A 119362-nucleotide genomic window follows, 5' to 3' on the forward strand; every position below is an offset into this window, starting at 1 on the left:
CTCAGGTCGCCCTCTGCTGGCCATTCTCAGCGTGTGACGCGCCCGTCCTGAGCCTCCAACGTGGCAGGCGCCGGCCACCCAGCTCTTGAGATTCCGTGTGAATTGTCTTGTGCCACAGAGTATAAAACACGCGGGGTTTCAAAGACAGTGTATGAGAAGAAGAATGTGAGATGTCTCGTGTAACAATGTAACAACGTAACAATGTGACAATGTGTTATATGGATTACACGTTGATTACAGGATAACAATTTGAATGCATGGGGTTCAATAGGATGGAGTCTTCAGATTAATTCCACCACTTGCTTTTTTACTTTTTTTAATGAGGAAACTAGGAAGTTTTAAGTTGCATTGGTTGGCTCACGTGATATGTGTCTTTATTTCTCGCTGGTCTGGACTGTTAGAAATGTGTCGATCGCTCTGCTGCAGAGTGTGAGCGGCGGCCCCGGCCTCCGATAGCAGATACGACAGGAGCATGATTGGGGCGGTGGGGACAGTGGAAGATCCCCAGCATCATTCTTCTCTGAGGTGGAGCCCACAAGCCTGCCCGTTTAGCAAACTTCACCTTGGCTGGGGACCTTGTAGGAGGCGGCTTAGGGCCCCACCCTGCCTAAGGCTGGCGCTGGCGGGGACCAGCCAGGCACGGGGCTGACTGCTGGACAGCCAGAGGGGTTGATTGTCACCAGGGCCCCATGAACCCTGGTGCTTGTCTGCATGTTGAGGGGTTCAGAGTGAGGGTGGGCGAAGCCTCCCGCCACAGCCCCCCTTCCCAGGAATGCCCCTCCACAGACAGCTGAGGGGCCCCTGTCGGAGCCCAGGCTGGGGATTTGAACCCACACGTGCACACAGTCCTGGAAAATTCCAGGCTCTGGGTCCTTCCCTGCTCCTGTCGCAGCCCCTCCTGCTCCCCGGCTGCTGCGGTTTCCATGGCAACGGATGTCGCCAGGACCTAGAGGCTGAAGCCGGCCCAAGTAGCCTGGGAGGGGGAGGGGCCGGGCTGGGGCCAGGGTGCCCATTAGCAGTCCGCTCATGGCTTGTCTGCAATTAAAAAGCATCCTCGGGCTGGGGTCTTTGCAGAAAGGGGGGGTCTGTAGGGATCTCTGCTGCCTCCGTTAGAAACCCAGGTCACCCCAAAGAGCCGGTGGTGTAAGCCGTAGCTGCTCTCCAGCTCACCCCTCATTCATTAAACCGTGCGTCTATCCCACGAATATTTACACGATTAAACCAGCAGTGAACGTGAATCACTGTTCCAGTAATATGTTGATTATATACCTATTTTAAACCCCAGGCTGTGTTTCAGGGAGACCTCGGGGATGAAGGAAAAGCCCACGGTGCCCCTTTAACGATGCTTCTTACATCTCAGATGCAGTGGCACAAACCACGGAAATAAACATGTAACATGAGGGCGGACACGGATTCGTTCTGGGAAACAATGTTGTCGTCAGCTGTTGCTGTTAATCCTCACCACAGGATATTGTTTCCCTTGATTTTTAGAGGGAATGGGAGGGGGGGAGAGAGAGAGACATGGATGGGGTGCCTCCCGGACTCACCCAGACTGGGGCCAGGGATCGAACCTGCAACCCAGGCACGTGCCCTTGACCGGGAATCAAACCCGAGGCCCTGTGGTGCGCGGGCCGACGCCCTAACCACGGAGCCACACCGGCCAGGGCTCGTTTTCTATTTCGATTTTTTTTTTTTTTTCCTTTTTAAAAGGTAGCACACTTTAAACAGCGGTTGTGTTTTAATTCCGTGAACACAATCATCTTCTGGGAAATATTGTGCAGTGACAATTCGACCCTCCCTGTGCCCTTCCTGGAAGTCACGTCTGTTACACCACTTACCTCAGTTCTAAGGGTGTCGCATTGTCAGCCCCCCCCAAACAGAACAGTAATTTTTGCACCCGTTTTTCTGCAACTCTGTCCGTCCCACTGTTGTGAAGGCAGCCGGCCTGCTGGTGAGTCGCTCGACTGAACCCGGCCGCCTGCCTCCGACTCCCAGCTCCCCCGCTGGTTAGGCTGGGACCCTGGGCAGCGGTTTCCTCTCTTGGTGCCTCAGTTTCCTGAGATTATCGCCCGCCGGCAGCTGGGTTGGTTGGAGCCTGGTCCTGTGCACCAAAAGGTCGCAGGTTCGATCCCGGTTGAGGCCGTAAGTGAGGCAACTGATTGATGTTTCTCCCTCCCCCTTCCTCTCTCTCTCAAATCAGTTTTTAAGAAAATACCCTGGGGTGAGGGGAAAAAATAAATTTAATTTAAAAATAAAATAAATTTAATTTAAAAATAAAATATAAAATAAATAAATAAAATAATAAAATAAACCAAAGCTGAGGCAGCGCCTAGATTCAGGCCTTTGACTAGGCTGGCCCCGCACCTTGTTTCTTTACCCAGTTCAGGTGCCAATTTTATTTTATTTGTTTATTTTAAATGCGTACCGGCTCCTCCTGGGGTCGGCACACAGGGGAGGAGCCCCGGCCACTCAGAGGCCTTACAAGGTGCCCCTTCAGCATAAAGTGCCCCCCGCAGTGGCCTCCGGGGAGGGCAGGGCGGGCTCCTGGGTCGGCGCGGGGTCAGAGGCTCAGGTCGCGCACCTGGCGCACCTGGCGCACGGGGCGCACCTGCAGCACCTGGAGCACCTGGCGCACCTGCAGCACCTGGCTCACGGGGCGCACCTGCGACCGGAACAGCCCCTCCCGCCCGAGCCGGACCCGCGGGAAGACGCCGCCTCCGGGGAGCCCCACGGCCCCTCCCTTCGTCCAGGCTCCTGGGCCCGGCTGGGCTGGGAGGTGAGTGCCGCGTGGGGCGCCCGCCCCCGCCCCCGCGTGGGGGTCCCTGGGTCTGGTCAGAGTCTGCTCTGGGGCCTTGGGGTGTCTGTCCTGGACCCTGGGATCAGTGGGGGCCGGTCAGGTCCCCCCGGGAAGTGGACTCGGGCGTCCTGGGGACTGGGGTCGGTGGTCAGAGCCCGCTGGGCCCTGGGCGAGGCCGTCCCCTCTCCAGCCTCAGTTTCCCCAGTGAGACGGATGCCGCAGGTGTTCGGGGGTCGGCAGAGGCTCCGTCCTGCGGGACCCTCAGGACCTGGGCTCTTGTCCCGCGGGCCGTCCCTCCCGCCAGGTGCCCGAGGCCGCCCTGCCTGGGCCCCAGGCCACCCCTGTCCCGGGGGAGCGTCGAGGTGACCGCAGAGCCCGAGTCTCCGGGGCTGAGATCTCCTCGGTGGTCCTGCGGCACGAGGTCCTTCCATGTGCTAACCCGGTGGGATCGGGGTCCTCTGGCGCTGTGGCTGGTGATTTCTGGGTTCAGGTGGCTGCTGGGGGAGCGGATGTGGGGACGATGAGGCCCTGGGCGTGCTGGGGGGGAAACTGAGTCCCGAGGCCTTTGCGCTGGACCCTGAGAGGGCAGCGCCTGCCAGGCCCCTCGGTCAGGGGCCACTTGCCGCCGGGACGGGGCGCACAGCAGGCGCTGGGCGGGCGAGTGTGGCCAGAGAGGGAGGGAGGCCGAGGGGCAGTGTCCCTGCGCCCACGGATTCCCCAGGCCAGGGGCGAGGCCCAGCCAGGCCGCGGAGGTAAGATGGGCGGACGCTCTGGACAAGGCGTTGGGCTGCGCCGGCGGGTGTGGCTCAGCGGCTGAGCGTCGGCCCGCCAGGTCCCGGTTGGATTCCCGGTCAGGGCACCTGCGCGGGCTGCGGGCTCGGTCCCCATCGATGTCCCTGCCTCCCTCTCCCTCTCCCTCCCTCCCTCTTTCTCTAAAATCAATAAAAACATTTTAAAAAATTAAGTACTTTCAGGAAAAAAAAAGACATTTTGCTTCCGGAAGTCTGGAGTAGCCCAGGAATTTGCGTTTTCAACAAGCCTGCACCTGCCCAGGTGATCCTGAGCTTGGGAGTCCCCAAGGGACACCTGCGCGCACAGGCCTGGCTGGCCAGGGAGTAAGGAACCCCCTCAGCGCCCCCTCAGCGCCCCCTCAGCGCCCCGGGCTCCAGGGAGGTGAAGCCAATGACCAAAGACGCTGCAGGGCCACTTACCCGCGGGCCACCTGCTCGCCCGCTGGGATCCTGCGCCCACCTGGTGCGTCCTGAGGCCCCGAGAACCGCGCGCGCGCCCCGAGGCGCACTGAGCGCCGGCCCGCCGCCTACGCCGGCTTCGTTTCCACGACAACGGTCCCTGTCGCGTCCGCTGAGTCCCCTGGAGCAGGAGGGGTGGTCACATCAGACAGAGCAGCTTGCACAGGGGGTGGCGTGGCCAGGAGGGGGCGAGGCCCTGCACCCCCCCCCCCCCCCGCGCCCCAATTAGGGCTCACTCGGGCCTTCGGTCTCTGTGAAAAGGGCTCCTTGGATGCGGGGTTTTGCAGAATGGTAAAGAAAGAAAGAAAAGAAAGAAAGAAAGACAGGAAAAATAAAAGGAAATTGTCCCTGCGAGGCCCTCCTGACGCGGAGAAGCCGCGGGCCCGGTGCGCAGCTGCTGCGGCCGCGTCCACTCAGCCCGGGGCCCGGAGCCCGTGGAGAGCCCTGGAGAGCACTTGAGGGTAATTGCGAGAAACCCCACACAAAGGAACGAACACCCGGCTGCAAAGCTTCAAGGATCCCCCCCTAAGAAACGCCACGGGAGGGTCTCAATTATTCCCGTTTCAAAAGACAGTGAGCATCTGCTTTCGGGGAGCCACTCGCACCCAAGCGCCCCGAGAGGCCAACAATACCCCGAATGCCGCCGAGGAATGAATGGGCTCCTCTGCCGAGCGCTTGCGAGGAGGTTGGTGTCGGCCGTGGGTCCGGAGGGGCCAGTCACTCCCCACGACCCAGGCCCCCTGGAGAGGTGCGTCCCGGCGGGACCTTCCCAAGGAGCAGATGGCTCGGGACAAAGCCTTGACCATCTGCTGGAGGAACAGTTACTGGCTTTTCCCCACGAAACCGTAAAAGCTGCCAGTGTTTCCTTCCAACAACGACGAACCTTTTTTGTGTGTTTTTTTTAATCAAAAGCTTGGCCATCCCAGCTCTACAGGATCATCATTCTAAGGAGATGATGGTGGTCTGGAGAGGAGAGTCTGTGGGGGGTGTACAGAGAATAAACGAAATGTATTTATCTTCAGGCCAGGTTTATACAATGATCCTAAGCAGACATAATAACAGACATTCGTGCAGGTCGATGCTTGGACCATGTGCCTTCGTGTGTGTTTAAAACTGATTTGAGAGAGAGAGCGATTGATTCGTTGCTCCACTTAATTTATGCGTCATTGGTCGATTCTTGTCTGTGCTCTGAGCGGAGATGGAACCCACAGCCTGGGCCCATCGGGATGGCGCTCTGACCAACCCAGCTGCCCGGCCAGGGCCCTGCAGGTAGAGATTTTGAAACACACAGAGCACGGAGCTGTCGTAATCGGCCAAGAACATTGCGGCACGTCCATTACTGCTGGGTCGTGTGCAAACTTAAACTTTCACCAACTCTGGTGTTTGTTGTACCATAGCTTATGATAATATAAACTATTGGAAATAGTCCCTTCAAGAGGGGACCGGCTGGATAAATTCAGATGCATGCATTCAATGGGCCTCTATGTCTCAGTGTGAACTTCTAAGGTGTAAACTTCTTTAGGGACCAAAAGAGCAAAATGTACAGCGAATTGCCCCTGTTGTATAAAAAAAGTGGAAAAAGTGCTCTAACCAGCTGAGATGCTGAGAAGACTGATGTCCCAGCTCAAAGACAGTCAGGGCAGAAATAACTCTTTCTTAGACTTTTCTTCTAGTCAGGCCTTCAACTGATAGGGTAAGGCCCACCCACATTAGGGAGAACATTCTGCTTAACTCCGTTCCGTCTACCCATTCGAATGCTACTCTCACCCAGAAACATCCTCACAGATGCTTTTAAATACGTCTTGTTATTTTAATAAATATTCTTTGGTAAATTTGAAATATTGGGTGGGCTGGAGACAGCAATGAGGGAGGAAACGAAGGAGATACTCAAGGCCGGATATAATTTTGGAGGCGACGATATAACCTTTTGTTTTTAAATAATTTCAAACTGACAGAAGAGTTTCAAGAATGGTGCAAAGAGCTCCCATTTCACGGACACCCGGGTCCCCCAACTGTTAACATGTTGCCACATTTGAGTTTTCGCTCCCTCTCTCTTTAGTGTAAATTGCAAATATGATGCCTCTTTGCCTCCAAATATCGCAGCGGATATTTTCTCAGGATAAGAGCATTTTTTTTAGAGTCACAGTGCAATTATTCCATTTAGGAAACTTAAGATTCATACGTGACAATTATCTAACGTACAGCCCACATTCACACACAGTTGCTATTCCAGCCATTTCCTTGATGGCATTATTTTTTCCTGGATCCTGGATCAAATCCAGGACTATGCATTCTGTTCAGTTACGTTGTCGCCAGTCTCTTTTCATCTGAATAGTTGTCCCAGCCATTCTCCATCCTTCGGGTCATTGACATTTTTGAGAAATATGGAACCAATGTTCTGTAGAATGTCCCTTGGCTTGTGTTTGTCTGATGTTCCCTCATAATGAGTCTAAGATTTACATTTTAGTGCGCGAGTGATTTTCCTATCAGGGGGCCTATGATGTCTGTTTGTCCTAATGTTGATAATGTTCATTCTCATCGGTTGTTTACAGTGGAGCCTGCCCCCATAATGTTATCCATTTCCCCTCGTAATTAATAATCAGTGGGAGATTTTTTGAGACTATATAAATATCCTGTTTCTCCGCGTGCTTTTGCTCGCCAATTATATATGGTGTCCTTTGAGGATTCTTGCTCAAAATAGTTATGACTGTGATAAAATGATCGTAAAATGATTAGTTTCTAATTCTACCCCCCAGTCTACATGTACTGGTTGGCGTACTTCTGTGAAGCTGTGTTTTGCTTTCTCCCGTATTTATTGGCTTGATGTTGATTTACGGATTCTAATGTTTGTTTATGGGCTATACATCTTACTATCAGAATTTAGTTTTCCCTGGAATTGTTCCCGTTTTGGTCATGGGAACCCTTTCAAACTGGCTTCTGTGTCCTTTTGACATTTAAAAAAAACAACTTTCAAGCCCTTCCTTCCTTTCAGGCACGATATTCCGGGCCCACGCTGCACCACCCATGCCCAGCCCTGGGCCCGGCCATTTCTCCAAGGAGCCCTGGCTTCCTGGGGTGGAGAATGGTACCGGGAAACCAGAATCCGAGCACGAGGTGTGTTCTTTCATAAGTCATGTTTTGGGAAACTACATTTTCTCCTGAAGACATTAGAGTTTTATTATTTTTATTATTATTGATTTCAGAGAGAGAGGAAGGGAGAGAGAAAGAAACCGGGGGTGGGGGGAGAGACATCCATTTGTTGTTCCACTTATTTCTTAATTCATTGGTTGGTTCTTGTATGTGCCCTGACCTGGGGTTGAACCCGGCAGCCTTGGCATAGATGCTCTAACCCACTGAGCCAGAAGGCGCAGGCCAGCAGGTCCATAGGGTGGGCCAGGGCCTCACCAGGGTTGCTTTAGTGCCCTACAGGTTGTTCAATATTTTGAGGGTTGGGCATGTGGATGAGGGTCCTATGGGTGGGTAGAGTTGGCAGAGGTGAGACAGCTGAATGGGGTGAAGCGTGGAGGTAAATTCCACACGGAAGGGTGAGGTTTCTCAGCCTGGGCACTGTGGGCATTTGGAGCTGGATCATTCTTCGTCGTGGGAGGAAGCCCTGCGTCCTGGCCGCTTCCCACTGGATGCCCCAGCGCTGCCCCCCCATATTATCTGTGACAACCCCAAATGTCTCAAGACATCCCTCAAACGCCCACTAGGGGGCAGCGTAGAACCAGGGCTCTGCGTCAGGGGGTCTCACACTTGAGCTGCCTCAGGATCCCTGATGGGGGCTGGGGGAGGGTTGGGGTGTAAACAGAATATCAGGCCCCCCTCCGGAGTTTCTGCTTTAGGAGGTCTGGGAATATTACCCTGAGAAGCCCCTGCTCTAAATAACACAACTTCCTTTTTTTTTTCTTTCTTTCTTTTTTTGGGTCCTTGCTCTTTTTAATTTTTTATTGAGAGAAACATGGATCTGCTGCTCCACTTATTGAGTCCTTGGTTGCCTCTCGTATGTGCCCTGGCCTGGGATCAGACCCGAAGCCTTGGTGCATCGACATGAGGCTCTAACCAACCGAGCCACCGGCCAGGGCTTTTTTTTTTTTTTAACCTGAAGATTTCTTTCCTTGTGCAAAGAAGCGCAAAGTCATCAACACAGAGGTACGGGCCCCTGGGGCGCTTGCGGTTTTCTGCCTTCGATGGCTGTGCGGTTCTCGGGGAAACAGTCACTTTGTTCCCGGGTCCAGGGGCGCCCTTTGTTGCGCGAACGTTTGTGGCAGTTCCCCCCGTGGCCACTAGAGGGCGGCCGAAGCCAACTAATCCCAAGGTCCGAGCAGCCGAGGCCCACGGAGGCCGATTCCTTTCCCTGGGCTCTCTAGCCCCGGTTCTTCCCTGTTCCATCGATTCCCCCCCAGATTCCACATCCCTCTGATTCCTAAATTGCTGCTTTTATCCTAATTGATGTATTTAAAAAATTTTTATTTGATTTTTTCATGCTTTTGGACACATGTATAGTCATGAAACCATTGGCACAGTCAAGAGAGTGGGCACGTGCACCCCCAAAGGTTCCCGCAGGCCCCCCAGCCTGTGTTCTTGGGGGAACCTGTTTCCCCTCGACGCTGGGAGCCTTCCTGGCACCCAGCCCTGCTCCATGGGCGCCACTGGGTATTTTCTTCCTAGCGCAGCTCTTCCCTTCCTCAGTGGTATCCAGAAGCGAGTATTCCCTTTTATGTACAATAGTTTTTATTGAGACTTAGTTATAAATAAAAGATAAAATACCTGGGGGGCAGGGGAATGACATGGATTAGTTTATTTTCTTGGCCCCTGGCCCCTGCTGAGCTGTGGGCCCGGCTCTGCCGGGTGGGGCTGCATGGTGCCTGGTGTCTGTCCACCTCCCGAAGCCCGTTTGCCGTCTCCAGAAAGAAGGCTCAGCCTCTGGAGCAGCCGAAGGCGTGATGAGAGCGGCAGGTTCCTGGGAAGAGCGGGGGCCTCAGAGCCCAGGCCGGTGACACTAAACACACTGACTTGTCTCTTGGTCTGTCCGGTTCTGGCTTTGGAGAAAGAGGACAGCCGCTAAGGAGGTTGGTGCCATGGAGTGTGGTTTCGGTACCTGAGGGGGAGACTTAGGGGAAAGGGAACAGATTCAAGCGGCCAGTTTACACCCACAACGTGGAAGTCGACGCTCCCACCTTCCCAGTCCAACAAGGAACCTGCACCCCCAGCAGGACACACCCGAGGATGCATTTCTCCATGAACGCAACTGTACCTTCCACGAGAGCCGACCGATTGCTTACTGTCTGGGATGACAGCGGGGAACAAAAAAAAAGTCACATTCTAGTGGCCTCTCTGGACTCCGGGTGGAATAGTGGGCGGTGAGCCCTGGCCGGGTGGCACACTTTGTCGGAGTGTCACCCCGATACGCCGAGGCTGTGGGTTCCATCTCCAGTCCGGGCACACGCAAGGACCAACCGAGGCCCTGGCCTGTGCGGCTCAGTGGTGAGAGCATCGGGTGGTGCACCGAAAGGCCACAGTGCGATTCCCGGTCAAGGGGTCACACCTGGGTTGCAGGTTTGATTCTCGGCCCTGGTCCTGGCGCATGCGGGAGGCAACCAATCGACGTCTTTCTTTCACTGATGTTTCTCTCTCCCACCCTCTCCCTCCCTTCCATTCTCTCTTTTAAAAAAAAAAAAAAAAATCAATGGAAAAAACATCCTCGGGTGAAGATTTAAAAAAAAAAAAAAAGTCAACCAATGAACGCAACAATAAGTGGAACAACAAATTAATGTCTCTCTCTCTCTCTCAAAATCAATAAATAAGCCCTGGCTGGTGTGGCTCGGTTGGCTGGGCACCGTCCTGTGGGCCACAAGGTTGCTGGTTTGGTTCCTGGTCAGGCCCAGGCCTGGGTTGTGGGCTCGATTCCTGGTGGAGGGGGTGCAGGAGGCGGCCAAGCGACATTTCACTTACACTGGTATTTCTCTCTCCCCCCTTCCACTCTCTCTAAAAAGCAATGGAAAAAATATCCTCAAGTGAGGATTAAAATATAAATAAAATAAATTTTAAAAATTAAAGTTAAAAAAAACAATAAAATTTTTGGGGGGGCAGTAGAATTCCTTGGGACGACCCAGGGTGGGGAATGTTCTTCAGCGACTGCGGCTGACCCCCCGACTCCACGGAGCCTGACAAGCACTTAAGTGGGTCTTTCACCTCCGACGGGACGTTGCCGTTGGCGCCACCACGTGGAAGGACCCGGACTAGGGAGGCTCTACTTTTAGCCGAAGTGGGAACAGGCTGATTACCTTGAATCCTCTGGGGTCAGAGGTCTTGTTCCTGTTCTGAAGGCTCATCAGCTTCTTTTTTCCTCTGGACAAAGGACTTGTTTCTTCGATTCTGAAACCAAACCTAAGTGGGTAAAACAAAGGGAATTCGTTAAAGCAACAGAGGGCACGCAGGCCTCGCTGGTCCTTTTTCTCGGAAGGCCAAAGGGAGAGAGGGGTGGTTTGTTTTAGGCCTAATTCCACAACCGCCGAAGAAGAAAGAAGAAAACATTTATTTATTTATTATAATGTGTCTTTATTGATTTCAGAGAAAGGGAGGGAGAGGGGGAGAGAGAGAAACATCAGTGATGAGCGTCACTGACCGGCTGCCTCCTGCACGGCCCCTGCTGGGGGTTGAGCCCGCAACCCCGGGCATGTGCCCCGACCAGGGATTGAGCTGGATCCTAGGTCGATGCTCAACTGCTGAGCCACGCCGGCCGGGCGAGGATATGTTTTTATTGATTTTAGAGAGAGAAGAAGGGAGAGAAAGAAACCCTGATGGTTGCCCTGACCGGGGGATTGAACCCGCAACATAGGCGTGCGCCCTGACCAGGAGTCGGGGCCCTTTGGTGTCCGGGATGCTGCTCAGCCACTGAGCCACCCGGCCGGGGCTCAGCCAATTCTTAATGAGCCTCACTGTTCAGGGCACAAGGAACATAAACAATGTCGATTACGACAGAAAAGAACGGACGGGGTGGGAGCGTGGGCAAGGCGGGTCCTGGAGGCAGAACCTACCGGGTGGAAGAGGCCGGCCAGCGTGGCTTCCCCACCCATCCGTCTCCATCCCCGGGAGATGGAGCAATCACAGTCCCTGTCGCTTAGCCCTGGCCGGTGCTGCTCAGTGGTTAGTGTCGGCCCAGGCATCTGAAGGGTCAAGGGTTCGAGTCTGGGTCATGGACATGTGCCTGGGTTGCAGGTCTGATTCCCAGCCCTGGTGGGGCACATGCGGGAGGCAACCAGTTTGTCTCTCTCACATGTTTTTCTCTCTGTGTCTCTCTCTCTCTCCCTCCCTCCCTTCCACTCTCTCTAAAAATCAATGGAAAAAATATCCTCGGGCGAGAATTCACAACCAACCAACCACAAAAAAATTCCTTATCACTTACAAGGACTCTTGGCTCTGGAACCCCAACTTCCTTAGCAAGGTGCTCTCTGGAATCGGCCCCAGGATACGGGTCCTTCTCAAATGCTGCGTTGAGGACGTCTAACTGGGAGGAAGTGTAGATGGTGCGAGGCCGCCGTCTACCTGGGGAGGTGTAAGGTCACGGGGTCAGTTCACAGGTTCAAACGAGGGGCCCACACGGGTCCCGCCGTCTCCATCGGCTTTGGAACGCGTTGCCTCGCCTTAGGAGGCCCTTGCCCCGGCCCGAGCCAGGAGGAGGGTTGCAGAGGAGCAGCGGAATAGGCTCGGGCTGCAGGTCTTTAGTGGAAAGAAAGCCCGCCCTGGCCAGGTGGCCCAGCTGGCTGGAGCCTCGTGCCCGCGCCCAGAGGTCCCCGGTTGGAGGGGTTGCTGATTCTATTCCCCACTGTCGGGGGCATGCAGGAGGCAGCTGATGGATATTTCTCTCATCAATGTCTCTCTCTCTCCCTCCCTCTCCCTTTCTCTCTCTAAAATCAACACAAAGGGGCTGGCGGTGTGGCCCAGGTGGCTGAGAATCGTCCTGTGCACCAGATGGTTCCCGTTTGATTCCCATCAGGGCACATGCCCCGGTTTCCGGTTTGATCCCCAGTAGAGGGCGTGCAGGAGACAGCAGATGGGTGTTTCTCTTTCGTCAATGTTTCTCTCTCTTCCTCTCTCTAAAATCAATAAAAACCTGTTTTAAAAGATAAAAATCAATAAAAACATATTTTAAAAAAAAAGCAGAGCCCTGGCCGGGGGGCCTCAGCTGGCTGGACCGTTGCCCAGTGCACCAGGAGGGTGTGGGTTGGATCCCCAGCCCGGGCGCGCAGGGAAGGCAACCAGTCGATGTTCTGACCTCACAAAGGTGCTCCTCCGTCTCTCCCTTCCTCTCTCTCTAACACCAAAAAGAAAAGAAAAACAATATCCTCCTGTGAGGATTAAAAAAGAAAAGAAAGGTCCGTGGATCGTGCGGGGGGAATTCCCAGGGGCTGTGTTGAACCCTTTCCCACCAGAAGACACTGCCGGCGGCCCCGAGGAAGGGAGAGCATCCTGTCCCGTGCAGAGCAGCCGTTGGCTCCGCTACGGGAGGGAGGACTTGGACGCCCCAGAGGCCCTGCTGCGCGGCGGGACCGGAGCAGGCTATTTACGTGGAATCGTCACGGGCTGATCTTGGTCTTGGCTGGCTTCTGAGTCCCCAGGCTCTGGTCTTCTCTGGAATCCGTGCTTAGCTCTTCGATTCTGAAACCAAGTCTGAGTGAGGGAAAGAGAATTAGGTCCCGCCAGCCTCATCGCCGCCTTTCTCCAAAGGCGGTCGTTCTTATCAGGCCGAAGCTCGGGATTATTACTGACCTGTCCCATCCCACGCTTAGGTCAGGGCCTGGTATTTAACACCTTTACAATCTGGTCCTGGTATGATTTGCTATAATAATCTTTCAAGCTAATAAACAGATGCTGTGATTATTACGCATTTAAGAACCAACCCTGGCGAGGTCACTCAGTTGGTTAGAGCATCATCGCGATAGGCCAAGGTTGTGGGTTCAATCCCTGGTTAGGGCGCACGCAAGAGTCAGCCAATGAATGAGTGAAACAGCAGATTGATGCCTCTCTCTGCCTTCCTGCCTCTCTCTCTACAAATCAATGAAAAAAAACACACACAAAAAACCCCATGGTACTCCACGCAAAGCCCTCAGCACACTGGCCCACACTCTGTGCTCCGTGAATTGCCCTCCCCACTACGCTCTCGAGGTCTTGGCTCCGAGGTACAGAGCTTGTAACTTACCTGGATTACTGGCCCTTCAAGGTTCATTTCCAAAGCAAGCTTTTGCCTGATATTGTAACTTGGGTAAGGTTCTTGGTTGAAGGATCCGATGAGGATTTTCAATTGTTCTTTTGTGAATTTTGTGCGGGTGAAGCATCTCCTGCGATTCACTGCTATGGGAAGATTAGGAGAAAAGAGTCATATAACGCGTCAGGTTGTACATTCACTTCAGGTTCGGGATAGTCTCTCATTTCCTCAAGGGGAAGCCACCAGGACCCACGAGGAAAGAACCCTCATGTGATCGTAAAGCCCTTAAACACATTGGGGTGGTTTTTGAACTTCTCCAGCTGATCCGAATGCCTTCACCTGGGAGTCAAGGTCTCCCATTTTCAAATATAATGAAAGGCCCTGGCCGGGTACCTCGGTTGGTTAGACTGTGGGCCCAGTACCCCAACAGTGTAGGTGTGATCTCCATTCAGGGCACATATGAGAAGCAACCAATGAATGATAAACACGTGGGACGACAAATCCACGTCTCTCGCTCTCTCTCCAACCCCCCTCTGTAAAATCAATAAAAATAAAATGATCGGAATTCCACCCTTCTTAAAAAAAATTGATGTCTTGCCCTGGCTGTTGTGGCTCAGTGGTTAGTGTCCGCCTGCACACCAAGCGCTCTCAGGTTCGATTCCCAGGCAAGGGCACATACCTGGGTTGGGGGTTTGCTCTCTGCCCCTTTTGCGGGCACCTGTGGGAGGCAACCAGTTGCCGTGTCTCTGGAACATGGATGTTCCCCCCCCCCCCCCCGTTTCTTTACTTCCACTCTCTCTGAAAAAGTAACGGAACAAATATCCTCAGGAGAGAATTAATAAAATAAAAAACAAAAAATTGCTGTGTCTTAAGAATACACGTATGGTGGCCGGGCCGGGGGGAGGGGGAAGGTCCACTCCACCACTTCCATAGCCCACACTTCGGAGGTGACCAGCCGCAGCTGCTTAGGCTCCTCCAGAGGCTCACCAGCGCCAACGAGGCCAAGCTGGGGGCCCACCCGACCACGTCCACAGGCCCCTCATCACCCGGGCCTCCACCTCAGGCTTCCCGCTGCAGCACCAGGAGCTGTGGATGCCGCCCCGGGGCCCCAGGCAGATCTGCAGGGTGGGTCCCATCAGACCTCCTGTGCCTCCCGCACCGCAGGGCACATGGGCTCAGGGAGCCACAGCCACCTCGAGGACAGTGCCGCACTTCATCTTCCAGGACCAGTGGCTGTAGGACGGCATCACCGATCGCCCCAGGGCAAGGCCTGGATTTGGTCCGTGGTGATGTGCTCTTTTGTTTGAAGGATACAAGCAAATCTAGCCCCAGACAGCAAGTCTCCTTAACGTCCGTGAATGTTCGTGGTCACGTGGCGTCTGGAACCATTTCAGTGACTGCTTCACGCTGTTACGTGAAAATGCATTTGTCTCCCACCTTGAATGGATCTCATTCCATTCCATTTAGCACCAGCTTCATCAGAAAAGGGCCCTCGCTCAGCTCTCGGGAAACAGCCTCGGTTCGTGTCGCCCGGGAGAAACTGGCTCCCCCAAACCCCAGTAATTTAGACGTTTGAGAACTTCCACAGCTTCTCACAAGCCCACAGGTTTTTTAGCCCAATTTCCTCCCCAAGCCACCCGAGCGGACACCACATCCGGGAGCCTGGACTTACCCTTGGGGGAGCCGTCTTGAGCCATGTCGGGGGACAGGCCTCAGCTTCCAGCTGGGAGCCGGGCTGGGCGGTGGGGCTGGTTTTATAGCAGCAGCGCCTCCCCTTTGACCTCAAGTCCCACCTTCCTGATCCCATCACCTCCTTTTCTGTTGCGAATCCTCACCTGGGGATGTTTTCTCCGTTGCTTTTCAGAGCCCGTGGAAGCGGAGAGACCGGGAGGGAAAGATCCCTGTGGGAGACGCGGGGACTGGCTGCCTCCAGGATGCACCCCGACCAGGGGAGGGGAGCAAACCCCCAAATGAGGCTCTAACCCCTGAGCCACACCGGCCAGGGCCCAGCGTTTTGTTGGGTGGAAATGAAAGGACCCAGGGAGGACTCCAGACAGGGCTCTTTTCCCTCGACTAACAGTTTATTCATTTTTCACCACGTCGAGCAAGAGGCTTTGAGGCTCTGCAATGGTTTCTACAGTTCTAAACGCTCACACTAAACGACCACACTCTTTTACTTTTACTATTATTTTTTAAGAGACAATGAGTCAGCTTTTTAAAATTATTTTTTAAATAGGTCTTTATTGATTTCAGAGAGGAAGGGAGAGTGAGAGAGAGAAACGTCAATGATGAGAGTCATTGACCGGCCGCCTCCCGCGCGCCCCCTGCTGGGGACCGAGGTGGGCGCTCCAGGTGGGAACAGGCATTTAGACAGCCGGGGGGTTGGCAGCTGCGGGGGCGCCGGAGCCGACCCCGCGGGGGCCGCGGCGGTTCGCTGACTCCCACCCGGCGGCGCCTCTGCCCCCCGACGGCCTCCGCAGAGTCGGGACCTGACGGCCCTCCCGGCGCAGACGAGCCCGCGACCGCCGCGCGCGCTGCAGGCGGGGGCCCCCACCTCAGGGGACGGCGGACCCCAGTCCTCGGCTGACCCGGGCCCGACGGGGGGGCCCCCGAAGCCGGGACCAACCCCAGGCAGGAGCTTTAGGGCCGCGCGCCACCTGCGGAACGCGCGGAGGCGGGACTTCCGGCGGCGTCCTCGGAGGTGCGAAGGGACTTGTAGTCCGTCTCCGGGAGAGACCCGAAGCGGGCGGGCTAGAACTGGGCGAAGTCCCCGCCGCCAGAGCCTGGCTCCCTCTCCCGCCCCCGATGTCGGAAGCTCGCGCGCCTTTTATCCGAAGAACGGCTTCCTGGTTAAGGCGCTCCTCGCCTCGTTGGCTAGAGGGAGGCGGAGGAACTACATTACCCAGAAGGCTGTGCTTCCTGAGACTGAGGCGGCCGCTGGCCAATGACGGCCCGGGACAGGGGCGTTTCCGGCGGCCATGGCACGTGGGCGGGACTTCCGGCGTTTCCTCTGCGGCCGCCATTTGCCTCCGCGGTTGGGTCCCAGATGGGCCTGACGGGCTGAGCGCGGGGTCAGCGCCTTTCTTCAGGCTTCTCGCCGGCTTCTTCCCGAGCGGCGGAGGCGGACGGGCCTCATCTCCGCGCCTGTGTCCGGGCCGGGACTCCCCCTAGTGGGCGCGTCCCCCGATCACCGGCCGGGCCGCGGCCTCCCCGGGGCCGGTGCGCCCGCCCTTCACCCCGCCGTCGCCGAGGGCGCGCCCTGCGCCGGGAGGACACTGCGGCCCCGAGCGCGGCGGGCGGCCGAGGTCGCCGGGCGCTCTCCGGTCCCGGCCTCGCTCGAACCCCAGGGTCGCACGATGGCGGCGGCGCCGACCCGCCTCACACAGGTGCGTGGACGGCGGTTTCGGCCCCGACGGGCTGGGAGCCGGGACGCCCGCCGGCATGGACTGCGGGCGTCGTGTGCTCCGGCCGGTGCGCCCGGGCCGCCCCCTATTTTGTCCCCGGCCCTAAGCGGGTTTGGGCCTCTGACGGGTGGTCGCTGAGGCGCCGGGAGAGTGGACGATGCCTCCTGCGGGGATCCCGCCCCCCGCCCCCTGCAGCCGGCGACCTTGTGCCTCGGGGCCAGAGAGAAGCGGGCGTTTCCAGGCAGCAGCGCACAGACGGGGGGGAGGCTGGGTGGTTCATGGGGTTACCTGTTCCCGCAGCAGCTGGGACGCGGGGAGGTGGCGGTGGGTGGTCTCCGGCAGGGGTCGCCCGTCCTCATCCGCGGCAGCCCCGGGTCGGACCAGCTTGTCCTTCGCCCGTTGCGGTCCTTGGTCCTGAAATACCCCGCCTCCGGGATAAGGGCTGTCGGGATTCGCGACGGAAAGGAGGCTAACGACTCGCTGTGGAGTCAGGAGACCCAGGGGTGTGGGGCGCTGGTCGGGGCCTGGACGTTACCCAGGCAGGTGCCGCCTTTTCGGGTGATTGTCCTGTGAAGTCTGCGGGGAGGCGCTGCTCCGCTGTCCATGCCCACGGCGCAGTTTTAGGGGAGACAGAAACGGGTTTCATAGCAAAAAGGGGTGCAGCCCTGGCCGGTGTGGCGCGGTGGTTAGCGCACTGAAGGGTCTTGGGCTCGATGCCGGGTCGGGGGCACCTGCCTGGGTTGCAGGTTCCATCCGGGGCGCGTTCGGGAGGCAGCCCGTCGGTGTGTCCCTCTCACATCCGTGATTCTCTCGCTCTCTACCCCCCCTTCCTCCGTCCCTTCCACTTTCTCTAAAAATAATGGAAAAAATATCCTCAGGTGAGGATTTAAAAAATAAAAAGGTTGTAAATACTTCACAGGCTCCTTACTGTGTTTTCACTTGGATAATGGAGGAGTGTCAAGTAACCTGTGTTGAAGTCTTACCTCTGGCTTGTAGGGTGTGAGACTCTGGGTGACCTAGTGGGACTCCCTCAGCCCTGGGGCACTGAGATGTTTGCCACGGTCTCTGGGAGGATTAGTAAAAATCCTGAAGCACACCGACCATTGAATCGCTTCTGTCGCAAATGTTACTAGGGAAGTGGGAGCTGTTACTGATAGGGACACAGAGGCTCAGAAATGAAGTGACGTCCCCACGGTAACTCGGCTGGCAAGGGTAGGGTTTCTAGAGTTTGGGTGCAAACCACAGGAGACAGAGCTGGGGACTTTTAGTTCCTTTAACCAGGAAGTGGAGCCCTCAGCTTGGGGCAGGCAGTTGCAGGATCACTGAGGTTCGGGTATATTGGTACCATTACCACATTTCCTCAGCCCTCTGATGTCCTGTAGTCTTTACTGTCTGCATCTCACAATCGACATGTCATTTCCATTGTCTTATATCAATTTACAGTGGCTCCTGATAGGAGGCTTCTCTCCTACACTGTTGTAGTATGTCCACAGCATTGCATAGAGCTGGGCCCTCGGGAGATGCTTGGTGCTTTGGGCCATGATGTCTGCAGCTTGACCGTGATGCAGAGACGATCACCAATCCCATCCCCAACAGCTCCAAGGCCAACTCTGCTATGTCTGTTTGACTTTCCAGGTGCCTGTGACCTTCGAGGATGTGGCCGTGACTTTCACCCAGGAGGAGTGGGGGCAACTGGACCCAACCCAGAGGACCCTGTACCAGGAGGTGATGCTGGAAAACTGCAGGCTCCTGGTGTCTCTGGGTAAGCCCTCCCCCTGCCGTGGGGGACCTGCTACTTGCTAATTCCACCCTCTGGCTCCAGACCTGGCTGGTCAAGAAGGTCTCAGGGGCTGCCTTCCCTCCTCCCCACAGCCTCTGTCATTTTATAGACTCACGTCTTCTGGCCTAGTCTCCATGTGGTTCTTGGGCAAGAAACAGTTTTCTTATGGCTTCTGGAAAGTGGCGGAAGGAAATGGGGGTGTTGTGCAGAACCCAAAGGCAGGACATCCAGTGGGGCCTTTGAGGGACTGATATAGGATCTGGGAACCACAAGGATTATTCCCCGGCTCCTGAGTCTCTCTTCCTGGCTTCTCTCTCTGGGTCTTCTCATGTCACTCTATTCTGTATGGCTTCTTGTTCTCAACGAGTTTGTGACAGGTGTGGCCACCTCAGTCCCTGCTCTCTGTGGCCCCCCCGATTCCTCATCTGTACTTTTTTGCATACTTTTTTCACCTCTTGCCCCAAACCCTTGCTACTTTTGCCTTTTCAACAGATGGGAGTACTCAGGCTTGCAGCCTCTGCAGGCCGCATGAGCTCACTGGGACTTAATAACATTGTTTTGATTTCATTGCTGAATTTTCACAGTGACCCTCCATCAAGGGAAGTGACTCTGGGTTTCCTAGAGCCATGCAAGGTCTTTTTTTTTCTTTTTCTTTAAATATGTCTTTATTGATTTCAGAGAGAGGAAGGGAAAGAGAGAGATAGAAACATCAATGATGAGAGAGTCATTGATCGGCTACCTCCTGCATGCTCCCTACTGGGGATTGAGCCCATGTGCCTTGACCCGGAATTGAACCATGATCTCCTGGATCATAGATTGATGCTCAACTGCTGAGCAATGCTGGCTGGGCCCTGTTTTGTTTTTGTAATATAAAGTTCATTAGCATATAAAATTTTTGTATTTATATTATACATAATTATTATGTATAATTTACTACATAAGTTATATAATTTCTTATAATTTATTGATTTTAGAGAGAGGGACAGGGGAGAGAGAAAGAAATGAAGAAAGAAAGATTGATCTGTTGTTTCACGTAGTAATACATCATTGGTTGATTCTCGTATGTGCCCTGACCAGAGACTGAACCCTCAACCTTGATGTATTGTGAGGTTGCTCTAACCAGCTGAGTTACCTAGCCAGGGCGTATAAATTTTTAATATATAAATTTTGGGTCTCCAGTTGGGTCAGGTTATAGACAACGTTAATTTAGTTACATACTGTGTTTTATTTACTTTTTATGTTTTCCCTTCTGTCTCCAGGGGTTTGTTTCTTGTTACTGTTTTTAAATCAATGAATAGTCTAGAACTGGTTTTATGTTTGGTGGACCTGATTTTAGTGTGCCACCTGATTTTAAAGAAAGGATGGGAAGGGGAAAGGTCTGGAGCCTTGAGGCAGTAGCATCTTCCTGGGATGACCCTAGTCTGCAGTATAAATAGTCCCTTCATCTCTCTTCCCTCTTTTTTCTTTTTTTCTCCTCCAAACAAAATCTTTTTGAGGGCTGGGCAGGGGTAGGGGCGTTACATCTCTTTCCCTGACCATTTCTCTTTTTCCCCCCCCTTAATCCTCACTTGAGGATTTTTTTAAAATTCATTTTAGAGAGAGGAATGAAAAGAGAGCAAATGAGGAGGGGAGAGAGAGAAACATCGATGTGAGAAACATTGATTGGTTGCCTCCCATAGTCACCCCAACCGGGATGGAACCCACCACCTTTCGTCCATGGGATGACGCTCCAACAAACTGAACCGCTCTGGCCAGGGCTGGGGAGGTTTTTAAATCTCCCTAGATCCAGGCCTTACCTGCAGAGACTTGGTTTTAGTTGCATGTGAACAGACAACCCAGAGGTAGTGATGCACAGGCTATTGAGACCCACTTACTGGGATTAATTAGAAAATACCTTCTGGAGAGAGGGGATAGTTTCCTTTGGGTCTCATGGCGACAACTGAACAGACTTGGGATGGAATCTAGGGGAACAGTGCTATCTATACAGCCAGCGTTACTGCCTGCAGTCTTTAGATCCCAGCGGTGGTGTTTGTGAGCTGGTTTTCAGGTTACATGTCATTTTTTGTTTGTGTGGATGGGAGGAGCTTCCTTCTAAATCTTGTCCACATCCTGAATTTGCAGACTAGGTGGGGAGGTTTTAATTCCTTTCACAAAAATCCTTGTGTCCTCTTTCCTTCTCTGTGAACAGGGTGTCCTGTTCCCAGACCTGAGCTGATCTGCCAGCTGGAGCACAGGCAGGAGCTATGGACGGTGAAGGAAAACCTCTCCCACAGCACCTGTACAGGTAGGAGCCAAGCTGTGGGCAAATGGAAGACCCTGCAGCCTTGAGACCTTCAAGAGACCACTGGCCATGGATCCATAGGGAAGGCTCTTGTTGTGGCCTGTCTGGTGGTTTGGAAGCCATGGAGCCCTTTGACTTGTGGGCCCTCTGTCCTCATGGAGGACAGAGCTGTATGAGCTAAGATCTGTCTGGGCCTCAGAGCCCGACTTGCGGATTACCAGCGCTGTGGCGGTAGTGAAACAGGCTGGTGCTCTAACCACTGGACAATACAGGCCAGGGCAACATGCCACCAATTTTTTCCGCTCTGTTTACTATGTATTCTCTGCTTTACCACCAAGCTGCTCTGTCTCCTGCGTCTGCCAAAGCTTCATGTAGTGTGAGTTCTTTATTTTCCCAAGACCTGTTTGTCTTCTCTATGTGTAGGTACTATCAGGTCTTAACATCTATAATCTACTAATAGTATTACCTGATCAGGGAAGTGTCCTCCTTATGCTCCTGTTCTCACTTTGGTCTTTCATGCAGATCCACAGTCAGATTTTCGGGTTCTATGGTAACCTGGTTGGCACTTTACAGGGAATTATGTTGAATTTATATATTCACTTGGGTAGAATTGTTGGTTTTATATCATCAGATCCTTCACTGATAAACCTGAGCTTTAACATCATTTTCTCCGTATAGATCATGTGTATTTTGCCTTCTTCACCAAACCGTTCCTCAGGCATACCAGACTCAGTATGTCCTGGGAGTCCTCACTGTCCCCTGAGTCTGTCCCCACCTGTCTGTCCCTGGCTTCTGAGCACCATCTCCTCACACTGTAGTGCCCTTCCTGTTATGGTGCCAGTAGGAATCACATTGTAGCACCTCCCATTGAAAAACTCTGATTTTTCTTTCATAGCATTAGCCAAACCAAGGGTGAAGGGCACAGAACTCAAGACTCTCATGTCTGCCCAGGTCTTCTGACACTAGCTACAAGTTCAGGAATTTCCCCAAACCACCCTCAAGTTCGATGATTTGCTAGACTCAGAAAAACTCCCTAAAACCCTCTATACTCACTATCATATTTAAAAGGATACAAATTAGAAGAGACGAGGAATATGGGACTGGAAGTGTTCCAAACACGAAGATCCCACATCCTCAGCAACTCCTTACCTCCTGGCCTTGATTTATAGCAGTGTGTAGCCCACCCAGGAAACTCAGATCCTTAGTGTCCAGATTTTCATTGAGATGTCACTGAGCCTTTGCTAGTGGGACTCAGTCTCCAGTTCTCCTTTTCCTTCCAGTGGCCCAGCTAATACCTTGTGGCTCAAAGCCCAAACTTTCTAATTACATGGTTGGTCTTTCTGGTATGGCCAGACCTTACTGTGAGTCATCTCCTTCCTGTAAACTATCTAGTGGCCCATAGTGAGTTATATGTTGTCATACACTGTCAGGTATGTTTCCAGGGGCCCTACATGAATAACTGAGACACTCCTGTCATTCTGGAAATACCGAGAATTCAGAGGTTACTTCTTTGGAGTTGGGACAAAGATCATACTTCTCTTTGGGGGGAGTTAATTTTGTGTTACACATTTCTTGTCTTCCATCGGGGCTGCATTAGATATCCTTACAAGTGTTTGCGTAGCAACGTGGCCTGTGCTTGCTCAGAGGAAACTCAGAACACGTAGTGTCATTATTTTGTACAGCCATGTTTGTCCTCTCATCCAGCCAGGTCACTGGGTGTCAACAGTCCAGGGACCAGGACAGAAAGATTGCAGTCCTGGGATTCAGAGGTAGCAAAACATAGCAAACACAGAGGCACTATTTTCACCTTCATGTTGTTCACTGAAATGCAGATTTTGTTCCTTCTGTGTTGACATTACTAACAGGCCTTTTGTGTGTTGGGTTTCTTCAGGTGACAGAGAAAAACTCAAAACCACAGAACTTACCACTTCTGAGCCAGCCCTGTCTGAGAGATTCTCACTCCAGGGACAACTAACACAAAAAGTTCCAGTGGTCTCCCAAGTGGACCAAACCAAGGATTGGAATGGCCCATCGGAAGTGTCCCGGCAGGAAGGACACTTGAAACCAGGGATAGACCTCCTAAGGGAGAAGTTCCCTGCGCGCCCAGAACATGGTGGCTTAGGGGCAGTTGATGGGGTGTGTTCAAGGACTGTGCAGGAGCCAGTCCCTCCAGGAGGTGCTGTCCTTGACTCACGTGAATTGGGTAAAGATTCCACGATTCAGGAAGAGGAAAATACCTTTAAATGCAATGAATGTGGGAAAGTGTTTAACAAGAAACACCTTCTTGCAGGACATGAAAAGATTCACTCTGGTGTGAAGCCGTATGAATGTACAGAGTGTGGGAAAACGTTTATTAAGAGCACACACCTCCTTCAACACCACATGATCCACACAGGGGAGAGGCCCTATGAGTGCATGGAGTGTGGGAAGGCCTTCAACCGCAAGTCATACCTTACACAACACCAGCGGATTCACAGTGGAGAGAAACCCTATAAGTGCAATGAATGTGGAAAGGCCTTCACTCATCGCTCCAATTTTGTCTTGCATAAGAGGAGACACACTGGAGAAAAATCCTTTGTCTGCAAAGAATGTGGGCAAGTTTTTCGACATAGGCCAGGATTTCTTCGACATCACATCATCCACAGCGGTGAGAATCCCTATGAGTGCTTTGAGTGTGGCAAGGTCTTCAAACACAAGTCATACCTCATGTGGCACCAGCAGACGCACACTGGGGAGAAGCCCTATGAGTGCAGTGAGTGTGGGAAAGCCTTCTGTGAGAGTGCCGCCCTCATTCACCACTATGTCATCCACACTGGGGAGAAGCCCTTTGAGTGCCTCGAGTGCGGGAAGGCCTTCAACCACAGGTCGTACCTCAAGAGGCACCAGCGAATCCACACTGGGGAGAAGCCTTTTGTGTGCACTGAATGTGGTAGGGCCTTCACCCACTGCTCCACTTTTATCTTGCATAAGAGGGCCCACACTGGAGAGAAACCTTTTGAGTGTAAAGAATGTGGGAAAGCCTTTAGCACTAGGAAAGACCTTATTCGGCACTTCAGCATCCACACTGGAGAGAAGCCCTATGAGTGCAGTGAGTGTGGGAAGGCCTTCAACCGCAGGTCAGGCCTCACGAGGCACCAGCGGATTCATAGTGGAGAGAAGCCCTATGAGTGCATGGAGTGTGGCAAATCCTTTTGCTGGAGCACTAACCTCATCCGACACGCCATCATCCACACTGGAGAGAAGCCCTATAAGTGCAGTGAGTGTGGAAAGGCCTTCAGTCGCAGCTCATCGCTCACTCAGCATCAAAGGATGCATTCTGGGAGAAACCCTGTCAGTGTAACCCAAGTGGAAAGACCCTTCCCAGGTGGGCAGACTGCACTTACTCTCCGAGAACTCCTATTGGGGAAAGACTTTTTGAATGTAAACACTGAGGAAAATCTTTTGCCAGAGAAAACATCTAACACAGCATCCAGTTGTACATACCAAAGAGAAACCCCGCAAGAATCTTTGCCATGAGGAGACCTTGTGTTGCAGATCATCACTTGTCACGGGAAGACACTTTTTAGAAATTCACCCAGCCTGGAGCCTTACTCTGCACCTGAGAATTTAACTGTGAGGGCGTGCACCAAGGAAAACCTTCACCTCCATCTTTGTACTTAGTTTACATTGCAGTGTATCTCAGGAATTTTTTTTTTTAAAGGAGAAAGAAGAGAAAATGCAATGAGACTTCTGTTAAGCCTACAGCACTTTGTCATGGATTACCTAGTTTACTTGGGGCAAGGGGGTTGTTTCAGGGGCATGGGCCTTGATCCTTATGTGTTTTGTATACATTCATTGCTGTCCAATGTCAGGAGTTAGACATTGGAGGGCGAGTATTTGAGAAGATAAGGAAACCCATATGAATGGGCATATTTTATTGTACCAGTTAAAACTTAAGGATTTGACTTTTTAGAAACAAACCATTCTTTATTTGGTTTTAAAACATAAAACTTTTTCTTAATCCCAATTTATTGTTTTATTTCTGTACCTAGATTGTAAATCTTAAAAATTGAGTAAAGTGATTCCTCTCTATATTATTTAAAACTGACTTAGCTTTTCTAGTTCCTTGAACTTTGCATATATATCTTAAAGATAAGCTTGCCTATTCTTACAAAAATGTCTTACTCTCATTTTGATAGAAATTGATTTATGCTGTAGGTCAGTTTGAAAGTCGGCATCATGAACAAGTACATGATGTGACTACATTTATTTAATCCTTGATTTATAGCAGTTTATAATTTTCAACATACAGGTTCTGAAAATTTTTGTTAGGATTTGTATCTACGTTTTTGAATGATAGTGAGTGGCATTGATTTTTAAATTTAAATTTTCCACACAATCTTTGGTAGTGCACAGAAATGTAATTGTGTTTTGGGGTGTTGTTTTGGTATCCTGCAGTCTTGCTGAATTCACTTATTTTTTGCCATTTCTTTGGATAGAATCCTTGGGGTCTTCAGCTGCAAGTAGTTTTATTTCTTCCTTCCCTGTTTGTATGCCTGTTATTTCCTCTTCTTATTGCACTAGCTAGGACTTCCAGTATGATACTGAATTGGGGTAGTGTAGTAAGAAAGAACATTCTTGACTGGTTTGTGATACTTTCAGGAGAACGTTCAGTTTTTCATCCTTAAGTATGATAATAACTAAGTTGTTTTCATAGTTTTCTCATTAAATTTAGAAAGTTTCCCTCTATTAATTTGCTGAGATCTTTTATTATGAATAAGTATTGGATTTTGTCAAATGCTTTATCTTCAGTTGATATAATCATCTGATTTTTCATCTATAGCCTGTTGGTACTAGGGTTTTTATATTCCATATTAAAGCATTCCGTTTGATTATATCTTGCTGAGGAAGTATCTTCTAATTTCTTGAGTGATGATGGGTAGTTCTCATTTTTATTTGTTTTTAAAACTGTCGTCTGTTTTTTGTGTGTGTGTTGTTTTTGTTACTCCTACCTGAGGACATTTTCTTCATTGATTTTTAGGGTGGGAGGGAGGGAGACAGAGAGAGGGGAAACATCAATGTGAGGGACACAGATTGGTTGCCTCCCGCACATTCCCCACCAGCCAGGGATCAACCCTGCAACCCAGGTACGTTCCGACTGAGAACTGAGTGAACCCCAACAATGTATCCTCTTGCCTCTCCAAAGGGAACTCAAATTCAAATGCTGAAACTGGGGGCGCCTCCACACGAGCACAGGATGTAGGGGACAGGCACAAACTTCAGGGAGCCCTCCCGTGTGCATGACAGGAGGGCCCTGGGGAGTGGCCCGAGCGGGACGCGACCTTTAAGCAGGGGCCTGTTGGGCACGCACGAGGTTTTCGAGTTTTCCACCTTCACGAGGTACCCCAGCAGTTTCCTGGGGCGCCCTGTGTCCCCGCGAACGTGCGTCCTGTTAGCTCCGGAGTGTGTCCACTCGCGCCTTTCTGGTGTCCTTCAGCTCCAGTGTTTTCAGCTCAGTGGGTCCTGCCACAGCCCCACGTCCCGCCCCCTCCCGGTCTCCGCACCGCCCTCATTGGCCCAGCGCCCTCGGCCCCGCCCCCGGCGGGCGGAAGCTCCCGCTTCTGTCCCTCGTATTGGACACGCTGCCTAAGCCTCAGAAATTTCAACCATTGGGCGTCGGCCGGGTGCTCCCCGCGCAGCCAATGGGGCCGGGGCGCGAACTATAAAAGGCCTGGTGGGCACCGCCCCGGGTCTCTGGAACCGCCGGGAGTCGTTGGCGGCCCCGCGGGTGGCGTCTCGAGGTCGCGGCGGGAGCAGCGGGGCCTGGAAGCGCCTCCGCCCGAGGGTCCCCTGCTCTGGCCGCTTCTCAGGGTCAGCCGGACCTGCACCCCGTCCGCGGGGCGCGAGGCGTCCTCTCGCCGCCACCGCGTCCTCATGAGCGCCGCGCGGCCCGTGACGAGGTCGGGCAGTGCCGGGCCCGCGGGTGAGGGACGGGAGCCGGGACCGGGACCGAGGGTCGGGGCGAAGGCCGGCGGGCGGGGGCGGGGGCGGCGGGGCGCGCAGAGGAAAACGCCGACCCCTCTCTCTCTCCGCAGCCGCCGAGCGCCCCGCGCGGCCCAGCGTGCCCGCCGCGTGAGTGCCTGTGGCTTTGCGTCGGGCAGAGGCGGGAGGGGGCCGAGGGGCGCCCAGCGGGCCGTGCACGCCGAGAGCCGGGCGCGGGACAGCGCTGCGGCCCGCCCCCCGCGTGGGCCCCGGGGAAGGGAAAGCGACGGAGGGCGGGTGAGTGGAGGAGACGGCGAGCCCCGGGTCCCCGACTCTCCCTCCGCGGAACCCCCAAGCCGAGGGTCTTTCCTGCCTCTCCTGTCAGCCGGAGCCTCACCATCGAAGACTTCGAAATCGGGCGTCCCCTGGGCAAGGGGAAATTTGGGAACGTGTACCTGGCCCGGCTCAAGGAGAGCCATTTCATTGTGGCCCTGAAAGTGCTCTTCAAGTCGCAGCTGGAGAAGGAAGGGATGGAGCACCAGCTGCGCAGAGAAATTGAAATCCAGGCGCATCTACGGTAAGGAGAGTCTCTGCAGGACGGCTCCGCACTGTTGTTGTTTTTTGAGACACACACAGAGAGAGAAAGGAAGAAACATCAGTTTGTCCCACGTATTTGCGCATCGTTGGTAGACTCTTGTATGTGCCCTGACCAGGGATCCAACCAGCAACCGGCGTATTGGGGAGGAGTCTCTAACCAACCTAGCCACCCGCCCAGGGCCCACACTTGTTCTTTACCCTTGTTGTTTAGAGAGAGAGAGAAACGTCGATGATGAGAGGGTCACTGATGGACTGCCTCCCGCACACCCCCTGCTGGGGATCCAGCCGGCAGCCCGGGCATGTGCCCTGACCGGGAATCGAACCCTGATCCCCTGGATCCCCACCCTCGGTCGATGCTCCACCGCTGAGCCCCGCCCCTCTGGGCTGTGTCCTCAGTTATCTTTGCCATCTGAACCCAGCATTTCCCCCAAAACTACCCCCAAGTATACCTTGCTTTTGTCTCGAAGACTTTTTTCTCTGCAATTTATTACAATTACAGCATGTAAATCTCCCTGTGCCACACACCAAATGCCCATTCCCTGTTCTCTCCTCATGCACTCCCAGATCAGGCTGCTGTTATTCTGGTCCCAGCAAAATTTGCTTCTTGTGTTACCAATCACTTGTAATAACAGCATGAGTTGGGCCTCAGGGAGGAGTCTGACCCTTCCCCCATCTCTCCTCCAGACATCCCAATATCCTACGCCTGTACAACTACTTCCATGATGCACGTCGTGTGTACCTGATTCTGGAATATGCTCCAAGGGGTGAGCTCTACAAGGAGCTGCAAAAGAGCCACACAATAGATGAGCAACGTACAGCCACGGTGAGGTGGGGTGGGGTGGGGTGGTGGTGGCTGGGGCTTTGGGGTCCATGGGTTTACTGTAGGGTGGTATGGGGGGGTCACTTTGTGGCTGTCATGAATGTCCAGATTGCTTTTTCTCTTTACCTTTGAATTTTGTTCTATAAATTTTATATGATGACATATACTGTGTATCTTATAATTTCACATTTGAATACCCCAGTTACCCTCAGAATATGAATTAGTTGTGTGTATCAGTTTGGATCCTTTGGTTGTAAGCAACAGAATCTAATGCAGAGAAACACTGAAAGGCAGTGAGGGAGTTGGCTGTATAAATGAGTGGAACCTGGCTTAGGAGCAGGAAACGACAGTTCTAGAGGGCTCCAGATGGAGAACCAGAGCAACCGTCATCCCAGCAGGAATGGTTGGGTCAGCTTGCTGTCCGAGTGAATGATCTTCCCATTTTCCTTCCATTTTTGTATTATTTCCTCAGGCCTTAAGTCCTGTGGTAGATTCGCTCAGCATAGATTCTGTGTTGAGCTACTTGCTGTGCTAGAGCAAAAGGGAGTTATCTGTCCACTTTAGCATCATCAGACTTCATAAAATGGGCGAGAGGAAATCCTCCCCCACCAATAATTATGGTGCCATATTAAGGGGGTAATGGAGTCGGTAACCAGGAAATAGAAGACTCCACTACAGTTATACAATGCGTGATGAGTATTTCACCTCAGGGAAGCTTTCGCAGGCTTCATTTTTCAGACTGCTTTTTCTTTACTCACACAGATAATGGAGGAGCTGGCAGATGCTCTGACCTATTGCCATGAGAATAAGGTGATTCACAGGGATATTAAGCCGGAGAACCTGCTGCTGGGGTTCCGGGGTGAGGTGAAGATTGCAGACTTTGGCTGGTCTGTGCACACCCCGTCACTGAGGTGAGTCAGGTGATGGCGGAATGGGCCCCGGGTGCTCATTAGGAATGATCCAATTTAATACATTCCACATGGAAGACCTGGAAACAGGCCTGGATTTGTATTTGAGTAAAGGCATTCACCACATAACAATGCTGCCCTTGGTCAATGATGGACTACATATGCGACGGTGGTCCCAAGATTGTAATGGAGTTAAAAATTCCTATTGCCTAGTAACGTAGCTGAATAACCTTGTAACGCGATTCATTGCCTGTTCATGTTGACGCTGGTGTAACAAACCTACCAGTCATCTAAAAGCATAGCACATACAGTTATATATACAATTGATAATGACCATGAACGACTGTTACTGGCTTGTGTATTTATTATACTGTACTGATACAGTTGTGGGAGGATTACAACGTCTGTGTCTGCATCAAGAACCTTGCTTGGGCTTCAGGTGATGTCACCAGGGAGTGTATGCACCACATCTGGAAAAAGACACTTAAGAGGTTCCTTTGTGACTTCAAAGAACTTGCCAGGGGTGAGGAGACTGCAAAAATCAGCAGGGCCGTGGTTGAGATGGCCAACAACTGTGAGGACCACAGTGAGGAGTTCCCGGGGGACTGACCAACGAACAGCTGAAGAGGAGGTGGGAGAAAAGGCAACTGCAGAAGAAACAGAAGGACCCTCGAGAGAACTCACAGTGAGGGGTTTAGCAGCAGCTTCCGCAGACCTCAGTGGGCTCCTTAAAAAGTTTGAAAACATGGACCCCGACCCCGAAAGGTTTTCATTAATAGAGAGGAATGTTCATGGTGCACTGTCTGCTTACAAGCAAATCTATGGTGAAAAAAAGAAAAAACAAAAATAAGTAAATGACCATGGACATGTTTCTGAAAAGTGACACCTCCTTAAGAAACCTTCAGGCAGGTCCTCAGGAGGGGTTCCTGAAGAAGGCGTTGTTACCACAGGAGATAACAGCTCCATGAGTGTTACTGCTCCTGAAGACCTCCCAGCGGAACGAGATGTGGAGGCAGAAGACAATGATACTGCTGATTCTGACTCTGGGCTTAGCCTAATGTGTGTGTGTTCCTCTTAGTTTTTAACAAAAAAGTTTTAAAAGGAAAAAATATTAAAATTTTAAAAATAGGAAAAAAGCTTATAGAATAATGATATAAAGAAAGAAAATAGCCCTGGCCAGTGTGGTCCAGTGGTTAGAGTGCCAGACCTCGGGTTCGATTCCCGGTCAAGGCCACACACTTGGGTTGCAGGTTCCATCTTGGGCCCCAGTCAGGGCGAGTTCGGGAGGCAACCAGTCACACATCCGTGTTTTCCTTTCTCTCTCTCCCTCCCTTCTTCCCTCTCCTTGCCTCCCTCCCTTCCACTCTCTCGAAAAAAATCAATGGAAAAAATATCCTCGGGTGAAGATTAAACTCTGCTAACATACAACTTTACCAATAACTTTCTATGTAAACTAAGAGCCGTTGCTCCATAACTTTAGGAAATTGATTACATGAACAAACCATAATTCTTATTCTTGATCTCTCTTAATGCACCATCAGTTTGTTCCAAATCTTTCTTGATGCCTAGAATTTCTTGTGAGAGCACCCTGGATCATGAGTTAAATAATTGTATGAGTAATTCCAAAATATGGAATTGGTAGGGCCCAGCCCTTGCCTTCTCTGAACCTCTATTCATGTTAAAACTTAGAGTTTCCAAACTCCCTTGGTAGGGAGGGGACTCCCTAGGACTTCCCATGGTCTCCCCTTTCACTAGGACAGAAGGAGGGTTTCCCTTGTTCCGGGCCTCTACTCAGCACTTGCTTCCCTGCCCTCTAGGAGAAAGACGATGTGTGGGACTCTGGACTACTTGCCCCCAGAAATGATCGAGCAGAAAACGTACAATGAGAAGGTGGATCTCTGGTGCATCGGGGTGCTCTGCTACGAGCTGCTTGTGGGAAATCCACCTTTTGAGAGCTCCTCCTATTCGGAGACCTACAGACGCATCCTCAAGGTGAGATGGCCATATTCTGGGTGTTCCTGGGGAAGCCAGTCAGTGGCGGCTGCCAGGCCTGCACCTCCTGGGGCATACACAGAGCTCGTCTCCTTAGATTCCCATGCCTTGAATGGACTCAGAACAGAGAGAACATGGACCAGAAAAATTAACCATACTTCTTTTTCTTCTCTGGCCTCCTCAGGTTGATGTAAAGTTTCCTCCATCAATACCTTTGGGGGCCCAGGACTTGATCAGCAAGCTTCTCAGATACCAGCCCTCGGAGAGGCTGCCTTTGGCCCAGATCCTGCAGCACCCCTGGGTGCGGGCCCATTCTCGGAGGGTGATGCCTCCGTCTACTCAGATGGTTTCCTGAGCCCTGTCTGCCCCGCTCCTCTGTATTTGTTTAGGAAGCTCTCCTGGCTCTGCTATCTTGTCTGTCTTTTTGTTTCTTCTCTTTTAAAATACAAGATGCTAATTAATAAAAGGTTAATCATTAAACATTTTTTACTTGTTGATTTTAGAAGGAGAGAGGGAGAGAGAGAGAAATATTGATGTGTTGTCCCACTTATTTATGCATCATTGGTTGTTTCTTGTATGTGCCCTGACCAGGGATCAAACCCACAACCTTGGTATCACTATGCTTTTCTCCACTTTAAAATTAAATATTTTTTCAAATTGAATTTATTGGGGGAAAATTAATTTTCTCAAGGGCATTTTCTGCACACTGTTTCCAGTTTCATAACCACATGTATTCCTACTCATATTCCTGAGAAGAAAACAATAAGTCACTGATAGTGACCTCTAAGACTTCAGGCAACGTAATCCTACACGGAATGTTAGAATTCCTAGCTGGAATCTGTTGGTTTCTTATCTGCCGCTAGTTAGTGTTGGGTTGGTTTAGAGTCCCCCCCACACATTCCTTGCTCCATCTGTTCATTCTTTTGTTGGTATCATAACTTGAAACAGTGTATGTTAACAGCTCCCAAATTTATATATTCAGGCACAAACCCTCTCCCAACGTTCAGGCACAGGTTGAAGTGCCTATGTGACACTATGTGACAATCTGACATTCCAAATTGACCATGCTCCAAGTTAGAGTCTGGGTTCCCTCCAAGGCACCCCCAGGGGATGGCAAACCACTCTTCAGGTGATCTGGGCCCAACTCTGTGACCCAGAAGTCCCTGCGCCATGTGGAGGTGGCTCTGGGGTAAAGAAGACCTAAGAGACCTGTCCCTGTGGGCGCACCACGGGGAAGGCGGGCTTCTGGCGGCCTCCTTTTGGTGGTTAATTTGCCTGCTCATTTATCCTCGCTGCCTATAGAAGGGTCCAGGGAGGTGATGAGGCACAGGGGGAAGTCTCGAGGGAAGTGGGTGGGGTTTCATCGTTAATTTTAAAATTTATTTATTTTGTTAAAACTCACCCGAGGATATTTTTTCCATTGGTTTTTAGAGACGGAGGGAGGGAGAGAAACATTGGTGTTAGAGAGAGACATCTATCAGGCGCGATCCAGGTTCCTGCCCTTGATGGGGAATTGAACCTGCACCCTCCGGTGCCCCGGCTGACGCTCCACGGAGCCTTGCTGGCCAGGCTTTGTACTTGCCCTGACACAGGGCGGATGTCCCCGCCTCCTGGGCCTCAGTTTCCCAGGGCGGAGGTGGGACCCACGGCTCAACCTGCCAGCGCGGCCTTGCTCGTGGTTTGTAGGGGAAAACTACATTACCCAGAAGGCTACGCGCCGTGCGTGAGCCCTGGGCGCTGGGCCAATGACGGCCCAGGACGGGCGGTACGGCTGGGCGAGGCGGGACTTCCGTTTCCTCGTTTTACGTCACTTGCGTGCGACGGTTCCGTCCACGCCAGCTGTGTGGAGGCGACGGCGTTTGCGGCCACTTCTAGCGCGGCTCGTGGAGAATGAGCGGAAAGGAGACTGAGACGCGTCCCGCGGCCGAGCCGTGAGCCTCCCCGGGCGCAGCGCGGCGTCGGCCGAGGTCACCCCGAGGGCTGCGGGAGGCGACGGGCGCCCGAGCTCGCGGGACGCGCGTGGGCCGCCGCGCCTGGGGCCCCGCTCCCTGCCCGGGGCCCCGCGATGGCGGCGCAGGTGAGTGGACGGCGAGTCGGGCCTGGCAGCTGCTCCGCGGGCTCCGGGAGGGCTCTGGGGCCCTGTGGCCGCCGGGCCGGCCGTTGGGTCCCGAGTCGCCCTTGTGCATGTGAAGGGGGCCGGTTGGTCGCGTGTCCGCAGTCTCAGAACGGGAGGGACTGGACGTCCGAACGGGCAGTGGCCAGACGCAAAGCACTTCGACTCGAACCTGCAGCCACTGCCGGGGAACCCAGCCCCTTACCTGCCGCGAACAGCGCGGGGAGCAGCCGCCGAGCCGGGCTTGCCAGTCGCCAGGTCGCTGTCTTTAGTGACAGCCCACGAAGTAACTTCGGTAACCGTCGGCCCCAGATGGCCAGGACTTGACTCGTAACTGTCCCTTTTTCTAACTTTTTTAACCCACTTCCAACTTAAAACCAACCAGAGAAAGCTATATATGCACCCTGACCAGTCATGCTGTGTGATTGCATGTCAGAGCTTATATTATTTTTATTATTATTATTTTTTTAAATATACCTTTATTGATTTCAGAGAGAGGAAAGGAGAGAAAGAGAGAGAAACATCAATGATGAGAGAGTCATTGGGGATCAAGCCTGCAACCCGGGCATGTGCCCTGACGGGGAATCAAACCCGGATCACCTGGATCCTAGGTTGAGGCTCAACCGCTGAGCCACGCCCTGCCGGGCCATATTATTTTTTTTAATTAATTTATTAACTTTTTATTTTTTAGAGATAGGATGGGTGGTGGAGAGAGAAAGAAAGAAACATCAATTTGTTGTTCCACTTATTTACCCATCCGTTGGTTGACTTGTATGTGCCCTGACCTGGGACTGAACCTGCAATCTGGTGTATCTGGACGATGCTCTAACCAACCGTGCTACCCGGCCAGGGCAGGGAGTTTATATTATTTAAACATACATTATCTGGTAGTAAACGTGGAAGCCCTAGTTGGCTTTTTTTATCCTTACGTACCTGTCTAAAATTTGTACATGATTTGAGTTTATCTAGCACCAGAAATGAGTAATATTGCAGCGTCTCACACACTTAGTATGGACCAGTTCATTTATTAGGAATTGCCAAGTGTTTAATTGAAATATTAAGTCAAGAAAACTGATAGAGCCCAGCCAGGCGTAGCTCAGTGGTTGAGCGTCCGCCTAGGATCCAGGCGATCGAGGTTGGATTCCTGGTTGGGGCACGTGCCTGGGTTGTTCGATCGATCCCCAGTGGGGGGGCGTGCAGGAGGCAGCCGATCAGTGACTCTCTCATCATTGATGTTTCTCTCTCTCTCTCCCTCTCCTTACCTCTCTCTGAGATCAATAAAGATATATTTAAGAAAGAAAAAACACCTGATAGGATAAAGCTACAAAGCACAGGGAGGTGAGCACTGAAGGTGCAGGTGAAAAACCATGAACCAGTCAATGTCTGGGAGCATTTAAATGACAGATCTGCAATAGTGAGGTGTGTGAGAGTGGAGTGGCTGGATTATTTGTGTTTAATGAGTGGGCCTGGTCATCACAGGGCTGTGGTCCTGCACCTGCTGGACATTCTGCATGGAGGACATTGTGTAGAATAGGGTGGCGAGAGTAACATTGCAAACTCCATATGCAGTGTGTTTAGTCAGGAGCCACTGGTGAAAATGATGACATGAGAGCTGGAGATTTGTCCCGTGGCTTTGGAGTCTGATTTTTTGACTCCTTTGTGAATTGTCCTGGCTGTTGACCACCAGACACCTGACTGCAAATATTTTTCTCTTGTATTCCCGTATTTCTAGGCAATGATTTTTATGAGCTAATGAACTTATTCATCATTGATAAAAAGGAACTGGGGACTTTTAGCCACTTTAAGACATGATGTAACTAATATAAAATAATATTGAATGTTAACTGTAATGGGGGGGAAAAGGCATGGTGTGAAGCTCTCAGCATGGGGCTGGCACCTGGTAGGACCAGTGAGGGTGAGGTACATCTGTTATTACTATTACTGATATTATTATTATCATATTTCTCATTTCTCTGACTCTTTAGAGCTCTTACTGTCTGCATCTCACAATCCACATGTCATTTCCATTGTCTTATATCAGTTTACAGTGGCTCCTGATAGGAGGCTTCTCTCCTACACTGTTGTAGTATGTCCACAGCATTGCATGAGCTGGGCCCCCAGGAGGTGCTTGGTGCTTTGGACCGTGATGTCTGCAGCTTGACCATGATGCAGAGACGATCGCCAATCCCATCCCCAGCAGCTCCAAGGCCAACTCTGCTATGTCTGTTTGACTTTCCAGGTGTCTGTGACCTTCGAGGATGTGGCCGTGACCTTCACCCAGGAGGAGTGGGGGCAGCTGGACCCAACCCAGAGGACCCTGTACCAGGAGGTGATGCTGGAAAATTGCAGGCTCCTGGTATCTCTGGGTAAGTCCTTCCCCTGGCGTGGGGGACCTGCCACTTCCTAATTCCACCCTTTGGCTACAGACCTGGCTGATCAAGGAGGTCTCAGGAGCCGCCTTTCCTCCTCCCCACAGCCTCTGTCATTTTTTTCTTTTTCTAAAAATTTTATTTATTGATTTTGAGAGAGAGAGGAAGGGAGAGAGAGAAACTTTGATTTGTTGTTCCACTTTTTTGTTGTCTTTTTTTTTTGGTTAATTCTCACCCAAGGATATTTTTTCTTTTGATTTTTTTGAGAGAGAATGGTGGGGAGGGAGGGGCAGAGGGAGGGAGAGAGACAGACATCAACTGGTTACCTCCTAGTACGGGGCCAAAGATTGAACCTCAACACAGGTATGTGCGCTTGACTGGGAATTGAACCCAGTACCCTTTAACCCAGGCGGAGTAAGGCCTGCGTAGATAAAATTAGGAAATGTTTGATATATTTAGATACTTTATAACCTTATCACTGACCTTCACATGCTTTCCCCAGCTCAATCTCCTCCAGTCTTGCTAGGCTTGTTACCAGCTCCCCACACACATACCTGCCCCAGGTCTCTGCACTTACTGTTCTGTCTGCCTGGTGAGTTTCTTGGGAAGCTCATCCTTCCACATGGTCACTACATTTCAGCTTAGTCACCACCTCCTCACCAGCTGTTCCGACCCACAGGATATCATGGCAGCTTCTCCCATCACACTTGTTTCTTCCATCACCTTGTTTATATTTTTCGAAGCCAGTGACAGTGTTTTTCCCCAGGGGAAGCTTGGCAATGTCTGGACTCATTTTTGGTCACAGCCAGCATGAGGATGCTTCTGCCATCTGGTGGGTTCTACGTTGGCTCTGGCATTCACCGCTTCTGTTCTCTTTTGCGAATCATCTGCTTGAGCCCTGGTTTCATCTTCCATAAAATTGTATTAATCACAGTTTGTACTTGCTGGTGATGCTATGAGGAAAACCTGAAATAGAATCGCGTTTTGTCTGTGGTCAGTAGGAAGAACAGTATAAAGCTTTGCTTAGGATCTAAAAAGCGACCTAGCCCGGCTGGGCATGGCTCAGTGGTTAGAGCATCAGCCTGAGGGCTGAAGGGTCTCAGGTTCGATTCCAGCCAAGGGCACGTCCCTCTGTTGCAGGCTCAATCCTGGACCCCAGTTGGGGCACCTGTGGCAGGCAACCAGTCTATGTGTCTCTCTCACATCCATGTCCCTTGCTTGCTCCCCCCTCCCTGTTTTTGTTCCCTTTTCTCTCTAAAATCAATACATTATTTTTTAAATGGGGGAAAAATACCTAGATCACTGAAGATACATACTGTGTTTTGAATGAAAAGAGTCAATATTTTAAATGTCAGTTGTTTACTTCATAAATTCATTTCAATTTTGAAACGATATAAAGCATTTATATTGCTTGACACAGTCCTTTGACTGATTATACTCTTTATTAGATTCTGACTTCGTATTAGGAGTAAAAACTCCATGTCAGTGTAGCATATCTTTGGCTTCAAGTCACATGTCAGCATTTTCTGTGGATGGGAGGAGCTTCCTTCTGAATCTTGTCCACATCCTGAAGTCCCAGACTAGATTGAGAGTTTTTATTTCCTTTCACAAAAATCCTTCTGTCCTCAATAGTGTAAGTAAATAAGTAAATAAGTAATAAATCCTTGTGTCCTCTTTCCTTCTCTGTGAACAGGGTGTCCTCTTCCAAGACCTGAGCTGATCTGCCAGCTGGAGCACAGGCAGGAGCTATGGATGGGGAAGGAAGACCTCTTCCACAGCACCTGTCCAGGTAGGAGCCAAGATGTGAGCAAATGGAAGACCCTGCAGCCTTGATACCTTCAGGAGACCACTGGCCGTGGATCCCTGAGGAAGGCTCTTGTTGTGGCCTGTCTAGTGGTTTGGAAGCCATGGAGCCCTTTGACTTGTGGGCCCTCTGTCCTCATCGAGGACAGAGCTGTATGAGCTAAGGTCTGTTGGGGTTCAAAGCCCGACTTGCTGATTACCAGCTCTGTGGCCGTAGCAAAGTTGCACAATCTTCTAGTGTCTTTGTATAAGTTAAAAATAGCCTGTGGATCAGACAGAGTCCAGAATCTCAGTGCTCAACATATGGAAGCTCTTTTTCTCACAGCAGGACCCATGGGGGTCAGCAGGGAGCTTTGTACCATGCAGTTATTGAGGGACCCATGTTAGTTCTTTCGTCAACATGTGGTTTTCAGGGTGTCCTAGCTGGCAGAGGAGAATGGAGAAAGGAAGGATGTCACATCCACTCCCACAGACACCAGTTTCCCTCACATCCCACTGAAGAGAACTAGGCATTTGAACATACTTGGGCGTGTGAAGCTGAGAATTGTGGTGAGGCTGTATGTCCAGTGTGAGGAGCAGATGCTTTGGTGAGGAGTCTGCTACACTTGGTTAGTCCCTGGAAGATGTTAGTCGTAATGGTGCCTCTGTCTTTGGGTTGTTGGGGGATGTAATCTCATAATGCATTAATGCATGAAACTGCTTAGCACAGCATCTGATCCATCGTAAGTGGCTCATGCAAAGCAAGCTGTTGGTAGTATTTATTACATCAACTGAGGAGATTATGTTGGCTTTTTCTTTCATTATGTTAATGTGTATTACATTGGTCAGTTTTCATATGTCAAACCATCCTTGTTTTATGCATGCTGTCAAGATGTTCTCTTTGTCTTTGCCATTCAAAAGTTTGATTATAATTTTTCTCCATGTGACACTATTTGAGTTCATCTTTCTTGCATTGAGGTTCTTGGATGTTCATGTTGATATCTATTCAGATTTGGGAAGTTTCAAGCCATTTCTTCAAGTGTCCTCTCTTAACCTTTCTCTCTCCTCCTCCTGGGAATCCCACTATGAGTATATTAGTTCCCTTGATGGTATATCATAGGGCTGTTAGGCTCTGGTCACTTCTTTTTCTGTTCCTCAGACATGATAATTTCCATTCGCCTATCTTCAAGTTTGCTGATTCGTCTTCAAATCTTTGTGTCTCTCTTGTAAATTTTTTATCTCACTTATTGCACTCTTCTGTTTCAGAAATTTTTTTTTTCTTTTTAGGTTTTCTAGTTCTTTATTGATATTTCCTTTTGTTTATATATAATTTTCTTGAGTTTATCCGTATCATCTTTCAGCTCTTTGAACTTCTCTAAGATGATTTATTTATTTACGTTTTTATTGTTTTTTAAGCCTACTGCACCTAGTATTCCCAGGTGGTCTCCCATCCAAGTACCAACCAGGCCCAACCCTGCTTTGCTTCTGAGATCAGACAAGATGGGGTGCATTCAGGGTGGTATGGCCATCGACAAGATACTTTTTAAAAAATCTTTGTCTAGTAGGTCTGCATCGGGGTGTTTTTCAAAGAGTTTTTGGAGGAGTTCCAAACATGAGCTGCCATGTCCTCAGGGACTCATTAAACTCCTAGCATTGCTGTTAACAATACATGCATGAAGTATTTCCAACCTAGGAGTTTCACCTGGCTTCAGGGTTCAGGGTTTTATTGACTCTTATTTCATAAGCACAGTTGAATGACTAATTACCTACGTGACTCAGTCTCCTGCCCTCCTCCATCTTTTTCCAGAAGCCCAGTTGTTGTCATATAGCTCAATGTCCCAACCCTCTAATCATATGGTTAGTCTTTTTACTGTGGCTAGGCCTTGCCCTGAGTCATCTCTTTAACATAAACTATGTCGGGTTCCAAATGAGTTACCTATTTGCATAAATATCCTGTCTGGAATTGACTGTTTCTTCTCTAGCACTCTGCCCTGTAATCCAGCTACTTCCCTGTGTCTCCCATTCAAGGTGTCAATAGTTCCAAGGACTAGGAAAGAAAAAATTACAATCCTGGTATTCAGAGGTAACAAAACATAGCAGACACAGAAGCATTATTTTCACCTTTTTTTTAATCGCTGAAATGCTTTTTTAAAAAAAATGTTGGTATTACTAACAGGCTCTGTTGTGTATTGGATTTCTTTCAGGTGAGAAGGGTAAACTCAAGACCACAGAACCTACTACTTGTGAACCTGCCCTGTTTGAGGGAGCCTCATTTCAGGAACAGCTAACACAAGGAGCTGAATCCCCAGAAGACTTCCATGTGGACCAAACCAAGGATCAGAATGGGCCATTGGAATTGCAAGAAAGACAGTTGAAATCAGAGATAGAACTGCGGAAGGAGAAGCTTCCTAGGAAGTCAAGCTCTGAACATGGTGGCTTAGGGACAGCTGATGGGGTGTGTTCAAGGACTGTGCAGGAGCCAGTCCCTCCAGGAGGTGCTGTCCTTGACCATGATTCATGCAGATTAGGTAAAAATCCCATGATTCAGGAAGAGGAAAGTATCTTTAAATGCAATGAGTGTGGGAAAGTGTTTAACAAGAAACGCCTCCTTGCTCGACATGAGAGGATTCACTCTGGCGTGAAGCCCTATGAATGCACAGAGTGTGGGAAAACCTTTAGTAAGAGCACTTACCTCCTTCAACACCACATGGTCCACACAGGGGAGAAGCCATATAAGTGCATGGAGTGTGGGAAGGCCTTCAACCGCAAGTCACACCTTACACAACACCAGCGGATTCACAGTGGAGAGAAACCCTATAAGTGCAATGAATGTGGAAAGGCCTTCACCCACCGCTCCACTTTTGTCTTGCATAACAGAAGCCACACTGGCGAAAAACCCTTTGTGTGCAAAGAATGTGGAAAAGCCTTCCGAGATAGGCCAGGTTTCATTCGACACTACATCATCCACAGTGGCGAGAATCCCTATGAGTGTTTCGAGTGTGGCAAGGTCTTCAAACACAGGTCATACCTCATGTGGCACCAGCAGACGCACACTGGGGAGAAGCCCTATGAGTGCAGTGAGTGTGGGAAAGCCTTCTGTGAGAGCGCCGCCCTCATTCACCACTATGTCATCCACACTGGGGAGAAGCCCTTTGAGTGCCTCGAGTGCGGGAAGGCCTTCAACCACAGGTCGTACCTCAAGAGGCACCAGCGGATCCACACTGGGGAGAAGCCGTATGTGTGTGGTGAGTGTGGAAAGGCCTTCACCCACTGCTCCACTTTTATCTTGCATAAGAGAGCCCACACTGGAGAAAAACCTTTTGAGTGTAAAGAATGTGGGAAAGCCTTTAGCAATAGGGCTGACCTCATTCGGCACTTCAGCATCCACACTGGAGAGAAGCCCTATGAGTGCAGTGAGTGTGGGAAGGCCTTCAACCGCAGGTCAGGCCTCACGAGGCACCAGCGGATTCATAGTGGAGAGAAGCCCTATGAGTGCATGGAGTGTGGGAAAACTTTCTGCTGGAGCACTAACCTCATTCGACACTCCATCATCCACACTGGAGAGAAGCCCTATGAATGCAGTGAATGTGGAAAGGCCTTCAGTCGCAGCTCTTCCCTCAGTCAGCATCAGAGGGTTCATACTGGGAGAAACCCTGTCAGTGTAACAGAAGTGGAAAGACCCTTTACAAGTGGACAGTCCTCAGTCAACCTCCAAGAACTCCTGTTGGGGAAAGACTTTTTGAATGTAAACACTGTGGAAAACGTTTTGCCAGAAGAAACATCTTACTCAGACTCTAATCATTCATACCAAAGAGAAACCCCACAATTTTCTTCCCTGTGAGAAAACCTATTGCAAGATATCAGTTGTCCTCTTAACGAGTCATATTGGAAATTGACCCTGCCTAGAGCCTTATTCTACACCAGAGAATTCACCCAGGAGAGAGACCCAGTGGTTATTAGGCACTTAGAAAACCTTCAGCTACATCTTTACCCTTAGTTTACGCTGCAGTGTTATCTCAGGAATTTTTTTTAAAAAGAAGGGAGAGACTTAGAAGAGAAAATGAACTACATCCAGTTTCTTTCAGACTCCTTGCCATGCCTATGGCACTTTGTCACGGATTTCTTAGTTTAGTTTAGGAGGAGAGTTTTGTGTCAGAGGTAAAGGACCTAGGGTCTTTATGTGTCTTGTACATACATTCATTGTAGTACAGTGTTCAGAGAGTTAGACAGTTGAGGGTAAGTCTGGAAACTTTCATTGAACATCTTTGTTCTAAAACTTTGTACTCTTTTTTTTTAAAATCCTCACTTGAGGACATGCTTCCATTGATTTTAGAGAGGAAGGGGGAGAGAGAGAGAGAGATGGATGCGAGGAAGGATATCAATTGGTTGCCTCCTGCACGAACGCCGACCGGGGATTGAACCCCCAACCTAGGTATGTACCCAGACCAGGAATTGAACCCGCCATCTTTTGGTTTACGGGCTGACGCTCCAACTAACTGAGCCACCTGGCCAGGGCCATTGTTTCTACTCTTGAGCTTAGTTTTTGTGAGAAATACGGGCTGAACCATCAAATACTTTTCTTTTGAGGAGATAAAACTACACATATGAACATTCACATTTATTACACCAGTTAATGCTGTTTTTAGGCTTTGATTTTTAAACAAATCTTTTCTTCATGTGGTTTTAAAGACCTAATACTTAAGACATTTTCATGGCCCTGTACTATTGGATTACTTGATTGCTATAGTTATATGGTAAATTTTTTAATTGGGTAAAATGATTCTTTTGTCATCTTTTATTTGAAACTTGTTTATCACTCTTAGTTACTTTTAGTTTCTACGTAAAATTTTAGGTATACTTGACTTTTTTTTTACCAAAAAAATTATCAAATTTTATTAGAAATTGAGTTAAATTGGCAGATCAGTTTGTTGAGAATAGGCATCTTTATTGTGTTGGGTCTTCCATTTATTCAACATGGTATGTCTCCAAGTATTTGATTTGCATCAGTACTGTTTTATACATTTCAATAACAGGTTTTGTACAATTTTTATAAATCTTTGGTAGTATACAAATGTAATGATTTTTGGATGTTATTTTGGCATCATGCAAACTTGCTGAACTGTAACCATTTATTTGATAGAATGCTTGGGATTTTTCCACATGGAAGTATAATTAGCAAATAGACATAGTTTTTTTCCTTCTCATCTGTATATCTTTTCTTTTTCTTGTCTTACTGCAGTAGCTAGGATTCCCAAAATAATGTTGAATACTAGGTAGTGAGAAAGATATTCCTGCCTGGTTCCTCATATTAGAGGGAAAACATTCAGGTTTTCATCATTAAGTATGATGTTAGTCTTAAGGTTTTCTTCATAGAGGTTTCTTATCAAATTTAGAAGGTTTCCCATGTTCCTATTTGCTGAGTTTTTTCATTATTTTGAATGGGTGTTAAATTTTGTCAAATGTTTTTTCTCTATCAGTCAACATAACCATGTGTGTTTTGTTCCATAGCCTATTGGAAATGATGTTTTAAATGTTTTTCTTTTATTTTTTCTGTAATTTATTCCCCCATCACCATTTATTCCCCCTATAACCTTTCCCTGCCCTTCCCCCCCCCCCAGTGTTTTAAATGTTGAACCAGCTTTGTAGCCTTGGAATAAGCCCCACTCGGTCATGGAGTCTAATTTTCATATATTGTAGTACTCAGTATGCTAGTATTTTTATTGAGGAAAGTTTCCTCTGTTTTCATGAAAGATAATATTCAGGCTCGTCCTTTTCTTACTTTTTTGGGGTTTGTGTGTTTGTTTTTTGTACTGTCAGTGTCTGGTTTTGGTGTGTAGGTGATATTGGCCTCCCAACATGTGTTGAGAGCTGTTCCTTCTATTATTTAGAAGACTGCGTAGAGTTGGCTTTATCTGTTCTTTTAACGTTTGGCAGCATTCTCCAGTGAACCGTTTAGTCCTGGAGGTTGTTTTGGATGCTTTTTAATTATGTATTTATTTTATTTAATATGGCTAGAACTATTTAGAGTATCTGTTTCATATTGGTTGAATTTTTATGGTTTGCCCTTTTCTAAGAATTATTCTATTTCATGTAAATTTTCTTATTTGCTTCAAGTACACCTTTATTATTATTTTGATGGCAGTAGAATTTGTTTATATACCCTGTTTTATTCCTCATATTGGAAATGTTTCAACTCTATTTTTATCTTTGTCAGTCTTAGTATTTATCAATTTTTTTATCATTTCAAAGAACCAGCACTTTACATCAGTTTTTGCTCTGTTACCTTTCTGTTCCTTATTTCACGGATTTCTGATCTTTATTATATTCTTTTTTCTACTTGCTTTGGTTGTATTTTCCTCTAGTTTCTTGAGGTGGATGCTTAGATTATTGACTTGAGATTTACTTTTCTAATGTAAGCATTAAATTCTATAATTTTTCCTCAAGGCACTGTTTTAGCCTCATCTCACAAGTTTTAATACGTTTTAATTACATTTCATTCAGTTCTAAATATTTCTTCACTTGAGACTTCCTCTCTAAACCATGGATTATTTACAAGTATGTTTACTTTTTTTAGTGTTTGGCATATTTCATGCTCTCTTTTTGTTACTGATTTCTAGTTTATTGCATGTTTGATCTAGCAGTTTAAATTTGTTGTGGTTTGTTTTATGATCCATGATGTAATTTATCTTGATGAACGTTATGTAAGGCTGCTTAAAAAAATGTGTTCTCTACTGTTGGATGGGGTTTCTTTAAATATCTGCACAATCCTGTTGGTGATGATGATACTCAGATTTTCTCTATCCTTGTTGGTTTTCTGTGTAGTATTTCTATCAATAGCTGAAAGACGGGTATTGAAGTCCTGCAGTATCATTGTGGAATTGTATGTTCCTCTCTTAAATTCTATCAGTTTTTGCTTCATGTATTTCAAAGTTTTGTTTAGTGCATACATGTTTAGAATTATGTCTTATTGGTTTATTGACCCTTTTATCATTATATAATGCCCCTTTTTGTCCTGTAAATTTTCTTTGCTTTGATGTATACTTTATCTGACACTAATATAGTCACTAATGCATTTTTGGTTAATGTTTGCATGGTTCATATTTTTTCATAATTTCATTTTCAACCTTATCTATATCATTACATTTGAAGTAAGGTTCTGTGAATAGCATATACTCAAGTCATGCTTTCTTTTTATCCATTTTACCAATGTCCGGTTTTAAAGTTGTATATGTAGACCATTTAAATTTAAAATGATTTTTGGTATGTTAGGGCTTAAGTCTGCCATTTTATGATTTTTGTTTTTGTTTACTGTTTATTGTTCCCCTGTTCTGTTGGCTTCCTGTGGGTTAATTTTTAGAATTCCATTTGCTATGTCTGTGATGCTTTTGAGTATAAGTATTTGTATTTTAGTAATTACTCTAGGCATTGTATTATACATCATAACTTATTTCGGCCTACATCATTTCAACACTTTGGCATGTAGAAACCTTACTCTCATTGAATCCCTTTACATTCCTTTATATTCCTTAATATAATTGTCTTAAGTATTTTCTCTTCATACTCTAAATACCATATTGGGCAATTTTTTTTCCTCCTATTTCACCTTTCAAACGATTTTTACAAAACTCATGAGAAGCATAGTCTGTTCGCCTGTACTTTTTTGCGTTCCTTTCTTTGCTATTCCTGAAATCCCAAGATTTCTCCTGTTAACATTTCCTTTCTTTTTCACTAATCCTATACTTTCCATGGTAGGTCTTTCTGGTAACAAATGTTTTTCTTTTTCTTCATTAAAAAATGTCTTTATGTCCCCTTCATTCCCAAAGGATATTTTTGTGGGATATAGGATTGTGGATCAGCAGTTTATTTTTAATGCTTTAAAAGCCTGTCATTTCCTGTCTTCTTTGGTTTCATATGAGACATCTGCTGCCATTTGACCCATTGTTTCCTCTCTGTTGTGCATCTTTTCTGTCAAGCTGCTTTCAGAGTGTTTTTTGTCTTTGCATATAGAGTTCAGAAGTTTGATTAGGGTGCGACCAGGCATGAAATTTGGGAGGGTTTATCCTGTGTGTTTGCTCAACTTTTTGAATCTGTTAGTTTTAGGCCCCTTGGCAAATTTGGGAACTTTTTAGTTATTAATTCTTCAAATACTTTTTTCAGCCCCACACTTTCCCCTCCCTCTCAGCGACTTTATAACATGCATGTTATGTCTCTTGTTTCTGCCCCCCAGGTCCTCCAGTCTTGCATCTATTTTTTCCCCCAGTCTGTTTTTCTCCATTGCTCAGACTAATTGATTGCCTTTGATCTTTCTTTGAGCTCACTGATTTCTTTTCTCTCTCATATCTGATCTGTTGGGCTTACCCAGTGAGTTTGCAGTTTGGCTTTTTAAATTTTCAGTTGTTTAATTTCCACTTGATTCTTTTGCATATCTTCTCTCTCTTTGCCTAGTTGATAATGACAAAGAGGGACTCCGAGAAAACAGGCAAAACCGTAGTAGCCGAGTCGTGGTTCTCTGGAGGAACGGAAGGCTTACAGGCGCCTGTGTTGGTATCCACAAATATTTCTGAGAACAAATATTATAACTGGGGGCGATCTGCAGGTTGTCCAGAGTTGTCTTCTCCAGGAAAGGCTTCTGTGTAACGTCCCCCAGCTCTGTAAACCCTGTTATAGCCTTAAGGCAGAAGGGGTCAGTCCTTCTCCAGGATTACTCTCCCCTTTGGGGTTGATCACCCCCCGATTACCCACTTGTCTAAGACCTCTGTCTTTTATGCCCCGAGTGCTTGGTCTTTAATTTTTTCCCTCTTGATCCCTTCTAGCCTCATAATCGATACCTGTGTTGCGGTGTCTTTCTGCCACACATGTCCATTGAGCTCTGCCTGTTTCTCCCACAAACACATTCTGTGTAACTGTTGTGTCCACTTTTGTCCCCACCCCCTTACATCCCTTTCACTCCGCTGACAACTAAAATACGGCCTCTACTGCCCTGGCTGGTTGGTCGGGCATCATCCTGTGCAACAGGAGGTTGCTGATAATGATTCCTGGTCAAGGGCACATACTTGGGTTTTGGGCTCTATCCCCAGTAGGGGGTGTGCAGGAGGGAGCTGATCAGTGTTGCCCTCTCACATCGATGTTTCTCTGTCTCCCTCTCCCCCTCTCTCTAAAAATCAATAAACTATTTTTAAAAAGAGAGAATCGCCTCTACCACTGTCACCTGACTTAAGCAGGTCTCATGAAGTTCCCCTTTGCCCCTTCCCCATCCCCCACCTCCATTGTTGGGCCTTTTTACTGCTGCCCTCCTCTCTGACTTGAAGGTCCTTACCTGGTTTCTGTGAGTTCCTTTCCTTTTCCCTCAGAGGATCTGTGTCTTCCATCTATTAAACCGTTGTACTTCCTAGGATCCATCTGTGGTCATTGCTTTCTCATGTGTGATGTGTTCCACAGGTGAGTTAATTCCCTCAAGGCATTTTACTCACAATGATCTACACTTCCCCCAGATCCATATCTCCAGGTTAGATGTTTCTCCTGTTATCTACTGATCATCCTTCCACACCTCGGTGTACGTATACACTGAGTTTATGCATGTGTCAGGTAGCCATGGAGATGGATGCATCATAATAATCATAAGAGCAAAGAAACGTACAGTATTACTATGTTTTGAATGTTGTACACACATCACCTCTTAACCTTTGCAATACGTCTATGTTATCCTTATTTTACAGATGAGAAAACATGAGGAGCAGAAAGGTTAAGGAATTTGCCCAAAGTTGTACAACTGATGAGGAAGCATGAGATTCCCTAATCTCAGGGATTGGAGGCCAGTTAGGGTGGCTGCAGAATCCATGCCCTTATCATTTTCCTGTATTCCTTCTCACAGGGTCTTTGTTTTCCTCATCACCATTCATTTTTACTGAAATGGATCAAATAATGCTCATTTAGCCGTCACCTCCTCTCATTTGACGCTACATCTGGTCCAGTCCTTCAGATTGAGCGAGATAAGCCAAGCTCACTCTTTAAAGGCTGGATAATGTGTTGTATCTCTGTAGAAAACACAGACTTCTGGGTTTGAGGTTGGGGGAAGGTAGGGAAAGGCTAAGGCACGTTTTTGGTTTTAGACATTGTGTTTGAAGTGCCTGAAAACCATCTTAGTGAATCCCATTATCTTCTGTCTTATCCAAGCCAGAGTCCTCACAGCCATTTTTTTCCATCACCCAACATCCAGCCACTGTCTCATTTTCATCTTACCATTTCATTTACCTTAGTAGACACTCAATATGTGTTTTAGGGAATGGCCACACACAGCACTATGTCTTTATTGTAATGTTTGGGCACCTCACAGAATGCTTATTACAAAGCTGTGTATATAGTCAGCACAGCATAGGATGGGTGGACATCAAAGAGAAACTACACAGATCTGTAAGACTTTCCAAGTTATAATGACTACCCCAGGTTTGATGATTTGCTACGAAGACTCCAAGGATTCAGCATATTATCTCACTCAACGGCTATGATTTATTACAGCAAAATGATACAAAACAAATTCAGCCAAGGGGGAAGGCTCGAGGACTGAAGGCAGGAAATCGGGGACAAGCTGTAGGAGTTCTGAAAGCTTACTGAAGCTTGGTCCATGAGCCATGACTGCGCGTGAAATGTCCACAAGGGGAGTTCATTAGACACTCAGTGCCCAGGGGTTTTATTGGGTGCTCTTTGTTCAGAACATAGCCAAGCTTCTAGACCTCCAGCAGATAGCAGGTCACCAGCACACGCCACATTGTTTACACTGAGCCATTCATCCTTTCTGGGAGTGGTGGGAGACCTAAGGTCCCCAAATTCCACCCAGGGCAAACTTTGAAGCTCAAAGGATAGCAGTCTAAGCTCTGCTATGTTAACTCTTCCCAGTGACTAGAATAGACTAATGTTTTGGGTAAGTTCAAACATCTAACAAATATTCAATAAGTTTCCTACAACAAAAAATGTCAGCTTTGAGGCGAAGGCTCATATACATGTAAACCATTGTAACTAAAACAATCAGGTAACTCACAGTGGAAATTCTTTCCAAGCAGTCGGGATTGAATTTAGTGATGGCAAAGTACAGAGAATGGTGAGAAAGGACCTTCTCTCTCCAAACATATCTATATAGATATGTCTCCAAGTGATTCCACTTGCAAATACCCCTTTGTTTGCCATTATTTTACAAAGGTGTGATAGCCAGGTTAATGCTATCTGTTTCCATGCACAGATGTCAACGATTTCTTATTTACTCTTTGTTCTCATTGTTGAAACTTGTAGCCTTTGCATCAAGAAAGAGTAAAAGCATATGGGGTCAAAACAATTCTTGTATCATTAAATGTGCATAACTTGAGATTAAAGAGTGTGTTGTTGCAGGCTTCAGTCACGTTCACAGGTATCTGTGTGTTTCACTGGGAAGGAGTGGGGGCTGGGAGGGCCCGTGCTGAAGAGCTGCCAGAACCTGGTCTGTGGGTGCAGCTCGCCTTTGTACTCACACCCCAGCCCACAGGTGGCCTTCGCTGTCTCTTGTGAGAAGCTGGGGTGCCTCTGAATTGCTCAGTGATGTCACCCTTGTGTTTTTCGGGTTATCATTTACAATGTGTTTGCTCACAGGTATGTTGCACATCTCATAATTAAACTGTCCCTGCTAAATTGTAAATGACCAGTGACAAGAGCCTGGGCCCCCTGGTCAGACTACCCGGTTGTACATCCTGGCCTTGTTCTTACCCGATGGATGACTTTAAGGAGATTCCTGTGCACTCTTTTTATAACTTGGAGATCCACATATTAAGCATAGTTTTTTCCCCTGATGTCTTGGCACCTGACACCGTGCTCATGCTGGAGAGACTGCTCTTCCAGGGCCAGATGATTCCTAGAGGTAGCAAAAGACTCCCGCGCGCGTGCCTTTTACAGGCCAACAGGCCAATCCGGAGCGCTCGCCCCTCGCCCGCCCGGTTCAAGGCCTCACACACGGAGCCATTTCTCTTCGCCCTGCTCCATCCAGGGCCCGGGCCGGACGAACAGGGCCGACTCCCCGACCCCCCGAGGCGGGCCTCCCGGGAGCGTGCACCCGCCGGGCCTGCGCTGCGGCCGCGGCGCCGCCTCGCCCTCCGCTGGGAAAAGCCCGGCGAAGGCCCAGCGCCGAGAGGGTCAGAGTCGGCGCGTGAGGCCAAGGTCCCGGCGGCGGGGTCCCGCTAAGAGGAGCGGAGAGAGGGCGGCGCCGCGGGAGGACTCCGCGCCTGGCATTGCCGACACTCCCGGCGAAGGCCTCCGCCTCCGGAGCCTCGACCGCCCCTCCGCCAAGGGGCGGCCCCCGGGCTCCCGGGCTCCCGGGGGAAGACGGGGTTGGGCAGTTCCCCACATCCGGTCGTCTGTATGGAAAAAACTACATATCCCAGAAGGCAACGCGGCGCTGGACCAATCTCGGCCCAGGACAGGGCCGTTTCCTGCTGCCCGCGCTCGTAGGGCGGGACTTCCGGCTCCTCTGATGAAACGTCATCTGCCTGCGCCCACTCGCCCCTCCCCCGGCTGTGGGAACTGGAGGAATGGGGTCGGGCGACTTTCCTGGGCCGAGGCGTGGAAGGGGCGTCCGGCGAGCGCCCCCCAGGGCCACGACCTCGGCCCCCGCAGCGCTGAAGGGACTCCCTGGGCCTCGTGTGCACCTTACATGGGGAAACTGAGCTCGGAGTGCGACGGTCGGTCGAGGTGACCCCGCTCTCTCCACGGGGTCGCGCGATGGCGGCGGCTCTGGTGCACCCGGCGCAGGTGAGCGGACTGTGGTTCGGGCATTGCCGCTTCTCCGCGGGCCGGGAGAGGGCTCCCGGGCACAGTGGAGGCCAAGGCAGCCGCTGGATCCCGCTCTGCCCTCGTCGCTTATTTACAACAGTGGCGCGTCTGCGGCGCGTGCTCAGTCCGCGCGTGGGTTCCTGCCCAGGGCCCCCATCGCACCCGGGCTTCCCGCAGCCGCCCAGAGGGTCAGGCGTGTCCCCCCCTCTCCCGCCGACCTTCCGCCTCTTCCGTCCGCCCGCCTTGTCCTGCGCTGCCCTTTGCCTGGAGACTGCACGGCCTCCCTTTTTCCTTTTTTTTTTTTTAGAGCGAGAAAACATCGACTTGTTCCACTTATTAATGGTTCATTGGTTGTTTCTTGTATGTGCCCTGGCCCGGGATCAACTCACCACCTTGGGGTATGAGGATGACCCAGTATCTAACCGGCTGAGCTACCCAGCCAGGGCCTGTCGCCTTCCTCGCACCTCTGCTCAGATGCCACCGGTTTTGAGAAGGGCTGTCCTATGGTCACCCTTTGCATGCTTGGCCAATTTCTGGCATTTTTGTGTAGGAAACCTGGCCCCATTAAATAAGCGTGTCTCGTTGAATTTGTCGGAGATGTGGGAGCAAAGAGAAAACCAAAAAGCATTGAGTCCTTGGTGTGGGCTGACAGGCGGGCATAGTATGTCATCTCATTTCACCCTCAGTTCCTCAGAACTGAGTTCTGTTATCATTGCTTTGTACAAGAGGCTCAGGGAGGTTCAGTTACCTGCCCAAGTTCACTGGGGTTCTTAAGTAGCAGAAACTTAACAACCAGCCCTGGCTGGGTGGCTCAGTTGGTTAGAGCATCGTCTAGATATGCCAAGGTTCCGGGTTTGATATCTGGTCCGGGCAACCTTTTTGTGCATGGGATGAAACTCAACCAGCTGAGGCACACTGACCAGGGCTATGTATTTTTAAAAAAATTTTTATAGCTGTTGTTGCTGAGAATTATTGATCCAGAAATTGAGGTTCTGAGAAATGAAGTCCCCACGTTCACACAGCAAGCAAGTATTGGTTTTAAGATTTTAGATTTACATCTTAGCATGACTTTAGAGCTGAGGACTTCTAGTCACTTTAACACGACAAGTAAATAGCCCTCAGCACGAGGAGGGCATACAGCGAGGACCAATGAGTCTTAAGTGCGGTCACTTAAAATTGGTACAGTTTTCACTATCACTAATATTTGTTTCCATTCCCCTGATATCTTAGAGTCCTTACTATTCTGTGCCTTCCAGTCCATACAGGATGGTCCTCCAGTGGCTCTACATAGGCGGCTTCTGTCTCCTACCCTGTCATCGGTACAGAGCAGTGTCCCTGCTTGAGCCCAGCACCGAACTTGGCCCTCAGGAGGTGTTGGGTCTCTGCACCTTTTCCACTGAGACATCTCTGATCTTATCCAACAGCCCCAAGACCAACACTGCTGCCTCTATTTGACTTTGCAGATGCCTGTGACCTTCGAGGATGTGGCTGTGAGTTTCACCCAGGAGGAGTGGGAGCAGCTGGATCTGGCCCAGAGGATGCTATACCAGGAGGTGATGCTGGAGACCTGCAGGCTCCTGGACTCTCTGGGTAAGTCCTCCCCAACTCTGCCATGTGGGGGACACCTGTCACCTTAACTCTGCTCTCTGGCTCCAGGCCTGGCTGGTCAAGAAGGCTCTGTGGTCTGCCTACCGACCTCGTCACGACTTTAGTAATTTTCTGGACTCACTTTTTCCTGCCTGGTCTCCTTGTATCTCAGGGACTGTTGGGCAAAATGCATAGTTTGCCTCTGATCACAGCCAAAGGGTAAGGATGTGTTGGGAAGCAGTGGGGGTGTCTCATGGGACCCAAAGGCAGGGTTCCTGCTGGGCTCCGAGGGACTGATGAGCTTAGAGAAATATGATTATGCCCCAGTTTCTGGGTCTCTTGTCCTGGCTTCTCTCTGTGGGCTGGCTCCTGTCACTCACTGTTGTTTCACAATGGCTTTTTCTGCCAGTTATTTTGCAGAAGGAAGTAGTCACCTAGACTGTGCTCTCTGAGGCCGACATATTTCTCATCTCTACTTTTTTCTGTATGTTTATATTGTTTCGCTGGACTCATTTAATTATCCCAGCATGCTATCCTCAGCAAGTAAGGAAAATAGAGCCATTGCAGTGAGTCCCTCATAAAGCTTGATCCATTCAACTTAAAAGAGATATCTTCACTGTGAAAAGTCTCCGCATTTTTTTTTTTTAATCTTTATTGATTTCAGAGAGAGGAAGGGGGAGGGAAAGAGAGAGATAGAAACATCAATGATGAGAGAGTCATCATTGATCAGCTGCCTCCTGCACGCCCCGGACTGGGAATTAAGCGTGCAACCTGGGCATGTACCCTGCCTGGTAACTGAACCTTGGTCTCCTGGATTCTAGGTCAATGCTCAACTGCTGAGACACGCCTAGCCAGGCACTCTCCACATTTTTTGATAGTACAAGTCTTTTTTGAGTGTGAGATGTTGATAAGAATAGATGATATTTGATGTTTGTTCAAATTTCTCAATTTGACTAAATCACTATGTGAAATTCCCAGTGTTTATTTTTAATGGTTCAGGAAATGCTGAAGTCTGGCCTCCCCATGTCTGCCTCTTCCTCTGGCCCCCGTTTCCTGAGAATTGAATTCTCCTGCTCACATCGCCCTCTCACCACCACAGCCTACGTTGTCTGAGCCTGCTGGTCCCATGCAGGAGTGTTTGCCATTTCCTCCTTAGTGTAGCACTTGGAAGACCCTTGGTGTCCAGTACCTGCTCTGCTACTTATTTTTTTTTTTTTTAGAATTTTTTATTGATTTTCAGAGAGAGGCAGGGAGAGGGAGAGAGAAACATTGATGTCAGAGCGAAACATCAATTGGCAGCCTCCTGCAAGCCCCCTCCTGGGGATCAAGCCTGCAACCCCAACATGTGCCTTGACTGGGAATCAAAATGGCAACCTTTCAGTGTGTGGGTTGACCCCAATCAACTGAGCCACACTGGCGAGCTCTGCATTCCTAGACAAGATACTGAACCCCTCTGTGCCTCAGTTATCCCATAGGTAAAACGAGATGATATAGTATCTACTTCACAAGACTGTTTTGAGGGTCAGTGTCTCAGAACAGTGCTTCTGTTACCTTGGTGTGTGTCGGTTTAGTGGCTGTGACCTCTGCTGCTGTCACTACTATTAATGATCTCGTCATTGACCCCACAGTCATCATCCTCATACTTGGAATCAGCATTTTCTAGAACAATGCTGTGTAGCTTTGTAGTTAAATAGGCCAGATGCACCCTGGCTGGTGTAGCACATTTGGTTGAGTGTCATCCTGTGCACCGAGAGGTCATAGGTTCAATTCCTGGTCAGGGCACATGCCCAGGTTGCAGGCTTCATCCCCAGTAGGGGGTGTGCAGTAGTCAGCCAATCAGTGTTTCTCTCATCGATGTTTCTCTCTCTGTCCCCCTTTCACTTCTCTCTCTAAAATCAATAAAATAAAATAAAGCATATTTTTTTAAAAATAGGCTAGATGCCAGAGATGACCCTGGTTTCCACCTCGGTTCAGCCATTCATGTCATGATTTCAGCAAATCACTTTATCTGCCTGAGTCTTGGTTTCTTTATCTATTAAATGGTACTGAGCGCAGTGTGTACTTCATGTGGATGCTGTACAGAAACCCTAAAGTGGGATTTTTCATGGAAGCACGAATAATAAAACACTTTGCTTAGGATGTAAAAAAAAGACAGATCAACGAAGACAACTTGTCGCTGTGTCTGTCTGCCTTTCTCTCTCTCTCCCACTCCCCCCCCCCCCCGCTCCCTTCCACTCTCTAAAAGTCAATGGAAATAATATCCGCAGGTGAGGATTAACAAAAAAAATTAAAATTAAAGCATTTTCAGGAAATATGTCTGAACGGTGTCAGGATACTATGGGATAGAAATCAGAGGGAACTGGTGCTGTCTACGTGGGCAGCACCGATGCCTACAGTGTTGGAGCCCCAATGATGGTGTTTCTGCAGTTGGTTTTCAGGTTGCAGCATTTTGTTTATATAGATGGGAGCAGCTTCGTGTCAAGGTCTTCCCCTTGTCCCTAAGTCCTGCCTAGATGGAGAGGTTTTCTGTATTCTCACCCAAATCCCCGTTTCCCCTTTCTCTCCCTCTGAACAGGCTGTCCTTTGTCTAAACCAGAACTGATCTCCCCGTTGGAGCACAGCCCAGAGTTACAGTCTTTGAAGGGAGGACTCCCCCTAAGCTTCTGCCCAGGTGGGTGCCAACAGCCGACCAGGTGGGGATCATGACCACTTGCAGACAGCGAGGTGACTGCTGCTGTGGCATTTGTGGAAATTTTCTTGCTGTAGCCCCTGGAGGCTTGGGATCCATGGAGCCTTTTAACCTATGGTCCTTCTGTCTCCCCCTCTCCAGCCCTGTCACACTCTTTACCACTCCTTGGGAGTGTTGGGGATGTATTGAGTACATATGTGTTCTCGGCTCCAGCTGCCTGGGCTTAGAGTAAGCTGTGCCACACAGCAACCTGTGCTCCTGGGAGGCTTTGTGAGTTCCTCGTGCCACTGGTGTCTCAGCAGTTTCATGCCAAAAATAGTCTTTGTCCTCTGTTGCTTCTAAATCTAAACCTCTCCTGTGGATAGCTTCCCTTCTTACCTGCCTGGAGGAGGTGGTGTCCTGACCATGGCCAATTCCTACACCACAGTCTAGATCACACCTTCTCAGGGAGCCTGCCTCTTCACTTCTTTTCTGCCTCTTCTGTAACTTTATCCATTCTCTACCCAGCATAAAAATCCTCTCAGGGCCTCACTCTTGGGGAAAGTGAATACAAAGTGCTGAAAGTAAATAAAGAGGCTTGACCCCGTCATCAAATCTTCTTTCCCTGTCCAATTGCTCTACTTGGAAAAGTTGTCTGTTCTTATAAGAGATGTCTACACTTGCATTTTGTGCCTCCCACTTAATATGATTTCTTGTACTTTTAATTTTTTTATTTTTAAATTTTTAAAATTTTTATTGATTTTAGAGAGAAGATTAGAGAGAGACATATCCACATCAATTTGTTCCACTTATTTGTGCTCTCAGTGGTTGATTCTTATATGTGCCCTGACCAGGGATCGAACCTGCAACCTTGGCATATAGGGAAGAAGCTCTAAGCAACTGAGTTACCTGGCCACGGCAATTTCTTGTACTTTCTAAAGGTGTGACTCCTATGCCCTGTTGCGCAAAAATTTTTGCATACCTACAAACCCTTCTAACCTCCACTTAGCTCAATAGACCATCTCCAGCATCTCATCTTGAGCTCATGACCTCAGTAGGGTCTCCCCTCTAAAGATTTCAAGAATACAAGAACCAAAACACATATTTGGTTTCAGATAAGAAAAAACAGCAGGTACAAACCACTATTTTCATCTCCTTACTCTCACTGAAATGATTTTATTTTTCTGTGTTTTCATCACTAATCAGCTCTTTTGTGTATTGAATTCCAAATTCCCTTCAGGTGACGGCACAAAACTCAAGACCATAGAGCCTCCCTCTTCCCAACAGGCCTTGTCTGAGGACATCTCATTCCAGGAGGGACTGACTCAGCGAGTCTCAGGGGACCCCGAGGTTGGGCAAGGCCGGGACCAAGATGAGCCATCAGAAGTTCAGGAACACCACCCAAGACCAGGGATGGCCCCCCTAAAGGAGAAGCTGCCTGGGAAACTGAGCCCTGAATGTGACAGTTTAGGGAGAGACGATGGTCTGCCCCCCAGGACTGTCCAGGAGCCAGCCTCTTCAGATGCTCTCTATGCGCGAGATTTACACAGACCAGTGAAAGGTCCCTCAATTCATGAAGGAAAACAGTCCTACAAGTGCGAGGAATGTGGGAAACTATTCAATAAGAAATGCTTCCTGGTTCGACATAAGCACATTCACACTGGAGTGAAGCCCTATGAATGCACAGAGTGTGGGAAGACCTTTAGCAAGAGCACCCACCTCCTGCAGCACCACATGATCCACACAGGGGAGAAGCCCTATGAGTGCCTAGAGTGTGGGAAGGCCTTCAAGCGCCGGTCACACCTCACCAGGCACCAGCGGATCCACACTGGGGAGAAGCCCTATGTATGCAGCGAGTGTGGAAAGGCCTTCGCCCACAGCTCCACTTTTATCTTGCATAAGAGAGCCCACACTGGAGAAAAACCCTATGAATGCAAAGAATGTGGGAAAACGTTTAGCAGTCGGTCAGACCTCGTTTGGCACTTTAGCATCCACACTGAAGAGAAACCCTATGAGTGCAGTGAGTGTGGGAAGGCCTTCAAGTGCAGGTCATACCTCACAAGACACCAGCAGATCCACAGTGGAGAGAAGCCCTATGAGTGCCTTGAGTGTGGCAAAGCCTTTTGCCAGAGGGCAAACCTCATCCGGCACACCATTATCCACACTGGGGAGAAGCCTTTTGTGTGCACTGAATGTGGTAAGGCCTTCACCTACTGCTACACCTTCATTTTGCATAAGAGGGCCCACATTGGAGATAAACCTTTTGAGTGTAAAGAATGTGAGAAAGCCTTCAGCACTAAGAAAGACCTCATTCGACACATCAGCATCCACGCTGGAGAGAAACCCTATGAGTGCAGTGAGTGTGGAAAGGCCTTCAACCGCAGGTCAGGCCTCACGACACACCAGCGGATTCATAGTGGAGAGAAGCCCTATGAGTGCATGGAGTGTGGGAAAACCTTCTGCTGGAGCGCAAGCCTCATTCAACACTCTGTCATCCACACTGGAGAGAAGCCCTATGAATGCAGGGAGTGTGGGAAGGCCTTTGGTCGAAGCCAATCCCTTAGACAGCATCAAAGGGTTCATTCTGGGAGAAACGCTGTCAGTAGAAAAGAAGTGGAAAGATCTTTCACAAGTGGAAAATCCTTAGTCAACCTCTAAGATTCCTATTGTGGAAAGACTTTGAGTATAAACACTGGAAAATCTTTTGCCAGCATCTGATCATTTATACCAAAGAGAATCCCCCCAGTTTTCTTCCCTGTGAGAAAACGTGTTGCAGGATGTCAGTTGTCATCTAATGAGCCATGTTAGTAATGATGCAGCCTAGAATCTCATTCTGCATCTAAGAGTTCATCCAAGAGAGTAATCCAGTCTTTACTGTGCACTTAGCAAAACCTTCAGCCACCTTTTACCTTAGTTTACACTGCAAAATTATCTCAGGGGTATTTAAACAAAGCAAGAGGAGACATAGAAGTAAAAAGACACAAAGTCGAACACAGGTTTTTTGAGACCTCCTGACAAGCCTTTGGCAATTTGTCATCCCTTTAAGTGGGGAGCGGGGAGTGTTTCGGAGATCAGAGTGCCTTGTTCCCTTATTGGTCTTTTGTGTACATTCACTTGTGTTGAATATCAGGAGAGTTAGTTGAGAGTGTGTCAGAAAACACTGTTTTAAAGCCTTTATTCTACAACATTATCTCTACCCATGAGCAGCATGAGTCTTATGAGAACTATAAAGGCTCAAGTGATGAAATGCTTTGTACTGAGATAAAGATGTACCTATCTGGTACAGAAGAAGCCTCTGAAGTGGTTAAATTTTCTGTTGAAAATGACAAACAGAAACAAAGATACACATATGAATTCAAACTTTTAAAACACACGATGTTTCTTCCTATGACTAACCACCCCAAACTCATTCTTCGTTGTGATCTACTTATTTTTTTCTCTGTGTTTCTGTGGGGTGAGGACAGCAGTGTCACTGCGTAACCTCCTCAGATGGATCCTAATTGTATCCTGATTGTGATTTCCGAGTTTCAGTTCTTAGAGGCTTCTACATCAGCAATTTTCTAGGGGTTCAGTTAGAGCCAAAATTTTAAAAATGGCTGAATTAAGAATAATGGTAAATTCAGAAAAAAACACATAGAATGCATCTCTTTAATCTTACAAAAGATTGTGTGGAGATTCACTCTCAGATAAACTGATTTGAATTTTAACATGAAGTGGGCATATGTACATGCAGGTATGTGAGTTTTACTGTTTTCACCATGGGGTTAGTCCCAGTATAAAGACTAATGACTAGTACCTTTTATCAGGGTATTTTGGAATTTCTCCTTTGGCATTTTTTTTATATGATAGTATTACCTTACATTATGAAATATACCGTACAGCAAGCTATAAAAATAATCATATGTTCACTTTGAACCTTCCTCAGGGCCTTTTAAATGACCATGTGTAGATCTGAATTGCCATTGTAGGCCAAGCCACTTAAGATGTATTGATCATGGAGTATTGCAAAGGCCACCTCCATCCTTCTCATGTCATGTCTTCAGCAAGTTCTAGGGCCTGAATATTTCTTCCTAAAAGTTTTATAGTTTTACCTTTTACATTTAAATCTCTGTTCCATGTTGAGTTAATTTTTGTATTACCCTGTGAGGTTTAGGTTGAGTTTGTGTTTTTGCCTAAGTATGCTCTGTTGTTCAGGTGCCATTTCTTGAAAAGACTATCCTGCTTCCATTGAACTGCATTTACTCCTTAGTCAAAAATTTTTAGATTTTTTTTGTATGCACTTTTCTCTGTGTCATCATATGTGGTATTGAGTTTTTAATTTCAGGTTGCACATGATTACTATTACAGAGAAATGTTAATTTTTATATGTTAACCTTGTATCCTATGATCTTGTTGAATTCACTTACTAGTTATAGCAGATTAAAAAAAAATTTTAGGATTTTCTTTATAAACAGTATGTTATCAGCAAATAGTAAACATCTTTTCTTTTCCTGTAGTCTTGTCATTTCCGTTTACTGTCTTTATTGTACCACATAGAACTTCCAGTTTAGTATTGAATAAAAGTGATGGAAGGGGACGTGCTTGCCTCATCTTACTGCTAGGGAGAAAGCGTTCAGTGTTTACCATAAATACGATGATAGCTTTGGGTTTCCATATAGATGTTTTTTAGCTTGGAAAGTATCCCTCCTAAATTGCTAACAGCTTTCATTATGGATGGGTTTTGAATTTTGTCAAATGTTTGTCTCCTTCAATTGATGTGATCATATGATTTTTCTTCTGTAGCCTATTGATAAGATGGCTTGCTGTGACTGGTTTTTGAATGTCGAACCAGCTTTGCATTCCTGCAGTAAACCACACCAAGTCATGGAATATAATTCTTTTATTGTATCTACATTACAGCATTCTATTTGCTAGTATTTTGTTGAGGAATTTTATGTCTAAAATCATGAGCATGTTGGTTTATAGTTCAATATTTTGTACTGGTGTTGGTGTCTGAGTAATACTCCTTCCCAAAATAAAATGGGAAATGTTCCCCTCTTTGTTTCCTTTTTTTCTGGATGAGATCTTGTAGACTTGGTGTTATTTCATCTATTTCTGTAACATTATGTCTTGGAAGTGTGGCTTATAAACTGAATATTGCTGGATACTTTTTAGACCTACCAAAGTTACTGACTGCTATTTCAAACATTTATTTTGTGTGATAGCTGGTATATTTGCTTTTAAATACATCTTGTTTTGTGCCTATCTTTGCTTCAGTTCTATTTCTTGTACTCAGAAGGAAATTGTATAGATTATTTACATTCTAAACTTTGCTTTTAGTTGGGAGTATATTTACTCCTATTTTATTAATGCTTAAGCTAAAATTATAACACTTTAACATATATGAGCATAGTGTTAATATTTTTACCTTCCTCTTGCATAACATAAGGGATATTATTGAGGATTGGATGCTGATTCTGTCATTGTACTCAACAAGGAGATAGTATGTTTTATACAGATAACGAACAATTGTATTAATCCTCAGATACATCCATATCTTGGATCTTTATTACTGCTGTTGCTGCAGACCTTCCACCTGAATCGCTTCCCTTTGATTGTAAATGAATGTAACTTTAGCATTCATTTCCTGTGGGTTAGTTTTCTATTACATTTTTTCGTTTTTGGCCACATATAGTCTTATTTCAGGCTCTTTCTTTAAAAGCACTATTGTTGAGTATAGAAATCTATGTTGGGGATGATTTCTTTGGCATCTTCTGTATGTCCTTCTGTGCCCCTCACCTCCTGTATATTGGGTATACATGGAGATTATTTTGTACTGATAGTTTCCTTGTGGTAAGGAACAGTATTTGAACCTGATGTGAAGGACAGCAGGCCCTAGAAATTGTTAACAGTGAGATGAGCTCAGTAATTACAGAGGTTTTGAGTTGGGTGACAGTGTAGAATGCATAGGGGAAATAATAAAATATAAATCTGGCAATCATATTGATGGGTTATGACAAAGTGGCTGGATGCTTACCAATCTCATTTTCTCTTTCTGGACACCAGTTAGGACAGTGTCCGAGCTTTCCTTACACTTAAATTGGGACCATGTGAATGAGCTGCAGACAATCGAATGTTGGCAGAAATGACTGTGAAATTGTGTCTTAATTGTTCTTGCATTTGTGTGCCATTCTGGGGCTATCCTCAGTGGTTCTAGATTTTACATCTCCCCAGGGTTTAGTGCTTTCTTGGGGGCGGCAGGTTGAGGTGATGGATGGATGGTGACAGTGTTTTAATGAGGACAGGGCTTGATGACCTGAAGCCTTAGCTGGGCCATCTCATGATCACATATTTGTACCTATGTCTTGAGCGTCAGAAGGGGAGGGTAGCAGGGGGAGAGGAAGGTCCTGGTTGCTGTGAACTAGATAGCATCCCATGTGACAAACTTGAAACCGTGTCAACTCCACTCCACTTAGGCCCTAGGACAGTTAATCCTTATGTTCCCAAGATCCAACTGTGTGGCCTGCAGTAATGCATCTCTTGGGCAACCCTGCTGCTCCACTGTTTAAGAAATAACTAAAGCCAAAAAGTACAAACGTGTGCTTTTATGTGAAACTTAAAACCTATGAGGCTTCTTGCTGAGGCAGGGAGTTGTATTTTTTTCCTGATAAATAACGCCAAGGATTCTGTAAACCAAGCATCCCGGATTTCACCTCCCACAGAAGTGTACATGAAAGTATTGTGATGTTAATGCTAATGTCAGTAATACTAATACAGTCATCTCCCCCTTATCCACGGGGGACACTGCCACGACCCCCATTGGACGTCTGAAATCGAGGATAGCATTAGACCCCTATATGTGTTTTTTCATATATATATGGGGTGGATATACCGGACAAAAAGATGATTCACGTACCGGTTGAGCTGGAGCAAGACAGTGCGAGGTTTACCGAGCCATTTAATATATGAATTATTTCTGGACTTTTCCATGTAACATTTTCGGACCCTGGGTGACCGCGACTAACGAAGTGCGGAGGGCAAAGTCATCCACAAGGGGCACTAACGTGGTCACCGATTGAGCTCCTGAGGTGGCCCGTCTTGCGTGGGTTCCCGGGAGGACCCTAGTAGTTCCCGCTGCCGCCGGCAGCGCCCGCGCCGCGGTTCCCAGACGCGGGAGCGCCTTCGGCCTCCTGCCCGCGCCGCCGCACCCACCGGGTCGCACTCACCCCCGGGCCCGCGCTCCCGACAGCTCCCGGGCCCGCGGCTGCCCATCCGAGGGCGGCCCCCGCCTCCACGTCCACGGACACTCGCGCCTTTCGAAGAGAAAGCGAAACCCCGCCCCTGTGTTTGGAAACCCCGGTCTGCACTTCCGGTCACTTCCGCCGCACCGCGGGCGGGTTGCCATGGAGAAGAGCTGCGCATGCGCTCAGAAGGGAACTAGCCGCACCGAGAGGCGGATGCTTCGCGCGTCCGCCTACCGCTGGGCCAATGAAAGCTCGGGAGGGGGCGTTTCCTGCGGCGCGGGGCGGGACTTCCTGCCCGTTTCTGCGGAACTTCCTTCCGCGCTCAGTTGCTGGTTGGGCCAGGACCACGTGGCCCCGGGCGCCGCGCGTGGGCGCCCCGCTGGGGCCGAGCCGGGGAAGGGTGACGTGGCCCGCAGTCCCCGCGCCGCTGCGGTTGCGACACCCCGCTCTGGCCCGGTCTCCCGAACCGCCGAAGGCTGCGGACTGGGCCTCGGGAGCGTTGGACGCCGTTTGAGAGCAACACGCAGGAGGCGCGCCCGCCCGAGTCGCCTGCCTCGCAGGGCCCCTCGCAGCCCACCCGGCCCCGTGGGCGGGGCGGCAGCGCTGATGAATTCCGTGCAGGTTAGCGGAGGGCCCCTCGGGGTCCCGCCCTGTCACAGCGCTGTGGTCTCCGCTCCTCCTCGCGCTGCTGGTGGTGCCCCGGGTCCGCCTTCCCTTCCGGTCCTCGGTCCTGGAGCCCCCGGAGGGGTCCCGTCGGCCCAGGGTCCTGAGTCTAGGCCGCGGATTGTGCGCATGAAATGACGTCGGGAAGGGTGTCCCGCCTCGGGACCAGGCATGTGCAGAGTCTGGGAGGCAGATTGAGTTGGGAGTGATGCCTCCGTCGTGTCTCATGGTTAACTTACAGCGGGCGGGAGTCAGGACTGCAGTGGCCGCCCGAGGAGCTAAGCTTCCCCTTCTGAAGGTTTGAAGCAGAGGACCGGGGCAATTTAACACATTTTATTCAGCGGGTTCCCTCTGCTTGCGGAGTGGAGACTGTGGAAGTGAGGCAGGAGGGAGGGAGCCTAGGGAGGAGTGTGATCTGACAGCCTTAAGGCCCTAGTACTGGAAGTTACCGCAGAAGGCTGAGCCCAAGTTTGGAGGTGTTTGGGAGGCCTGGGTCTGGACACCACCAGAGAACTGGCTGGCTGGGAGTGTTGGGGGCCCTTCCTGCCAGACCCATAGTTTACCTAGTAGCTAACTGCTCACCTGCCTGCTCCTGCTCTGGGCTGGACCAGTGACCAGAAAGATGTGAAGAGACAGCAGGCACCGGTGATGCCAACACTTGGTATCTCCTCTGAGTAGGGAGGCTGGGGAGGGCAGGGACCCAGGGGTGCTTGTGTGAGCTGTGAGATCTGGATAGAGATGCTGTGCTACCTGTGGGCTCTACTGTCCCCATCACGGCAGGGCAGTGTGACCTTCGAGGACGTATTCGTGTACTTCTCCCGTGAGGAATGGGGTCTCCTTGATGAAGCTCAGAGATGCCTGTACCGTGATGTGATGCTGGAGAACTTTGCACTTGTGTCCTCACTGGGTAAGTCCCTGGGTTAGTTATCTGTTTCTACATGGCAAATTACCCAAAGCTTAGTACACTGAAAACACATTTATTATCTCTCAGTTTCTGTGGGTCAAGAATCGGGCATATCTTACTTGGGTAACTGTAGCTCAGAGTCTTTTGTGACCTTGCTGTCACACTGTCCAGGGCTGATGTCTCACCTCAAGGCTCAACTGGAGGTGAATCTCCTTTCAAGGTCGTACACACTAATAGCACCACCTCCCCATCTTCCAAAGCAGCCCCAACATTTGTCTCACGCTTTGAAATGAAGGATTTGGGTCATGACTCTTGCTGTCTGCTCAGCAGATCCCAGATGACCTGGCTACACCTTGGGGGTGTGACTAAATCCCTGGTTTCTCTAATCCTAGATTCTGCTCCCTTTCCTCTAACTGACATTTCCTGGGGCCTACCTGTTCCAGGAATTGTAAGCCTTTACATGATCAACCACTCCGTATGAAGAGCAGTGTGTTGTTCCTGTAAGAACTCCTTCTAAGATTCATTTTATAATTTTTTTTTTTTTACAAAGATTTGATGTACATTTATTCCTAACACGTGGAATGTATAGTATAAAGATTTCATAGTGAGTAAATGTTATTAAGCCAAAAAAGGAATTTACATCAAGGTATAGCTACATTGTTTGAAATACAAACATGCAGATTTTATCACTGAAAAAACCTCAGTTCTGTTTTTTCATCAGGAACTTCAACTGGACCTAAAACTTTTTCACACCTCAATTAGAAAGAAAAGAAAACACCTTTTTATAATAAATATTTAATTTTCTTCTCTGTGGTGAGGGTTGCCCTGGGTCGCTGCTGGCCACTCACCAGCTCTTCTTTCCCCTTAGGACTTGCAGTTTCCAGGTCCCATGTGGTTAACCACATGGAGTCGGAGGAGAGCGCAGGGTTCCTGAGAAGGTAGACACATCTCCCAGCGCAGCAAAGAAGACCAGAAGGAGGCCTGGCCCTGGTGAGAAGCTGTGGGAATCAGTTGCCCTTCATACACTCCCTAATCAGGGATTGAGCCCGCAACCTCGGTGTGTACCCTGAATGGGAACCAAACCTGTAACTTTTTGGTGTACAGGACAATGCTTCAACTGAGCCATCCTGCCGAGGCTCCTTCCCTGTTTTGGATGCTTTGCACACTTGTCATTTCTACCCTGACCTCAGGTACCTGTTAGTCCCCCACCCTTCCAGTCCTCTGTCTCAGCTGTTCTTCTCTTGGTACTCAGTGCAGTGTTTTGTTTAATGTGTCAGTTGTACACATACCCTTAAATTTTCCTTGAAGACTAAGTATTCAGTTCCAGCCAGATTTTTGTAGCCCTGGACAGAACCTTTGGCACAGCACTCAGCTGTCACAAGGAACCAAGTTCTTGTTGGGAGACTATGCTTCTCCTTTTTACACTGTTTCCGTTCTTGTATCCTCTCCTCTGTGGCATCTCCTTCATTCCGTGACCTTTGAGTTCCACAGCTCTTCCTCATCCTGATTCTAGCTCCCGTGTTCTGCCCACAGTCCTGTGGACTAGTCCCTGGTTGTATCAGACCACATTTGTTATGGGATGTCACTTGTCACCCATTAATCATACACTTCACCAGCATTTATCTTCCTCCAGATTGCTGGCATGGAGTGGAGGATGAGGCTCCATGTTCTGAGCAGGGTGTTTCTGTAAGAGTGTCACAGATGAGAGCTCCAAGGTGGGGTCCTTCCCGACAAAAGTCTCACTCCTGTGACATGTGTGGTCTACTCTTGAATGACATCATTGCACCTGGCTGAGCCACAGGGCATACCATCTGGGCAGCGACCATACAGCAACATGTGAGTCACATAAGGGAGACTTCTGGTTCAGTGTAAACCTTGATCAGAGGTAGAAGCAGCAGTGTGAAGAGAAACTCTTTTGAAGGGTAAAGGCCAGGACTTGTTTGTGAAGAGCTGCAGGTCCCATGTGTTAGAGAAAGCCTTCGCTTGCAGGGAGTGTCAGAAGAACTTCTGGAACAGCTCTGGGCTTGTCTAGCACCAGGCCCCTCACAGTGTGGGAAGCCTTCCTGGGCTAGTATCTGTAATGGGTCTGTGTATATCAGATTCCTGTTAGGCAAGAAAGCATAACCTGAGATGATAAAGCCTTCCTTTTCTCAGCCACCACTGTAGAAGGGAGCCTCACTCCAGAGTCAGTTCACTTGGGGAGTCTCACAGGACTCCCAGTGGGGGTGAGCCAGGGAACAGTGAGAGCCATCAGGAATGCAGGAAATCCGGTGACAGTTTCCCACAAGGAGAGTATCCCTGCAAAGATGAGCTCTGCACACAATGGTGTGGAGACAGATGATAATCTGTACTGGAGAGTTTTACAGGAATAAGTCTCCAGGACATGCTTTCCATGAACAGAACTCACATGGACAGGTAACACTTCCATGGTCTACACAGGGAAGGATCTCCACAAGTGGAAGGAACGTGGGGAACATCTTAAGAAACGGTGTGTTATGCCATCAGCAGGTCATACATTACAGTCCTGTGACTGCAATGACTGTGAGAAAGCCTTGCTCATGATGGTAGAGCTCTGTCAGCACATGAGGATTTGTACCCAGCAAGGCCATGTGAGTACTTCCAGGGGAGGAAAGCCGGCAACCTCAGTCAGACCTTATGCAGCACCAGCAGGTTCACACTGGGGAGAAGGCCCAGGAATGCCAAGCATTTGAAAGAGTTTTAAGAGTTCTGCTTTTGTCCAAAATACTATTTGCCACTCTAGACAAATTCTGTTTGAGTGCAGAATATGTGGGTGAGCCTTTTTGACAGCTGTTTTTTTTACTCATCACATGAGAATTCTCATGGAGAGAAGCCCTGAGTGCAATGAATGTGGGAAGGCCTTCACTTTTTTGTGTTTTTTGTGGGGGGAGGTACCAGGATCCACACTGGGAAAACCCTTTCGTGTAAAGAATGTTGGAGAGCTTTTGTGACAGTTCTTCCCTAACTCAGCATATGAGGAGTCACACGTGGGAGAAACCCTGCCAGTATGGTGAATGTGGACCTGCCGTCAGCTTTCATTCGTCCCTCACCCAGCTTCGAAGTATTCACATTGGGGAGAAACCCTATGAGTGGAAGAGATGTGGGGAAGCCTTTTGCAAGTGGATTTAACTCAGTCAGTTTCAGAGAACTCATACTGGGGAAAAACCTTTTAAATGTAACTCCCAAGGAAAATCTTTTGACCAGAAGAAATGTCTTACTCAACATCTGGGAAATTTTACCTGAGAGAAACTCCATAAGTGTCATCACTGGGAGAAAATCTGAGGCCAGTGATCACTTAATGTCGTGGAAATTGAACCAGTATAGGACCTTGTTCTGCATCTGAGAATTTGTGAAGGAGAAACACCAGTGGTTATTGTGCAATTGCAGAAACCTTCAGCTGTAGCTCTACCCTTAGCACTGAAAAGCAATCACAAGAATATTTAAAAAACAGACGAGTAGGAAGAAAAGTAGATGTAACAATAAAGAATTGGCATCTGTGGCTTCTTTTGGGTTTCCCTGACAAACCTGTGACAACTTGCTCTTGGTTGATTTTGTTGGATGGTGGGGAGCAGCAGGGTTTGAGATACAATGGCCTTGTCCCCATCACCTGACTTAATGTACATGCTCTGCCATCCTTGTTAGGAGCGCTGCTCACTTGAGAACAGCTCTGCAAATATTTATTCAAATCCTTTGTTGCAAAACGTTATCTCAACCATTGAGGAGCGTAAGTCTAAAAATGTGAAGACTTCATTTATGAAGCACTTAAAACTTAAATGAGAGTACTAAAAAATTGTTACCTAAAAGTATTTTGTATCTAAGAAAGATAAGTACTCCCCTATGAATGGGTATGTTTTACTGTACCACTTAAGAACATTCAAGGACTCAGATTAATTTATTATATATTGTTTTTGAGATATAATTGACATATAATATTTCATAAGTTTAAGGTGTAAAATATATTGACCTGATACATTCATGTTCCACAGTGATTGCTATTGTGGCATTAGCTAACACCTCTTGGTTCTCAGATTTGTCACTTCTAGTGGTGGGAACAGATAGGATCTAGTCTCTTACCAGGTTTGATGTTTATAATATAATTGTAACCTCTTTACTGTGTATTAGATCTCCAAGGACTATTTACCTACCAGCTGCAAGAATGTATCCTTAACAATCGCTCCCATTCCCCCACCTACCAGCCTTTGGTAACCACCATTCCACTCCTTGGTTTTTCAAATCTGGTTTGTTTTTGTTCTGGTTTTTTGTGGTTTTTTTTTCCCAGATTCCACATATAAGGGATATCATACGGTATTTGTCTTTCTCTGCCTGACTTATCTCAGCATAATGTCCTCAAAGTCCATCCATGTTTCGCATATGACAGGATTTCCTCCTTTCTTGTAGATGAATAATACTCCATTGTGTGTGTATGTGTATATCACATCTTCTTTTATCCATTTGTCCATTGGTGGCACTTAGGTTGTCTCCATATCTTGGCTGTTGTGAACAATGCTATAATAAACATGGGCGTGCATATATCTCTTCAACAACCTGTTTTCATTTCCTTTGTCTATATACCCAGAAGTGGAATCACTGGATCGTCAGGTAGCTCTATTTTTAATTTTTTGAAAAACCTCCATACTGTTCTCCAAAGTAATGGGACCAGTTTATAATCCCACCAACAGTGGCGGGGTTCCCTTTTTTGCACTTTCTTGTCAACACTATTATCTACCTGATGGTAGCTCATCAATGGTGTGAACTCATTGTGGTTTTGATTTGCATTTCCCTGATTAGTGATGTTGAGTACCTTTTCACGTACCTGTTGGCTCTTTGGAAAAATGTCTCTTTAGTTCTTTTGCCCACTTTATTTTTTCTTGATTGGCACATTCATTAAGAATATGGACTAATGGTCTTGTGCTTAATTCGTTGATTCCTTTAATGTTACTACTATACAAAGGCCCCACAAGCAAGGTGTACTCACTGTTCCATTTAGTCCAGCTGGTGTGCTCGGGTTGAGCCCCCACCCAGGAACCAAGAGGTGACAGTTCAATTTCGGGTCAGGGCATGTGCCCCGACTGTGGGCTCCATCCCCTGTAGGGGGTGTGCAAGAGGCAGCCCAAGGATTAGGTTTCTCTTTCCTCCAAGTTTCCCTTTCCCTTCCTCTCTTTCCAAATATCAACAAATAACATTAAAAAACAACGCCTCAAGGCACCAATTAATCCGGTGTGTCACACCTTTAAAAAAATGATAAATCTCAGCCCCCAAGAGAGGTGAAGCACCCCTTCCAGGATCAAAGAAGGGGTCACCTGCTGGAGTAGGTGTCCCCCGCGGCCACGGAAATGTGGGCGCGTCCCCTCTGAGACGCTCTCTGTCCCCCCAGGACCTAGCTCCCCACCTTCCCCGACTCCCGTCCTTCGGCCGCTGTCACCAGAACCTCGAAGGCGCCCTTTGCCCCAGTTGTGTGCAGCGCATAAACTACATTACCCAGAAGTCTGTGCCCAGCGCGTCCGGCGGTGTCCTGGCAGCCCCGGAAACGCGTTTCCTGCGCCCGTCAGGCGGAGGCGGGGCTTCCGGCGCCGTGACGTGTTTAGCCCGCGCCGGCCTGTCAGGCGTTCGTCGTGGCCGCTGAGGCTCCGAGCTCGGGGCGGCGTCCGCTCGCCACGCGAATCGTGGGCACCAAGACGGGAAGGACGGAGAAGGGGCCAGGGCGTCCCTCCGCGCCTTTGGGAGGCGCCATGGTCCGGGTCGGAGAGCGGGCGGCCCTGCGCCGAGGCGTCCGCGGGGGCTGCGCCCTTCCCGAGGCCTTGGCGCCCGCGCCCCGTCCCGGTCTGTCTCCCGAGGCGGCTCCCTGAGCCCTCTGCGCGTCTTTACGGGGGGCTTCGGGGGACGGGCTCGCCCTGCGACACTCGGCCCGAGGGCTGGGGTTCGGGCTGACCCCCCCGGGTCGGCTGTCGGGATCGATGGCGGCCCCGGCGCTGATGGACCTGGCTGGGGTGAGTGGGGGGCCCCCCGAACCCTCAGCGACTCCGATCTCGGGGCTGGTGTGTTCCAAGACCTTCATCACCTCCCGCTAAAGGCCATGGAGCCAGGGAGGCAGCCTGCGGAGCCGGGCCTCTGTTCTGGCGCTGGTGGGAGCCATGGAAGGTTTGGAACAGAGGAGGGAGGTGACCTGACTCCGGTGTTATAGGCTCCCTTTGGCTGCTGTCTAGTTGAGGTCAGATCGAGGACATGAGGAAGGAGCTACTGCAATATTCCACGCGAGTGTTAGTGGTGGCTGGCCCCCAGCAGTGGCTGAGGATGTGAGAGAAGTTAGTGGGTTTTGTATCTGTTTTTTAAGTAGGGTGGCTGGACTTAAAAAAAAACTTGAGAAACATTGATTTGTTGTTCCACTTATTTGTGCATTTGTTGGTTGATTCCTGTATGTCCCTGACTGGGGATCGGACCTGCAGCCTTGGTGTATCAGGACAATACTCTAACCAACTGAGCTACCGGCCAGGGCTGACTAGATTTTTCTGATGTGAAGGGTAAATGAGAGAAAGGGAAGAGTCATGCATGACCCCAAGGGTTTTTTGCTTTAGCAGGCAGGATGGTGGAAGTGCCATCAACTGAGAGAGAGGTTGGTCGCAGGAGTGTCAGTGCCTATATGGGGAGTTTCTTCCTGTTTAAGAAGTCCCAGGGACCCCTTAGTGGAGATATCAAGCTGGACATAGGATTTTAGCTCTGACTGAAGAAATTCAAAAGCCATGGTGTGGAGTGGGCTGGAGCTGTGGGTTAAATTTAGGAGGGATTGTCTTCAGGTCATGGTGGCAATGCTGTTAATAACCAGAAAGTCACAGCTTGGGACTGAGGACTGGGTCTCTTGCTCAGGCACCTGGGTGGCAGTGGTGGCTGTCACAAAGACACAGGAACACTTCCTGGTCACTGTGCAGAGTGGGGGGGTGCCTTGGGGGTGCACATGGTGTGGACCAGAAGGTTGTCTGAGGTGGTGGAAGGTGTTGCCAGATGTGAGGATGGTGAGGTTCAAACAATGGTGTACATGTTGGGAGGAGTGTGAACTGATGGCTGTGAGGTTGTGTTTGGGAGGCCTGGGTCTGGACTACATCAGAGAACTGACTGGCAGGGGAGTGTTGGGGGCCCTTCCTGCCAGACCCTTAGTTTACCTAGTAGCTAACTGCTCGCCTGCCTGCTCCTGCTCTGGGCTGGACTCTGATCAGAGGAATGTGAAGAGACAGCAGGCACTGGTGATGCCAAGGCCTTGGATCTCTGAGCTGAGAGACTGGGGAAGACAGGGACCCAGGGGTGCTCGGGTGAGCAGTGAGATCTGGGGAGAGATGCTATACTGCCTGTGGGCTCAACTGTCCCCATCACGGCAGGATAGTGTGACCTTCGAGGACGTGTTCGTGTACTTCTCCTGGGAGGAGTGGGAGCTCCTTGAGGAGGCTCAGAGATGCCTGTACCGTGATGTGATGCTGGAGAACTTTGCACTTTTGTCCTCACTGGGTAAGTCCCCGTTTTAGTTATTTGTTAGTGCATGGCAAACTTCCCCCAAATTGAGTGCTTAAAACAGTGAACATTTATTGTCTCAGTCTTGGTGCATCAGGAGTCTGGTCATACACAGCTCACCTGGCTGTTTTTGGCTCAGGCGATCCCATGAGGTTTCAGTCTAGTTGTCAGCCAGAGCTGTGTGCTCTTTTGAAAGCCAGAATCAGGAATAATCCGCTTACAAACTCCTCATGTCTTCATCTGCAAGATTCCATTTCTTGGGGCTTGTTGAACTGTATTAGCTCTGGTGGAGACAGGCAGAAAGATCCGGGTGCCTGTCAGGGCAGACCTGACTGCAGCCACCCTGAGAGAGGCCCAGAGAGGGAGGGCCTGGCCCTGCAGAACAGGAGCTGGGAGACAATGTCACGTTAGGGCTGTGTTCAACTTGTCCCTTCAGCCTGCTTTGTGTGTACCTGTGTTTTCTTGCCCATGCCATAGAGACATGCCAATCCTCCCTCTCCTCCACTCTTGGCACTGTGCCCACTTATTGTATCTTTTCCATCTTCCATCCCTTGGCCATTTCCCCTTCTCTGGCCTCTGTGTCTCACTTATTCTCTGCTCCCTCTGCTGTGCTCTGCAGCCTTGGCCACCTCAGTGTGTCATAAGATGTGCACAAATCCTTAAATAGTCCTTAAGAACCAGGGACTTCCTTGTAGTCAGAGTTTCCTGGACCTGGACACAGCCTTTTGCACAGAGCACACCAGACACCAGCAGCCAAGGCCCTGCTGACACTCCTTTGTAAAGGAGTGAGTTGGAGACCTCGCCTTTCCTCCCTGTACTGTACCCCATTGTTGTGTCTTTACCCGTCATTGGGGCTCCTCCATTCTTTGACCTTTTGATGCCCCAGGATGACAATGGGCGCTTCCTTACCCCCCTCCTGGCTCCCTTGTCCTGCCAAACAGCCAGTGGGCTCATTCCTTGGTGTGTGACACGGGTATGTGATGGGGGCTGCTGCTGCACTTCTCCAACTTTTCTTTGCTTTCAGGTTGCTGGTGTGATGGCAACCACGAGGCAGCCCCTTCTGAGCAGAGTGCATCTGTAGAAGTGTCGCGGGTCAGGACACCTCAGTCAGGTCCATTTATCCAGAACACCCACCTGTGTGAGGTGTGTGACCCACTCTTGAAAGTCATTTTGCCCCTAGCTGAGCACCAGGGATCATACTCCACGCAGGAACTGTACACATGTGGTCCATGTGGGAGAGTATTCTTGTGCAGTGCAATCTGTGACCAGCACCAGAAGCAGTATGGTGGAGAGAAACCCTTTGGTGGGGCCTCTTTTGTGAAGAGCTGTGCTGTCCACACGTTGGGGAGACACTTTCCTTGCAGGGAGGACGGGATAGATTTGCTGGACAGCTCTGACCTCTTCCAGCACCAGACCACTCACTGTGGGTTGAGTCCATGCAAGAAGACTGAGCTCATGGAGTCCTTTCCACTCAGCTCCAGCCTCAGGCACCAGCAGGGGAACCAGGATGCACTGATGCTTTTCAGTTGCAGTGAGGATGGGAAAGCCTTCCTGAATACCTTTACTCTGCTCGACAAGCAGATAACTCATACTGAAGTGAGACCCGTCAGATGCCTGCCATGTGGAAATACATCCAAGGAGAAATCAGCTCTTATTCACCACAGAAAAATTCACAGTGGAGAAGCAGCACATGTGTGTAAGGAGTGTGGGAAGGCATTCATTCACCTGTCCCACCTAAAAATGCACCAGAAATTTCACACCGGGAAAAGGCATTATACATGCAGCGAGTGTGGCAAGGCCTTCAGCCGCAAAGACACGCTTGTTCAGCACCGGAGGGTCCACACTGGAGAACGGTCTTATGACTGCAGCGAGTGTGGGAAAGCCTACAGCAGGAGCTCCCACCTTGTCCAGCACCAGAGAATCCACACTGGAGAGAGGCCTTACAAGTGTGGTGAATGTGGAAAAGCCTTCAGCCGCAAAGACACACTTGTCCAGCACCAGAGATTTCACACTGGGGAGAGGCCTTATGAGTGCAGTGAGTGTGGGAAGTTCTTTAGTCAAAGCTCCCACCTTATTGAGCACTGGAGGATTCACACTGGGGCAAGGCCCTACGAATGCATCGAATGTGGGAAATTCTTTAGCCATAACTCCAGCCTCATTAAACACCGGAGAGTCCACACAGGAGCCAGGTCCTACGTGTGCAGCAAATGTGGGAAGGCTTTCAGCTGCAAAGATACACTTGTCCAGCACCAGATAATCCACACTGGAGCAAGGCCATATGAGTGCAGTGAATGTGGGAAGGCCTTCAGCCGCAAAGACACACTAGTGCAGCACCAGAAAATCCACACAGGGGAGAGGCCTTACGAGTGCTGCGAGTGTGGGAAATTCTTTAGCCACAGTTCCAATCTTATTGTGCACCAGAGGATCCACACTGGAGCAAAGCCTTACGAGTGCAGTGAATGTGGGAAATGCTTCAGCCACAACTCCAGCCTCATCCTACACCAGAGGGTTCACACTGGAGCGAGGCCTTACGTGTGCACTGAGTGTGGAAAAGCCTACATTAGCAGCTCCCACCTTGTTCAACACAAGAAAGTACACACAGGAGCAAGGCCTTACGAGTGCAGTGAATGTGGGAAATTCTTTAGCCGCAACTCCAGCCTCATCCTGCACCAGAGGGTTCACACTGGAGAAAAGCCTTATGTGTGCAGCGAGTGTGGGAAAGCCTACAGCAGGAGTTCCCATCTGGTTCGGCACCAGAAAGTTCACGCTGGAGAAAGGCCTCATGGTCGTGACAGTTTTGGTGGACCTTTGGTGGCATCTCTAAAACTTGTTTAGCACCAGAAAGTTCACACTAGAGAAGGCCTTATAAATGCAGAAAATGTGCTGTCTCCTTGTTCATGCTCAGGACTCACACCAGAGGAAAGCTGTATGAGTTTTGTGGTTCTGAGGGAGCCATCGGCCTGCCAGTGAACCATGTTTCAGCCAGCATGTGTACATACCTGAGAAACAGTCACTACAAATAAGACAATGAACGTGTCCAACAGTGACACAAGGGACTCCTTTAGAACCCTTTCCTCCCAGTTCTTTCTAAAACCATTTCCCACAGTTCACAAGCAATAGCAAGCATTTTCAAGAATTTTATGTGATATACTTTCTGGGGAGTGGGGACTATAGCATTTTTCATTAACCATGACTATTTTGAGATTAATCCGTCTTGTTACATGTATCAATAATTTGTTCATTTGTGTACCGTTGGCTATTCCATTGTATAGATATACTGCAGTTGTTTTCTGTTCATTCAGATGTTAGTGGATATTTGGGTTGTTTCCAATTTTTGGCTATTACAAATAAAGCTGCTGTGAAGATTTGTGGACATGTTATCACTGAATGACATTTCATTGTGTGGATGCACCACAGTTCATCCATTCACCTACTGAATGGCCAGGGCTATAGTTAGCATTTTTCTTTTCATTTAGTTCAAAATATTTATGCTTTAAAATTTTTTCTTGTAATTTTTCCTTTAACCTAGAGGATATTTGTCAGTATGTGGTTTTGCATAGGATCCTGGTCACTGATGAGCTGTCTTTTGGGGCCTGAACACTCATTGGCTGAATTTTAGAGGCTTGTGAGTATTTGCTAATTTTCAGAAGCTGGGAGTTACTGGAATGAGGCTGTTGCTGACTGCTGGCTTTCACAGGTCATGTGAAGTTAGCTGTCATCTTGGTGTCTTGTTCACGACTTTGGAATTTGGCCAAAGAACAGTCATTTCCTTTCCTGGGTATGAAAAACAAGCACTTTGTTAGTCCTCTCTTTTGTTCTTCCCCAGCCAAACCTGCAGGGGACATACCATAAGGCATATCCCTAAGGTTATTTAGGCGGATGTGATTTTGAGCTAGTGTTGCCACTAAGTGATTTAACTGCCAATTGCAGTGAGAGAAAAAATTAGCTCTAACTACTGACTTTTTGTAATTTTTTGTAAAAAACCAAATACAGAATATTTAGGGCATCCTGACAATGTCAGTACAGGCAGGCCTATGCCTTATGTACTACTACTGTACCTGAAACCTGAGTGCTCATTGAATGTCAGTAGATCAGTAAACATACAACAGTACAACTTCGCTATTCATTTTTACCTTTCTGGCAACTCTTTAAATGTAGTTTTTACCTTTCCCTTCAAGCTGTTAATGTGCAATGTTTTCAAGTATTAAAAATAATCGCATTTTAGGACAAAACCCTGAGTGAGGCCAAGGTTCCAGCAAGCCACTGTCTCAGCCTCATTCTCTGACATCAGACTCAGTGCCTCTCACTTGTCCCATATATTTCTCTACAACCATTTCTGTCACTTTCCTTGGAAAGTTACAAAATCACTATTAATAACATTTAGTAATAGCCATTTTATAAGTGTTTTTCCAGAGATAAGCTCAACTCCCTGGCAGACACTGTCGCTGCAATTACCGCTGAAATGATAAACCACCTCCGAGCAACGAGGCGAGGTCAGAGCTACCCAAACCTTTATCACAGGGAAAGGAGGTCAAGTTCTCAGAAGGGCAGACGCCGTCCCAGCAGAACTCCTCCCAGCGCCTCCCACGGTCTCCCTGGGCCGGTGTCCAGAGTCAGGAGCGACCCGCCTTCTGAGACGCGCAGGTAACGGCAGGGGAACTACGTTACCCAGAAGGCAGTGCGGGGGCGGCGGCGACCAGCCAATGAGCGAGCCGTCTGGGGGCGGGGCTGCAGAGGCCCGCTTGTGACGCGGGAGGCTCGGCGGTTCAGAGGGTCCTGAGTGTTCAGTTGGGACGGAGGTGGGTGGGGCACCTCTAACGTGGCTGACGTCGTGGACGGCTTTATGAGAAATCTGGCTTTGTCCCCTTTAAGCGCAAGCGACGCCGCGCCCTCTTTTTGGAGCCACGGAACTCTTTTCGCAGCCCCCCCCCCGGTCACTTGGCCTGTATCCGCCACTTCTAGGGAGTGCGACGTACCAGCGGCTGGGAAAAACTACAATACCCAGAAGCCTTTTCGGTGCGCGACGGCCCACTGAGCCAATGAGGGCTTAGGTGAGGTGCGCTGCTGCGTGCGCATTGCTCGGAGGCGGGACTTCCGCTTTTTGTGTGTTGTGTTTTTCCCCTGGTTGTCATTTCGGTCGCTCTGGAGCTGTTCACCGGGTCGGCGGCTCAGAGGTGAGGCTTCGGGAGGAAAAGCCGGGGCTGAGGCGCCGTCCCCGCGGCGCCGAGGTGGCGGAGGCCCGACGGAGCCCGCTGGCCGCGGCGGCGCCCTGTTCCCGCCCCGTCGGCCCCGCTCCTCCCGCAGGCCGGCGGCGGGGCGCCCCGAGGAGCCCGCCTGAGATGGGTGCCGCGTCCCCCGCCTCCCCGCGCGGGTCCGGCTCGAGTGGGAGGCCGGATGGAGGGGCGCCGCCCGGGTCCGCCGGTGACGACGGGCCGCGTTTCCTCGGGCGGCCGGAGCGCTGGGGACCCAGGGCCAGGAGCGTCGCGTCGCGTCGCGTCCCCGCCTGCGCGGCTTCCGCTGTGGGCGGCGGGGCGGAGGGGCTGCCCGAGCTGGGCCGTTAAAACGGGTCCAAGCGAGACGGGAACGCCGGGGAAGGACGGCGTGGCCCGGCCAGGCTGGTGGCGGTCAGGGGACGTGGGATGAGATTCCGGGAAAACGTCATGGAGCCGACGGGGTTGTCTGCTGCAAAAAAAATAGGGTTTCAAGCAAAAGTAAGGCGTAAACCGGCATCCCAGGTACTTTTGGCCGAGCGTGTGGAAGTACAGAGGAGGTGGGGAGTCGACGAGTGGAGCGGGGCTGGGGGGAGAGCGGGAGCTGCAGTTGGGACATGTGGGTCCCGGGATGTACCAGGGTGGCGGTGTCAGGACATGGAGATGTCACATGTGGAGGGGAACAGAGGGGTTGGAAAGAGGGAGGATTGGCGACATCAGAGCCAAGGAGAGTGTGGGCCTGGCGGGTGGCTCAGCTGGTTAGAGCATCGTGGGGACCCACCTAGGATGCGTGTTTGATCCCCATTCAGGGCACATGCAAGAATCAACCAGTGATGCATCATTAAGTGGAACAACAAGCCATGTTTCTCTCTCTCTCTAAAGTAAGTTTTTAGTCTTTTAAAAATATCTTTTATTGATTTCAGAGAGAGGAAGGGAGAGAAAAACATCCATGATGAGAGAGCCATTGATCGGCTGCCCCCTGCACGCCCCTTACTGGGGATCCAGCCCGCAACCCGGGCATGAGCCCTGACGGGGAATGGAACCTCTATCTCCTGGATCCTAGGTCGATGCTGAACCTCTGAAGCCATGCCAGCTGGGCTAAAATTAGTTTTAAAAAAGATATTTTTATTGATTTAAACACTAGTGAACCAGCATCTCTCTAAATATATACACACAGGTAGGCAGTTAGAAATGAACCTATTTACCCTGGCCAGTTGGTTAGAGCGTAGACCCCATACACCACGGTTGTGGTTTGATTCCAGGGCACCTACAAGAATCATCCAGTGAATGCATAAATAAGTGGAACAAATTGATGTCTCTCCATCTCCATCTGTCTCCCTCACTCTCTAAACATCAATGTAAAAAACAACACCTATTCAATAAGTTCAATTTATGCAAACATTTCATAATTGGTTTGTTGTTAATTTACCTCTAAGCATTTGCTTACTATGTAGTTTTGGATATGAATACTCTAAAACCTTAAAAAGCGGTAAAAATAAAGACCCCAAATTTCAAAACCTTACCACTTCATTTGCACTGAAAATGTATAGAAACTGTTGGTCCTGTGACAATAATAGCTGATCATCACATGTATTCCTTACATTTGATACCAATGTGAGCCCTATGGAGTTGGAAGCATTCTGACCTCCATGAGCATTTTCTTGTCTCTGAGTCCTCCGGGGTCACCCAGCTGGTAAGAGGCAGCACTGCTTTCTGAGGAGCTGAGTATAGCCCATCAGGCTGAGATCTCTTAGTTCCAGGGCAGGGGTGGTGGTCCAGTTCAGCTAGTAGGATCCCGCCATGGTTACCCCTTTCTCATGGCCGCCTTCTTCCCACAGGGTCCCAGGGCAGTGGCAGAAATGCTTATGGACCCTACACAGGTGAGTGGAGGTTGTGTTTGCTGTTAACCCATCTCAATTACCAGCCTAATGGTTTTGCCACCTCGATATATATACCCTCAGGGAATGGCAGCGTCCTGAAACTTCTCCTATCCTTCTCATGCTCTTGAGTCTGAAGACCATGTACGTTCACCAGGCCCAGGATTTTATATCTAGGCCCAGGTTATATGGACCAGTTCCTGTTTCTGACAACCTACGATGGTATAAGGTGTAAGATGTGGCAGGGATTCCTAGCTGGTGGCTCAGTTGATTAGAGTGTTGCCCGATACGCCAGTGTTGCGGGTTTGATCCCCAGTCATGACACATACAAGGAGCAACCAATATGCATAAATAAGTGGAACAACAAAATGATCAAAATGATGTTCCTCTCTCTCCCTCTCCCTCTATCTCTAAAAATTAATAAAATAAAATTTTGAAAAAGATATGGCAGGGAGTCTTAGGCACAAGAATTAGAGTGTTCAGGCACAAGCAGGTGAGGTTTAGCTGGATGTTAAGGGAACTACAGGTCTCTGTTATACCTGATGGGAATGGGGAGCCTGGTGGACGGGGAGCAGGGGGTGCAAAGGTATCTGGTCTTGAATGACAGTCTGAGGTTCTGGGCCTCTAATCTGAGGTTGGTGGGAAGTTTTGAAGGGGAAGAGAAAGGTGCTGTGACCCAGGTTTTAATAGGCTCCCTCTGGCTGCAGAGTGGGAAACAGACTAGGGGTATGAGTGAAGGCAGGGAGACCTGGCAAGAATTTCTTGCACCAGTCCAGGTGCCTGCCAGTGGTGGCTACCCAAGAGTGGTGGCTGTGGAGGTAGAGGAGTGGTTGGTTTCTGGATGTGTTCTGAACTAGAGCTGCCCATATTTTATGATGGGGAGGACGAAGGAGACAAGGTGGGATAAAAAGAAGAACCAGGGATGACCTCAGATTGTTTTACCTTGTTAGGAAGGATGGATGCTTCATCAGCTAAAATGGGGGACGTCAGTGGGATGAAGAATTTTCAGATGGAACACGAAGAGTCACTTTTTGTCCATGTCACAAATATTCCAGAGACTGCAAGGGGAGGTGTCAGTGGGCACTCTCACACAGAGGTCTGGGGTTCAGGGGACGGGTACAGATTAGAGAGCCACAACATAGTGGTTGGTGTTCAGACAATGGGCTCTGAATCGCAGGGGAGATATCAAAGAATTGGGCCGTTAGGGTGGCCTATAATTAATGAATGGCAAATACAGAATCAAAGGAAACACAGAACAAGAAACAGCTCATATACTAAACTGTACCCATTTTTACAGGGCCATGTGGTCTTTGAGGACGTGGCCATCCATTTCTCCCAGGAGGAGTGGGGGCTCCTTGATGAGGCTCAGAGACGCCTGTACCACAATGTGATGCTGGAGAACTTTGCACTTTTGTCCTCTGTAGGTAAGGCCCTCACACCCACCCCAGGGTCCTGGGCTGGGCTCCGTTCTTCCCCTTTCCAGGAGTAGCTCTGTCCTTCCCACGAGACTGGGTGCTACCTCCTCTCCTGGTTTCCTGTCACATGTGTTGCTAGTGCCAGGGCCAGGCTGTGTGCACTGTCCCTGCTGTCCCCAAGCAGCCCCATCCCTGTTGCTCTGAATCCTCACAAGACAGAGCTGGCCTGTCCCTGGTTGGGTCACTCAGTCTATATGCTGGAAACTTGGTGCCTCAGGCTTTCCCCCTCCTCTTGCTGACATTTCTTGGGGTCTGCCTGTGCCAGGAATTTTAGGCATCAATGTAGTTACTGATTTTAGGGACCACTGGGTTGTATCTACTGTCTGTCCTGTGAAGTTCTTAAGATGTTAGGACAATGGATGTCCTGTGTTGGATTGCTCTGGGCTCATGCTGGCCACTGTCTTTCCTGCTTTTACCCAGAACTAGCCTCTTTCAGTTGCCACATCAGTGTTCACCTTGAGCCACGGAGAGGACCCTGGGTGCCCGGTGGGACAGACACTAGTACATCAATGACAAGAGATGCTCAAAAGTACATGGTCCTATTTCGAAGGAGCTGGGAAAGGGTGTGGTGTCAGAGCTGGGAACCTGTTCTTTGTTCATCACTTTTGATGCCAAGACCAGTGGCCACAGCTCATTTCTACTCTTTTCCCCCAATTTTTCTACTCCAGCTTATAATCCCTTTCTGCCACACTCCAACAACACCTATGTGGCTTTCATCCCCCCGCCACCCTCTTTCTGCTTCACTGCTCCCTTTGTACTTGACTGCACTTAAGATGTCATGAGATCTGCACATATCCTTAAATAGTCCTTGAATGGCAATATTTCTGTCATAGTCAGGCAGTTCTAGGGCTGGATACCACTTTCTACACAGTGCTCACCAGTCACCAGATACCATGACCTTGTTGAAAGCCATTTGCAGAGAAGTGACTTAGAAACCCTGCCTCTCCTCCCTGCACAGGACCTGATATGGTCTGAGTATGTGTGTGTGTCTCCCCCACCCACAATTCATATGTTGAAAACCTCATGCCCAAAGTGAAGATGTAGGAGATGGGGCCTTTGGGGGTGACTAGGTCATGAGGGCAGAGCCCTCATGAATGAGATTAGTGTTCTTATAAAAGAGACCCCACCAAATTCCATAGCCCCTTCCACTATGTGAGGAACCAAAGGGAAGTCTGCAGCCTGGAAGAGGACCCTTATCTGACCGTGCTGGCACCCTGATCTTGGAATTCCAGCCTCCAGAACTGTGGGAGAGAAATTTCTGTTGCTTATAAGTTTATTGTTGGTAGAATACCACCCAGTCTGTGGTATTTTGCTACGGCAGCCTGATGGATTAAGGTATTGCCTGTCTTGAGTCCTTTCCCATCGCCAAGGCTGTTATCATATGAGCTTCCCAGGCCCAGCTCTGCACAGTAGGCCTTCTTCCCACTGGCCCTGGGCCCCCTTAGACAGCAGTCCCATGGACTTATCTGTTGGTGTGTCTGATGCACATTTCCAGTGAGGCTTCCCTCTCCCACCAAAGTCAACATGCACTTCACTGGCATTTCTCTGCTTACAGGTAGTTGGCATGGAGCCCAGGATGAGCAGGCACCTGTGGAGCAAGGTGATTCTATTGGAGACTCACAGATCAGGACTCCAAAGCCAGATCTTTCCACCCAGAAGGCCAAGTCCTATGAGATGCAAGATATTTTGCAACTGGCCGAGCACAATGGGATGTACCGTGATCAAGGCCTACACATTTGTGGGACAAATCTTTACCAACAGCAAATGGAGCAGATTGGAGACAAAGTCTCCAGAAGGGATGAAGGGAGGCCTTCATCTGTGATAAATGGCAGTGTTCACATGACAGAGAGGACCTTAGCATGCAGCGAAGATGGGAAGGACTTCCCAGCTAGCACAGGACTCCTCCAGCACCTGGCTCCTCACAGTGGGTGGAAGCCACATGGGGACACCGAGTGCAGAGAGGCCTTTGGAAATAGACAGAATGATTACAAGTGCTCTCAGTGTGGGAAAGGCTTCAGCAGAAAACAGATACTTGTGCAGCACCAGAAAATCCACACTGGAGTAAGGCCTTATGAGTGCAGCAAATGTGGGATGGCCTTCATTAGGAAGTTCCACCTTGCTCAGCACCAAAGAGTCCACACTGGAGAAAAACCTTTTAAGTGCAGTGAATGTGGCAAATTTTTTAGGTACAAGTCCACACTCATTGGTCACCAGAGAGTCCACACTGGATCAAGCCCTTACGAGTGTAGCAAATGTGGGGAATTCTTTAAGTATAAAGCCAACTTCATGAAACATCAGAGAATTCATGATGGAGAATGGCCTTATGAGTGCAGAGAATGTGGAAAATTCTTTAGGTACAACTACAGACTGATAAGACATGAGAGAGTTCACACTGGAGAAAGGCCTTATGAATGCAGTGAGTGTGGGAAATTTTTCAGGTACAGCTCCACATTCATTAGACACCAGAGAGTTCACACCACAGAAAAGCCTTATGGTTGCAGCGAATGTGGCAAGTTCTTTCGGTACAACTCCACACTCATCAAACATCAGAGAGTCCACACTGGAGAAAGGCCTTATGAATGCAGTGAATGTGGGAAGTTCTTTAGGTACACTTCCACACTCATTAGACATCAGAGAGTTCACACTGTCGAAAGGCCTTATGAGTGCAGCTTATGTGGGGAATTCTTTAGGTACAAGTCCAAGCTCATTAAACATTGGCAAAATCACACTGGAGCAAGGCCTTACGAGTGCAGCGAATGTGGGAAAGCCTTTAGGTACCACTGCAGGCTCATTAGACATAAGAGAGTCCACACTGGAGAAAGGCCATATGAATGCAGTGAGTGTGGGAAATTCTTTCGATACAACTCCAACCTCATTAAACATTGGAGAAATCACACTGGAGAGAGGCCTTATGAGTGCAGTGAATGCGGGAAAGCCTTTAGCCACAGACATATACTTGTTGAGCATCAAAAAATCCATACTGGAGAGAGGCCTTATGAGTGCAGCAAATGTCAGAAGGCCTTCATTAGAAAGTCCCACCTTGTTCATCACCAGAAAATCCACAATCAAGCCAGGTCTGTGAGCACTGTGAATGTGGGGAACTCCTCAGCTACAACTCCATTTTCATTAAACAGAATTCACACTGGCAAAGACCTTGTGAGTGCAGAGAATATGGTAAATCTTTTAGGTAACACTCTAAACTCATTACACTGGAGAAGCACCACTTTATGAGTTCATATTGGATTAGGGCCTTCTGAGTACAACAAGAACATCTTTAGGTGCAACTCCAGCCCCATAACACATTGGAGATTTCACAATGGAGAAAGACGGTATGAGTGCAGTGAATATGGGTATTTGTTCAGCTAAAGTTCCAACCACAGTCTGGCACCAAAAGTTCATGCCAGGGAGAATATTGCAGATGGTGAAAAACTTTGGCCAAATATCTGGTTTAATTTATCCCCGGGAACTACTGTTAAATAGTTTGTTCTTCTTTAACATTTTTAAAATTGTGGTAAAATACATGTAACAAAGTTTACCCTCTAGCATTTTAATTGTACAGTTTAGTCATGTTAAAAAGTCACATATTTGTGCAACTAATCTCCAGCATTTTTTTTCTTGCAAAACTGCAACACAAAGTTTGTACTCATTGAACAACGCCTCCTACCCTTGCCCTATTGCACTAGGCAACCACATCCTACTTTCTGTCTCTGAATTTGACTACTCTAGATACTTCATCTAAGTGAAATCATACAGTATTTGTGTTCTTGTGAGTGGCTTATTTTGCTTAGCATGATTTCCCTACGTTGAAGCACTTGTCAACATTTTTTTCTATTTTTAGGAGGAATTGGGGTTGATCCACCTAAGACATGGGGAATGGTGCTTGATGGAGTCAGTACAGCATTGCCAGATGTTATGATATTTCGAGAGGAAGAGGAGATATAGATTTTATATGAAATCTTACCTGCTTTATTGATACATTGACATAAGTTGTATTTATTAATAGTTAAAATGTATTTTCATAGTATGTGTGCACAATGGGACCGTCACCAAAGTCATGAAAATGAATATATCCATTGCCCTATAGTGTTTTTTAAAATTGATTTTTTGGGAGAGCGAAACATATATTTTTGTTGTTCCACTTATGTATGTGCCCTGACCAGGGATCTAGCCCACAACCTTGGCTTATGAGGATGATGTTCTCACCAATTGAGCTACCAGGCCAGGGTGAGTTTTCATTGGATTCTTTATATTCTTTCTCCCAGCCATATTCAACTTGCCATCCCCAGGTACACTAGTTTGCATTTCTAGAATTTTGTATAAAAGAAATCCTATAGTTACTCTTGTATGGCTGCTTTTACTAAGCGTGCATTTACATATATATATATATGTATATATATATTAGTATTATTTATGTTGTGTGTGCAAAAGCGTGGCATCTAATAAGAAGCCAGGTTCTGTTATCTAGTAAGGGTGGCACGTGTACAAACAACAAAGGTGCTTTTTTATGTTCTGACAATCGGTGAGAGAAATAGTTTTTTAAAGTGGGAAAGTGAAGTTTAACAAATTTAAGTTCCGTTTCATGAATTCATTATCAATAAAAATTTTTGAATCATCTGCCTCGTACATAAGCATATAGATTTGTCTCTTTTTGTTTGTTTTTTCTAGTAATTGTTTTTTAGAGAGGGGAGAGAGAGAAACAGATCGGTTGCCTCCTGCATGTGCCCACACTGGGGAGCGAACCTAGGTATGTGCCCTGACGGTAATCAAACCCATAACCTTTTGGTGCACAGGAGGATGCTGGAACCAACTGACCACCCAGCCGGGGCTCAGATTCTATTTCTGACACTTGTGCTAGACGGTGTCCCAGGGAAACCTAGGTACGGCCCCTTTAAGAGTCACGAAGCCCCGCTGCAGCCTTGGAGCCGGGAACTCCACTTCCCAGCGCCCCTCGCGTCTCCTGTGGGCTTTCACCGCCAAACTCAAAAATAACCGCCGCGACCCTGGGAGAACTACCTTACCCAGAAGGCTCTGCGGCAACCGATGACCCCGATCCAAGCCAATGAGAGCTTAGCGTGAACGCGTTTACGTGCACACGCACACTGGGGGCGGGACTTCCGGTGGCGTCCTCCAGGCTGTGGGCTCTGCCTGTTTTCGGGGTTCTCCTCTGTTTCTTAGGGCGGCGGAGCTTTGGGGCCGGGCCTAGGAGACCGAGCCCGCTGCCCGGGGCGGCGGAGGCCCGACGGGGCCCGCTGGCCGCGGCGCCCAGTTCCCGCCCCGTCTCCCCCGCCCCTCCCGCAGGCAGGCGGCGGGGCGCGCCGAGGAGCCCGCCTGAGGTGGGTGCCGGGTCCCCCGCCTCCCCGCGCGGCTCCCGCCCCGAGTCGGAGCCCAGATGGAGGGGCGCCGCCCGGGTCCGCGCCTCAGGCCCGTGTCCGCCGGCTGAGGACGGGCCGCTGGAGCCCCGGGGCCTCTGTGTCTGGGGGGCAGGGGCGAAGAGCGTCGCCTCTAGTCCCCCCGGCGCCGCTGGGCTTCTTGAACGGCCGTGATGCCGTGATTTCTAAAGCGTGGGTTTGGTTATTCAGGCGCAAAAATACACTTTCCTATGTATTGACGTGGACGTGGCTTTCCTCACGTTCCTGGCCCCCAGCGGCCCAAGCCCTGGGCACCCCCCGGGTGTGGACGTCGGTTGAGGCGCCTCTGGGCCCTGGGAAAGCTGCTGAGGGCGGGACTGGCGGGGGGGGGGCTGTGATTGGAGGGCGGGCACCTTCGGTCCCGCCCCCCGACTTCCGGAGGGGAGCGGCGGTGGAGGTTCAGTCAGTCCCCGCTGGCGGTGCGGGTTTAGTGAACCCTCCGTAGAACCCCTGAAGGTCGGGGGTCAGAGAGCCCGTGCGGTGCGGGACGAGAGCACCTGGAGGGAGCGTGGGCGCTGCCTGCCCGCTTTCCGCGCCTTGCCCTGTGCGTCTCCGTGCGATCCTGAGTTACCGCCTTTTGCATGAACGGGTAGCTTAGCTTAGTAAGGAGCCTGTTTCCCGGTGCCCTGTGGGCCGTCCTGGCAAAGGAACGGACCCCGAGGAGGGGATCTTAGGAAGCCCCGATTTACCGGTGGGCTTGCGACTGGCGTCTGAAGTCTGAATTGAGTTGCCGAGGGAGGGGCCGTGGGAACCCCCAGTCTATAAACAGTTGTTCGGAAACGCGGATGCAGCTGAGGCTTTCAGCTGGCATCCCACGGGTGGGGAGGCACTCCTCCCCTCTCCCCCCATCACCCAGGGATATGTTTATTGATTTGAGAGAGAAACACTGATTGGTTGCCTGCCGTGAACACAGAGTCCCCAGCCAGGGCTGGAACACGCCACCTAGGTAGATGCCATGACCCAGAATGGAGCCTGAAACCTTTCTGATGCAGGTGATTAGCTCCCACCAATTTAGCCACCTGCGGGGGAGGGGCAGCCTTGTAGGACGGAGCCCTTAACCTGTGGAATCTGATGCTGTTTCTGGGTAAACAGGTAGAATTGAGGTGACTTTTCAGATACTTTGCTGGTGTCCGAGAATTGCTTGGTGTTGTGTGGAAACGACCCCCCCGCCCCATATTGGAATTGGGTCCCAGAACCTAATTTAGGGGAATATCCAGATTTGAAGTTGAAAGTTGTTAAAAAGCGAATGAGAAATGGAAGCAGGGAAACTGGGAAGTAGGACCAGCAGTAGACTTCAGGAGGATCATGGGAGGGGCTGGATGGGAGAGGTGTGGGTAGACCATCTGGCTGAGATTGCTTATCTCCAGGGCAGGGCAAGGGTGGTGGTCCAGCTGAGTTAGCAGGATCCTACTGTGGTTACCCCCTTTCTCATGGCAACCTTCTTCCCACAGGATCCCATGGCAGTGGCAGAAATGCTTACAGACCCTGCTCAGGTAAGTGGAGCCTATTTGAGGCTCCCACCCATCGTAATTATCCCCGACAGTGTAGGCACCCCAACATAGGAAGTGGTGATACTCCGAGACTCTCCACCTGTTCCCCTCGGTGTCTCAGGCCTGAAAACCCTGTAGTTCCACACAGCCCATGGTCCTGAACTCAGTCCTGGGTTATATGAATCAGTTCCATTTTAGACACCGACAGGGTAAGATGTGACATGCATCGTGGGCATGGGATCCAGAAAATTCAAATGCTAGCAGGTGAGACTTAGCTGGGATGTTTAGGAAATTGCAGATTCCTGTTCCATCTGATGGGGTAGGGAGTGGAGTGGCAGGAGGATGTGTGGGTAACGACATGATCCTGGAGAGAGAAGCTGCACATTGATTGAACTGTCTCCATTTTTACAGGGCCATGTGGTCTTTGAGGACGTGGCCATCCATTTCTCCCAGGAGGAGTGGGGGCTCCTTGATGAGGCTCAGAGACGCCTGTACCACAATGTGATGCTGGAGAACTTTGCACTTTTGTCCTTTGTAGGTAAGGCCCTCACACCCACCCCAGGGTCCTGGGCTGGGCTCTGTTCTTCCCTTTCCAGGGGCAGATCTGTCCCTCTGACAAAATCATGGGTGCTACTTTCTCTCCTGCTTTCCTGGCAGATGTGTTGTTGGTGCCAGGGCCAGGCTGTGTGCACTGTCCCTGCTGTCCCCAAGCAGCCCCATCCTTGCTGCTCTGAGTCCTGACAAGACAGCGCTGAGGAGTCAGAAATCTTGAAATTTGTGTGAGATCCCTCGGAGCTGGCCTATCCCTGGTTGTGTTTCTCAGTGTAGATGCTGGATCCTTTCCCTTCCTTTTTACTGACACACTTAGAGGTTTCCTGTGCCAGGAATTTCAGCCCCTAATGTGGTCACTGCTTGTGGGGACGACTGGCTTGTTTTTTTAAAGGCTATCTGAAGGTTTTGTAATTATAGAATGTGGATGTCATGGGGTAGGTAGCTCTGGATGTGTGTTGTCCATGGCCTCTTTCTGTCTTTCCCCTTGACTGGCCTCTTCCAGGCCCAGGTAGTTGTTCATCTTGAGCAACAAGGAAGGCCCAGGTTGCCTGACAGGGTCACTATTACTTCTGCAATGTCAGGAGAGGCTCAAAGGAACGAGGCCCTGATATATGGGAGCTGGGAAATGATGAGCTGTCGGAGCTGGGTCCCATGTACACTGGGCACCTGTCTTGTGCCCACCACTGTCTGACACTGTAGACAGAGGCCACACATCACTACTAATTTTTCTTTCCCACTGATATTTCAACTCCAACTTCCGGCCCCTGCTCCTACCCACTCCCTTCCAGTGCTGCCTTTTGCAGTGCCCTCAACATTTGATCTACACTGAAGGTGTAGTGATGTCCGCACATGTCCTTAAATAATCCTTGAAGCTCCTGTGTCGAAATCGGACGTGTCTGGGTCTGAAAGCCATTTCCAGAGGAGTGACCTAGAGACCCTGCCTCTCATCCCTGCCGTGTCTCTTCCTCGTGTCATCAGGGCTCTTTCATTGTGAGCTTCCCAGGCCCAGCTCTACCGAGTGGGCTTCCTCTCACTGCTTCTAGGCCCCTTGCCTGTCAGCATTCCCTAATCCATGGGTGTGTCTGGCACACACTTTTGACAGGGCTGCATCCTCCCACCAAAGTCAGTATGTGCTTCACCAGTATCTCTCTGCTCACAGGTAGTTGGCCTGGAGCCCAGGATGAGGAGGCACCTTCAGAGTCAGGTGGTCCTGCGGGAGTGTCACAGGTCCGGACTCCAAAGCCAGCTCCGTCCACCCAGAAGTCTCATTCTTGTGAGATGTGTGGCCCACTCTTGAAAGACATTTTACACCTGGCTGAGCTGAATGGAACACACCCTCAGCAAGTGGTGTGCACGTGTGTGGCCAGTCTTTCCCAGTCCCATGAGAAGCAGAGTGGAAAGAAACTGTCTGGATGGGATGAGCAGAGGCCTTCACTTGTGAGGAACTGTAGTGTTCACATGGCAGAGAGGACCTTGACATGCAGGGAGGGTGGAGAGGACTTTGCAGCCAGCTCAGGCCCTCCTGTGCACCAGGCCGCTCACAGTGGAGGGAAGCCCCACGACACTGAGGGCAGGGAGAACCTGGGAAGTGGGCAGAATGGTTACAAGTGTGATGACTGTGACAAAGCCTTTAGCCACAAGCACATACTTGTTGCGCACCAGAAAATGCACATGCGGACAAGGCTCTACGAGCGCCTCGACTGTGGGGAGCTCTTTAGTCAAAGGTCTGGCCTCATTGACCAGCAGAGAGTTCACAGCAGGCCAATGCGTTATGAGTGCAGTCAGTGTGGGAAATGTGTTAAAGACAGCTCCACACTCATTGTTCACCAGAGAGTTCACACTGGAGAAAAGCCATATAAATGCAGCGAATGTGGGAAATCCTTTAGGTACAGCTTCACACTCAAAAGACATCAAAGAGTTCACACTGGAGAAAGGCCTTATGAGTGCAGTGTATGCGGGAAATCTTTCATGGACATCTCCACACTTATTATTCATCAGAGAGTTCACACACGGGGAAGACGTTTTGAGTGCAGCAAATGCGGGAAGTTCTTTAGGTACCGCTTCACACTTGAGAGACATCAGAAAGCTCACAGCGGAGAACGGCCTTATGAGTGCAGTGAATGTGGGAAACTCTTTAGGCACAACTCAAATCACATCAGACATCGGAGAAACCACAGCGGGGAGAGGCCTTATGAGTGCAGTGTCTGTGGTCGACTCTTCAGCCAAAACTCCCACCTCATTCGGCACCAAAATGTCCATACCAGAGAAAAAACTTACGAATGTAGTGAATGTGGGAAATTCTTTATGGATGGCTCCACGCTCATTATTCATCAGAGAGTCCACACTGGAGAGAAGCCTTATGAGTGCGGTGAATGTGGAAAAGTCTTTAGATACAACTCCAGCCTCATTAAACATCGGAGGATTCACACAGGGGAAAAGCCCTATGAGTGCCACGAGTGCGGGAGAGGCTTTAGGCAGAATTCCCACCTGGTTCGGCACCAAGAAGTTCACAGCAAAGAGTATCACAGACCAGAAAAGACTTCAAAGAAAAGTCTGCTCTGCTCTTAGCACTGGGAAGTACTGCTATGCAGTTGTGTGTGTGTGTTTTTTATTTGTGTCTTAACCATATTTAAGGGTAAGGTTCAGTAGTGAGATAATACATTCACATTTTTGTACAACAAACACCAAAAGTCTCTTCATCTTTTAAAACTGAAACTATAGCTATGAAACGACTACTCATCACCCCTCCCTTATCCCCCGACAGCCAACAATTTTACTTTGTCTGTGAATTTGACCACTTGAATACCTTATATAAGGAGAGTTGTAAAATTTTTATCTATTTGTGGCTTATTTCACTCAGCATAATGTCCTCAAGGTTATCCATGTAGCATGTGTCAGAATTTCCTTTTTATGTAAATACTGTTCCGTTTTATGTGTGTGCAACTTTGTCTACATCCATCCGTCAATGGATACCAGCGGCCTCCAACTTTTGGCTACTGTGAGTGATGTTGTGACCATGATTGCACAAGTACTGCTTCGAGGCCCTGCTTTCAGTTCTTTTTAGGTGTGCACCCAGAAGTGGACTTGTTCAACCACATGGTAATTCAACTCTTAATACTTTTCAGGAAGTGAGGGGCTGTTTTTCATATCAGCTGTACCATTTTAGGTTCCTACCAACAGTGTGTAAAGGTTCCAATTTCTCTGCACCCTCACCAACACTTTTTTTATTTTTTATAACTATCCCAAGGGACATGGGGTGTGACTTCACTTGGTTTCGATTTGCATTTCCTTGAGGATTAATGGTGAGCATCTTTGCGTCTGCTTGTTAGCTGTATGTTTTTGGGAGGGAAATCTATTTTCTTGCCCATTTTAAAATCAGGCTTATTTTGTTGTTTAGATATAGGAGTTTTGTGTTTTTAAATTGCTTTTTTTTTTTTAATTTTTCAATTACAGTTTACATTTAATGCGATTCTGCCCAGATTCAGATGTACAACAAAGTGACCGGAAAGCCATGCACTCTACACAGTGGTCCCCCCACTGCCCCAGGAACCCACCTGGCCACGTACCCGATTATCCTGATTATCTCGATGTTGACTGTATTCAATGTAGGGGTTCCCCCTTTTTTTAAAAAAAATGTATTATTGATTTCAGAAAGAGGAAGGGAGAGAGAGAGAAACATCAATGATGAGAGAGTCATTGATTGGCCGCCTCCTGCATCTTGGGCATGTGCCCTGGCAGGGAATCGAACCAAGATCTCCTGGATCCTAGGTGGATGCTTGACTGCTGAGCCACACCAGCGGGGCAAGGTTGATCTTGATGTTTACCTTTTTTTTTTATCCTCGCCTGAGGGTATTTTCCCTATTGCTTTTCGGAGAGAGGGAAAGAGAGAGAAACACGGATTGGTTGAGAGTCTGCAACCGAGGTACGTGTCCTTGGCTGGAGTTGAACCCAGGACCCTTCAGTCCATGGGTTGATGCTCTAACCACTGAGCCAAACCTGCTGGGCTTGATGTTTACTTTTTAAAGAGGTGGCTCCAGGGCGGCCTTTGGTTCCTTGGTGGTGGCTTACTGTGATTTTCGATTCTGTGGGCCTTACTGGCATCTTATTCCTGTGGGTCCAGAGTAAAGAGAAGCTCCTGGTGACTGGGTTCAAAGCTGAAAGCACATCCTAGCGCAGTGGGGACAGGACAAGGGGTCCTACCCGGGGCGCTGCGCACCGGAGACACCTGGCGACACCAGCGTTCTCTCCCCTGGCTGTTGGTCTGCTAAATGGGCGGCTAGAGTGACGCTGCCTTTCTGGTTACTGCCCCCGGCCCCCTGAGGCTGCCCGTCCTGATCGCGCTCCCCACGCCTAAGCCGCGCCCAGCCTGAGATGGGCGTTCACGGCGAGCAGGGCGCTCTGCCCGCGGCCGCTTCTCTCCGGGGACCGCGTGGAAGGCGAGGGCGCGGGCCTGGCTTCTCTGTGCTTGGCTTCGCGGCGGCCACGCCCTCGCCTTCAGCCTCGTCTCCCCACACTGGGGAGGCCGCCCCACCGGGCTTTCTGAGCGCACAGGGAGACTCCAGGTCGCCGCTCGGGTGCCCGAGGCCAAGTCAGGACATTGTTCCGGCCGGACCCTCCCGGGCCACTGCCTTAGCGACGGTGCGGGGCCCGCTCGGTGCGGGGAAACCTCGCGGGAACCGACGGCGCTGGCTCCGAGTGCCGGGTGCGCGCGGGCGGGAGCGAGCGTGGCGGTGAAGCCCGGGCCACGGAGCTGTCCGCGTCTCCATTTCAAAACTGCCGCGCGGCCGGTTTGTCGCCTTGGTGGATTTTCTTACGTTAAAGGCTAATCGCGAGCAGCGCTGGGGCCCTGCGGGCGGGACGCGCCGACGCAGGCGGACGCTCAGCCCGCCCCCCGCCCCGCCCCGCGCGCCCTCGCCCGGGATCTGCACCCGCTGCGCCCGCGGGCGACGCCCCTACAGAGCCCCGAGGGTGACCCAGGCGCCCCAGACCGCCAGCCGCCACTCTGAGCCGTAGCCACCGGTGTGACCCCGCTGCGCGTATAACCTCCGCCCCCGGTCGCGCCTGCTCGGCGGGCGTCCCAGGCGTGGCGCGCGCTTCCCAGTCGTGTGCCAAGGGGGCCCCCAGCCCCATCCCCGCCGCGGTCAGTGTCCTTCTGTTCTCGAACCGCTAGCGGCGGATGCAGGTCGGGCCGGGCCACCCGGCTTGGCAGTGCCCCTGAGACGTGACCCTGGAGCGGCCAAGGTGGTGAGTAGACGGGTGGCCGGCAGCGGGCGCGGCGGGGCTCGGGTGCCGAGGCGCTCGCGTTTGTGGTGTTGCGTCCCAGCACATTTCGCCGGTCACCCGGCTGCGTCTGAGGCCTTTTCCGGGGGCCCTTCCTGCGTGGGCCCCTCCCGTCCAGCCCCGAAAGCAGCCTTCTCGCGCAAGAATAAGAATTTAAGTGTCATGCGCCCCACTATCCATGGGCAAGTGCTACCAGACCCATGGGAGCCCCACGCGACCCGCAAGCGGCGCGTGACGTCAGCGTGGGTGGGAGTCTGGGGGCAGCGGGCGGAGCCCAGTGAGACGTGCACCGAGGCCCGTCGGAGGGCTAGTACCAGGGTCCGCCTTGTGTTGTGGCTTCTGGGCTGCGGCCAGAGTGTCCAGGGAGCGACTTGCGTCCGAGGCTTTCCGGGCTCCTCCCGGCCGCGGGGTCGTGCCTCTCTGGTCGCGAATTGTCCCGAGCCAAGCGCGTGAACTCGCGGAGCAGCTGCGGCCCCGCTGATGGGCCGCTCACCTGTGCTGTGCGCCCCTGAAGGCGAGAGGAGCGCGCAGGCGAGGCAGGCGCAGGTCAGGGGGCGCGGTGCCCTTAGGGGCGCCAGTTTGGTCCCCATCGAGGCTGCTGAGTCCCCACAGCGCCCAACATCTCTCCATCTCCATCAACGCAGGTCCAGGGTCCAAGTCCGCACCCCCACCTCCGACTTGAGCACCGGTTGATTCCAGTCCCCCTGCGCCCTCGGGGCGTCTCCGGCTGCGCTTTGTGGAGGCCCTCACCCCTCACCGAGTCCCCAAGATTAGGCCTCTGGGGCCCTTGTATCCAAGGCTCCCTCGTCTTCAGCACTCTCCATTGCTCAGGTCAATCTGGTACTTCCCGCCCCGCCCGCCTTCCCGCTGCAGCGCCGCCCTCTGCGGTGTGGGGCCTTGGCCCTGGTTGTTGGGAGGGACCGAAAGGACTTGGATTTGAGAAGCTTGCCGGAGGTTGGGGGAGGCGGAAGGCGGCAGAGGGCGGGCCCGTTACTGGCCACAGTGCTGAGGTTTGCGTCCTGCTTGCGACAGGCAGGAGTCAGTGTGGAGGCGGCGCTGTGCAGCCCCTTCATTATCATCGTCCAGGTAACCAGCGCGGAGATTTACTGATCCTCTGGGCCCGTGGGGAGTCAGGAGACCTGGGCCTTCTCCCGCAGACTCTGCCCGCACCCCATGCCCGTCTGCATTCATGTATAGTAAAGCCTGGTCCTTCGCATCACTCACTACTCCCGCACTTCCTGTCCTTTAAGCTCCATTCTTGTAGTGCCCTGTACGGTGCACCATTTTTTTATACCATATTTTTACTTTTCCTATGCTTGGATACATAGATATTTATCGTTGTTACAACTGCCTACAGTACTCAGTGCAGTAACGTACTTACAGGCTTGTAGCCTAGGAGCAACAGGCTATACCATACAGCCTAGATGTATAGGTGGCAGGTTAGACCAGCTAGGTTTGTGTAAGTGCCTCTGTGATGTTCACACAATGACAAAATCACCTATTGACGCATTTCTCAGAATGCCCCCACCATTAAGAAGTGCATTCATGACTGTAAAATCCAACAGTACATAAATACATTATGATGAAGTGGAGTTTGCCTCAAAATGCAAGGTTAAATTTTTGAAAATCAATGTAACCCATCATTAAAAGACTAAAAGGTAAAGAAAATTAAAAACTATGTGGTCACCGGTGTTCAAGAAATGCCCCCACAAATCCCCACCTCCTTGTATTCTGACTGCTGTGGAGTCTCCTTCCATCTTGTAGCAGAATTAGTCTGCTACTGATAGACCATGTCATAAACGATACATTGTTTTCAGGTTAAGATTATAATGGGTACTGTGGCTTCATTATTGTGTGAGTTTTCCTGGATCACCTGCTTTGGAACTATTTCCCAAAAATGGATTACTTTCAGCAAAACTATGGGTTAAAAAGGAAGAACTACTGACACACAAAATATTGATAAATCACAAAATAATTATGCAGAGTCAAAGAAGCCAGGTATGTATTATTAAATTAGTCCATATATGTCATATATAAAATTCTAGGAAATGCAAAGAAATCTAGTGACAGAAAACAAGATGAGTGTTTGCCTGGGAATGGGTGAAGAGAGGGATTATAAAGAGACTCAGGAATCTTGGTTTCACAGGTGCAAACATATTCCAACTTATCAAATTGTACACTATAAATATGTGTCGCTTACTGCAGAAAATGTTTGAAGCAATTGCTCTGATAGTGACCATAGCCATAAGAGACACAAATATTGGAGCCCTGAGAATTTCTATAAGCCCTCATACCAAAGCCATAATGAGGGAAACATTTGTGGATAAACTTTTAGAAGTCACATCCTGTCAGTTGCTTCAGTCTTCCAACTCCCTATTAATCAGTGTCTCTGTACCAATTATGATGATTCCTACCTGGTCCTTTTAGGGGACAGTGACATCTGTCTAATGAATAATAGATTTCAAGGATTTGGCACGCCCCAGGGGATCAAGTTCTCCTCAAGAGGGCTGGAAAATATGAAACATCCCCTGGGAACAAAGGGCCAAATTCATGCTGTTCCCAGACACACCAGAGGTTGTCACAACAAATGCACCGTTTAGGGTCTCATGGATAATCCTGGCATACAGGCTGTAAGGTCAGGCCCACACAGATCAGCATTCTTCCAGGAGGCGTTGAGCAGCAATAAGTTAGGCTGAAACTACAATGAGCGCTGTTCTGCTCACACCACTGAGATGCCACACCTGGTATCTCACAAAAGCTGTCCATCTTTTTGTGCTGGCAGAGTCCACTTCTATCTTCAACCCAGCCCACAGTGAACAGAACCCCCCAGATTAAAGGTGGTTTAAAAACTAAGGCATTTGTTGCAAAATCAGAATATTGGGCAGGCAAATCCCAAGTGAGGTAACTTGGAGGCTGGACAAACCCATCACAAGTGCCACATGAGGCCAACAATGTCCACAAAAACTGGAACCCTCTGCATGTGGCCAGCAAGACAAAACTTGCATCCTCCTGGCTGAAACTGGTTCATGTCCACGATTAAATCAGCTGGGGGAGGGGGCAGGAAGGAGTGAGGACCAATGGGCTCAGGATACTGAGGATTCCCTATTGGGAAGGGAGGAGCAGCACAGGTCTGCCTAACAGAGCGTGTCTGGCTGATGTTTGCACATCGTGAACTCTGTCATTGCACAGATGGATGGCTTCTTTCAGAGACAATGGCAGTGATAGGACTCTGGTAGGGGGTCCTGGGCAGGTGACAAAGTGTGACATTGCTCCAGAAAGCTTCCTGAACAGTGGGCCCTCAGAGGAATCTTCCTGGGGTGGGTGTTTACATGGATGGGGTTCAACTTCCTGCTGATGGCTACTCTCCAAAGCGACTCACAGAGCTTCTCTCTAACATTAGTCACTGGTGAACATGGAGATAGCATATTCCCTGCTATCCTATGGCCTTTCTCCAGTGTGAACTTTCCAATGTCGGATGAGGGAAGCCCTTTGCCTGAAGGACTTCCCACATTCACTGCACTTATATGGTCTTTCTCCAGTGTGGATTCTATGGTGCTGAATAAGCACATGTTTGTGGCTAAAGGCTTTCCCACACTCGCTGCATACATAGGGCTTTTCACCATTGTGGACCCTCTGGTGTGCAATAAGGTCAGAGCTTTGACTAAAGAATTTCCCACATTCAATGCACTCATAAGGCCTTGCCCCAGTGTGAACGCTCCAATGTTTAATGAGTCTGTATTTGTGACCAAAGTATTTCCCACATTCGCTGCACTCATAAGGCCTTTCTCCAGTGTGGACGCTCTCATGCTGAACAAGTGTGGATTTGTGGCTATAGGCTTTCCCACATTCACTGCATTTGTAAGGCCGTGCTCCAGTGTGAACTCTTCGGTGTACAATAAGGTTGGAGCTGTGATTAAAAACTTTCCCACAAATGCCACACTCGTAGGGCATTTCTCCAGTGTGAATTCGCTGGTGCTGAGCAAGAATGGGTTTGCGGCTGAAGGTTTTCCCACATTCGCTGCACTCGTATGGCCTCTCTCCAGTGTGGACTCTCTGGTGCTGGACAAGTGAGTCTTTGCGGCTAAAGGCTTTCCCACATTCGCTGCACTCATAATGCCTTTGTCCACTGTGAAAGGCCTCTGCACACTTGGTGTCACCGTGTAGCTTCCACTTACTGTGAGGAGTGTGGTGCTGGAAATGGCCTGAGCTAGTTGAGAAGTCCTTACAAGCCTCTTCAGTCGTAAATGGCACTTCCAATGGCTGGACAGGGCAGCTGTTCACAAGAAAGTCCCCGCCCTCATCGCTTCTGAAGGGTTTCTCTCCACTATGCTGTTTTTGGTGGTGAAGGTTTGCATTGAACCAGAATTGTTTCCCACATGGTTTCTGCCCAGGGTGTGCTTCTTGGTGCTCAGCCAAGTGCATAATGTCTTTCAAGACCAGGCCACATGTCTCAAAGGAGTAGGCTTTCTGGGTAGGCAGGCCTGCCTTGGGAGTCCTGATGTGTGACATGCCTTCTGTAGAAACCCTCCGCTTAAAAGGTATCTCCTCAACTTCCATTCCGTGCCAAGAGCCTGAAAGCACACAAATGCTGGTGAAGTTCAAGCTGACATTGGTTGGCGGGGGCAGTCACATTACAAATGTGTGTCTAACAGAACTAAGAGCAAGGTCGTAGCTCAAGTTGAGTAAAGGGCTGCCATGTGGCAATTGGCATCAAAAGGTCATAGAAGGGAAGAGGCCTTGACTGGGGGAGGACACAAATGTGGGGTACCCAGGAAAGTCATTCACAAGCAGATTTCAGTGAGGCACTGGCTGCTGGGGACAAGTGAGAGCTGTGCAGAAGGCTGTGTTCCCCTAAGACGTACAACTGAATTGCTGGTATTTAAGGACTCTTTGGGGTCTGTGCACACCTGACACATTAAGTTTAGGCCAAAGTTGGAGAGCACTGCAGAGGGAGCAGTGGAGAGGAACAGGTGAGATTTGGAGGCTGAGGTGGGGGACAACCAGAGGTCAAAAGGTAGAGCACAAAAGGCAAGTGCATAAATGAGAAAGTAAAGACAGAAATGAAATGTGGCCCGTGGCCTTGGGATTAAAACAGCTGTGGACACAGAGGTTAGGGAATGACTGGGACCCAGCCCTGACATGACACCTACCCCACCTCCCACTCACCAGGGCCACACCCACTTTGTGCTTCTCTGGTCCCAGCTGGAGTCATGTGTGCCCAGTCTGACACCCAGGGTTTGTTGCCCAGCTCCAGTGGGGCCACCCCACAGGACATAGATGATGCATATCCTAAGGAAAAGACAAGACAGATAAATGGGCAGCACTGGTCTGTGTGACCCACCATTCAAAGAAGAGAACTGAATATTATAAAATATAACCTCAAAGTAGGGTCTCACAGAAATAGTCCTGTGGTCCCAGCAAGTAGTGACCAACCATACTGGTACTTGCAATTTCTGAGACAGGCAGGCTATCAGAAATGTCAGCTAGAGGAAGGGGGCAGAACCTAGAGTGCAGGGCTGCCATGGATCTGGACAGAGGCACCCAGTCAGGGCAAAGACAAGATCGATATGATCCACTGGATTCCCTTAAGATCCCTCATTCCTGGGCCAGCCATACAAGCCTTCAGGGCAGCAGGTGTTGGGACTGCTCAGGAGTCAGAGGTGGCAGTGCACACAGCTCACGCATGGCATCCACAGCATCTACTCCACAGAACTGGGGAGGGAGGTAGTACCCAGGGCTGTAACACAGGAAGAGCCAGGATCCCCCTGGAAAACGGGAGAGCCCAGTCCAGGACCCTAGGGTGGGTGTGAGGGTCTTACCCAGAGAGGCTGTAAGTGCAAAGTTCTCCAGCATCACATCACGGTACAGGAGCCTCTGAGTGTCATCAAGGAGCCCCCACTCCTCCTGGGAGAAGTATACGAACACGTCCTCAAATTTCACCTGCCCCTGTCACAATGGGGAGAGTCAGGTCCATGAGCAGCCACCCTCCCAAGGACACACATTTGTGCCCCTGCACTTCCTAACTCAACTGAGGGGAGATACCAGGACCGGGTGCCACAGGGTCTGTTCTCTCCTGGTCCCTTTGATCACAGTGTCCACCACAGCAAAATGGATAGAAAGGCACCATTTAAACTCCAGGCTTGTATGCATGTCCCCTACCCACCAATGTCCACCACAGCAGCCAATGCTCCTGAGGTTGCCAAGTTCATGTTTACCAGAAAACCAAAACTGAGCTCACCTTTCTTCCTTAAGGCCCCAATACCAGGGCCCAGGGGCCACCAGTTCATACTCCTTTCCACTTGCACATCGCTCTTTCGGATCACTCTCACAAGTCTGGCCCCCCACCCAGTCGTTGACCCATCACCTTCCTGGCTCACTGACTGCACTGCCATTGTGATGTGCAGGTTGTCTCTCCTAAACCTGTCTCTATGCCATCATCTACCCTTTGGACAACTCCACCCTGAACCCCCCCACAGAACTCCTGTTCAGCTCACTTGACACCACAGTGTTTTCTGGAACATCTCAGCCCCTTCACACAGCTGTAGGTGAACTGATATCCACAGAGTTACTTCTAACACTGACTTGCCCATCTCAGCTGAGGCAGCGTGTACCCTTCCAGTTGATAAGGCCTAAAACCTGGGGGTTACCTCTCTCTCTCACGAGAAAATCTGACCCAATCACTTCCTCCAACTACAAAGCCGCCCCTCTGGCCCATCCATTATTACCACTCACCTAGAATATTGAAGCAGCTTCCTCCCTGGTGTGCACCACAACTCCCTCAACACTTATCCCACAGTCTGTTCTCAGTGGAGCATCCAGAGGGAGCCTGTAGTTTCTTGAGACCTATAGTTTCTTGAAAACTCCTATCTCAGTCTCACCTCCAAGTATCTGCACCTTCCACACCTCATTCCAATGGTTACCCGAAGTGGGAACCCTTCCATACAACCCCAGGCCTGGACTCACAACCCTGGGCTTGAGCTTTCTCCAGGGTCTTCAGACTCAAAAGGCTGGAAGCGTACAAGTAAAGTGCTCTATGACACCCCGATCCTGGAGATCGTGGGGTGGGGGTGGCGATGGGATCCATGAGAGCTGGGGCATCCTCCCCTCACCTGTATGGGGTCCATGATTACTTCCGAGTTCATGGAAACCTGTGGGAAAAGGGAGACTGTGAGAGACAAGCAACTAGGAAGGAGCCTCAAGGCCTCATGCCTGTCCCCTGTGCCTGCCCTGCCACTAAGACCCGGGGCTGACTGTCCTCGCGCTGTGCTCGGTCCTCAGGGCCACCCACAGGCTGTTACCTCAGACCCGGACTTCATCCGCCCACCGGGCACTCCCACTCTGTTCTCCCCTGAGCAGCCTGTGAAATACGTATAACGTGTCCCTCTGTCCAGAACCTTCCATGGCTCCCGTCACCCTCAGAATGGAGGCGAAGCTGCTCAAGCTGACGTTAGACTAATTCCCCCTCCAGCTGCCTGAGGCTGTGGACGCCGGAGCGCAGGCTTCCACCTCCAGGCGTTGCGCCTGCCGGCCCCTCCACGTCCCATCCCACTGGCTGTCGGAAGCGGGGTTCCCAGCACGAGCGCCCCCCGGAGTCCGGACTGGGCGGCCCTCATTCGAGGCTTCAGGATTCAGAGACGAAAGTCGGGGAGGACCCGGGGCCGCCGCACCCACCTGCGCCGGGCCCACCAGTGCGGCCTCCGCCTTCGGAACCTGAGGACCGCGGAAGGCGGGGAAGGAGAGGAACCAGTGCGAGGACGGCCGGGGGACGCGGGAAGCACCACGGCCGCGCCTCAGGCCCGCCTCCGTTCAGGGAAGTACCGCCTCCTCCTCTGTCACCTCAGGTCGGGGAAGCTGAGGGGGCGGACTAACCCAAAAGCAAACAAAATGTCCTCCCAGGAAGGAAACAGGAAGTCCCGCCCATACGTCTCCCGCGCGAACGGAAGCGCCCCTTCCCTGAACCTTCATTGGTCCGACGCCCCAGAGGCTTCTGGGTAATGTCGTTCCCACAGTATCAACCATAGAGACGCGCATCTGGCGCCACCTGCAGGGCAAAGGCCGAATCACAGAGCTAGTGGGGCTGTGAAAGGGAAGGATCGGCGGAGCGTCCCTTCCTCTTAAAGGAGCCGCACCCACATTTCCAGGGAGTGTAGTCTAACTTATGACAGAAACGTTTAGAAACATACTGTTTCAGGCTAATCTCTTAAGACACTGTGACATAGGACTATTTGAGGCCAAAAACGATGAATGTAATGGAACCCCCCCACACAGGAAATAAAATTCTAAACATAATACTCAAATCCGAAGAAGGCTGAACCCAGAAGAAAGGTCTACAATGAGAAAAACAATGAAGATTGAGAGAGAGGTGCGTCTTTTGATTAAAATAACTGCTCGTTGGTTGTGAAAGACATGAATATATCTCCTTATGGCGTTAAAATGATGGAATTCCCAGGCGTAACCTCAGAACATATTACATGAGAGGAGACTAATTGCTTAATGTGCTAAAGACCTTATACTTTCAGGCAAGTGACATAAAGACAGGGAGCATCTTGCCATTTCATTTCCCCAGAAACATTAGCCTTCAGTGTTATTTATGCTCTAAATATAGGTTTTCAGGGCACCAACCAAGAAATCAGAACAGGAAAAGCCCTGCTGGCACACAGACAAGGTAACTGTCATTGCCTAAGCCTTGCCCCATTGTCCCAACCATCTGCATGTCCTGTCACTTCTGCTTGCAACACCACCAACTCTACTCCCTTGTAGGGGTCTACACCAACCCATTTGTGGACTACCCAACAGCCTCTGCACTGCCCCACCTCATGCTCCACACATGCAGAAGGTGATTTAAAAACAAATCAGGCCAGCCAGGCGTGGCTCAGCGGTTGAGCGTCAACCTAGGATCCAGGAGATCTGGGTTTGGTTCCCGGTCAGGGCACATGCCCGGGTTGCGGGCTGCAGCCGATAAATGACTCTCTCATCATTGATGTTTCTATCTCTGTCTCTTCCTCTCCCTTCCTCTCTCTGAAGTCAATAAAGATATATTTTTAAAAAACACACACAAAAAAAACACAAAAGAAATCAGGTTCTATTTGGCCTATTCGGTTGGATCAGAAGGCTATTGGTGGCTGGAGGGGCAAGGGCCTCAGGCTTCCTGTTACTGGCCCTTCCAACTTCAGCCTCAGGGTAACATGCTCCCCAAGGTCAGTTACCACCGTCCATGCATGACTTTGATCATGCATGGGGCTGTGATCAGCCCCATGTGTGTATGTGGGGCTGTCTGTGATCAGCCTCATTGTGTGTATGGCGACAACACCCAGGAGAGGCGAATCAGCTTCCTGAAGTCCCACACAGCCAACCCCAGGCCGACTGGGACAGGCACCCAGTGCTCCTTGCTCTAGTGCTCTCCAGCAGGCAGGGAAGGCCTCTGTCTTCTTTGTGGCCTTGTGGACGAAAAAGAGGCCACGTGCCAAACCCGACAAGCTCAGGGGCGGCCTGCATAAGGCAGGAGTAGCAGCTGCTGAGGCTTTTCTCACACATGAGGCATAGCTCCGTCACTGCTGAGTTTGACGTGGGACATCCCTTTGGATATGGATAACGGTTTCAGTCCGAGGAAACCACTTTATTGTGGCTCTCAAGATGGTCTTTAAGTCCTTCAAGAAAAGGAACGACTGGAGCCCCAGCTGCGCAGGGAAACTGAAATCCAGCCGCAGCAGTAAGGATAGTCTCTGGATGAGATCTGGGGGGTTCTGGACCCTCCTTTCTCCTCCACCGCCCTCTCCGCGGCTCTACTCCCTCTACGTTCGCAGCTGCGGGAACTACATTTCCCAGAAGGCACTGGCACCGCGGAGCTGGTGATTGACCAATGAAAACAGTCGTTTCCCCGAGTGCAGAAGCTCTGGGCGGGACTTCCGGCGTGGCCGGAGGGGCGTGGCCTTTGCGGATTCCTGGAGCTGGGTCTGGCTCATCCATCCCGGGGGAGTGACCAGGAGGGACAGCCGGGGGACGGGCTGTGCCGGGCGCGACCGGCTCCCTGTCGCCCCGCCCCGACCTCGGGGACCGATGGCGGCGGCCGCGCAGAGGCGCCCGGCAGAGGTGAGAGCGCGTCCCCCGGGTCCCGCCCGCCCCACCCACCGACCCTGCAGCCCCGGCGCCTGCGCGGGGAGGTCCCCGCGACGGCCTGGACCAGGCTGTGGCCCCAGGGGCGGGAGGAGCGGCCTGCCTGGGATGGGTTTGCAAACCGGGCTGTGCGAGAAAGTAGGGGGGAAGCACCGTCCCCCCCCTTTGCGCTTTTGTCTGTCCCCTGGTCCCTAAGCGGTGAAGGGTTCAGAGTGGAGACACCCACACCACCAAGACGGAGCTGTGGATCAGATTCAGCAGCTGCCATCTTCAGTCCTGGTGGCAGTGGTGTTAGGTAACGAGGGAGGGGAGTGTGAGGCCAAGGACTGGGTCTCTGCTAGACACCTGGGTAGGGGTGGTGAGCTTCATAAGGACACGTGAGCGAGACTAGTGCCCTTGGAGTGATGGTTGTAGGAGTGAGGAGGGTCTAGCTGGTGCAGGGTTTTCATGGGAAGTGGACCTGAGATGGATGTGGAGACAAGGCAGTGAGATGACCTTAAAGTTGTTGGCTCACAGGCTCTGATGCTCACTGGGACCTGGGATTAGCCCAAGATCCAGTGGGACCCTCTGGGAGAATCGTAGGCATGCTGTGAGCAACACTTGGGCCTGGGCTACCAGTAAGCGTCAGAGGAAGCTGAGGCTGTTGAGCAGACAACTTTGCAACGGAAAAGCGGCCTGTGGGGGTCCGAGATCTGCGTGTGGTTCCAGACGGCTGGGAATAAAGCAAGAATAAGGGTCAGGTAGGGAGGCCTTCCTGGGAGTTGCCCCTGGCAATCAGGGCCATTGGAGGCCTGGATAGGATGGGATTCAGATCACATGTGCCAAGTTCCCCCTGGATGCCATGTGCACATAGGCGTGTGGTGAAGCCAGGGAGGTGCATGTGGTGTGTGTTTCGGGGTGGTGGCAGCAGTGAGGCATTGGGGATGTGAAGGAAAGGGTGGTACAGAGTGATGTACACCTTGGGAGGGAGTGTAAACTCACGGCCTCAGGCTCTTGTATTGGAGGCAGATGGGAGAGCAGTCACCCAAATTAGATTGTGGCCCTGGCTGGTGTTGTTCAGTGATAGAGCATTGGCTTGTGCACCAAATGATCAAGGGTTTGCTTCCTGTGGGCTCAGCTCTTGGGTGGGAGGCGTGCAGGAAGCAGCTGGTCAATGTTCTGTCCTCACATCGATGTTTTTCTCTCTCCTTCCCTCTTTCTCTCTCTAAAAGTCAATAAAAATATTTAAAAATCAAACACTGTCCCCATCCTGGCAGGGCCATGTGACCTTTGAAGACGTGGCTGTCTACTTTTCCTGGGCAGAGTGGGGACTCCTGGATGAGGCCCAGAGACGTCTGTACCGCAGTGTGATGCTAGAGAACTTCTCATTGACAGCCTCTCTGGGTAAGGTCCTCGCAGCTCAGGCCAGCATCCCGGGCTGGGCTTGCTCTTCCCCAGGGGGAGGCCTGTCCTTCCCAGAGCTGGACCACGGGCACTGCTTCCTTCCCCACCCTGGAGTGGGTGTTACGTGAGCACCCAGCCTGTGCCTGGGTTGTGTGCACCACCCTCTCTGTCCCCAGCTGCCCCAAAGACTTGTGGGAAAGCGCTTGGGGATGAGGAGCCTTGCAGTCAGCTTAGTGCATCACACTCTTGGCCTTTTCCTGGCCTGGTGTGAAGGTCCATGGCAGTTCTGTCCCTAGGTCCTGCCCTTTTCCTCTGGTTGACGTGGGATCTGCCTATGGCAGGAACTGAGGCACCAACATGGCCATGGCTTGAGTAGGTGGTTCATGCAAGACCCTCCTCCAAGGTTTTTTTTGTAATATTTAGAGTTCTTTCCTGTGGTCTGTCGGGGTGCGTTGCTCTGACCCACCAGTCTTGTCTCTCCCTTAGGACTTGCATCTTCCAGGACCCATGAAATCCCCCAATTGGAACAGTGGGGAGAGTCCTTTTTGCCTGCCTGTGGTGTTAGGACTACAGCCATGCCAAGAGGTACTTGGAGGGAGAATCAGGAGAGGTGTGAACTCAGGGAGGAGTTCAAATAGTACCAGAGTCTTTCCAGTGGAATCTTCACCAAAGGATATACGTATTGATTTTGGGGGGCGGCGGGGGGAGAGAAACATTGATACAAGAGAGAAACATTGATTGGTTGCCTCCCGTACACACCCCAACCAGGGATCAAACCCACAACCTAGGTACGTATCCTGACCAGGAATCGAATCATCAACCTTTCGGTGTACAGAACGATGCGCCAAACAACTGAGCCACGTGGCCAGGGCCAAAAAGATTTATTGGTTGATTGATTTTTGAGAGAGGAAAGGAGAGAGAGCAACATTAATTTGTTGTTCCACTTATCTTTAAGTAAGTCACGTGTCTTGGGCTGTTTAGTAATGCCAGCAGCTGCCTTATCGCTGGGGCTGCCTGTGAGCAGGAGCTGCAAGCTCAGACTAAATGCTCTCAGTACCCAAACAGCTTCCCCTTTCCCCATCTCTTCAAATGAAACCTTTGAGAATAGTTTGGATTTCTAGTCTAGGAAATTACGAATTTCAGTTTCTAATTCCTTGTGACCTCGGTACCGTCGCAGGGTATTCTAGGTGGATGAGATTCACCATTGAGGGTGGAAAGCTCTGGCAGTGCTTGACTGAGGCAGCACAGAGCAGCTCAGAGCAGCACACAGGGATGTCAGCATGACACTGGTGGAGCCCAATTGGGACAGCCAATTAGTAAGCCAAGCAGTTAAGGGGCATCTCCTAAGTCCCCCTGTGCCAGTAACTGGATTATCCTGTTTGTGTTGCCAATTAAATTTATTGGGTATTTTGTATTCTTTCATGAGATGGTCAGTCAGATGTGGCCACAAAGACAGAGGAGACGTGGGAATAAACAACATTTATTATACTCACAGGACCCAGAAAGACAGAGTCACTGCTTGCTGAAAGGAGGGGTCACCTAGGAAAAAGCGCCAGGAGGGGATTGAACCAGGCAGGGGAGGAAGTGAGAACCCATAGGTAGTGCCTTTATTGGGAGTCAGGGTGGGGTACACAAGAAGAGATGTGAGGGGATTTCATTGGTGCATTTGAATGGCGCTAGGTCTGAATCAGAGGAGGGCATTCTTATAGTCTTCGAATACCAGCTATTCAGTTGCTTCAATTTTTCTGGATCTGAACACACCCTTCTGCTCTGTATTCTTGTGTAACCAACAGCTAAGGCCCTTAGAGGAGTGTGTTGGAGCTGCACCCATCCTTGTGTCCTTGCTGCTTATGAGCCCCCCACTGACCTGGAAGCTTGTCAGTCCAGCACTGTACAGCAGGCCCTTCCTCACACTGATCTCTGTTCCTTCATCCTACCAGCAGTCCCAGGGACTCATAGCTGGGTGTGTCAGATGCATGTTTGTGAGGATGCTGCCCCCTCCCACCAAAGTCTCCATCCACTTCATCAGCATTTCTCTGCTTTCAGATTGTTGGCGTGGAGCAGAGGTTGAGCAGAGTGGTAATGTAGAAGGGGTGCACAGAGCAAACCTTCACCAACACCAGAAGCTGCACTGTGGAGAGAAACCCTTAAGAGAAGAGTGGGAGCAGGGTGAGAAGGACTTCCTGATTAGCTCTGGTCTTAACCAGCGGGTGACTCACAGTATACGGGAGCCATACAGGAATACCAAAAGTCACCCTGAAAAGAGGCATTACAAGTGCAGCGAATGTGGGAAAGCCTTTGGTCAGAAATACCTACTTGTTCAGCACCAGAGACTACACACTGGAGAAAAGCCTTATGAATGCAGTGAATGTGGGAAATTATTTAGCCATAAATCCAACCTTTTCATACACCAAATAGTTCACACTGGTGAAAGGCCTTATGGGTGTAGTGAATGTGGAAAATCCTTTAGCCGCAATGCTGACCTCATTCAACACCGGAGAGTTCACACTGGAGAAAAGCCTTTTACGTGCAGTGAATGTGGGAAAGCCTTCAGGCATAATTCCACACTTGTTCAGCACCACAGAATCCACACTGGAGTAAGGCCTTATGAGTGCAGTGAATGTGGGAAATTCTTTAGCTTCAACTCGAGCCTCATGAAACATCAGAGGGTTCACACTGGAGAAAGACCTTATAAGTGCACTGAATGTGGGAAATTCTATAGCCACAAGTCAAGCCTTATTAATCATTGGAGAGTTCACACTGGAGAAAGGCCTTATGAGTGCAGGGAATGTGGGAAATTTTTTAGCCAAAGCTCTAGCCTCATGCAACACCGCAAAGTTCACACTGGAGAAAAGCCTTTTAAGTGCAATGAATGTGGCAGATTCTTTAGTGAGAATTCCAGCCTCGTTAAGCACCAGAGGGTTCACACTGGAGCAAGACCTTATGAGTGCAGGGAATGTGGGAAATTTTTTCGCCACAGCTCCAGTCTGGTTAAACATCGGAGGACTCACACTGGAGAAATGCCTTATGAGTGCTGTGACTGTGGGAAATCGTTTAGCCAGCGTTTTAATCTCATTCAACACCAGAAAGTTCACAGAGGAGAGAAGTCTTGAATGCAGCTAATATGGACAAGCCTTTAACCAAAAGTCTGCTCTGGCCCAGCAGTGGAAACTCTACACCCCAGATAGGCCTTATGAGTACAGTGAACATGAAGAGAGGTTCAGCCAAGGGCCTAATTAACCTTGCTCAACACTGGAAAGTTCAGACTGGAGAAAGACCTTAGGAGTGCAGGGCATGTGCTGTCCCTGGTCAGCCTAACCTAACACAGAGAGAAGCTCAGAGTAGCCTTTATCAGGGAGCCAACAATTGAATATCATTCATCCCAATACGCACACTGAATGCAGGACGATAAATTGCTGACATTCTGCCCCTCCCCAGAAGGTGGCCCTCTGTATCAATCTGGAATTGCGTTTTCATTTCTCTTGAGTTTGGAAGGATGGGGGAAGGGAGTGGTCTTGGTTCAGATGTGACTGGCTCTTGCTCTTACTGAATATTATATTTACTTGAATAAATGTTTCTTTATTTGCTGTACACCCTTAGAACCATTTCCACAGTCTTAATGTCCCCACAAAACCCACACGGTCATGCTGGAAGATGATCCACATATTTAACTTTTTAAGCACTTGCCAAATTGTCTTCTAAATGGTCATGCCATTTCACATTCCCTCCTGGAGTAGATTAGATTTCAGGTTTCTTCACATCCTGCTGACCTTTGTATGTAAGACATGGGCCAGTCATTTTGGCCATTCTAGTATGTGTGTATTAGTAATTCATTGTCTTAATTTGCATTCTCCTAATGGCTCAATGTTGAGCGTTTCCTCCTGGGTTTATTTGCCATCTATGTATCTTCTGTTCATATCTTTTGCCTACTCTTAAAATAATTGTTTTGTCCTGGCTGCTGTGGCTCGGTTGGAGCGTCATCCCAACACCAGAAGGTATTAGTTCAATGCCTGGTCAGAGCACATCTTGATCCATTTAGTTATAAGTGGACACCTAGATTTTTTTCATGTCTTGGCTACTGTAAGTAATGCTGCCATGAACATAGGGGGTCATATGTCATTTTGAATTAGTATTCCTGTTTTCCATGAATAAATGCCCAGAAGTGGAATTTCTAGGTCTGTGGTAGTTCTGTTTTTAATTTTTTGAGGAACCTCCATACTGTTTTCCACGGTGGCTGCACCAATTTGCAACCCCACCAAGTAAACAGAGTTTCTCTCCCTCATCCTCACCAGCACTTACTGGCTGACTTTTTTGATGACAGCTATGCTGACAGGTGTGAAGGGATCCCACTGGTGTTTTAACTTGCATCCCTCTGATGATTAGTGACGTTGAGCATCTTTTCATATGTCTGTTGGCCATCTGCATGCCCTCCTTGGAGAAATGTCTTCACAGGTCCTGTGTCCATTTTTTTTTTTTTTTTTTAAATCCTCACCTGAGGACTTTTCAGAGAGTGGAAGGGAGAGAGAGAAGCATCGGTGTGAGAGAGACACATCAATTGGTTGGCACCAGGACCAGGCTGGGGGTCGAACCCAAGACCCTTCAGTCTGAGGGCCAACACTCCAACCACTGAGGCAAACCGGCCAGAGCCTGTGTCCATTTTATAATCAGATTTTTGTTGTTGGGTTGTATAAGTGCTTTATAAATTTCGGATATTAACCCTTATTAGATATATTGCTTGCAACTATCTTCTATTCAGTAGTTACTTTTTGTTTTGTTGGTTTCCTTTGCTGTGGGAAATCTTTTTAGTTTGATGTCATCCCATTTTTTTATTTTTGCTTTTGTTACCCTGGTCTGGGGAGACATACTGAAAAAAACATTGCTAAGCTCCATGTCAGAGAGTTTACTGCCTGTTTTCTTGTAGGAGTCTAATGGTTTCAGGTCTTGAATCCATTTTGAGTTTATTTTTTGTGCATCCTGACTACTTTGATGTGTTTTAAATTTTTTTTAAATTGATTTTTAGAGGGGGGCGGGCGGGACACCTTTGTTACCCACTTAGTTACACGTTCATCGGTTGATTCTTGCGTTTGCCCTGAGTGGGGCTTGAACCGGCGACCTTGGTGTGGTCGCAGGGCACTGACCAACGGCCACCTGGGCAGGGCCCGCTTTGATGTGGTTTTAATTTGTGGTTTATCGCGAGGACTCGAGGCTCCTAACCCCGGAGAGTTCAGGGGGCGGGGCGGGGAAGGGGGCGTGGCGAAGGGGCGGGGCGAGCGGGCGCTACGTTACCCAGAAGACCATGCGCCTGGCGGCGGGCTCCGGGGCTCCGCGGGCCGTGGTGCGCGGGGACCTGGCGCCGCCGCGGGGAGGCCCTTGGCTGAGGTAACTGGAGCCGCGAAGGGCGGGTGGCGCCTCCAGGCTGCGGGGGTGCGGGGCGGGGTGCGGCCTGGTGGCGGGGGTGCTGCGGGACCTGCGGCCCGCCCGACCCCTCCCGCGCTTGGGCTCCGGCCTCCGCGCGCTCGCCCCTGCGGACCCCGCCCACGGGCCCCGGGCCCTGCCGAGGGCCTGCGGCCGGCCGCTGGCGCCCAAGCTCCTGCCTCCAGGGCCCGGGCCTTCGCGGGCGGGGTCCCCATTTCTTTTCTTCTTTTTTAAAAAATATATCTTTATTGATTTCAGAGAGAGGAAAGGAGAGGGTTAGAGAGAGAAACATCAGTGATGAGAGTCATTAATCAGCCGCCTCCTGCACGCCCCGGACTGGGGATGGAGCCCAAAACCCCGGGCACGTGCCCTGACGGGGAATTGAACCCGGATCACCTGGATCCTGGGTAGACGGTCAACCGCTGAGCCACGCCCCACCGGGCCGGGGTCCCCATTTCTGAGAGGCGGTGTGGGGGCAGCTGCAGGCGGGACCGGCCTGGCCAGAGCCTCGGAGGAGACCGGGGGCGGCAGCTGCGCGGCGCAGTGAGGAGGCGCCCGCGGGCTTCGGGCTGGGCTCCTGGGGGCCACGGGTTGTTACGAGGGTCCTGACGAGCGGCAGGACCAGCGCAGAGTCTCAGAAGTGTCCCCGCCTCGGCCTGAGCGACAGCACGAGCCCAGTCTCAGAAGTGTCCCCACCTCGGCCTGAGCAACAGGACGTGCGTGAGTCTCAGAAGTGTCCCCGCCTCGGCTGGGCGCCTCAGTCTGTGGGCGCGTCATCCCAGGCACCACACAGCTGCTGGCTGGACCTCCCGCCGGGGCACCTACCTAGGTCTGGGTTCGATCCCCTGGCCACGGCTTGTACTGGAGGCAACTGATCAGTGTGTCTCACATGGATGACTCTCTCCCCCTCTAAACATCAATAAAAACATATGCTCAGATGAAAATTTAAAAAAACGAGTGTCAAGAGCAATGAATTGGCCCTGGCCTGGTAGCTCGGTTGGTTCAAGTACCCTCCCCGTACACCCAAGCTGACGGCTCCATCCCTGGTCAGGGCACATACAAGATGATGCATCAGTAAGTGGAACAATAATCGGCTAAAGACTGTCCTTAGTGGTTATACTCTTCCCAGGAAATTCTCTGGTGTGGACGCAAGTGGACCCACTGGTGACACGCCTGCTCTTTCTCTGCTAGGGTGTCCCTGCCCAATGAGGGCCAGCTGAGCTGCCGCCCAAGATACATTCACTGCATCCAGAGCGCTTCTCCCCAAGGGGACTGCTCCTGTGCTCCAGAGCTGACAAAAGCCCTCTCCCGCATTCTGTGCACTGAAGGGTATTTTCCTGCAGTGGGCCACGGAAAAGCAGTGGGTGAGGCCTTTCTTCAGGCCCGGCTCAGGTGTGGACCCGCTGGTGCTGCAGGAGGTGGGACCGGCGTTTGAAGGCCTTGGCGCAATGGCTGCACTGGTAGGGCGTCTCCCCGGTGTGGATGACCGAGTGCTGCAGCAGGTACGTGCTGCGGTGGAAGGCTTTCCCGCACTGTGCGCACGCGTAGGGCCTCTCCCCGGTGTGCACGCGCTGCACCGGAAGGCCTTGCCGCAGGCCGCGCACTCATGTGGCTTCGCGCCGCCGTGCACCGCATAGTGCTGGACCAGGTGCGCACGGATGCTGAATGACTTCTCACATTCTTTGCACGCAAAGGGTCTTTCCCCGCTGTGGGTCCTGTTGTGCCGAATGAAGGTGGAGCGGTGGCTGAAGGCCTTCCGGCACTGGCCGCAGGCGTAGGGCTTCTCCCCGGTGTGGATCGGGTGGTGCTGCACCAGGTAGGACCTGCGCTTGAAGGCCTTCCCGCACTCGGAGCAGGCGTAGGGCTTCTCCCCAGTGTGGATGAGGTAGTGCCGGATAAGGGTGGAGCTCTGGCTGAAGGCCTTCCCACACGCGTTGCACTCATAGGGCTTCATGCCGGTGTGAACCCGCTGGTGGCGGGCAAGGTACCACTTCCTGCTGAAACCTTTCCCGCACTGCTTGCATCTGTAGAGGCTACTCCCCGCCTGGATCCGGAGGCGTTTCCCTCCTCCCTCTGGGTCACCTTCATGGAGAATATCTCCCCTGGAGAGTCTGTCCTGCAACAACTTGGAGGGCAGACTGTCATCTGTCCCCAGACGGTCATCTTCAAGCCTCATTTTCCCAGGATGGGTCTCCTTGCAGGGGTCTTTCTCTGGCCTCATTTCCAAAAGCTCTTCCCAATCCCTGGCTTGCTCCAGCTGGGAGTCCCTTGTCGATCCCGGAGTCAGGCTTCCCGGAAGCAAGGCTCCCTCATGCAAAACCAGCTGAGCAGTGCTTGGCTGTCTGTTCTGAAGTTCTGCTCCATCACCTGAAGAAAATCCAGGACAGGAAGACGTTTAATGACACAACACAGAGGAAGCACAGGCAACACTCTTTAGCGGGCGAGTGAGGGTGAAAATACCACCCTGGTATTTGCTGTGTTTTCACGTCTTTATAACCTAGGATTCCAGTGACTTTTTATGGTCCTTGTACCCTTGACACCATTAAAGGGAAAATCTGGACAGTGGGCTGGACCAGGGGACAGAAGACCTGGAGTGGAGACCCCTCCTCATAGTCCAAAGAAGGGGAGGGAGAGCAGTTCTGATAACACTGGGGGGACTAGGAACGTGCCCCTAGAATTGATGTTGATGTCTCTTGGTGCTGTATCAGCACGTGGCACCTGACAACACTGGGAAGAAAAAGAGGTCACCTTCCTAGATGGGGTGTCTCTGAGCTGGGTCCTGATGAAGAAGTCACTGAGAGTTTCACACAGAAGTTCAGAGGCAGTGGTATTCTGAGGGCTGCCATGAGCCCACCTGTTGGCCCCTACCTGGACAGGTGCTCTGTGAGAGGCCTCTCCTCACCCTCCACAGCTCCTGCCCGTGCTCCAGCAGGTGGGTCAGCTCTGGCTTGGGAACTGGATGCCCTGTTGTGGAGAAAGAAACCAGATATGGGTGTTCTGCAGACAAGAATGAAATCTCGCCACCTATCTGGGACCTCACAGCAGGGATAAGACCGTGAATAAAGCTGGTCCCAAAGTAAAGAAAATGGCTTGTAATGTGGACACAAATCCTACTCAGGCTGCAACTGTTGTGGAGAGTGGTGCTGTCTGCCCTTGAACTTCAGCAGTTGGTGCCACGGTGCTTCAGGTGCACATCACTTTCCCACACAGCCACAGGATGCAAGGAAGGTGAACCCACAGGTTTTCAGACACCCCATGCTTCAGAACCTCCTCGGGACACCAGATTCCAACCTCACCCAAAAGAAACACAACCTCTTGTGGTGAGGCTCAGGCATCAGTATCTGTGAAACCTCCCCAGGGTTCGGGTACCCAGAGAAGACTGAAAACTGCTGGTGGAAGTCTCCTCCTTCTGAAGAGAAAGCTGGTAATCCTGCGTGGGAGGAGAGGGCTGAGCAAGGGCACCTGCTGCCTCAGTCACTGCCGCAGCCTCCACCATCCCTGCCAGGGTGCGGCAGATGCCTGGTCCGGGGAGAGGAGCAGAGAGAACCTTCATGTGATTCTGTTATATGCTGTCAAGTACATCTCAACAGAGACCGGAAAGTTCCTTCTGCAATTCATCATAATTCACCTGAGAATGATGCCAACTTTCCCAGCACCCACACTGTGCTGTCATTACTGATGGTGTCTCTTCAAACTCACCCACGTTTTATTTTCTTAGAGTACCCTCTTTTTCTCTGGCAAACAAGAAAGGTTGGTTTCATGCCCCACAATGGAAAGTTACCATCAAAACACAACAATGAAATCAAAACAGTGCCACTAAGTCCCAGTGAGCTCATGCAGAAGCTGAGGACTGTGAGCTGGAAGCTGCTTGCTCTGTTGAAAAGAGTAATTAGTCACAATTTGGTGACATAAAAGACTCAGCATTGGCGAGACTTTCTCTTGACAACAACCAGCATGCCAGACAGAGAAGGCAGAAGGACTGGCTTTAGCAGGACGTCCACTCATGTCATCTCATGACATTCCTACGCACTTTCTAAATCATCTCCCATGTGGCCCAGGCCTCAGGAAACGAGATGATCGTGTACACACCAAGGGCCTTTATATCAAGATTGTGTTGTTTAGAAGACCTCTGGGTGGCACTGATGACAAATGTCACGTGGGAGTCTGCTAACTCACCCTCTCTTCTGAGAACACCCCATCACCCACAGCTTTGCTAACTGGGGACACTTCTCCAAACCAGGCTGGGCCAGTCACGTCCCCTCCTGTGGAGTCTGGGATACAGACCTCAGACTGAGGCCTGAGTGTGCTGGGCCCTGGGGGGAGGGTTCGAGTGCAGAGGGGCATTGTTTCTATCCCAACAATCCCTGATGCAGACACAGATCAGGCAGGAGGAGGAGGGACCAGGAAACTGCAGGGGCTGTGGAACAGAGAGAAGGTGGCTTCTGTGATCATCTTGACCAGCCAGAAATCAATATTGGGGTCCCTCACAGGGACAAGGAGTGAGTACTTACCCAGTGAGACCAGGAGCCTGCAGGTCTGCAGCATTACCTTCTGGTACAGGGTCCTCTGAGCCAGGTCCAGCAATTCCCACTCCTCCTGGGTGAAGGTCACAAACACATCCTTGAAGGTCACTGGTGCCTGGAAAGTCAAACACAGTATCATCATGTGCCTTGGGGTTGTTGGGTGAGATCAGAGCCTGTCACTCAGTCACTGGTGAAGGTGCAGAGGGGAGCCAGGCCTGAATCACTGCAAGTCTCCTGAGGGCCGAGCTCTGTGCCGGGCTCAAAGGGGAGGAAGAATGTGGCCTTTGGACATAATGCAGTTGTGGCTGAGAGAAAGTCCTCTCCCAGGGAACTGAGTGGAGAAGACAGGATGATGGTGTTCCCATGAGAGAGAGAGAAAGAAACATCCACACATCACTTCGTCACCTCCCTCTCGGGCCCCAACCGGTCTGGGACAAACCTGCAAGGTAGGTACATGCCCTTGACCGGGAATTGAGCCCATGACCCTTGGGTGTGTGACCGACGCTCTAAGTACTGAGCTACACCGGCCAGGGCTCATTGGTGACCCTTTCCATGGGCTCACTCTTGAAATACAACTGAATGTCCTGAACAGGAAAATGGATTCGCTACTGTCAGTGGGAAGCCAGTTCCACGCACTGTAAACAGAAAGGTAAATTCCATGGCCTTGGCTTCCAGCTGCCTGTCACCTTTTCTACCCTCGAGTGGCTGCAGTCCCAAGACGCTACTCCCGCCCCTGCCCGACCCAGCCTCTTCTGTAGAGGCCGCCGGCCTGGGAAGGCGTCTCCGTGGAAACGCTGCCCCGCGCTGGGCACTGCGGGGCGCACGGCACCCACGGGTCCCTTCTAGTTTCCTCAATCCAGACGAGACACTGCCGGTATCCCTATTTTATACCCGAGGAAACAGGCTCAAGGCAGCAAGGGGCTTGCTCAAGGTCACGGCCAGGGTCAGGGGCGCCGGGGGACCCGCAGGAGGCTCCCCGGCGCGCGGCGTCTCTCCCTGCAACGCGCCACCCCAGGTAGCCCCCGGCCAGACGGCGGCGCGGAGCCGAGAGGGACCCCATCCCGGGGACCCGGGACGCCACGGCCCGGACGGGACGAGGCAAGGCAAGGGGTCCCCGGACCCCGCGCTCCAGAGCGGGCGAGGGACCTGGGCCCCGGTCCACTCACCTGCGCCGGTGACATCGGCGCCGCCATCGGCCCTCGCGTGGGCGCCGGGGCCCCACGGGCTCAGCCAACCGTCCGCCAGGTCCCACGGCGGCGCGGGCGTGGCCGCCTCGCTGTCCCAACCCCGCTCGGTGCCCACCGACCCGCCACGCGACCGCGGAGCAGCCACCCCGGTCCCGGGAGTTCCGCCCCTTCCAGACGGGCAAGTTCCGCCCCTTCCGTCGGCGTCTCCGGGCGGGGCGCGCAGCTCCTCTGGGAAATGTAGTTTTCCCTGCATCTGACCTTTGGGGGGCGCTGCGCCCCTTCCAGGAGCTGAGGGCCCCCCGGGGCGGGGGAGGGACGCTGGGGAGGGGCTCACGGAAGCTCCAGGGAAGGCCTTTGGGTGTTTCCAAAAGGGATGCGCCCAGATTTTTCGGTTGAGTTTTCTGTTATTTTAGATGCTTCTAATGCAGCAGATGGACGCACTGTTGTAAATGATTAGAACCGTATTTTTCTGCTGCTTGAACATCGCCCTAAACAGGCTGTGAGCACCCCACCCGGATGACCAGCTGCACCGGTGTGATGAGGCTGGCCCCTGGCACAGGTGCCCTTTCTGGTTCTCCCCTTGACTGACCTAGTGACGTTCCAACGCACTAATGAAACGCCCTCATGCCATTTGCTTGTGTGCTCCCCTGACTCCCAATAATGTCATTTCTAGGGGTCCCCCCCTCCGCTCTCCACCTGCTTGGTTGAACCCCATCCCTGGGCATTCATCCCATCTGGCCTTCTGCAGTGGGCTGTGGTGTCCTTATAAGAGACCCCCAAATTTCCAAGATCGTCCCTTATTTTGAAGAAAGCTCCAGGTTCTCTTTATTCCTGTTTTCTTGAGGCGACCTGGTCAATTCTTTTCCTCCTTGAAGAGTTGTGCTTCAAGTCAGCGGAGTCACGTGGGATCTGAGGTCGCATCTGGAGGGGCCCACTAGGGGTGTCGGGGGGAAGTGCAGACCCCATTCTAACCTGGTTGACGTCTCAACTGGGGTGCTTGCAAGCTCGGGCGGAGGAGACCCCGAAGGGTGTGGGCACTTCGCACAGGCCTTTAGGCGCACTCCCGTCGGGGTTTAGACTTCATCTCTGGCCCCAGAGCCTGTGTGTTCCCCGATTTCATCCAATGGACCAAGTCCCCAAATAACTGACAAGGCTATTGCTGGAAGATGTTAGGGAGACAAGTTGATATTCTGAAATCTGCTGAAGGGTGAGCACCAACCGCTGGTACAACAGCTGTCGTGTATTTTCCATTCAGAAAGCTCTGCAGAAACAGAAACCCGGTCCGACTTGGGCGAGACCTGTGGAAGTGACATGAAATAATGAAAAAATAAACTCAGAAACATTTTAGGAGAGACTTCCTCAGGAGAACCATTCCTTCTTCCAGACGCACTGATGTTTCAGTGACTCCTGATGAAGTGAGGACATTTTCACATCGAGAAGCAACAAAACCACATGCAGGACAGCCCCGTCTTGGGTCACCAGCTCTGTGTCACGGTCATTTCAGTATGACAAGAATAGCAGCTGTGCCGTATATTTCAACTTCTGTGATCAACAACTGAAATTGTTATACACTTGAGAAACACTGAATCGATATTGGGATTAATAATATAATTATTGATTATAATATAAATATAAAAAATATAATTATATAAATAGAATTTTTATTGAAAACACAGAAATTGTTATTAGGATGAGTAATACAATTTAAAATAGTCACAAATCAAGATAGTCAACAATTTTATGTAAACAATAACCCATTAATATTTTTATTAATTTGACTTTTATTTATTGATTTCAGAGAGGGAGAGGGACAAACATCCACGTGTTGTTCTACTTATTTATGTACTCTTTGGATGATTTTTCTATGTGCCATGACTGGCGATTGAACCCACAGCTTTGGCACACTGAGGGGATACTCTAACCAACTGAAAAACCAGACCAGGGATGCCTCAATACCTTTTATTTTCTTTCTTTATTTAAAATATATCTTTATTGATTTCAGAGAGAGAGAGAGAGAGACAAACATCAATGATGAGAGACTCATTGATCCGCCGCCTCCTGCACCCCGGGACTGGGAGTCGAGCGCGTAACCCGGGCATGTGCCTTGACAGGGAATCAAACTGATCTGAGTCCTACGTCGCTGCTCCACCGCTGAGCCACGCCCACCCGTCAGCACCTTGAATCTCCTGGGTCAGACCCTGGGACACTGAGGCCTCGTGGGCTGAGGAAACTACATTACCCAGAGGGCAATGCGCTCCCTGTGGGCGGTTAGGCCAATGAATGCCCAGGACCGGAATTTCTGGGCGGTGACAGATGTCAAGGCGGGACTTCCGGTGTCCTCCACGTGAGGGTTGTCTTTTCCTCTCCGGATGGTTCCCCGATTCAAAGGCTTCGGAGCCTCAGGTCCTGGGGAGGACGCGCCAGGGGAGCCGCCGCCGCGCAGGGCCGGGTCCGAGGCGCGCTGACCCGGAGCCGTCGGGGACCCGGGGCCTCCGAGCCCCTCAGCCCCGCAGAGCCCGCCGGCGCCCGGCCGAGGTGAGCGCGCGCCCGGGCCTCCCCGCCACCTGCCGCCGGGGCGGGCGCGCGGACCGCGAGGGCTCGTGGGCGACACGCGGTGCGGGGGCGGGCGCGGGAGGGCGCGGGGCCCCCTGGGCTGTGACGACGCGGGGAGGCGGGTCGTGCGGGGAGCTTCCCGCTCAGCCCCGGGCCCGGGCTGCGGCGACGGAGGGACGTGGATTTCCAAAATCTAGTCCCGGGTGGGACCCACTAGGAGAGAGGGTGGCGGCTGGGACCGGGAGGCGCAGCCCTGGGACATGAGGGCTCCGCCGGGTCCGCCCTGAGCCCCGAGGTCGCGCCGTCACCGCGGGTCACCCGGCCCGGGGCTGGGCACGGGCGGGGCGGCTGAGCCCACGGGCCCCGCGGTGGTTGCCGGGCTCCCGACAGGTCGCTGTTTCCACAGGTTCCTGCACCTGCGAGGCGCCCTTTCAGGGCCTTTCGGACACCCCTGTGGTCTATGTCGTGGGACTCGCCCAACCCCTGGCCGTAGGGACCTTGAGCAGACACAAGCCCAGGTCCAGAGTCCAGGTCCAGGGTTATAGGAAGTGGCCCCTGTTTTTGGCAGCCAGTGGAATGAGATGTGGGAGGGCCTCCAGGGATAGGGGCCAGAATGTGCAGAAGCTTGGAGGGGAGGCTGAGCCGGTGCAGGGACCTGCAGGTGTCCTTCCTTCCTTATGGGAACTGAGAACAGTGGGACAGCGGTCAGGTCTAGAGCAGCTTCGTGACAAGCTGGTGTCTGTTCTGCAGGTTATGGGAGCAGTGGAGGCTGGTGTTCTGACCCAGGTCTCATTAGATTCCCTGTGGCTGCAGAGTCCAGTACAGTGTGGGTGTGATTGATGTGGTGGAAAGACCTGGGGGGAAGCTACTGCCATAGCCTGGGTGAGTGTGATGGTGAAGGGCCCATGATGGTGGCTTTGGAAGTGGGAGAAGCAGCTGGATTTTGGGTTGGTATTTTAGGTGTGGCCACCTGGATTTTGTTGTTGTTTTAAAATGTTGTTTATTAATTTTAGAGAAAGAGGAAGGAAGATAGACAGACATTGATTAGTTGTTCTTATTTATGCATTCACTGCTTCATTTTTAAAAAAATATATCTTTATTGATTTCAGAGAGAGGAGAGGAGAAGGAAAGAGAGAGATAGAAACATCAATGATGAGTCATTGACAGGATACAGCCTGCAACCCGGGCATGTGCCCTGACCGGGAATCGAACCCTGATCGCCTGGATCCTAGGTCAATGCTTAACCACTGAGCCACGCCCGGCCGGGTGACTGGTTCATTTTTGTATGTGCCTGCACAGGGCATCAACTCCCCAACCTTGGCATATCAAGATAAATCTCCTACCAACTGAGCAACCCGGCATGGGCACCACCTGGATTTTCTAATTTGGAGGTTGAGAAAGAGCTAGGAGTCAGGGATGACATGAAAACTTGGTTTTAGTGGCTGGAGGAATGGAAGCACCATCCACTGAGATGGGGAAATCCATAGTAGTAAGAGTAATTTTCATTGAGGATATTGGGAGTTTTATTTTTGGCCTGTTAAGGGTATGAGATGTTTCAGAGAGCAGTTCATGGCTTCTGGAACTTTGAGGAGGAGAAGTTCAGGATGGAGACTTCTCCAAAAAATAGTGTAGAGTGTATGGACCAGGGAGGAGCTATACATCACTTAAATATGGGAAACCATGTCAGTAAGAATGGTTGTAGTAGTTCAGGAAGTGTATGGTGGTCCTGATGACTGGGTTTCCTTTTGGGACCCCTGGTTGTGGTTAGTGGGTGTTACAACACAGGTTAGAGATAGAAATGGTCATGTAGAGGGTGGGGGAGGGACTATGGTTTGGCAAGTGGCCAAGGTCGTCTAGGGATGAGTGGACATGAGATGGATGGGAGGCTGAAGAGTAATTCACACAAGATGAGACTGGGGCTGGTTCATATTCATTGCTCTAAACACTCACCAGGAATTTGTTGTCACCCTTGGTGTAGCCTGGGGTCTTGAAGTTAGTCTGACAGAGTAGCTTAGTAGCATAAGCGGTCATCTGGGAGACTCAGTGGACATGGGGTAGAGGGCCTCTTGAATTAGGCCTTGAGTGAGGTTGAGGTGGACAGAGGAAGGCTGTGATGGGTGAAGGGACATCAAGTGCAGCACCAGTGGAGGAGGGCTGTGGATATCTGAGATCTGATGTGGTCCTCTGTAGGTGAGGTTGAAACAAGGAACAGTCAGGGAGGGAGGCCTTCATGGCAGGACTCAAGGTTGCCTCTGTGAGTGTGGACCATCAGAGTCTGGGTTGTA

The 119362-nt window shown here is 50.3% G+C and overlaps 10 protein-coding genes, 1 long non-coding RNA gene and 1 pseudogene across 14 annotated transcripts; 8 read left to right on the plus strand and 4 right to left on the minus strand.

Moving 5' to 3' along the window:
* Positions 1-10350: 10350 nt before the first annotated feature.
* DUXA (double homeobox A) lies at positions 10351-14952 on the minus strand. Its single transcript, XM_087827080.1, has 5 exons — positions 14928-14952; positions 13250-13401; positions 12618-12720; positions 11456-11595; positions 10351-10437 (listed from the first exon to the last, which is right to left on the minus strand). The coding sequence occupies exons 1-5, from the start codon at positions 14950-14952 to the stop codon at positions 10351-10353; spliced, it is 507 nt and encodes a 168-aa protein (XP_087683206.1).
* Positions 14953-16580: 1628 nt separating this feature from the next.
* On the plus strand, positions 16581-25679 carry LOC107539413 (uncharacterized). The gene is made up of 4 exons (XM_087826963.1): positions 16581-16641; positions 18295-18421; positions 20628-20723; positions 22612-25679. Exons 1-4 carry the CDS (start codon positions 16612-16614, stop codon positions 24234-24236), a joined length of 1878 nt encoding a protein of 625 aa, XP_087683089.1. The 5' UTR covers positions 16581-16611; the 3' UTR covers positions 24237-25679.
* Positions 25680-27111: 1432 nt separating this feature from the next.
* AURKC (aurora kinase C) lies at positions 27112-31478 on the plus strand. The gene is made up of 5 exons (XM_016215909.2): positions 27112-27258; positions 27963-28101; positions 28861-29009; positions 30824-30998; positions 31183-31478. Exons 1-5 carry the CDS (start codon positions 27212-27214, stop codon positions 31351-31353), a joined length of 681 nt encoding a protein of 226 aa, XP_016071395.2. The 5' UTR covers positions 27112-27211; the 3' UTR covers positions 31354-31478.
* Positions 31479-32893: 1415 nt separating this feature from the next.
* On the plus strand, positions 32894-48647 carry ZNF805 (zinc finger protein 805). Its single transcript, XM_087826964.1, has 4 exons — positions 32894-33075; positions 35351-35477; positions 37174-37269; positions 39467-48647. Exons 1-4 carry the CDS (start codon positions 33064-33066, stop codon positions 41101-41103), a joined length of 1872 nt encoding a protein of 623 aa, XP_087683090.1. The 5' UTR covers positions 32894-33063; the 3' UTR covers positions 41104-48647.
* Positions 38677-38795, minus strand: LOC148091149 (5S ribosomal RNA; annotated as a pseudogene).
* A 1199-nt stretch (positions 48648-49846) lies between the features above and the next one.
* Positions 49847-59550, plus strand: LOC107539381 (uncharacterized). Its single transcript, XM_016215849.2, has 4 exons — positions 49847-50030; positions 51515-51641; positions 54214-54309; positions 55547-59550. Exons 1-4 carry the CDS (start codon positions 50001-50003, stop codon positions 56962-56964), a joined length of 1671 nt encoding a protein of 556 aa, XP_016071335.2. The 5' UTR covers positions 49847-50000; the 3' UTR covers positions 56965-59550.
* Positions 59551-61938: 2388 nt separating this feature from the next.
* LOC107539418 (uncharacterized) lies at positions 61939-66030 on the plus strand. The gene is made up of 3 exons (XR_001603400.2): positions 61939-62150; positions 62973-63099; positions 63965-66030. It is a non-coding gene; the product is annotated as an uncharacterized LOC107539418 (long non-coding RNA).
* Positions 66031-68733: 2703 nt separating this feature from the next.
* Positions 68734-73991, plus strand: ZNF304 (zinc finger protein 304). Of its 3 annotated transcripts, none has more exons than XM_016215886.2 (3): positions 68734-69101; positions 70482-70608; positions 71636-73991. In XM_016215886.2, exons 1-3 carry the CDS (start codon positions 69069-69071, stop codon positions 73444-73446), a joined length of 1971 nt encoding a protein of 656 aa, XP_016071372.2. In that variant the 5' UTR covers positions 68734-69068; the 3' UTR covers positions 73447-73991. The 3 variants fall into 3 exon arrangements, with proteins under 3 accessions (XP_016071372.2, XP_016071373.2, XP_016071371.2); XM_016215887.2 differs by having other exon boundaries at positions 70487-70608; XM_016215885.2 differs by lacking the exon at positions 68734-69101 and having other exon boundaries at positions 70097-70608.
* Positions 73992-75718: 1727 nt separating this feature from the next.
* Positions 75719-83550, plus strand: LOC107539408 (uncharacterized). Of its 2 annotated transcripts, none has more exons than XM_087826965.1 (4): positions 75719-75785; positions 77660-77701; positions 78996-79122; positions 80729-83550. In XM_087826965.1, exons 2-4 carry the CDS (start codon positions 77681-77683, stop codon positions 82402-82404), a joined length of 1824 nt encoding a protein of 607 aa, XP_087683091.1. In that variant the 5' UTR covers positions 75719-75785; positions 77660-77680; the 3' UTR covers positions 82405-83550. The 2 variants fall into 2 exon arrangements, with proteins under 2 accessions (XP_087683091.1, XP_016071382.2); XM_016215896.2 differs by lacking the exon at positions 75719-75785 and adding an exon at positions 76530-76702.
* Positions 83551-85995: 2445 nt separating this feature from the next.
* LOC107539380 (uncharacterized) lies at positions 85996-106990 on the plus strand. Its single transcript, XM_087827081.1, is given in 12 exon segments — positions 85996-86074; positions 86483-86609; positions 87783-89137; positions 89140-89250; positions 92936-92989; positions 99416-99744; positions 101791-101992; positions 103273-103399; positions 103886-103984; positions 105446-106505; positions 106507-106633; positions 106635-106990. Coding segments are annotated over 12 exon segments (3702 nt in total). The 5' UTR covers positions 85996-86011; the 3' UTR covers positions 106683-106990.
* Positions 93879-99078, minus strand: ZNF772 (zinc finger protein 772). The gene is made up of 4 exons (XM_016215899.2): positions 99013-99078; positions 97723-97849; positions 97070-97192; positions 93879-96474 (listed from the first exon to the last, which is right to left on the minus strand). The coding sequence occupies exons 1-4, from the start codon at positions 99043-99045 to the stop codon at positions 95342-95344; spliced, it is 1416 nt and encodes a 471-aa protein (XP_016071385.2). The 5' UTR covers positions 99046-99078; the 3' UTR covers positions 93879-95341.
* A 2552-nt stretch (positions 106991-109542) lies between the features above and the next one.
* On the minus strand, positions 109543-114588 carry LOC107539416 (zinc finger protein 550-like). The gene is given in 5 exon segments (XM_016215907.2): positions 109543-110387; positions 110390-111181; positions 111683-111778; positions 113326-113452; positions 114504-114588. Coding segments are annotated over 5 exon segments (1227 nt in total). The 5' UTR covers positions 114531-114588; the 3' UTR covers positions 109543-110202.
* Between the last annotated feature and the right edge of the window lie 4774 nt (positions 114589-119362).

This window comes from Miniopterus natalensis, chromosome 18, assembly GCF_054644295.1.
Source record: "Miniopterus natalensis isolate mMinNat1 chromosome 18, mMinNat1.hap1, whole genome shotgun sequence".
Lineage (NCBI taxonomy): Eukaryota > Metazoa > Chordata > Mammalia > Chiroptera > Miniopteridae > Miniopterus > Miniopterus natalensis.

Bases quoted from the DNA above. Each gene is read 5' to 3' on its own strand.
- AURKC (XM_016215909.2), top strand. From the start codon at position 27,212: ATGGAGCACCAGCTGCGCAGAGAAATTGAAATCCAGGCGCATCTACG. The intron at 29,010-30,823 runs GTGAGTCAGGTG...CCTGCCCTCTAG, and splicing joins GTGCACACCCCGTCACTGAG to GAGAAAGACGATGTGTGGGA. The intron at 30,999-31,182 runs GTGAGATGGCCA...TGGCCTCCTCAG, and splicing joins CCTACAGACGCATCCTCAAG to GTTGATGTAAAGTTTCCTCC.
- LOC107539381 (XM_016215849.2), top strand. From the start codon at position 50,001: ATGGCGGCGGCTCTGGTGCACCCGGCGCAG. The intron at 50,031-51,514 runs GTGAGCGGACTG...TTGACTTTGCAG, and splicing joins CTCTGGTGCACCCGGCGCAG to ATGCCTGTGACCTTCGAGGA. The intron at 54,310-55,546 runs GTGGGTGCCAAC...AATTCCCTTCAG, and splicing joins CCCCCTAAGCTTCTGCCCAG to GTGACGGCACAAAACTCAAG.
- LOC107539408 (XM_016215896.2), top strand. From the start codon at position 76,682: ATGTTTCTCTCTCTCTCTAAA. The intron at 76,703-77,659 runs GTAAGTTTTTAG...TTCTTCCCACAG, and splicing joins TGTTTCTCTCTCTCTCTAAA to GGTCCCAGGGCAGTGGCAGA. The intron at 79,123-80,728 runs GTAAGGCCCTCA...CTCTGCTTACAG, and splicing joins TGCACTTTTGTCCTCTGTAG to GTAGTTGGCATGGAGCCCAG.
- ZNF805 (XM_087826964.1), top strand. The intron at 35,478-37,173 runs GTAAGTCCTTCC...CTCTGTGAACAG, and splicing joins CAGGCTCCTGGTATCTCTGG to GGTGTCCTCTTCCAAGACCT. The intron at 37,270-39,466 runs GTAGGAGCCAAG...GATTTCTTTCAG, and splicing joins CTTCCACAGCACCTGTCCAG to GTGAGAAGGGTAAACTCAAG.
- ZNF304 (XM_016215885.2), top strand. From the start codon at position 70,119: ATGGTGAGGTTCAAACAATGGTGTACATGTTGGGAGGAGTGTGAACTG. The intron at 70,609-71,635 runs GTAAGTCCCCGT...CTTTGCTTTCAG, and splicing joins TGCACTTTTGTCCTCACTGG to GTTGCTGGTGTGATGGCAAC.
- LOC107539413 (XM_087826963.1), top strand. From the start codon at position 16,612: ATGGCGGCGGCGCCGACCCGCCTCACACAG. The intron at 16,642-18,294 runs GTGCGTGGACGG...TTGACTTTCCAG, and splicing joins CGCCGACCCGCCTCACACAG to GTGCCTGTGACCTTCGAGGA. The intron at 18,422-20,627 runs GTAAGCCCTCCC...CTCTGTGAACAG, and splicing joins CAGGCTCCTGGTGTCTCTGG to GGTGTCCTGTTCCCAGACCT.
- ZNF772 (XM_016215899.2), bottom strand. From the start codon at position 99,045: ATGAACTCGGAAGTAATCATGGACCCCATACAG. The intron at 97,850-99,012 runs GTGAGGGGAGGA...CCATTGTGACAG, and splicing joins TAATCATGGACCCCATACAG to GGGCAGGTGAAATTTGAGGA. The intron at 97,193-97,722 runs GTAAGACCCTCA...TCTTTTCCTTAG, and splicing joins TGCACTTACAGCCTCTCTGG to GATATGCATCATCTATGTCC.
- DUXA (XM_087827080.1), bottom strand. From the start codon at position 14,952: ATGGCTCAAGACGGCTCCCCCAAGG. The intron at 13,402-14,927 runs GTAAGTCCAGGC...ATCTTCCCATAG, and splicing joins TCAAGACGGCTCCCCCAAGG to CAGTGAATCGCAGGAGATGC. The intron at 10,438-11,455 runs GTAAGTGATAAG...TTACCCACTTAG, and splicing joins TTCCAGAGCCAAGAGTCCTT to GTTTGGTTTCAGAATCGAAG.